The sequence below is a fragment of the Heteronotia binoei genome, chromosome 1 (genome assembly GCF_032191835.1).
Source record: "Heteronotia binoei isolate CCM8104 ecotype False Entrance Well chromosome 1, APGP_CSIRO_Hbin_v1, whole genome shotgun sequence".
Classification (NCBI taxonomy): Eukaryota; Metazoa; Chordata; class Lepidosauria; order Squamata; family Gekkonidae; genus Heteronotia; species Heteronotia binoei.
The window spans coordinates 141,161,766-141,298,904 of NC_083223.1; the positions used below are offsets into that span (position 1 = coordinate 141,161,766).

The 137,139-nt window shown below is 43.7% G+C and overlaps 2 protein-coding genes and 1 pseudogene across 3 annotated transcripts; 1 reads left to right on the forward strand and 2 right to left on the reverse strand.

Moving 5' to 3' along the window:
• The first annotated feature begins 3,376 nt into the window (after window positions 1-3,376).
• On the forward strand, window positions 3,377-43,391 carry PNLDC1 (PARN like ribonuclease domain containing exonuclease 1). 2 transcript variants are annotated; one of them, XM_060241759.1, is made up of 19 exons: window positions 3,377-3,615; window positions 7,066-7,123; window positions 7,223-7,296; window positions 9,264-9,297; window positions 9,387-9,510; window positions 10,902-10,990; window positions 15,349-15,449; window positions 24,349-24,428; window positions 24,926-25,063; window positions 27,414-27,483; window positions 27,750-27,835; window positions 30,574-30,629; window positions 32,626-32,690; window positions 33,304-33,357; window positions 34,677-34,719; window positions 37,209-37,308; window positions 38,560-38,735; window positions 40,219-40,317; window positions 43,250-43,391. In XM_060241759.1, the coding sequence occupies exons 1-19, from the start codon at window positions 3,540-3,542 to the stop codon at window positions 43,320-43,322; spliced, it is 1,596 nt and encodes a 531-aa protein (XP_060097742.1). In that variant the 5' UTR covers window positions 3,377-3,539; the 3' UTR covers window positions 43,323-43,391. The 2 variants fall into 2 exon arrangements, with proteins under 2 accessions (XP_060097742.1, XP_060097751.1); XM_060241768.1 differs by having other exon boundaries at window positions 3,490-3,615; window positions 38,560-38,675.
• A 20,759-nt stretch (window positions 43,392-64,150) lies between these two features.
• Window positions 64,151-65,130, reverse strand: LOC132572549 (mas-related G-protein coupled receptor member H-like). Its single transcript, XM_060239753.1, has one exon. It carries the CDS (start codon window positions 65,096-65,098, stop codon window positions 64,151-64,153), a length of 948 nt encoding a protein of 315 aa, XP_060095736.1. The 5' UTR covers window positions 65,099-65,130.
• Window positions 65,131-83,645: 18,515 nt separating this feature from the next.
• On the reverse strand, window positions 83,646-116,675 carry LOC132572601 (proto-oncogene Mas-like; annotated as a pseudogene).
• Window positions 116,676-137,139: the final 20,464 nt, after the last annotated feature.

The following is a 137,139-nucleotide window of genomic DNA, read 5'->3' on the forward strand; positions in this document are numbered from 1 at the left end:
AGGCAACACGACTATTGCCAGGCTTCAGCCTTGATTTCTGACAGTAAAAGGCAGGGTGTAGGCTATTTCCAGGGCTATTTAGCCTGTGAAGGACTTATTAGCAGCAACTGATGGGCAACTTGCTATACGGCTGCCGGGTCCCTCCTGGCAACCAGCAGGGGATGGGGAGAGATCTACCAGGAGCAGCAGGGAGGCCCAGCCTTTGTGCAGTGACTTGTCTATGTCATTGCCCACATGAGGCTTCCGTGATGCCAGGGAGTCAGGGGACACTCTAGTATTTGGGCAAAAACTCTATGGTAAAGTTGCCTTCTACCATAGAGTTTTTGCCCAAATACCAGAGTGTCACCCCTAGTGTCACATGGATGATGCTGCTGGCTCTATCTTTCTGGGTGAGTTCCCGCAGGTCAGCTGATCAGTGGAAGAGAGGTGGGTCCTGGGAGTGGGGACCCCTGCCTTCACCAGGGGATCTGGCAAACCTAATACCATAGGACTTGAAAGATTTACCAGGGCATGGCTGCTTCCTACTGTTCAACAGCAGCCACCCCAGAAAAGCCAGTGTAGTGCAGTGCTTAAAGTATCAGATTAGGGTCTAGATCAGGGGTGTCATACATGCGGCCTGGGGGCCTTATCAGGCCCCTGAGCAACTGGCTGTCATCTGCTTCCTTCTCTCTTGCTTCCTTCTGCATCGCAGCTTGCTTTGCCAGGCTTGCTCAATTGCACAGGAGCTACAGAGCAAAGCCTCTGTTTTCTCCATTCACTGAGGCTCCACCCTTGGGGAGGAAGCAGGGAGGGAGACCTTGTTTTGCCAGGCTCTCTCAATTGCACAGCAGAGCTACTGAGCCAAGCCTCTCTTCCTTCTGTTGGCTGAGGCTCCTTCCCTTCCTGGTCTTCTGGGAAAGGAAAGAGCCAGAACTTCCTTTGCCCAGTTTCCTGGATTGCATGGGAGAGAGACAAAGAAAGCACCTTTAAGACCAATAAGTGCTAATGTTTTAAGCATGTTTTATTTTAAGCTTTTAAAAAATCTTTGTTTGTGTCCTTTATAAAGTTGATATGTCTGCTAACTGGCATTACAGTTTATGACACATAAGGCCCAGCCCAACAAGGTCTCATTTATGGCAAATTCAGTTCTCATAACAAATGAGTTTGACGCCCCTGGTCTAGATCAAGGTGTGTAGCCATATTAGTTTGTCTGTACCAGTAGAAAAGAGTGAGAGTCCAGTAGCACCTTAAAGACTAACAGAATTTGTAACAGGGTATGACTTTTCTTGACCACAGCTGAAGAAGAATTGCAGATTTATATTCTGCCCTTCTCTCTGAATTGGAGTCTCAGAACGGCTTACAATCTCCCATATCTTCTCCCCCCACAACAGACACCCTGTGAAGTGGGTGGGGCTGAGAGGGCTCTCCCAGCAGCTACCCTTTCAAGGACAACCTCTGCTATGGCTAACCCAAGGCCATTCCAGCAGGTGCAAGTGAAGGAGTAGGGAATCAAACCCAGTTCTCCCAGATAAGAGTCCACGCACTTAACCACCACACCAAACTGGCTCTCTAGTGAGGAGTGACTCACAAAAGCTCATACCCTCTGTCACAAGCAGAGGACCAGAGAGGGCCTTCTACTGGCTGCCACCACTCTGGTAAGCTTCTGTCTGGGAGGGCCCAGAGCACCCACCTGTCTTCCTTCTCAGCAAGCACCTTTTATCTGTGACTGAAGAGTTGTGGAGACCCAGGCAGTATAACAATAATTTTATTGTAAGTGCTCAAGAACAAGTGGGTTGTAACTTTTAGTGCAATAGTGAACATGGAAAAGTAAAGGTGGTACAAAGCAAAATAAAAAGCCCTGATGCAACCAATTAGAAGGCAATAGATATTTCACGGCAGACTTTTTACGGGGTGGTTTGCCATTTCCTTCCCCAGTCATCTACACTTTCACCCCAGCAAACTGGGTACTCATTTTATCGACCTCAGAAGGATGGAAGGCTGAGTCAACCTCGAGCCGGCTACCTGAACCCATCTTCCGCCAGGATCGAACACAGGTCATGGGCAGAGCTTAGGACTGCAGCTTTACCACTCTGCACCACGGGGCTCTTGCTCCTGTGAATTGGGTGAAATATTTGTGAGTTTCCTGCATTGTGCAGGGGGTTGGACTAGAACCCTGGAGGTCCCTTCCAACTCTATAATTCTATTATTCTGGTCCCCTTATTTTGTTCTTTACTTTCCATGGTTAGTCTGGCAGTAGATCCCTTAAACTAGAATGTTTGTCTAAACCAGGCCCATATCTGGAATGTTTCTTTCTTTTTCTTTTTTTAAATAAAACTGAAAAATGAACCATTCGCTGTGCACATCAGTTATTCCATTGCCTTTGTGCTGGAAGCCTGATGCAAGTTTATGGCTTATTATACAAAAGATTACTATTTCACTTACACTTTATCTGAACATTTACCAACTCAAGCTAAAATGTGTATTTCTGAGTATTTGGGGAACTGTTACATTTGCCAATTCATTCTCCCAAAGTTTACAGTCTTCACAATGGGAGCTGACTCCCAGATAAGAAGGGGATACTTATGTAAACGCTGAGCTGAAAGATTCTGATCTTAACCACTTGTGAATAGGGTTGCCAACTCAGGGTTGGTATATTTCTGGAAATTTTGGGAGTGGAGCCTGAGGAGGCCAGGGTTTGGGGTGGGGAGGGGAGGGGTTTTTAATTAGGGTTACCAGATGCCATGTCTTCTTTTTTTGTGTATCCATCCTCTTTTGTCTTTATTTAAAAAAAAACTGATGAAAATATCCCCTTTTGGGGTTATTCCTAGTTAATAGCAATTATGACAATTTAAATAATAGAGGTATTTAAAATAAGCTATGTCAGTGATCACTTGTTTTAGTCAGTCTAGAAATATGTCCTCTATTTTGCTTCTCAAAATATGGTAATCCTAGTTATGCTTTAGTCAACCCTCCAAAAAAGTCATTTTCTCCAAGGGAATTTACCTTGGTTCTTTGGAGATCAGTTGTAATTCCTGAGGACTCCAGAGACCACTTAGATTGGAAATTGGCAACCCTACAAAGTTGGGAATAATTCCATTGAAGCTGAACTTGGCTCCACATTCTATGGTTTAGAGCGGAGGTATCAAAAATCAGCAAATACCGTTCTCTTCTAACAGCTGTGTATCCCCCTTCACACACACACACGCACACACCCTTTTTTGTTTATTTTAAGGCTTTTCCTGATATACGACTTTAATAATTGGCTGAAGTATGTCTCTCCTGAAACAATGAAACAGTATTGAAATCCTGTTATCCAAACCATAAAACGTCGTAAGAAAATACTGGATTTCCGTTAAGTGTGGAAGAAAACGTAAATGGCGGCAATCCCTTTGAATCCGGAGGGAGAGGAGGGGGAAAGCGTTTCACTTCCGCGGTTTGGTCTTCCTTTGGGTGAAAGACGGTATACGTTTCAGGGATTTAAGGTTGTTTTGTTTTGTTTGTTTTTTTTGAGGGGCCGGAATAACGGTGCGTGTTGCTAGAGGAAGAGAGGGGAAGAAGGTATGGATGTGAGCGCAGCGGAGTTTGAGGAGAAGTTGCCGAGGCTGCAAGAGCTCATCCTTGACTGCGACTTTGTTGGTGAGGCAGCCAGGTTGGGAAGGAAGAATGATTCTGCTCAGAGCAAGGCAGAAAAAGGGTTGGGTGGAGCTCGTGCCATCCTGGGAGGAAAGGGAAGGAGGTGGAATCTGTATAACTGCGACAGACATATAGTTCAGTCTCATGGCTCTTTCCCCATAATTAAACTGCACTTAATCCAACGGGGCTTTTACCCTAGGAAGTGTGCTTCGATTATAGAGTGTAGTGTGCTTAAATCTTCAAAGTTTAATGGATGTTTCGTCACTCCTGAAAGGGGGGGGGGGCTGCAGTTCTGGAGGAGGTTACTACAGTCGTCTCGCAGGTTTTTGAGCACTGTCACCAAATAAAATTTTTTGGAATTCTTCTGGGCGCACGGTTAGAGTGTCAGGCTGTAGCTCCACTGAGTTGTGAAACTCACTGGCGCCAATCACACTTGCTTTCAGTCCTGCCTACCTCACAGGGTTGTTGTCAAAATAAAATGGAGGACAGGAGAACCGTGTGCGCTGCTCTGACCTCTTTGGGAAAGGGTGGGCTTGGAGGAGGGGAGGGAGTTGACAATGTGATGGCATAGTTAAACTAGAATAAAACCAACATAATGTGCAGTGTGTTGAATGATACTGGTTTCATAGCTATGGGGTTTGTTAGATAGCACAGAAGAAATGTAGAGAATCTTTTAATTTTGTTCATCACTTACCCCAGGAGTAGTTCTGACAACTGTGATGTTTTAAAAAATTTAAATGCAAAAGGTGGTTTTTATTTCTTCATTGACTTTGTAATTACAGTAATTACACAGCTGAGGAGAAATAAAATTTTAACTACAAAACTAGTTCATTGTCTGGTATGCGGACCAGAGTGAAGACTGTATAGGGCAGGGGTGTCTAACATGCAGTTTGGGGGTTGAATCAGGCCCCTGGAGGGCTCCTATCAGGCCTCCAAGCAACTGGTTGTTGTCTGCTTCCTTCTACCTTTCTCTTGCTTCCTTCTGCATCACAGCTTGCTTTGCCAGGCTTGCTCAATCACACAGGAGCTACAGAGCAAAACCTCTATTTTCTCAATTGCTGAGGCTTCTCTCTTGGGGAGGAAGAGGGGAGGCAAGAGTTTGCTTTGCCAGGCTCTCTCAATCACACAGCAGAATGATTAGCCAAGCCTCTCTCTCATATATTGGCTGAGGCTCCTCCCCCTCTTGGTCCCCTAGGGAGGGAAGGAAAGAACCAGAGCTTCCTTTGCCCACTTCCTTGGATCCCATGGGAGAAATACAAAGAAAGCACCTTTTAAACCAATGAGTGCTAATGTTTTAAGCATGGTTTAAGTTTTTTTTTTTAAAATAATCTTTAATTGTGTTTGTGTCCTTTTTAAAGTTTATATCTCTGTTACCTAATCTTAAATAAGTATATACATGGCCCAGCCCGACATGGCCTGGCCCAGCAAGGTCTCATTTATGTAAGTTTCGGCCCTCATAACAAATGAATTTGACACCCCTGGTATAGGGTGTTCCTGTCTGTGTCATTGGAGACATAGGAACGGAGCTTGGGGTCTTGGGAACAATGGGCAGGAGGATCCAAATCCCTGCTGCCTGCACCAATCACAAGCCCCCTGCTGGTTTGAATGACCCAATAACATGCTTGCACAGGAACCCTGTTGTATATGGTTGGCCCCATTGGCCCAGTTCCTCAGTCTTGAAGTACAGCCTACCTAATGCTGTATCTAATAAAGAGCTGATGTTCACTACCACTTAGCCTCTTCAATGCATCAAACCCACTATATTATAATTGTTCTCTACTGAATATGGTTATTTCAGATAGTTTGAATCCCAGATATGTTTCAAGTCTTATGTGAAGATATCAGAGTATCTGCTTGCAAAGAGCTGCCCCCACCATGTGCTGATTGTCATGTGTGGCCTTAGTTTGGCTGTCACTTAGGGCTCTGCAAATCCTGTGACACCTAGAGGTCTGCAGAAAAATCTAACATTTCTAAAAAGCAGCAGGGGATGGTGACAGCACCAATGTTTGTGCATGAATTATTTAAAAGAAAAAAAAGCTGGACCATGCTCAGCCCACTGAGTTTGGTATAGGGCCTCAGAAACATGAGTTGAGAGGATGCTGTGTTGTTCTGGAGCAGTAGAACAAAGTTTGAGTCTGGGGGCATCTTTAAGACCAACAAAGTTTTATTCAAGATGTAAGCTTTCGTGTGCATGCACACTACTTCAGATAGGAGGGGAAGGTGATGTTAAATGCAGGTGGAAGAGATGGGGGGGGGGGGAAATGTGGGGAGCCAGATTTTCTTTCCCTTGGCTTTTTGCAGGTCCGTTCTTGTCCTTGCTTTTTCATATTTCAGATATTAATGTTTTCTTCTATCTTAATTTAGCCCAGAAGATAGCTCCTGGCGTAGACAGTACAGTACCTTGGCCCAGTTGTTCTTGTTGCATTGGTTCATGCCATGGTAACCTCCCAGCTAGACTGTTGTAATGCATTCTGTACAGGTTTGCCCTTGAAGACCACTCAGAAACTCCAGTTAGTTCAGAATGCTACAGCTCAATTACTATTGGAAGCTTGAAGTCATGACTTTGAATTAAACCCAAGGAACTAATTGGTAACCAATGTGCTCATTATTGCCTACAAAGCTGTTTGTGGCCCAGGATCTGTATATCTGCAGGATTACTTCTCCCAATGTGCTGCACATGGTAAATGTTCCATGGTACTACTGGATAAGGTCAGCAACTACTCATACTTTAGCTTTTTCTGTTCTGGCTCCTTCCTGAATAAATGGCCTGCCTAAGAAGTCTCCCACACCCCCTATTCTGCAAAATGTGTAAAATGAAACTTCAGCAGGAAACTTTTATAACCTGAATGTAGTTAATGTCTGTGAATCTTAAGGTAGTCCTCATTGTGCATATTAGACTGTTTATTTTGCTTTTGTATTGCTCTCTGAAATCCAGTTTTTGTCATATGTTCTGTAATGTTTTAATGCATTCTCCAGTTTTGTAATCCTGCTTTATTTTCTGTATTATACCGTATTTTAGTGCGTTCTACAATTTTGGTGGTTATATCTATTATACTATTTTTACTTCATGGTTGCTAGTTGTAATCTCTCTTCAGTCTCTCAGAAAAATGGACTATAAATAAGTAAGGATGGGAAAATATGTATTGTGTCAATGCTGCGGGGATGCTTAAATACATGCAGTGGATTGGCTTCTAGTGCCGAGCACTATTGTTAAGCAGGATGTGAGAGTTTTAATGGGGCCTGCTGGGGGATACATTTGGGAATATAAAGAACAATGGGTGATATGTAATGAGAGTGGCACAAATAATATGTCAGTGCTCTGGGAATTTGATTTATCTAATTGTGTATGCTGGAAGTGTATATTCATAATGATTTCAATGTTCTTGCACAATAGATACTGTTAGATTACAGAAGAAAATTGTCCACCTCTTTACAGTTCTTTGTGTCTTACAGGATTTGATATGGAATTCACAGGTTTGCATTCAGCATTTCCACCTAGTGGACAGCCCAGGTAAACCAAATATGTTGTCAGTTTGTATGCTCAAAGAACCAATATGAAGAAATATGCCACACCCAGAACAATATGGAATATTGTCTTTTCCCCCTTTAGTCTCTATGATTATCCTGCTGATTGGTATCAGAAAGCCAGACGGAGCGTTCAGCAATTTACAGTGTGTCAGCTTGGTGAGCTCTCTTAGTCCTTGTTATCAGAGAGGCTGAAATCCTATGGCAAATGTGTGGGATGAGGACAGGTGCGTGATAGAAAAGGGACAGGGGGATCTACAGTTGCTGTGTCTCCTGCTTCTGTGTGAGAGCTGAAAACCCAGGTTGCTAGGCAGCAAATCAAATAATGCCTTGAGTTGTGGGGTGGCATCCAGATTCCCCCCTTCCCCTCAAATAGCATTTCTGTTTTAAGAGTATTCTGTTTTCTCAGTACCTTTCTAGCATTCATTGCTTTTAAAAAATGGGAGGGAGGGTTGGCGGTTGTCGTTCATTAAATATTGTGCTTCCATATTTGGAACTGATATGTCTATCCTTGATTTTGGGAGGAGGGAATGGTAATGATTAACATGAATACTCTCCACTTTATGGGGGAAGCATAGTGTACTGTACTAAGGAAACAGTTTTCTAAGACAATCTGCAAAGGCCTTTAAACCCTAAGTAGAATATATTTAGAGCATCAAAGCAGCAGAGCAAGCTTCTACTTCCTTCTGAACACTGGAACTTGGTAGACTGCTGGATATACTGATTAATGCACCCATCAAGGAATAACTAAGGTGAACATTAGAGCAGCCATTCTTGATCAGACCAATGGTCCATCTAGTCCAGCATCTTGTCTCACAACGTGGCCAGCAGAAGCTTCCATAAGGTCTTCGTGGGCCTTTCCGCTATTGGTTTTATTGCTGCACCAGGAAGTTAGTTTTGCCAAACTTCTGCGTTAAGGAATTTGTATTCTTCTTTATCAGTAAGAATTACCTTTCTGCTTTTTCTAAAACTCTAAACTATTATAATAAGTCTTCAAAAGAGAAAAACTTGGTGTTATGCTGTTGAAGGCAAGAATTTTATTGTCAATGTACAGCAAGGAAGAAAAAAATCAGGAATATGGATTTCCAGCATAGTTCATGTTACAGGAGTGGAGATTGCTCTTTCTCAGCATGTCTTCACCCACAACGGAGAACATGACTACCACAGAAAATAAAAGTAAGCTGGACTCTCAGGTATCCCCCATAATTGGGAGGGACCTTCAGTTCCAGTTTTAAGGCTTTAGTTCCAGAATGATACATGGAAGATGCTTGGTGCAGAACTAGTTTGTTAGCTTGCATGGAGACTATGAAGAAGAAAACTGAGATGGGCTCTTGGACATCTCCCATACTTGGCCTTTGAGAAGACTGTTGGAAAAGAAGGACCAGACACAGTCTCTTAGTCTCAGTCTGGGGGTGGGGGTTACAAGAAAGTCAGATAGATAGGTAAACTGTGAGTTTCTTTTTTGTTTACTCTTCTGTCCCTTTGATGTGTAGACTGATACTCTCAGGAAATTGCTCCCTTCCTTCCAATCTCTCTCTCACACACAAAGAAGGACTTCATTGCTCTCCATCTTTGCACCATGAATGCAGTCTCCATCTGCATCCATCCAGGTTGTTAAAATAGATTATATTCCTATCTCTCATCTGGCCTGTCTAGAATGGAGTCATTAAATAAAGAACTCTATTTTGAAACTGACAAGTGACTCTGTGTAACTCTTTTGTTAGCACATTCAGAACAAAAAAGCTACGTGTAGCCAATAGTGCACTCTGCTAAGTAAAATAGAGATTTCTGGCTTACTATGCCAGTTAATTTAACAAAGACTGGGGCGGGTGATGGCAAAGAATAACATATTTAATTTTTTATATACATGAAAAGTTAATGACAAAAATCCTTCCTTAACCTTCCAAAAGGATCCTAATGATTTTTGGCTGTGTTGATCATGGCTGCTAGAATTTGGAGCCCTGACCAAAAGTTGCCCCTGAAAGTCTTAGTAAGTAAATGTGTGACATCATTAACAGTAGGCTCAAATACCTTTAGAATAATTATGTGGGGGCCAGAATGGAATAAATGCCCAAGAATATTGTGTGTGTGGGAATAAAACTGATTTTTAAAAATGTTTCTTTCAGGGTTGTCAATATTTTCTAGTGAAAATTCAAACAAGTAAGTAAAGAATGTTCTTAACAATGCTTGTGTTTATATGATGGTCCCTGGATACAATATGGCCTTAGTTTTTCTGTTTTTTATTGCAGGTATATGGCACATTCATATAACTTTTTCCTCTTCCCTACAACATTTGGCCAAATGGATTCTGAATTCTCTTTCCAAGCATTTAGTATTAAGTTCCTGAACCACTATGGTTTTGATTTCAACAAGGTACATCTTTTGCTGTAGATAGATTTTGTATTTAAGTAGGTGAGCACTTGTTTTTGATGTACCTAAATTGCAATTTGTTCAGAAGTATCTGAAAATGTATTTACAAAGTAAATTGTGTGGAAAAGTCACTTTGTAGTCTGAAATCATGTGTATGCTTGAAATATGTTGTCACCTGGGAATCTTCTCCTGCTTCAGTTATCCCATATGCCTAATTCTAGCTGCTGGTCCTACTGTTCTGTGACTAGACAGGAATGAAATCCCATAACATTCTTTAGTCGCACTAATCACAAGATATGATGTTTCACTCTGGTTCACTTGTCTTTGTTTTTAGTCAGTGTGACTGTTCATTAACAGTGTTGGTTTGCATACATGCCCTTTTGATGGAGTCTCTCCTTGGAGCGACAGTTGCTAGATGCTGGGAGAGGGGAAGTCTCTTTGTAAAAGAGCATTTCAGCCTTGCTGGAAAGAAACAAATTAATAGCAAGCATAGCCAGGATAATGTTGGTCATACTCTATTATCGATTTCTGAAGTGGTAGTGGGGATGTTGAATGGTGTATGGGTGTGGAGAAGAGAAAACCTGTTTGCTGGGTGTCAGGTGGAGAGAACAAGGGAAAGAGTGGAAGTAGTCCAGATGGGCAACCCAAGTGTCTCTAGGTAAGTGCTCCTGGAGAGGGAAGGAGGCTTCGGTGTATGGTCAAGAGATGTTGAGTAGGAGCTCTTTGGCAGTAGGGTTATGGTTCTGCACAATACACCAGTATTTGCTGATGTGCAGGCCTCCTGATGCTCTAATAATTTGATTTTAACTTCCAGTCACATATTTCTAGAAATAGCCACTAGATCTGCGATTTTTTGATCTTACTATGGCTCCTTGTGAATGTGTTAATCTTTATATTGCTTTACTGTTCTTAAAGGGGTCTTCTTCATTTCCACAAAATGATTCACTTGTGCTGACAAGCCCTGGAAGTGGTTCCCTCAAAACAGAAATCTCATGCAGCTTTTGGATATGAGCTCTGGAATGGTAGTGCTAGAAGGCCTAAAAGAGCAGACTGTGGGGCAAGTGACCCTTTGGAAGTGTCTTACAGAGTTTGCAAAGAGAGTTTTCTCAAAAGTTGAGTTATCTTCTCTATTCAGAAGATTTGTATGTTGGTTAAGAGATATGCAGAAGCAATTTTCAGTTGTCATTGTTTTTTTCTTGATCTTCTTAGCAGAAGCAATATGAGCTGTTGTAGTATCTTGCATTTGAAGTTTTGACTTACTTAACTGAAGTGTAGCCCTTATAGAATAAACATTGGTGTGATTGAATGAGTAGAGAAAGTTAGTGAAGGTGACTCTGGTTTTCACAGAAGCTAGCATGCAGACCCTATTCTGTGTAACTGACCCCTCTTTTCAGTTTCTTAAGGATGGGATCCCATACATGAATGAAGCACAAGAGAAGAAACTTCAGCAAGGTCTTCTTTCTGGAAATTGGGTTGTCCATAGGTAAAACTATTGCTATATTACTATTTTTGTATATTGACTTGATTTTTCCCCCTGGGCTCTGTGTGTGTATTTTGGAAACAACTGGGAGACTTCAGAGAATGTCCTGTAGGCCAGACCCAGCCTACTCAGAATGAGCTAACTGTTCAAAGATCTGACCTGTCTGCCACTTCCTCTTCTTTGCCAAGTCCTTCTATGTACCCCTTTGAATTCTCTGGAACAGTGGTTCCCATTTTGAGTATGGTGACCCACAAGTTCAAAAGTTATTTGGTATGGTGATCCAGTAAAAAAACAAAACTGCTAATGCACAAATCAATAAAACTGCAAAAGCCTGGGACCCACTTCTACAGGCTTCATTGCTCACTTTTGGGCCTACACTTGGGTTTCCTGTCTCCAGGTTGTGCCTGGAGATCTTCCACTCTTACAACTGATCTCCAGCTGGCAGAGATCAGCTCCCCTGGGGAAAATATATCCTTCAAAACCTCACTGGTTGAATTATCACTCTCACACAAAAAGTGTGTAAACAAACATTTAGTGCACAGTTTTTAATAAGTCCATACAGCAAAATAATAGAACGAACACCCACACGATGCTCCCCCAGACTGCTTTCTAAAGTCACATCTCAGAGGCACTGCCTTCAGCCGCTTCTTGCAGTTCAGAATCTGGGTGGAGACAAGGGCATCGTTCTGCACAACTTTTCACAAAGAGTTCAAAAGACCGTATTTCCTGAATTTCCTACAGTTTCATTGGTTTCACCCTTCGTCAGTCTTCTCTCAATGCTGTTTTAACTGGAGCCACAGTACAAAGAATTCAATCACGGATCAATGCGTACATGCTCAAGTCTCTGCTACAGGCTCTTTTTGAATTCTTTGTACTGTGGCTCTAGGATCCACCCTCTCTAGGATCCACCCCCAAATTCTACAGGTATTTTCCAACACAGACCTGTCAATTCTAGCCTGTACCTACAGCCGGTCTAGCGTGGGAAGTGGGGGAGGGGTTGGCGATCTGGCTGGTGTACCGTCCGCCTAACGCACCAGCCAGCGCCTTACCAGCCCTGATGGAGGCGGTGGCGGGCTGGGCGTTGGAGTTCCCAAGGCTTATGGTCTTGGGTGACTTCAACGTCCATGCAGACGATGCGGCCTCCAATCAGGCGCTGGACCTAGTGTCTTCCATGGCGACACTGGGACTCTCCCAATTTGTTACCATCAGGCCGGACACATGTTAGACTTGATCTTTGCGTCCGGGATTCTGGTGGACGGTATCGCAGTAGAAGCGGTGCCATGGTCGGACCACCTAGCCCTTAAGGCCCGTGTGGGTGCGCCCCCTCGACCCTGTACGGGCGGCGAGCCTATTTTGGCTCGCCCGCGGAGTCAGATGGACCCTGAGCGGTTCCAGAGGGCTCTGCGGGATCCCTGGCCCCCTAGCAATTCCCTCGATGACCTAGTAAATACCTGGCATGACAGGTTATCCAGGGCCATCGACGAAATTGCACCCCGGCGTCCTCTGCGCCCCCGAAGTAGGCTGGCTCCTTGGTATACCTCGGAGCTACGCCAACTGAAACAGGGACTCAGACGACTAGAGAGGCGGTGGCGGCATACTCGTGACGAAGCGACGAGAACATCCTACAGAACGTTTATGAAGTCTTATGAGATGGCAGTCAAAGCTGCAAAGAAGGAATACTTTGCGGCTAGGATTGCATCTGCAAATTCGCGCCCAGCACAATTATTTAAGATAATTGAGAATCTGACCACTCTGCCCCAAGGCAGACCAAACATGAAAGAATTGGAAATAGGCTGTGAGGCTTTTGCGAAATTTTTTGCAGATAAAATCTCGTCACTCCGCCAGGACTTTCCTGCCACATTGACTGCAGCAGATGAACCCGGGGCTCCGTGCCTGTCTTCTAGTGTTATCTTGGATCACTTCGACGCGCTTAGTCTTGGGGAAGTCGACGAAGTCCTCTCAACTGTACGCCCTACAACTTGCGACCTTGATCCATGCCCCTCCTGGCTAATCAAATCCTGCCAGAGGGAGCTTAGATATCCTATACGGGATATCATAAATAGATCCCTCTTGGAAGGGCAATTTCCAACATCTTTGAAAGAGGCCATGGTCCGCCCTCTCCTAAAAAAGAGTACAGCAGACCCGGCCGAATTGGCAAATTACCGGCCGGTCTCGAACCTACCATTTTTAGGTAAGGTTATAGAGAGGGCAGTGGCGTTACAGCTGCAGAGTTTTTTGGATGACACTCCCGCCTTAGACCCTCACCAGTCCGGCTTCCGTCCGGGTTATGGGACGGAGACAGTGCTGGTCGCCTTGGTGGATGACCTCCAGCGGCATCTGGATCGAGGCGGTGTGGCGGTGCTGATATTGTTAGATCTGTCGGCCGCATTTGATACGGTTGATCATCAGTTACTGGCCCGCCGGCTCGCCGACACGGGGATTGGGGGATTGGCCTTACAGTGGCTTTCCTCCTTCCTCGAAGGATGGGGACAAAGGGTGGCCATTGGGGGGGAACGGTCCCGGAGGCACCCACTAGTATGTGGGGTCCCACAAGGGGCAGTTCTCTCCCCGATGTTATTTAACATCTATATGCGCCCCCTTGCCCAGATTGCCCGGAGGTTTGGACTTGGGTGCCATCAATATGCTGATGACACCCAACTCTATCTGCTAATGGATGGCCGGCCTGGCTCCGTCCCAGAAAGCCTGGACCTAGCATTGCAAGCCGTGGCAGGCTGGCTCAGACTGAGTGGGCTGAAGTTGAATCCAACGAAGACAGAGGTCCTGTGCTTGGGTCGCGGTGCCTTGGGAGGGGAAATCCCCTTGCCAGTCCTTGACGGTGTGCAGCTTAAAGCGGCACACAGGGTCAAGAGCCTGGGGGTTCTTCTGGAGCCTTCATTATCAATGGAGGCACAGATAGCAGCCGCTGCCAAGTCCGCGTTCTTTCATCTTCGTCGGGCGAAGCAGTTGGCCCCCTTCCTAGAGCGCCGTGACCTAGCAACAGTGATCCATGCTACGGTCACCTCGAGACTGGACTACTGCAACGCCCTCTACATGGGGCTGCCCTTGTGCCGAATTCGGCGGCTGCAGCTGGTGCAGAACGCGGCGGCTAGGCTGTTGCTGGGGCTCCCAAGGTGGGAGCACATACAGCCGGGGCTGCGCGGACTGCACTGGTTGCCAGTGGCATACCGAGTTCGCTACAAGGTGCTGGTTATTACCTTTAAAGCCCTATATGGCCGAGGACCTACCTACCTAAGGGACCGTCTCTCCCCATATGAGCCCCAGAGGGCACTGAGGTCATCTGGGAAAAACCAGCTGAATATCCCTGGGCCAAGGGAGGCCAGACTGAAAGCCACCCGGGACCGGGCCTTCTCTATTACTGCTCCACTACTGTGGAACCAACTCCCTGAGGAGGTGAGGGCCATACGATGTTTAGAGGGATTCCGTAGGGCCTGTAAGACCCACCTTTTCAAGATGGCCTTCAACTAGCGAAAAAATTAGTGAAAAAACTTGTGACAAAACTAGATATGCTGCTAGAAATCCTTTTATTCTTGAAATGTTTTTACTTCTGAAATTTATTGAAACTTGTTTATAACGCCATACTGTTATGTGAATTTTAATACTTTGTAATTGTTTTAACCGTGTTTTATAATTATAACTGATGTAATGTGTGTTTTATGTTGTGAGCCGCCCTGAGCCTGCTCCGGTGGGGAGGGCGGGATAGAAATAAAAAATTATTATTATTATTATTATTAGCACAGTGTTGAAGGGAAGCTTAAGAGAGCAGATGCTAGGGTAAGTGACCTTTTAAACATGTCTTAGAGCAGGGGTGGCCAACGGTAGCTCTCCAGATGTTTTTTGCCTACAACTCCCATCGGCCCCAGCTGTTGGCCATGCTGGCTGGGCTGATGGAAGTCATAAGCAGAAAACATCTGGAGAGCTACCGCTGGCCACCCCTGTCTCGGAGAGTTTCCAGAGAGAGGAAATAATGCCCCAGAAGAAAGGCAAGGTACAAATGTTCTTCCATGCTTGACTTCTCCTTGGCTAGGTTGTAGCTCTGGTGTCTCCAATGTCTGCTAGTGAAGCCAGCCAAATGTAAATGTCAGAAAGGAGCGCCATGAAGAAATTCTCCTGCACATGCCAAGGGGTAGGGAGAGTGCCTTTGATTATCAGTGAAAGTGCTTGCAGTTGGTGCTTATGGATTATACCAGTCTCTGAAAGATGGAAGGTACTGAGCCAGCTCAAGTAGCAAATAATAGCAGGAGTGAGCAGGGTTCTGTAAAAAGCAATGGGATCCTTGGGGGTGGGATTGAGTTCAGCTTGAAATGATTTGCTACGCATTTTTCTTACTGCATTTTTGCTAGTGTTCCGGACAAGGACAAAATGAAAGAAGTGATTGATGAAGTAACATGCTGGGTGTCATCTGCAGAAGAGGGAGAGTCTATGGTTCTGCACGACATATATGGTAGGAAGTTTGTTCCTTTATCCACCCTTCCACTTCACATCCCCTAACTCCTTCAATGAATCAATAACTTGTTCTGCCCATTGCATCTTGTCCCCTGCCAGGGGCCTGTAATATTTTTTTTCCTGTTTACTTGCTCCTTTGTCTGCACCTTTCAGCAGTAAGGAGTTACATCTGTACCTAAGCTCTGCCTTCCTGGATATGATAAGGAATAATCTCTGCAAACTTAATTTCTTCTGAAGAAAAGACTTATGCAAGCCTTATGCCTCCAACTTTATTAATGTTCACTTTTCTACTGAGCTGCAACAGAGATGGCATTTTTCATGTCCCCCTAGTCCTAAAAAAGGTCAAATTTGCTTATGTACTTGATAACTGTGTTGTGTACTTGAAGACTGAGGGAAAAATATAAAAAGAGAAAAATTAAGCAAATATGTGTATTTATACCAAAGTGCACTAAAATGTTACTTTAAAAAAACACAGGCACATTCCACCCTTGAAGCAGTAAATATTTGAACTAAGTCATCCTGAATCTATGAAACATGATACAATTCCATATCTCTAGGTTAATAGCCTTGAACCAATAAAACAGAATCAACAATTCAATACTTACAATTGGTAAGGTTGCCAGGTCCAATTCAAGAAATATCAAGGGACTTTGGGGGTGGAGCCAGGAGCAAGATTGTGACAAGCATAACTGAACTCCAAAGGGAGTTCTGACAATCACATTTAAAGGGACCACACACTTTTAGAATGCCTTTCCTCCTTTGGAAATAATGAAGGATAGGGGCACCTTCTTTGGGGGCTCATAGAATTGGACCGCCTGGTCTAATCTTTTTGAAACTTGGAGGGTATTTTGAGGAGAGGCATTTGATGCCATGCTGCAAATTTGATGCCTCTATCTTAAAAAAAAAAAAAAAGTCCCCATAGAGCCCCAGAAGAAGAATAAGGTACGTACATCGCCTCATCAAACAGAAATCAAAAAGTGACAGGTGCCCCCCCACCTCCATAACCACAAATAAAATGCAAGATGTTTCCTATGGGAACTGAGGCAAAATGGTCTGTGATTTAAATAGCTTTTCCATATATTTTATTTATTGCTACTTGTGAGAGAAAAGTATTTGACCTAAAAGGTCAAGGCTCTAGGTCACTGATTTTTACGGTGAGAAGTTGTAAATATTGTTGTACAATATATTTCAAAATGTTGCTTGTCAAAACAAGAGGTCTCAAGACTTCTCACAGGCCACAACACCCCTAGTGAAATGTCAATGCACTTTCCATCGGTGTGGTTTTTGCCTGCTAATGAATGTGTGTGTATATGTGTAAAATGATAGCTGTGATCTTGCATTTAAAGATGAAACTTCACTAGTATTCCAAATATAGACAGAACTCTTAACTGTGCCATATTATCTCTTCAGAAGGGTTTTTTAAAAAGTTTATCTCCTTTCTTTCTACCCATTGGTTTCCAGTACAGCTGAATACATTTTTTTTTTAAGTCTATGAATGTATGGTGGAAAACAAATTTAATCAGATGAGCCCAAAGGCAGGACAAAACCATAATAAGCTGCAGAACAAAATAATTAAGCACTTGCATACATTTTATATCCTGCCAAGAACTTGAGAAGTCAGGGCAAATTTAACCTAGCACCTAAAAGATAACACAGTACAGACTTGCTGAATATTTTAGAAAGAGTATACCATATTTGCTATGCCATCACAGAAAATGCTTTGTCGTTGCCATTGGCTACCACTCTCCTATTTTCTTAAGGTAGTATACCTAGAGCAAAGCCATGGATGATAATTAGCAAACAGAATGCTTCTTCATATAGGAGACATTATTCTTCCAATAACTTGGTTCTCTGCAACTTAGTTTAAAAGAAAAAAAAAACACTTTTAATTGCTTCCAGAAACAAGTTAAATACAGAAATTAACTAAATACAAGAAATTGTATATGTATTTAAGTCTAAATTTCCCTTTATGTTCATCCTACAGCAAGTGAAATAGGCAGAAATAAGTTCTACATGCCCTGTTAAATGTGCATTCACCCCATGTTCCCCAAGTATTGTTGACAACACAAATATTTACTGCCAACTTTGGTGATTTTTGATATGGTTCCACCAAGATCAGGATCTGAACCTTTAATTGTATTCAAGTAGGCATTCATTTGCTTTTGATGGAACTCTTAACATCAGAAGATCTGGGACTTTGTTCTGAGCCATGCAGCTCACTTAATATCTTGGCACACAATACAACTTCCTTAAGTCATAATTGCTGCCAGAATATTCTTCACACCTTTCACTCCAGGTACTGCCACAATGTTACTCTGGTGCTACTGAGCAATTAGAGAGAAGGACTGGGAGAAACAGCTGATCCCTCTCTCAACATGGGATGTTTCTGACACCTAGGATATTTCCTAGGGCATGAAGTGTGTGCCTTCTCTGCTGCCACCTACCCAAGTTCTCCATCTGAGGCGGACTGCAGAGGCACTTCCTCCGCAACCTGCTTCAAACGGAGCCAGCATGAACAGCAGAGAAGGGCAAACATCCTCTAGTGTCACCTGGGAGGAAAATGTAAATGCCCTCTTATGCTATTCAGGCAAGATCCAAGGTGGGGTGTAGAAGTCTCTGCTTCTTGCTTTGGACCCTTAACACCTAAGAAAATTGGCAAAGATGAATAATAAGATGCCAGACAGATGTTGGAAATGTAAAAAACATGAAGGTTCTTTCTACCGTATGCGGTGGACTTGTGAAAGAGCGAAAAAGTATTGGCGGATGATTCAACAAGAAATTTCTAGGATCTTGGGATATGAATTTAAGAAAGTCGCAGAGACTTTTCTGTAGGGATTACAAATGGAAAAATTTCCAAAAGAAGATAGAACTTTAATCCGGTACTTGCTTTCAGCCGCTAGGACATTATATGCGTAGTTGTGGAAGCATGAAAAAATACCAGAGAAATGGGGTTGGATTGTAAAAGTTATGACATTGTGTGAAATGAACGAATTAACAAGAATTTTAAGAGGTTATGATTTAGAAGTTTTTAAGATGGAGTGGAAAATAAAAGGACATTGAACAATTTTTGATAATGATGAAGTCTTAGAAAAAAAGAAGAATGTTAATTTTCATTTTTTATTAGTTAAGGGTACCTTTAAACATTAGTACTTTAAGTAAATAGCACCGGCGGGGGTCAAGTAATGGGGGAAGGGTGGCTAGAAAGTAATATGTGGGATAGTTAAAAGAAGTTATTAATGATGCAGGACATATAATTTGTTACCAAATAAAATTGTTTTAACCGTGAAACTCTGGTCGCTAGCAGAGGTTAGAACCGCTGTTCTGCAGCTTTTACCACTCTGCACCGCTGGGGCTCTTATTTCTCTAATTATCTGCGTGCAAATGTTTCATGGGAAGCCTGAATATAACCGAATAGCCCAATTTTGTCAGAGCTTGGAAGCCGGTAGAGGTTAGCCGTGTAACAGTAGCCTCTGCGATCTCTTACAACTGTCCAGCCCACACATTTCATGGAAACCATTGTGGTGTAGCGCTTAGTTTTTACATCCTGTTTCCCTCCCTAATCATGATACCAAGCAGCTTATCAAATGGTTTTCCCCTTTTCCATTTTATCTTCGCAACAGTGACCTTGTGAGGTAGGCTAAGGCAAGAGAGCGTGATAGGCTCAAAGTCACCAGCAATCTTGCGTGGCAGAGTCAGGATTTGAACTTGATGGTTCCGGATCCTAGTGTGGTCCTCTAATGCCTATCCTAGTTGAGAACATTGTTCTTACATTTCAGTCTCAGCAAAAAACAAAAACAAAAAAGGGGGGGCTACAGTAAAGTATGTAAAATACTCCACTGGCTCTAGCGGGTTAAGTGTTAAACAAGAAACCAGGAGACTCGTGTTCAAATGCAACTCACTGGGTGACATTGGCAAAGATGAATAATAAGATGCCAGACCGGTGTTGGAAATGTAAAAAACATGAAGGTTCTTTCTACCGTATGTGGTGGACTTGTGAAAGAGCAAAAAAGCATTGGCGGATGATTCAACAAGAAATTTCTAAGATCTTGGGATACGAATTTAAGAAAGTTGCAGAGACTTTTCTGTTGGGATTACAAATGGAAAAATTTCCAAAAGAAAATAGAACTATAATTTGGTACTTGCTTTCAGCCGCTAGGGGGAGGGACAGTGGCTCAGTGGTAGAGCATCTGCTTGGGAAGCAGAAGGTCCCAGGTTCAATCCCTGGCATCTCCAAAAAAGGGTCCAGGCAAACATGTGTGAAAAAAACTCAGCTTGAGACCCTGGAGAGCTGCTGCCAGTCTGAGAAGACAATACTGACTTTGATGGACCAAAGGTCTGATTCAGTATAAGGCAGCTACATATGTTCATATGCGTAGTTGTGGAAGCAAGAAAAAATACCAGAGAAATGGGGTTGGATTGTAAAAGTTATGACATGTAGTGAAATGGGCAAGTTAACATGAACCTTAAGAGACTATGATTTAGAAGTAATTAAGATGGAGTGGAAAAAGTTAGGACGTTGTATGCGCGGTTGTGGAAGCAAGAAAAAATACCAGAAAAATGGGATTGGATTTTAAAAGTTATGACACTGGGGTGAAATGGGCAAGTTAACATGAACCTTAAGAGACTATGATTTAGAAGTATTTAAGACGGAGTGGAAAAAGTTCAGAAGATACGTAGAAAAAGAGTGGAAAATAAAAGGACATTGGACAATTTTTGATAATGACTAAGTACAAGAGGGAGGAGGATATTAATTTTGGTTCTTATTAATTAAGGGTACCTTTAATATTAAGATTTTAAGTATATAACACCGGCGGGGGTCAAGTAACGGGGGAGGAGTGGGTAGAAAGTAATATATGGGATAGATAAAAAGTAATTATTAATGATGTAAGAAATTGAAATTTATTGCCATATGTTACTGATAAAATTGTTTGAAACAAAAACATTTTTCCACCCTCAGATCACAATCGTGCCAGGTTTTTTTTTTTTTTTTAATCTTCACCTGCATGGCTTCTGCAAAGGGAAGTCCTGCCTCGCCAAACTTTTAGAGTTCATTGAGAAAGACTCGCCAGAGATTCCTGAGTATACTTAGCAGTCATGGGATAAGAGGATGGGTTCTCTTTCTGATTAAAAAACTGGTTCAATGACAGGTAGTAAAGAGTGGGAATCTGTGGACAATTCTCACAATGGAGGGAAGTATGCTACGGGGTCCGATAGGATTGGTATGGGGGGGGCAAGACTATTTCATTTATTCATAAATGATTAGGAACTATGGGGTGAGGTGCTGGTAAGTGTAAGGTGATGGCACAGTGGGACAAAAAATCCGCACTTCGACTATAAGCTAATAGGGATAGAACTTGCTGTGACTGAGAGGGGGAAAATCCCAAGTGTGTTGTGGATAGTTCGGTGAAAGTGTCAACCCGGTGTGCTGCAGCAATGAAAAAGGCAAAGTCTGTGGTAGGTATTCTTGGGAACGGGATTGAGAATAAAACAGCCGATATTGTAATGCCCCTGTATAGATCTATATCACAGCCTTGTTTGGAATAGCGTGTACAATTCTGGTCACCGTATCTCCAAAAGGACATTGCAGAGCTAGAAAAAGTACAGAGAAGGGCAACAAAGTTGATGGGGGGGGGGGTTGGGGCACCTTCCCTATGAGGAAAGGCTGATGAGTGACTTTTCAGTTTAGAAAAGAGATGGCTAAGTGAGGGGAGGGGGAGGGCGGTCAGGATAGAGGTTTATAAAATTATGCACGGGGTGGAGAGAGTTGACAAACAGAACTTTTTCTCCCTTTCAAAATACTAGAACTCAATACATCGAGGCTGATAGCATATTCAGGGCGGACAAAAGGAAATACTGTTTTACACAGAGAGTGATTAAAATGTGGAATTCGCTCCTCTGCCTGCACCCTTGGTTCATCAAGGAGATCAGTTCCTAGGCTGACCGTGACCCACAACCTGCTCTTCTCCCTAAAGCAGCAACGATAAACACTTCTTTTTCTTTTAGAATCCTAGGCAACCTCCTACTGCCTGGGCCCTGTTCATTGCTCAAGTAACCTCCGGGCAGCTCCTTGGAGTGCTAACAGGTGGAGGATGCTGACAATGGAAAAAAGGTGACATGTTTGGCGTCCCTGTTGCCCTTTCCTCACCAGAGACCGGAGCTGCTGGTGTTAAGGGTCCAAAGCAAGAAGCAGAGACTTCTACACCCCACCTTGGATCTTGCCTGAATAGCATAAGAGGGCATTTACATTTTCCTCCCAGGTGACACTAGAGGATGTTTGCCCTTCTCTGCTGTTCATGCTGGCTCCGTTTGAAGCAGGTTGCGGAGGAAGTGCCTCTGCAGTCCGCCTCAGATGGAGAACTTGGGTAGGTGGCAGCAGAGAAGGCACACACTTCATGCCCTAGGAAATATCCTAGTTGTCAGAAACATCCCATGTTGAGAGAGGGATCAGCTGTTTCTCCCAGTCCTTCTCTCTAATTGCTCAGTAGCACCAGAGTAACATTGTGGCAGTACCTGGAGTGAAAGGTGTGAAGAATATTCTGGCAGCAATTATGACTTAAGGAAGTTGTATTGTGTGCCAAGATATTAAGTGAGCTGCATGGCTCAGAACAAAGTCCCAGATCTTCTGATGTTAAGAGTTCCATCAAAAGCAAATGAATGCCTACTTGAATACAATTAAAGGTTCAGATCCTGATCTTGGTGGAACCATATCAAAAATCACCAAAGTTGGCAGTAAATATTTGTGTTGTCAACAATACTTGGGGAACATGGGGTGAATGCACATTTAACAGGGCATGTAGAACTTATTTCTGCCTATTTCACTTGCTGTAGGATGAACATAAAGGGAAATTTAGACTTAAATACATATACAATTTCTTGTATTTAGTTAATTTCTGTATTTAACTTGTTTCTGGAAGCAATTAAAAGTGTTTTTTTTTTCTTTTAAACTAAGTTGCAGAGAACCAAGTTATTGGAAGAATAATGTCTCCTATATGAAGAAGCATTCTGTTTGCTAATTATCATCCATGGCTTTGCTCTAGGTATACTACCTTAAGAAAATAGGAGAGTGGTAGCCAATGGCAACGACAAAGCATTTTCTGTGATGGCATAGCAAATATGGTATACTCTTTCTAAAATATTCAGCAAGTCTGTACTGTGTTATCTTTTAGGTGCTAGGTTAAATTTGCCCTGACTTCTCAAGTTCTTGGCAGGATATAAAATGTATGCAAGTGCTTAATTATTTTGTTCTGCAGCTTATTATGGTTTTGTCCTGCCTTTGGGCTCATCTGATTAAATTTGTTTTCCACCATACATTCATAGACTTAAAAAAAAAAATGTATTCAGCTGTACTGGAAACCAATGGGTAGAAAGAAAGGAGATAAACTTTTTAAAAAACCCTTCTGAAGAGATAATATGGCACAGTTAAGAGTTCTGTCTATATTTGGAATACTAGTGAAGTTTCATCTTTAAATGCAAGATCACAGCTATCATTTTACACATATACACACACATTCATTAGCAGGCAAAAACCACACCGATGGAAAGTGCATTGACATTTCACTAGGGGTGTTGTGGCCTGTGAGAAGTCTTGAGACCTCTTGTTTTGACAAGCAACATTTTGAAATATATTGTACAACAATATTTACAACTTCTCACCGTAAAAATCAGTGACCTAGAGCCTTGACCTTTTAGGTCAAATACTTTTCTCTCACAAGTAGCAATAAATAAAATATATGGAAAAGCTATTTAAATCACAGACCATTTTGCCTCAGTTCCCATAGGAAACATCTTGCATTTTATTTGTGGTTATGGAGGTGGGGGGGCACCTGTCACTTTTTGATTTCTGTTTGATGAGGCGATGTACGTACCTTATTCTTCTCCCAGATACCCACAGATCAATTTTCCATTATACCCTATGGGAATCATACTGAATAATGAAGTGCTCAGCAGATATTTCCCTCCCCCCCCCCCACTTTCTGATGACTCTGAAGTGTGGGGAGGGATCCCCTGCTCCCACCTGGGGATTGGTAACCCTAAATAGGGTTACCATAGTAAACCATAGTAAAGCAGAACCAAATCCGTTTCAGCCTCCAAGGCCTTCCTCAGTGGTCAAACTTTTGTATACATGCACACACTGACATAGAAACATGTGTTAATTACAAGACAGGATGATTCTAAGGCCTGAAAATGAATAAATAATGTAATTATTCAATAATTTATATTAAAAAAATAGACTACATAAAACTTTTTTTAAGAAAGTTTGGAATTATTTACTCGCATCTCAAATATTCTGTGTGGCAAAAGAATTGTAGGTTGTAGAAAAAAGTTTTCTTAAGACTTTTAGCACATACATCCAGGGAATGCAAATTTAATAACTCCTTCTATAAGAAATGTATATGAAAAACTATTTTAATAAGAAGAGATTTCAGACCTTATAATCAACCTGCTTTGTCATTAACACATGTTTCTACATCAAAGTGTGCATGTATACAATAATTTGACCACTGAGGAAGGCATTGGTGGTTGAAAAGCATTTGGTCCTGTTTTACTATGGTTCAAGATTATCAGCCTACAGATATTGAATTGTTTATCCTGTTTAATTGGTTCAAGGATATTAAGCTAGAGATATGCAACTGTATCATGTTTTGTAGATTCAGAATTTCTTTATCCAAGTATTTGCTGCTTCAAGGGAGGAATGTGCCTGCATTTTTAAAGTATAGTTTTAATGCACTTTGGAATAAATAGATTTTTTTTTCTTTTTATATTTTCCTCTCACTCAGTCTTTGGGGACCCAGCTTTGTTGTTTCTTTATGTTGGGTTCCCCCCCTTCTATTTATGTTTGCTTTGTACTGCATAACTATCATGCATTGCCTTTTCATAATCTTATCTTTTCCCCGTAGGCTTCCAGATGTTTGAGTTACAACTGGTTTTAAGACAAGCTCTCCAAGATATTTGGACAATCCCTTTGGGAAGTGAAGAAGTGAGTTAATACTGTGAAATCTAAAGGTGGCACTAGTGTCTTGGGAACTGGGAAAGGCATTAGTACACTTCTTGTCCGTTCTACAATACAGGCTTCCATATTTGGATCTTTGTGAGTGATGCTAAACCTCTGGCAGGAGTGAATGAAAGGAGTTTATATTAGTATTTTAATTAAAGCTATAAATCAAAATCTTTGTGCCCCTAGTGGCAGAGTAAAATTGACTGTTTTAGGCAGTTCAGAACACAAATGTTATTAACCTGTCTCCTAGCACATATTTATGCTAATTTTTTGTGGTATCTCAACAGCCTGAAAAGGGCAGTGTCAACTTACCTAAACAAACCTGCTTTTATGCAACAGTTTGCCTTTTTATTGTTCTAATTGATATTGTTCACATTTACAGCCAGTGCCAAATCTCTCATCCATCTTATTTTTAAAATAAGTATATATAGAGGCACAAACCTCCCACCTGTTTAAGTTTGAGTACTGATTTGTTTCAGGTAATGGTGAAGAAGATAAGTCCACGAGGTCGCTGGCTGCTAGAAAATACTTTTTATGACTCTTGCCGAAGAGAGCAAATTCTTCTTTCTGCAAGGGGTTTTACCAACCTTTTCCACATACTTGTGAAGGCAAAAAAGGTAAATCTCAGAGATGAAAATCATCTATAATATTTTTTTGCACATTAGCCTTTCAAAGAGAGGGACAAAAATGAATGCAATTAATTAGCATGTGTTTCTTGAGTTGGTTCTCTAAATAGCATTATGAAATTCCATGCTAGATGGACCATAGGGACCATATCACTCCAATCTTGATCCATATACCCTGGCTTCCAGTTTGTTTTTGACCACTATTCATGGTGCTGGTTTTGACCTCGAAAGCCCTATATTGTTGGAGACCAATTACCTGAAAGACCATCTAATCCCCCTTGTGAACCTGCCTGAACATTATGGTCATCTTTGAAGGCCCTGCTTCAGGTGCCCCTGCCTTCTGAGATTAGACAGGTGATATCTCATGAGAGGGCTGTCTTGGTCATGGCACCAAAGCTCTGGAACATTCTCCCCAGAGAGATTCGTCTGCTCCCTTCTGTGGCCCTCTTCTGCCAGCAGGTGAAGCCTTTTTCGTTTCATTTGGCATTCCCTCAGTGATCACTCCTTCCTAACCAATGTTTTAATGTTTTGTATGTATTTTGACTCTGTTTTTAACTCTCTTTAAAATTGTTGTAATTATGTAAGTTGGGAGGTTGATTTTAATGGTTTGATGATAATGTAAATATCATGTGTGTTTAAATTGTTAGCTGCCTTGGCAGCCCTTATAAGAACAGAAAGGTAAGATACAAATTCTGTAAATAAATAAGTGTATTTCTGGCTCTCCAACAACACTTTTTTCACTTAAGTACAGAATCAATGCCAATGTGTTGTATTCTAATTAATTAATTAATCATATGGCAGTGTGTGTGATACAGTCTGCATCCAGAAGTTCTAGCTCTTTTAGCGTTATGCACCATTAGATTGCAAGCTAGATTTGTTTTTAAGGCAAGAGACGTTTCAGAAGTGGTTTGCTATTGCTTGCTTCCATGTCACAATCCTGGTATTCCTTGGAGGTTGCCATTCCAAATAGTAGCCAGGGCCAACTCCAAACCCGTAGCCAGGATTTGGGAAGTATTTTCAAGTATTTTCAGGGGGCACTCAGGGGCCTCACTCCCTTAGCCTTCCATCCCACATTCCTTCCTTCTCACCCTTCCATTCCTTCCCTGCCCACTGCCCCCTCCCTCTCTCCTGACACTCAAATCATGCATTGGAGGAGTGGCTGAGGCAGACTCTGGCCTCTGGTGCAATTCCCTTCCTTAAGTTCCTTCTGAGTCTTATCGCTGTTGCCTCCTCCCTCCCCCCCTTCTGCCACTCAAATCGCCCACCGGAGGTGTAGCTGAGGTAGCCTCCAGCACAATTCTATCTGTCTGTCTGTCTGTCTGTCATCTATCTATCTACCTTCTACCCCCCTACCATCCCTCCCTCCCTCCATCCCCCATCTATCCTTTCCTTTTTCATTGCCGTCGCTGTCTCCTCCTCCCTCCCTCCTCCGTGCCACTCAAATTGCACACCTGACGCAATTCCCTTCCCTTCTTGTTGCCTCCACTGCCTCCTCCTCCTCCTTCCCCCTGCCACTCAGATTGCACACCCAGCATGATTCACTTCCCTTCTTGTTGCTGTTGCCACCCGCGGCTGCCTCCTCCTCCTTCCCATTCATATTGCATGCCAGAGGGACAGCTGAGGCAGCCTCCAGCCTCTGGTGCAGTTTAAAGGGCACGGTGAGGCCTTAAAATGGAGGGAGGGGAAGCCAACGACTGCTTCTGCCATTCTTCCCATGTGTGATTGGAATCACGCAGAGACAAGGGGCAAGTCGGGAGGCCAGGTAAGGCTGGAAAGGTAGGAGGCCTTGAAAATAAGTCAGGGGGCTATGCCCAGTAGGCCCCCTCGTGGCTACAGGCCTGGCCAACCCTGCTTGGATTCTGACATCTGTCTGGATCAGGTTTGCCTAATGATTTATGTGAACATGTATCACTTTGGAATGCACTTGGGATTTTATATTAGATTGTGTGCTCTGTATGCCTCCCCCAGTTTGAATTTTTTTTGTGCACAGGCTGTTTGGTTTTGTTTGTTCAAAGCTGAGCAGACCCTCTCAAACATCCAGAATTAGTACAGGCTTGTGAGTTCTATATCATTTGCTTCCATACACATTTGGACTAATTTACAGTTCTCTTGCTGTCCTTTTACAAAGGGAAGTTGTGCTATGTGTTCTGCTTTGGGAGAAAAACTCTCTTCATCAAAGTATGTTGCTGCTTTCAGCCCAAGGGCAGACCTGATCACTGGGAGGTCCCTATTTTGTCTTGACTGCCAAATTAATTATCTTCCTTTTCTTAAAGGAGCCTTTTCTTGTCTACCACTATTATACTATGATGCGCTTGACAGTGTTATCTGTTTTTCTTTTTAGCCATTGGTGGGACACAATATGCTGATGGATCTTCTGCATCTACATGACAAATTTTACAATCCCCTTCCTGGTAATGTCTTTTATACCATTTGCAGGATCTATTGTGACTCCCACCTATCTGTTGACTGGTTCTTTCATTGTAATTTGCTCAGCAGAGCTCAATGCATAAATGCTAAGCAGTAAAAAAGAAAAGAAAAATGACAGGGTGTGGTATTAACTGCTCTTCAGTCATTATCCTTGCTTAAGGATCTATTATATTACCAGTGCCTGCCCAGTAGCTTAGTACATTATTAAGCACGCACTGACTCAGTTCTCTCCTTTTCCTTATATTTTCAGAAGACTATGAGAAGTTTAAAAAGAACATACACACTCTGTTTCCTGTCCTTATAGACACCAAGAATGTAGCAAAAGTAATCTGGAAGGTAACTCATTATCTGCTTTTATTTAGTTCATAAAAACTCTCACACTCATGTCAAGAGAAAATCTTGCAGCTCAGTGGTAGAATAGGTGTGTCATCTGCATAAAGTCCCAAACTCAGTCTCTGAAATCTTATGGATCGGGACTAGGAAAAACCTCTGCCTGAGGACATGGAAAGCCACAATGCTGCCCTAGATGGCTTTTCTTTTTGTCTCAATGTGAAACAGCTTCATATGTTCTAGGACTCTTTCACAAGGGTAGTCTACATTGCCTTTTCCTTCCTGACATTGTCACCTGATGAAAACAGTCCCTTTGGGGGGGTTCTAGGTGTCTATGCTGTATGTGTTCTCAGTTAAGTTGTCAGAAACAATAACTTCGTTTCCTCGTGAATTCATGCAGCAACAGTTAATGATTTCATTTTATTTTCCTGTCATTCACCTTCTCAGAAGAGGATAAATGCTCACAGAGCTGTGTTTCTTGAAGAAAGTGATTTTCAGTTGTTGTTGTTAATTTTATGATTCTGCTGAACAAGTGTGTTGCCATACATAGGTAAGGCTTATTCAGCAAACTGTTGGTCGGGAAGTTACACTAAAGTTGGGATTCTGATCATAGCTCCCACTGCCAAGTTCAACAAGAATATATTAGGAAAATTGACAAAGTTCTCTAAAAGTTGAGTGGCATTCTCATGCTTGGGTACTCCCTCAGTGCTTCAGGGCTTATTGTTGAAACTGCCTAAGTTCCAATTTGTATGCTGTATGCACAAGCAAATGGAAACATTGTCCAATGTATCAGATTAAACAGGGAGGGTGCTTCACTCACAGATGACAGCTATGTCCTGTTTTTGAGGGCTGCTCTGTACGCTACCACACTCTGTGTGGTACCTGGTGAGGTATTGTAGAAAAATTGAGATTCTTATGCAGACTTCACAACAGGCCCATAGCTACAGTGGAGCCTGGGAGGGATCAGGCCACTCCATTCAACCCCTCCTTCTATTTGTATGGCCCCTCTATTGGAGGGCCTGCCTGGCTTCCTGGAGCCCAACTCTTGCACTCAGACCCTCCTCCTCCTCCTGTGCCAACCCTCTGAGTGGGGCAGTGCTGCCTGCCACAGATGCACCCCTACCTCTTCCTGCAAAGCAGAGCAGCTGTGGGGCAGCGGAAGGACAAGAAGGAGTGTTGTGTCTTGCATTTTGATCCCTGAATTTACAACACAGTGTGGCTACGCACACTGAGGTGACCAGCAGGAAACCACAGGTCACCTGACTATAAGGGACAGATGCAATCCGCCTATGAAGATCTGTGGTGCAAAGTTTAACTGGTCAGGATTGGACCTGACTCGGAAGGGGGCTGTTCCAGGTGAATTTATATAACCGGGGACCCAGCCCCGCCATGGTGTCTTTTGTGATATACTTGCTAATAAAGGATATTGACTGCCAATCATGTCTGAACCACAGCAGAAAAGATCCCAGAGCAGAAAAGATCCCACTGGCCTGGCCCACGCCACTCACCCATGAACCCACCACCAGCTTGGCTGCCTGCTGCTCGCCATGAGTATTGCTCCATGCTGCTGAGCTGGTGGCAGGGCACCCTCAAGAGCCTCCCCCAGGGCACCCTGCAGGAGGCAAGCTAGAGCCCCAACCAGAGCAAACTGGCCCTGGAGCCACGGCTGGCCAGGGTGTGCCGGACTAACAGGAGGAAGCCTTTCCAGCCCCAGCCACCTCCTGCAGCCAGACACGCCTCTCCAAGGAGGTTGCAGCAGGGCTGGTCAGGTGGATGGAAGGTGAAAACTGGGAGAAAAGTTGTCTGAACATATGAAGCTGCCTTATACTGAATCAGACCTTTGGTCCATCAAAGTCAGTATTGCCTTCTCAGACTTGCAGCGGCTCTCCAGGGTCTCAAGCTGAGGTTTTTCACACCTATTTGCCTGGACCCTTTTTTGGAGATGCCAGGGATTGAACCTGGGACCTTCTGCTTCCCAAGCAGATGCTCTACCACTGAGCCACCATCCCTCCTCCACCATCTGGGAATGGCTGCGGCAATGAAAAAGAGTGGTGGCGGGGCGGGGGGTGTCTTCTAAGACTTGCTGTCTCGGGCTGGCCTCACATGCCAGCTACCCAGGTTTGTTTGTTTTTTAAATTAAATGTGACATTTGTGATGTCATTTTGGACCCCACAGTCCCCCCACGTAAAATTTTATTCTCTCCACCCCTCCTCTCTGGTCTAAAATTTTCTGGCTATAGGCCTGCACAGTATTTTTAAAACTCAAAAGATTATATTCAGGCATCTTCAGTTGAGAGTGACCCAGAAAAAAACACTATTATGGCCAGTACTTCAAACTTATAAATCACTGTTAATAAAGAGCCAAAGCTCCCTTCATCAGATACCTAGATGTCAAGTACATGCTGAAAAGGAGCTTTGACTCTCAAAACTTATAGCCCCCAAATCTTGCTGGTCTCTAAAAAGTGCTACTGGACTCAAATCTAGCTGTTCTACTGTTGACCAACATGTCTACCTTCTGAAACTCTAATGAAATGCATAGTAATCTTGCTTTCTTCTTGAGGAGAGTAAAAATGGGAGCATAAAAGCTGAAAAGACAAATGGGTACAAGAAGAAGCCTTGGTACTGGAAGTTTTACACAAGTGTGATTGGCATTTGTGTCTAGCTTTCTCTTCTCCATTCTGTTTTATAGTTCTTTAGAACTTTCAGAATTCATGGCACCTGTAAATGTCTCTTCTTTTTAAACAGGAATTTCAGTTTTCTCAAGCTTCTAATCTTTTAGAGGTTTATGAAGTACTGTGTAGGTGAGCCCTTTAAATGTTTTTGTTTCTGTTTAGGCCTGTTTGAAAAGGAAAGCAGCTATTCTTAATAGGAGAACCATTTCTTAATAGAAGAATAATTGTGTGTTAATTCTGTTACTATTTATTTATTTTTCAATAAAACTGTTAACTGGGATGGGGGAGAATAATTTATTTCCATGTTTGTTGGTGGTTAAGGTTTCCAAAAGTCATTCCTGTCAAGAGCTTTTTTTGTAGCAGGAACTGCTTTGCATATTAGGCCACACACCTCTGATATAGCTACATCAGGGTGTGTGTGGCCTAATATGCAAAGGAATTCCTGATTAAAAAAAAACCTGTTCCTGTCATCTGCATGTGAGTCTGCATTGCTGTTTAGTTTGTAGCATTCTACAACAGACTGCTTCTTCTAAATATACACAAAGCGAAGCAGTCAGCTTCCTCTTTTTCCCTCACTCAAACAAACTTAATTATTAAGTGCCATCAAGTCACAGATGACTTAACACAGGGATGTCAAACATGCAGTTCGAGGGCCGAATCAGGCCCCTGGAGGTCTCCTATCAGGCCCCCGAGCAACTGTCTGTCGTCTCCTTCCTTCTCCCTCTCTCTTGCTTCCTTCTGCATCACAGCTTGCTTTGCTAGGCTTGCTCAATCGCACAGGAGCTACAGAGCAAAACCTCTGTTTTCTCCATTGGTTGAGGCTCCCTCCCCCCCCCCCCCCCAGTTTCCTAGGGAAGGAAGGAAAGAGTCAGAGCTTCCTTTGCCCAGTTCCCTGCATCCCATGGGAGAAATACAAAGAAAGCATCCTTAAGACCAATGAGTGCTAATGTTTTAAGTTTTTATATATATATTCTCATTTATGTCAGATCTGGCCCTCATAACAAATGAGTTTGACACCCCTGATTTAACAGCAACTCTTCATGGGGTTTTCAAGGCAAGGGATGTTCAGAGGTGGTTTGCCATTGCCTGTTTCTACATATCAGCTTTGAACTTCCTTAGTGGTTTCGCATTCAAGTACTCACTGTGGCCAACCCTGTTAAGCTTCTCAGTTCTGACTAGTTTGGGTTGTTCAGGCTGCTGAACAGATTTAAGGGTATAAGTTAAGGGCAACAAAGGAGCCCCATGGCACAGAATGGTAAAGCTGCAATACTACAGTCAGAGCCCTCTGCTCGCGACCTGAGTTCGATCCCAGCGGAAGCTGGTTCAGGTAGCCGGCTAGAGGTTGACTCAGCCTTCCAGCCTTCTGAGGTCGGTAAAATGAGTACCCAGCTTGCTGGGGGAAAGTGTAGATGACTGGGGAAGGCAATGGCAAACCACTCCGTAAAAAGTCTGCTGTGAAAACGTTGTGAAAGCAACATCACCCCAGAGTCGAAAACGACTGGTGCTTGCACAGGGGGCTATCTTTACCTTTTTAAAGGGCAACAAGTGGCTTACTTAGCCAGTGGAGTATAGTGGTCAAGAGTGATGGACTCTAATCTGGAGAGCTGGGTTTGATTCCTCACTCCACCACATGAAGTCTGCTTGGGCCAGTCACAGTTCAGTTAGAATTCTCTCAGCCCCTCCTGCCTCACAAGGTACCTGCTGTGGGAAGAGGAAGGGAAAGTGATTGTAAGCCACTTTGAGACTCCTTAAGGTGGAGAAAAGCAGGCCATAAAAACCTATTCTTCCTCTTCTTACTTTGATTTTTATTGCCATGGGGAACATTTTTCTGCCTAATGTCATAAAATGTTTTAGTTTGGGAACAGGAAGTCTATGGAAAAGATTTGAAGTGTTCTAAAACTTGATAGAATTTTAAAACAAGGTCTGGAAAGCCTTCTTTGAATATAGTTGCATGACATAATGGTTATTGCATATATCTGTAGCCATAATATTACTTCTGTACTTCTGATTTGACATGTGTTATCTAGTAAAAGGTGTGTCTCTTTGGTGGAAAGGCAGATGAAGTACTGCCATAGAAATAGATAATAAAGAACAGAAACCTGACAATGGATACCTTTCTTAACAGTGACATGAATCCCACAAATGCTACTTCTCCAGAGGTGTTTCATGCAAGTGACTGCCTGAGATATGGTACGTCTAGTTACAGAAGAGAACTTCTAGAGAAGGGGCGTCTCCCCCGCACCTGCTAACTGTTACTAAGGGTAATAAAAATAAGTGATTTAGAAGTGAAGATCAGGCTGATTGTCTGAATACGTTTTATGATTACTATTCCTTCACTGATTTCATGGTGGATCATGCCAAGTTGAACTTTTAGAAGAGAATGTGTGTACATTTAGTGCTGAATCGCTTGCCCTGGGCTAGGTCCTGTGCATGTTACAAGCAACCCATATCATTGACATGATTTCTGCATGCAGAGTTTTCAAGGTCAAATTAGTGATGTCAGCATAGGAAGGCTCAAGTTGGGGTATGGAATGTACTTGTCTGTCTTTTCAAAGAAACATTCCTTGCTACTGATGTTATCCATAATCCATAAACCACAGAAACAACAGTTCAGAACTCTGCTAGGTGGACATGATCTCAAGCTTTGAAGCTGAATATCAAATGGCTTCCCCTTTAAAATCTTCCTTGTACAGGCTGTGCTCAATCTCCAGGCTTCTGCTCATGATAATGATTTGATTCAAAAGAATTTCCATAGGTTGTCCAGAGAGATTTTATCTTTTCTGTTTTGTTGACCTGCTTTCAGCCACAAAGAAGTCTCCCCATGAGGCTGCCTATGATGCCTTTCTCTGCGGATCAGGTATTGCTGTGGTTTTCTGATTTCTGGAGTCTAAAACATCCCATTTGTTAGTTATTTTGCTAATTCAATTTGTGGGCTCTATAGGTATCTAAATTTGTTAACTGACAAACTCTTTATTCAGTTCTGTGTGCCTATAACATTTATGACCTGTTGTCTTTCACTGTTTTATGGCATGAAATCTGCAGAAAACATTTGTATAACATACACCTGTTTGTGGTGTTGAAAAATGAAAAATCTGTGATAAATGCTTTCAGAAAAAAATGTCTATTTACTTCAAACATAACAGCTTTACTCCCTCTATCCCCTATTCATTTTCTGCTGTGAAAAGGTAAAATCAGTACAAGTTGGGGTGGCACTCTATGTATGTTTCCACCGTGTAAGGCTGAGTGAAGACTAGGTGATTGCCCTTCCGGGATGTTCTTTACTTCAAAAGTTTTAAGCAGATTAGATGATTAACAGTTCTTCCCGCTGTAGAAGGACAGATGAAAGAGTAGATGAGAGAGTTTTTTGACCGTGAAGACTGGATGCTGGGATTAATTGATAGTTCTTACCACTTTAGCATTCATTAAGCTAACAAGTGCCTATCAGGGTGGGCAGCAGTAGAACAAATTTTGAGTTCAGTGGGCTCAAAATTTGTTCAGGTGCCTATCTGGACAGCACAGACACCAATATTACTTATTAGTTACTCAGAAATGTTTTCAGGTGGGGTAGCTGTGTTGGTCTGAAGCAGCTGAACAAAGTTTGAAAGTCCAGTGCCACCTTTAAAACTAACAAAGTTTTTCACAGTATAAGCTTTTGTGTGCAAGCATACTTAATCAGATTCAGTGGAACAGAACTCCCTCAACTATTACTTCTAGGGGATGGGATGGGGGTTGTTGTCCGGAAGGACTAATTCACAGAGCTTTCTTATATCCTATCTCAGCTGTAATCACCCAGTAGTTATGCATCTTGACTCTATATGGCCCTTCCTGACAACAGCCCTGTCCATAGGTAATGGTTGAGGAGATTCTGTTCCACTGTATCTGAGGAAGTGTACTTGCACATGAAAGCTTATACTGTGAATAAAACTGTTGGTCTTAAAGGTGCCACTGGACTCAAACTTTGTTCAGAAATGTTTTTAAAGACTGAAGGACAGATAGTATTGCTTTGGGAGCACATAGATTGAGAATAACTCAAATTCTTATTTTTGAATATTCAGTAAAAGAGGCAATTTTTTTTGTGGGATGTGCCCCCCACTACAGTTTTCACAGTTATTTTGGGGGGATACCTCTCTGTAATACTGCTGAAAGTATGATCCATAGGGTTTATTTCTTTTTTAGTTCTTCTGAAAACAGCCCATTTGCTCCTATGTAGAATCTCTTGGTAAGTAATGGTTGGCAACAGTGGGGTTTTTTTTAATGGATTGTGAGAATATTGGAAAAAATGTTTCAGATGACAAGTTAAAGCAGTTTACAGCAACGTAAGATCAAGAATCCTAAACAGCAATAATACAGAGCAAAGGTTCCAGTGGCTTGAAATTACAGGGAATGGTTGGCAGAAGTATGTATGTATTTTTGTCCAGCATGGTGAAAGGCACCTGTCACAGGCCATGTCCTGGCCCAGTCACCCTACTATCTCAGCCTCCCATGTTGACTCAGATGACAGCAAAGGGGGTTCTGGCTCACCTGCAACCTCCTCCTTTCTACTCAGGCTGGATCTCACTGGTACTTTCCCCTTCCCCTTCGAAGGTAATGCTGCAACCATTGTGGGCTCCCTTTTCTTAAGAGAAAGATTGACATGTTCACAGAAAGTAGGGGGAGCGTATATGTCTGTTGGTGTGGCCCTGCCTCAGCATTTGCTGAGCCACAGCTGATCAGCTGTGAATCAGATGGTGGCTTTTTCAAGATATGTTTGTCACAACAACATTCTGCACAGTAGTCTTTATTCAGAGTTGAGGCTTATCCAAGAATGCAGACTGAGAGCAGGGACTCCACTCTTTTCTAGGTGTATTAGCCAGTATAGCTTCTCCAGGGCTAATCATGATCCAAGGGTTAGTGTCCAAATCATTGCTCCAAAGTTAAGTTTAGCTGTCAGAAATGGAGAACTGTTTTAGAAAATGGTTTCCCTTTTGACTGTTCAGGATTGACTAAAAAGGCAATACGGTGAAGTTGAGACTGAATGTATATTTCTTGGCAAATAGTCTAATGTTAGGATTAGACAATCTCCTTTGCTCTTCTGACTTGTATCTCCTTCAATTTATCTTGTCTGTAGAGACTGGCCTCTTTTGAAGCAATGCAGAGTGGATATGTTTCTTGAATCATCAAGCATACTAGCAGCAATTTAGATAGCGCAGAACTAGTGTTTCAAAAAGTTCAAATACTAGGCGTTCCTAAGCATTCCCATGCAGTAAGCCAGTCAAGACTAACAGAGCAACTAGTTTAAATTAACTATTTTTGTAGCTGTATTTTCCAGTATGCACCAAATTGGCTATGTGTTTAAGATGGGTCTTAACTGCATGAAATTGGAAGGATTCCATATTTTCCCATGTTATATGTGCAATTAAAATTAAATACTGACACATTTAGAACAAATGAGGGAAGAAGGTGAGCATTCTGTTAATATGCAAACTTAATTTAAAAGCTACTAGGATACTGTGAGGAACCGGTCAGGGTCAGCTTGGAAGGGTGACCACTAAGATTTTTTTCCCCAGTCACCTTCCCTCAGTCCCTCAAGCACACACACAGAAATCCTGTTAGAACTAAAGTAAACTAGGCACCAGGCAGTTTAAAAGTCAAAAGAAATATTTATTGGATTACAAAAGGCAAGGGAGGGGGATAAAAATATTGATTAGATCTGATCAAATACAACGAATCAGTTGGCAGGCCATGGAATAATCAATTACTATTTACTAGAGGTTTATCAGGCTGAGATAACATAAAAAGAATAAATATAACACTGGCAGGCTTTAGAACTATACAATACCCTAGGACAGGCAGGCAGTGCCTAAGCACTAGGAATGCTTTTCAGTTCAGATGAAATAGCCCTCTGCTCTGGCTTCTCAAATCATAAAAATAATAAAATGACAGTCACTCTTTTTCACGCACATTGAGAACTCCAAACTGGTGCCAGGTTAATTCTCCCACATAGACATATACACTAGCCTCCAGGACTCACACCTCTGAGAGCTAATACCATCCCCTCACTCCTGTGTGTCTCAGCCCCAGCTAGATTCCTTGTGTGAACCTTGGGATTCCCTTCTAGCCACCAGAATCCAGTGTGTTTGAGTGATCTCAGTTTATACAAGGAGTCTGCCTAGATGTGCTGGCAGAACTCCCACAGAGAGTTTCCCTCAGAAGGTGCCTGGTTTTGCCCTCTTCTGACTTCAGACTCTCTCTCAGACAGAAGCTCAGCCCAGCTCTGTTTCCACAAGAAACTCAACCCCACTGACTGTTCTCAGCTCTTTGTCCAGTTGCTTCACACCACAACTGACCTAAGTCCCAGTCTTCACACTCCAGATTTTCACTGAAGACTTCCTCTGGAAGACTAAAAAAACCTCAGATGTTTTTTCTTCTGCAACCTCTTCATTTTGCTGCATTTTAGTTACCATGGTTGCGTCCCAGCCAATCGTTGCAAGACTGTTCCCAGCTTCTCAGGCTAAGTTGCCTGAGTCCATCACAGATACTTTGCATTCAAAAATTGCCCTGAAGCAAGTAATAGGATTAAAGGATTTAGAAAGTGGTAAACAATAACATGAAACTACAGAAAAAAGAACCTAATGTGTGTTATTACTCTCCCCTGCCCCATCTAGTTAATTGAATGGGAAACTCAGGAATGTCCTCATTATTTCCCATTTTTTATTTTTCTCAATGCAGTGATTCAGCAAGGACTTCCTCCTCTTTTTCTCAGTACCTTGATGTATTGTCTGCATATAAGAACCAGGTGAACCTTATCCGAGCTCGTGTTCAGAAAATTGTGAGTTGAGACTATAATTAACTTATTTTAGATGCAGTTGTAGGGATTAGCCCTAGGGCTAGCCTATGGATTTATCTCCCAAACGAGTGAAAGCTAATGGGATGCAACTGTAGTTTTATGAGTTTCATTGTGTGACTGTGACTTAGGCTGGAATATCAGGAGACGAGGCAAAGGATAGAATTGAAAGATTTCCCTTCACTTCGCTACACTGTTCAGCACCTGCCATTTTAGTAGATATAAATGCTTGCTGCGATTAAAGATGTATGCCTATTTTGAACTCTTTCAGTGGAATTTTGTGTCATAAAAGATGCAAAAGTGTTGGGGTGCTCACTTATAGCTTCCTTAAAGCTACGATAGATGTACCAGGATAGCTCTGATCTTGAAGCACAGAAACCATCCCAGCCTTACTGCAGTCTTTCGCCAAACATAATAGCAAAGCAGGTTTGAGAAAGATTGAGAAAAAGCTGAAGAAACCCAGGTTGGTACACAAATGCACCACAATATTGTGGGAAAGCAGAAGAAAAAACTGCTTCCCAAAGAAAATATACCACTGTAAATGCTCTGTTGCAAAATATACAATGAATTATGCTGGTGGTATACAACAAAAGATTTTTTAAATTTATGAATTTATAGTGCTCACAGGCACCCTTAAAACTGTTTACAAATCTGTGAAAATGTAAGGCAAGTTGAGTACTGAACGAAGTAACATTGAAGTTCCAGAACAATTCAGGTAGTGCATATAAAGTCACAAAATGCAGTTAAGCAGCAGTAAAACACCCATTCCAGATATTGTGGTGTTTCCATTTCTCTTCATCAGTTGCAAAGGTTATCTAGTAGGCTGCTTCAATGGAACTGAAACAAAAAGTCAGTATTCACATATAAAATCATATAAGAGACATAAGATCTGTCATGCCTTTCTTATATCTCTTATATGATTTCATGATACTTTACTTTAAAAACATAGCCAAGATTTTGTGGATAGTTTAATAGACTGTGAAAGTTATAATTTAGAATATTTTAAGTGTTTCCTTTTTAAAATTCCTTGAATTATGATTGAATGTTGTATGCTTGTTATGCAGCTTTATACTTATCAATAAAACTTCTCCTTTTTATATTTATATTGACTGTCATATTGGGAGGGGTATGGTTGTATAATCATTCATAATTTTTTAAAAAGCTGTCCACGTAGGACATGCACACACACCCTCCGCATGCTTAAAAATTGAAGGCTTTGCTTTACTCTCTCCTTAGAACTTTTCTGGCATGGATGACTGCACAAACCGTCCACCACTTCTGATAGCTAATGTTCAGGGGTGGTCTGGTGTGACTGCAGAGCAAATATATCAGGAGTTAAGAATCTACTGCAGGTTTGATGTGCAACAGCTAAGAAAGAACCAGTTTCTTTTGTTCTCCAGTAAATTTAAAGAGTATGTAATCAGACTCCTAGTCATTGCCCCTTGCTTGCAATTTTTCTGCTTTCGACTACTTCTGTCCTGGTATTGAGGCATTCCATGCCTAATCAACAAATGGGGTTGTATCGTAGCCATGGATTTTGTGGGAAATTTTGCACAGTCTGTGCAGGTGCTGCCTGGTAGAATTATAAATGACCACAGCTCTGTGTCTGATAACATCATGATGAGTGGGTGTTCCTCTGTGGAAAGGGAAAACCAAAGCTCTCTTGATCTATGTCTGTCTTTCCCTGCTCCCTCAAAATATATATGCTCAAGGGATTTTGCGGAAGACTAAACCAAACAGTTCCCTGCAGCCAAGAGATGTAATGCAGTGAGCTCTAGAGCATTTTTTTCTTTACAATGGCCAATGTGTGTGTAATGTTCTTTGGATGGTGGTCCTCATAGATGGTGCCATATTGCCAACCTGAAATAGCCTCCACAAAATTGCTAATTGCCCCAGTGTCTGCTATTCAGGGCCATTTCCAATTGGGAGAATGGCATGGGTGGGAGGGATTAACACCTTTCACTTTTCTTGCACTGTGATCTCAATCCAAACTGTAGTATGTGCATGCTACCTAAAAGCGGGAGGAATTGAATGCTTGAATTTCCAATGCCGTCTGGTTTGTCTCTGGGACTGTTGCTATAAAGAACAAGAGTCAGATAGAAGAACATAATATTATGTGAAGATCATGCAATATTTGCCCCTTCCCATTCTCAGGGCTTTTGTTTTCCTTAGTTAAGGAAGGGAAGATTAATGCAGTTTTCTTAGTCTTGGTTTTGTGGGCAGGGTTGCATTGGGAATGACGGGAAGACTCTCTTTAATGCCCAACAATGCAGGCTGGGACTTGAACAACAGCAGAGGTTTCCTCCTTTTGCCCTGAAATCAAGGAGGAGCACCTTGGAAGTAGAAGACATCAACTGCCTGCTTCCCTCTGCTTTCTTTTTTGCTGCTTTGATTGGTTGGTCTATGGTGTGTGTGAGACAGCAGGAGGAGAAGGCACCATAGAACTGTTCTTTGTATTCTTAATGACGCCTCTGTGTGTGCGTGTGTGCGCGCGTGTGTGTGTGTGTGTGTGTGTGTGTGTGTGTGAGAGAGAGAGAGAGAGAGCAAGATTTGTGTGTGATTCGGAATATTTGATTGACTGGGGGTTAGGAGAAGACTGCCTGTTGTGGAGATGGGATGGCTGTTGGTTTGAGAATGTACCTGTAGTCCCAGTCCTTATACCCAATGATTTCTGCCAGTAGAGTAATTTTTTCCACCAAGCCATTCAACTGTGGGTAAAGATGGCAATCCACATTAGCCATGTGGAGGCAGGCCTGGGCTAAGGAGAGTTTGCATGGGCAAAGATAAAACACCACCACTTCATGGGATTCCAACTACCACTGTTTAGCTATCTAATAGTGAGTTTGGCTGTATGTGGTGTGCATTGTTAAAACATATAATCACTTATTATTACAGTGTCAAGTTGGTTCTGAAAGTATATAGAACTCATCCCAACCTGCAGATTTCTCTCTATCACCGCTGGAGGCATTCAACACAAGTAAACTGCTTTCTTCAGTAAGTGAGGATGACTTTATATGACAATTTTATTAACAGTTCTGCAAAGTTGGAGGAGGGTTCCTGCCCTTCCCTGATGTAATCCTATTCCAAATGACATGTCTTGATCTTCCAGACCATAATTTGGACATGCTGAAACCTTCTGACCTCCATTTCCAGGTTTCCTTTAACTGTAGGTTCCCTCTAGACATTGCTGTTTTGCAAGCTAAGCTTGGAACTTAACGCTACCCACATTTGCCAGATTTTTACATTGTGGAAATAGAATAGGAAGTGGAGAGGGCTTTGTGTTTCCCCCAGCTCAATTTTGATCCTCCTCAAAATGGTTTCAATTCAAGCCTTAGATGTGTATTAACACTTTCTCTTCCCAAGCACATTAATCGTAATAGTACCTTTGAGGCTGATTTATTCCTTTTATTTGCTTCAGATTCTGATTCTGTGTATATGTTGTATTAACATAGCAATGGTTTTTCTTGTATCAGAAAGGATTGTTCTTTTGTCCATGAAAGTGGGTCAAAATGAGCAGTTACCATAGAGAACCTCATAATACTATTTTTAAAAAATTGAGAAATACCCAGATGCACATTCCCACAATGTTAAAGCAGTACTGTTGTGCAAATTGGAGAGCCAGTTTGGTGTAGTGGTTAAGTGTGCGGACTCTTATCTGGGAGAACCGTGTTTGATTCCCCACTCCTCCACTTGCACCTGCTGGAATGGCCTTGGAATAGCCATAGCTCTGGCAGAGGTTGTCCTTGAAAGGGCAGCTGCTGTGAGAGCCCTCTCCAGCCCCACCCACCTCACAGGGTGTCTGTTGTGGGGGAGGAAGGAAGACTCTTCGGAGTGGAGGGCGGGATATAAATCCAATATCATCATCATCATCATCATCATCTTCTTCTTCTTCTTCTTCTTCTTCTTCTTCTTCTTCTTCTTCTTCTTCTTCTTCTTCTTCTTCTTCTTCTTCTTCTTCTTCTTCTTCTTCTTCTTCTTCTTCTTCTTCTTCTTCTTCTTCTTCTTCTTCTTCTTCTTCTTCAAATTACTGAGAACTTGAAAGGGGAAAGTTCAGGTTTATGCCAGCTTGTAAAGTCAAATTAAGGCTTCTAACTTATATTGTTTGTTCTAGTGTCATGTATATGTATGTAGACATAGGTGTGTGTGTATACATCTCTCGTTAACAAAGTACTCTGTTTTCCCTGCTGCCAGACTCTTTGTACTTTAAAATGTTACCTTAATGTGGAAGAACGGTCATAAGAGGATAGCTACGGCATAATGAGCTGTGGGAGCTTAGCTTTAAAATCCAAGGCAAAGGGAAGGTGGCCTATCTGGAGGGCTGGACTTGTCTTTTTCCACCCCTGTCAAATGGTAATCATGAACCATTTTCGCACACAGCTTACCTCACAGTCACAATCCTATTCCCTCTGCAGCATTTGTCAGATTTCCCACCATCTGTGCCGGAGTTACAGGATGTGCCGCAGCTTTTGCGTAGCAAATGTAAACTGGGTTTTAGTGGTTTACATTTGCTACGCAAAAGCTGCGGCACTTCCTGTAACTTCGGCGCAGATGGTGGGAAATCCTACCAGACGCTGTGGAGGGAACAGGATTGTGACTGCGAGGTGAGCTGTGTGTGAAAACGGTAATGGTGTGGTAAAAGGGTTGCCTCTCTTCTTTTCAAAAGAGGGAGTGCTGAGACTCCACACTTCAGTGCTTGTGTGACTCTTGGTTTTGGTTTATAATGTCACAGCTCAGCTGTACAAGCCATGTACCATGAACAGCCATGACCATAACTATGCAGCCTTTAATTGCTAGATGATGCCAGCTTTATTTTGGTGCCTGAGCTCTTCTATGGACATGAGTTTCTGCAGCAAAATAATCTTCCAAACACTGGACTGTGGCTTGAGAATAGAAGACCTGGGAAAATACGGGTGTTGGCCATCCTGAGTCTAGATGAAAGTCAGCATTCAGTGGTATTGTCCAAAAGAGCAGGGATGTGAGGGGAGAAGAGGATGTGGAGTCATTTAATTGTCAAACATGGGTCTAGATGGCTGCTAGATAGAGTGGGACAATTCTGTGTCTGTGCTTAACTTTGCTTTCATTGCTTTAGGGCATAGAGACAGACTGAGGCATCTTGGCCAAACTGTGATTGCTGAGCAATGTGGAGACTGAAGGCTGGGAAGTGGGGAGAGCAAGAAGAAGAAGAATTGCAGATTTATACCCCGCCCTTCTCTCTGAAACAAAGACTCAGAGTGGCTTACAATCTCCTTTATCTTCTTCCCCCACAATAGACACCCTGTGAGGTGGGTGGGGCTGAGAGAGCTTTCACAGAAGCTGCCCTTTCAAGGACAACTTTGTGAGAACTATGGCTAACCCAAGGCAATTCCAGCAGCTGCAAGTGGAGGAGTGGGGAATCAAACCTGGTTCTTCCAGATAAGAGTCCGCACACTTAACCGCTACACCATACTGGCTCTCACTTTATTTTGGTGCCTGAACTTTTCTATGGGCATGAGTGTGTAGCATTTTTATACTAGTTCAAGAACTGAGGCGGGGAGGACTGAGAATGAAGACTCCATGGGATGGGGAAAGTAGAGAAAGAAGTACTTTTCTCCCTTTCTCACAATACAAGAACTCGTGGGCATTCGATGAAATTGCTGAGCAGACAGGTTAAAACGGATAAAAGGAAGTACTTCTTCACCCAAAGGGTGATTAACATATGGAATTCACTGCCACAGGAGGTGGTGGCGGCCTCAAGCATAGCCACCTTCAAGAGGGGTTTAGATAAAAATATGGAGCAGAGGTCCATCAGTGGCTATTAGCCACAAAAAAAAATTGCCACTGTGTGACACAGAGTGTTGGACTCGATGGGCCATTGGCCTGATCTAACATGGCTTTTCTTATGTTCTTACTTTGAGGCTGATGGACTTCTGATATTTTTTTCTTTCAGAATTTGTGGCATTGTAGCCTCTTGGTCTCTCCTGGCCTTTCTGCTAGGAGGCTCTTCAAGTTTTACATTGTGAAAGATCTACCTGAAAACTTTCTTGCTGTATTCCCTTCCCCCAATAAACAATGCTTGTGGAAAATTGAAACTATATATTATATAGTCACTTTTTACTCTACATTTCCTTTGTTTGGAGGTAAGTCAGTGTTGAGGAAATGAGGGTTGCAGGAAGCTTTCCGTGCAATCCCATTTCCATTGTGTTCATTTGGGGAGGGAGAGGAGCTGGTTTCCCTGTTGCATCATGAAAGAGAGACAGTTGTTGTAAAAAAACCCTCTTGTTTATTTAACTTCAATCCCAACTGTAACTTCATTAAAACATATAAAAATCATATCTCATTAATCCAAATTCAATACTTCTACATCGTGCACAGTAATTTTATAAAATAATATCCTGGTTATTCTGTCATGTCATTTAACACAGGAACCAATGTAACTGCCAATCTACTCTTTGACAAATATCTGACATACAGTGACACAACAGAGCTCAGTCCTTTTCATCTTTCTGTGTCAAAAAAGCCAGGGAAACCCAAAAAGAGCTAGGGTGACTCAGAGTCCCAGAAAGCTAGGTTCTGATATGGTACCTAATTTAGAATTTGATAGTATATAAACATTCCAAAATGCAAAAGTGATATGAGGCTAAAAGACAGCGGTTATCTGTACCAGGAAGGTCACATCACTCAAAGTGTCCTAAAGTCTCCTGGGAAACAGAACCAAAGTTCTAACTGTGGAGTCTAAGTAATACAGAAATTGAAATAGCACTGGGTTAGCATAGGCAGATGACTGAGACTCCGTTCAGCCCTAATTCCGCAATAGTCAGAAGGGGTAAATTGATATGCAGTACTAGCTACATGTCTTCACTGGAATGATATAGTAACAGGAAGCAGCATGCTTGCTTCTTGTGCTGATTATCTAGCAATGGGTATCGTTATTCCTTCCTATTTCTCCCCTGCTTTTCAAGCATTGTGTAAAGGCTGGTGTTGGTTCTGTTTTCCTTTTCCTCATGCCAATGAATATGGAAGCAACAAAGCATGTTTGGAGCTATTTCATTTTGGCAGTGACTGACTGGCCTTAAGATGTCCATGACATTTAATAAGTTGACTGCTCTTTTTGCCAGCATGTATTCCCAAGTATTCTCTGATACAATTGTATATATAGAAAATGCTGCCAAACATCAGTGGCTGAATTGTTTTCAACTGGTGCATGGACTAATTTTATGATACCATAGCAATTTTTGGAAGATGCATAATTGATTGCAGAATGTATGTTTTGATTTTTAACTGCTTCTGTAAAATGCACTTATAATAAATTAGTAATATATGAAGTCATTTTAGCCATGCAAGCCTTGCCCCAAACTCAGTGTTCTCTCTGGCCTGTGTTAGTGTGAGCTAGCTCACAGTTTTTTAGCCTCCGACTCACACATTTTTGTCTCAGCTCAGGACAGATGGACCTAGAGAAAATTAATTTATGCAGTAGCCAAATTGCTCACTCGCACCTTTAATGCCAGTAGCTCATGAAGTAGCTCACTTAGTGATTTACCTCCACAGCTTAGAAGGGAGCATTTCCCCCAAATCATTTGTGGCTTGCTAATTTTGAAGATCTTTAGTTTAGTAACAAGTGGGGAAACCAAAATGACCCATGGGGTGACATCTTGTTTTCTCCTCCACTATTTTCTCTTTCCCTTCCCTGAAAGTTCCCATAGCCTCTCCCCTGCTCCTGCTTTTGCTTCTCCTTTCCAACCACCAGCCAACTTGCCATTATTATCCTGTCTTCAGGTTTCCTTCTCTCCCCCAACAGCCTCTGCTTGGGAAAATTCTGCTTGGTTCCAGCCATTGTACATTGTCAGCTGCTGGTCCAGCTGCATGGTGGAGAATCTGCAAGAACTTGTGGGGGCACTCTATATCCCCCATCCCACACTATTTCCTCTTTCCCTCTTCCTGGCAGCCTCAATATTCTCTCTACTTTCCTTCTCTTCTTCTCATCTACGAAACAGCCTTTCACTTACCTGCCTCCCCAGCTATAGTTATTATATATTTAATGTATTTATACTGCAGTCTTCAGCCATATTTATTATTTATTTAATATATTTATACTCCACCTTTCTCCTTTATGGGAGTCCAAAGCAGTTTACATCATTCTTCATTCTAGCTTTAGAACAATAGATTAGGCTGAGAGAGTATGGCTGGCTTAAAGTCACTCAGTGAGCTTCCATGGCAGAGAGGGGATTTGAAGCTTGGTTCAGATAGCTGGTTCAAGGTTGACTCAGCCTTCCATCCTTTATCCTTACTGGGGATAAAGTGTAGATGACTGGGGAAAACAATGGCAAACCACCCTGTTGTATATGTGGACTCATGCTTACATTCCTTTACCCGTGTTCCTACCTGGCTCATTGGAGCCTTGAGGACTGAGCACGGGGACTCTAGAACAATGGACAGTAGGATTCAAATCCCTGCTGCCCTGGTCCAATTAGAAGCCCCTGCTGGTTCAAATGCTCCAATGGTGTTCTAGCAGGGGAACACAGGACTGTATATAGTTGGCCCCCTTGGCCCAGTTTAGCAGTGTTCTAGTTCAGCAGTTACTATGCTGTAGCTTAATAAAAGAACTATGATCACTGCACCCGCGTCTCCTCCATGTTTGAACCTACTATATTATACACCCCATAACAAAAAGTCTGCTGTGAAAACATCATGATGTGATGTCACCTCATGGGTCGGTAACAAACTAAATGCTTGCACAGGCAACTACCTTTATCTAAGTATCCTTTGCTCTCCAAGCAACAAAGTCAAAAAAATAAACATAGGGGTGAAAGGAACACATGCTGTAATTGTGAGTGACAGCCAGTCCCACAGAGCTAGAAGTGTCTTCTAATTGTTCCTGATGGCACATCCACAGTGCACTTATATGAAAACCACCTATTGGCAGATAGTATCATTGCCTTGGTGGCAGCAGGTAACCCACTCTGTATTTCCTTCCATGTACAAAGTACATCCATGCTCTGTGAAAGACTTCACAGTGCCTTGAACTGTGTACCAGACCCGTGTTCTACCTCAGGGTGGAGTGGAAAGCACCTGTCTTCACTACGGTTGCCAACACGCCTGGAGAAAAACATCCTACCCTTTTAATAAAAATGTAGTGTGTAAAAAAGGGCAGCTGAAGCTTTTCATGGCATGGAGGTAAATAACATACCATTAAACCTCTTATTGAAAGAACAGGGCATTTTTCTCTAGGCCAGCTGGCAACCCACCCTGCAGTGAGGCAGTCCAAGTAAAGATAGCTCTTATCCCAAGGACAACGTCAGTGACACATAGGAATGAAAGGCATGACTTTCCATCTAATTATAGTAGTCAGCCAATTTCTTTGGGGAATCTAATGCTACTTCAAAGCAAACGGAATTCATACCCTACTGGGGTGGGATGGGCCTATTCCACCCTGCCTTCCAAGATTTTTTCCACCACCCGGAGAGGCTTTTCTTTCTCTCTGGGGTAGCCCACTGCCACTACCTGCCCTTTGTAGGAAATTGCCCACTGGGAGGGTCAGGAATCCCAGCTTCCCTTCCACATTCTGAGGCAATGCCTCTGTCTCCTGCTGCCCAGCATCTGGTCACCATGGAGACAGATTACTGCCTTGTGTGCCCTTCTTGGAATAGCTACTTGCCAACTGCCTGCCTTCCCCTTGGAGCTCCTTTTAGCATAATGTGTTCAAGATGGTGGGAGTCTGTGTGATACAAGGAATCTCTGCCAGCATCAAAAGTTATGCAGTATTTATTTAAAACAAAACATTCACATGCATACTTCTAGCACAGCACTAGACTGAGCAAAGGATTCAAAATAAATGGGAAAAATACAAATCCTGTTTCTCTCTATATACATGCCCTATCAGATGTTAAAAATAGGACAGGCTCCTTAGTTTAGAAGTCACAAATATCTACCAAGTTTCAATACCTTGAAGCTTGCTCCAACTCTTTAGGCAAGCACATGGTCAAAATGGCTGCCCTCCTCAGTTAAAGAGTTCTGTCTGCTCTCGTGGCCCCAGCACCAAAGAAAAAGAGCCTCCTTGCTGCAAGGTGTTTTTATCACCTCTTTTCCCAACACACTGACCAGGTCAGGCCCAGTCAAAGAGGTTTTTCCTGGAGATTCTTCCTGGAGTTCCTTCCTGGCATCTCTAGAATTTTAAACTTCCAAATCTCTGTTCCCTGCTATCATGATCCTAGGCCTAGAGAGGCCTACAGGGAAGCCTGTATTAGAATAGTTACAGGGCCTGCATTTCCCAGGATCCCTTCTGTCCCTCTGATTAGGTGGGCAGCAGTTTTGGAGGGAAAATTTGCCCAGTGAATTCTAGAGGGGTGAAACTTGGAAGGAAGGGAATAAACAGCCAAACTAGAGAGGGAACTATGTTCTCTCTGGGAAGGTTGCAGTCAGGAGAGTTCTCTCTGGGAAGGCTACAGCAGGAGGGTATCCTTATTCAGAGAAGGGTGAGTGAGTTGGAATTTGAAGAAGGGTACATATAGAACTCTCTGCTCACAACCCGAGTTCAATCCCGGCGGAAGCTGGGTTCAAGTAGCTGGCTCAGCCTTCCATCCTTCTGAGGTTGGTAAAATGAGTACCCAGCTTGCTGGGGGGGAAGTGTAGATGACTGGGGAAGGCAATGGCAAACCATCCCATAAAAAGTCTGCCATGAAAATGTCGTGATGCGACGTCACCCCACAGTAGGGTTGCCAATCCCCAGGTGGGGGCAGGGGGATCCCTCAATTTGGAGGCCCTCCCCCTGCTTCAGGGTTGTCAGGAAGCGGGGGGACGGGTGGGAAATGACTGCTGGGAACTATTATTCCCTATGGAGATTTATTCCCTTACAAAATCATATAGAATTGATCTGTGGGTATTTGGGGCTCTGGGGGGGCTGTTTTTTTGAGGTAGAGGCAGCAAATTTACAGTACAGCATCTGGTGCCTCTCCTCAAAATATCCCCCAAGTTTCAAAACGATTGGACCAGGGGGTCCAATTCTATGAGCCCCAAAAGAAGGTGCCCCTATCCTTCAATATTTCCTATGGAAGGAAGACATTGAAAAGGTGTGCTGTCCCTTTAAATGTGATGGCCGGAACTCCCTTTGGAGTTCAATTATGTTTGTCACAACCTTGATCTTGGCTCCACCCCTAATGTCTCCTGGCTCCACCCCAAAGTCTCCTGGCTCCACCCCCAAAGTCCCCAGATATTTCTTAAATTGGACTTGGCAACCCTACCCCACAGTCAGAAACGACTGGTGCTTGCACAGAGGACTACCTTTGCCTTTTTTACATACAGTTAGTCACATCAGGGCTTTTATTTTGCTTTGTTCCACCACCTTTACTGTTTTTCAATGTCTACGATTGCACTAAAAGTTACAATCCATTTGTTTGTTTTTGAGCACCTACAATAAACTTGTTGTAATACAACACCTCTTTCATACAAGACCTCTTTCATGGGTCTGTGTGCCTCTTCAATCCCGGGTGGCGGGGAGTGCTGGCTGAGAAGGAAGACAGGGGTCAAGCTCTGGACCCTCCCAGAAAGAACCTTACCAGAGTGGTGGCAGCCAGTGGAAGACCCTCCCTTGTCCCCTACTTGTGACACCTGCTGGAAGAGGTGGGGGGTGGACTGGACACTCCTATTGTCACTTTCTTGACATATTCACATTTGTAAGAGGTAGCTGATGTGAACCTGGAAAGGCATTGACTAACTTTCTCTTTTTCTGCCTGTTCTGTGCCAAGAGGCCTCCCGCACCAAAAAACCCCTTTAAAAATCAAAATGGTGGTTTTGCTCAATTCAGACCTGCAAAGAAAAAAATGTGTTTCTTCACAGAGACAAAAAAAAAAAAATGCTTTGCAAAGCAGCCATTTGTAGTGCAATCCTAAGCACAGTTATATCCTTCTGATGCTACTGGAATCAATGGATTTACAAAGGTGCAACTCTGCTTAGAACTGTACTTTTAAAAATTAAAACTCCAAAGCAAAGCCTACTCAAAAATGCTTGGAAAATCCATTCATAAAGCTCCTCCTTCTTTAGTTAGACTCCGATTAACCCCAGGTGTTAGTCTCATTCTTTAACAGTGCAATCAATTCTACACCACAAACGCATGCACACACACACATACATAGGGAAATGGGCAGCTGAATGTATATATAACACATTCTGGACCCTCCCAGAAAGAACCTTTCCAGAGTGGTGGCAGCCAGTGGAAGACCCTCCCTTGTCCCCTACTTGTGACACCTGCTTGAAGAGGTGAGGGGTGGACTGGACACCTCGGCGGGGAGGGTGGGGTATAAATAAAATTTTATTATTATTATTATTCATGGAGTCTTAACCCATTGCTCTTAGCCTCCCTGTATAGGCCTGTCTGGCCTTCCATCCATCATCTTAATTCTTGGCACTATGGCAAGTCTAGAATTTGTAAAATTCTTGAAACCCCAGAAGAAATGATGCTGATACTGGAATATGGGTCTTCTATATGAGTGTATTAGAAGGAACAAACAGTAAACGTTATATTTGTCGTATTTATTGTGAATCTGGGAATGCTAGTCAATAGCCATTTATAGGTAATACTTTTTATTTGCCCTTTGATGCCAAAGATATATTCAGGCCTACTCTTGGTCTTCTGGTGGTGATCTAATATTTTCTTCTGTATGCTGCAAAGCTCTCTCAATGAAAAAAGGGATGGAATACAGCAGCTCCTGACTCTTCCACCAGCCAACAAGAAGATATATGTATGGGCGGCCACTGCTGTAAATGCTCTCAGACACAAGAGAGGCTGCATAATGATCTGGAAGATATTTCTGTGGAACCCAAAGATGCAGCAAGTCAATAATTCTAATTGGTATCCAAAAAAAAAGAATCCAAGCAGCTGCAGCCATAATACTTATATCAAGACTTGTCGGAAAATTCCTTTGTGACGGTCTTAAAATTCTCGTTAAAGGGTCCAAAATGGAAAAGTACATGATATAAATAAAGTTCATGAAGTTGTAGCAGAGGTGGATGGTTAATACAATATCACAGTTGAAATGTATGTTGAATAAACGTTTTGGATGGCAAGAAGAATATTCCAACACTGTCATTACCAAGGCTAGCCCCCAAAGAATAACACACATGATGGCTGTGAAATACTTTGGTCGGCTAGAGTGATACCAGACTGGAGAAAAGATCATGCAATACCTTTCAATAGAGATAACTGTTAAAAAATATATGCTGGCATCATTTCCCAGTAAATATATTATGAATTGAAAAGATGACACTGAGTATACTCTTGATGTGAAGAAAACAAAATTATCTATCAAATAGCTGGATATGAAAAGAAAATCAGCCATTGATAGATTCTGAAAATATATGGTGAATCTTGTCTTATTGATCCTGGAATTAAGAAGATGAATGAGAATTCCGTTACCAATTGTTCCCAGAATGCTGATGATAAGACATATGGCTCTAATTGGCATGTACGCCCGTTGCCATTCTTCATGTGCTGTCGTATTTTCCATGGATGTATCAGGAATGTGAGGAGAGAGGAGCCTTCCAGATACCATCATGAGCTACTCAGGGTTTATAGTAATTTTTTTCAACCTAAAAGTGAATACAATATATTATTAAGATGTAAAGAAGTTTTGCAATATGGACAGGAAAGGTTGAAAAGAATTATTACTACACTGTCATAAAGTCCAGCTGGAGAATCCTAAAACTGACCCCATGTGGCTGGCTGTTTTATATTGTGCTCCTTGTGGGCTGGCAGCTTCATTTAGAGAAAATGTTGGTGTTGGAGACTACAAAATCTGGTGTGGTCTTTCACTGTTTCAACAATAAAATCTAGCATAATATACCCACCCAGAAATCCCCTACCCGATCGTACCCCCGTATGTATCTTTTCAAAGCTTATAGTGACTCACTGTGGATGTTAATTGGTGTTGAGTACGTCATTTCTATAATGAAAACTATACAATATAGATGTTCATTGATGTTTAGTACGTTTCTATAATGAAAACTATACAAAATATCAGAAAACCACCAGAATTATAACAAATTTCAGTTATACAACCTTTGTTTCTGGAAATGTCCAATGAAGTGACATGTAGAAGAAAAAGGTAGGCACAAATGTTTTAGATACAGATAGCAGATTTCCCAGTTCAGATATGACAAAAGCATAGTAGAGACACATAATTGTCTAGTATATCTCCGCAACAATCTTGTGAGGTACATTATGAGAGACTGTCACGGGCCCAGTGTCCACAAGTGAGCTCGCATGGCAGAGCAGAAATCAAAGCTTTGTCTCCTAGTCTATACTATACTACTTTGCAAAGTTTCCAGTTGTGAAAAAATTAAAGTGTCACCGTATATACTGGAATGGGCAGAAAGATTGCTAAAAGTAGTAGAGATGGATACACCAATTGCTGTAATATGCCTGCTGTTCAAAATGAATTGGAAATTGTAATTTTTGATGCAGACAAATTTCATTCATGGATTATTAGAACAAGCACTGTAATGGTTCTTCTTTTCAAGAATGCATTATTGTTCAGTATTGTATTGAATCATCACTATATTCAGTACTCAAGTGCCTGCCCTCTGTGCCAACAGGAGTGGATACAAGATCATAAAAATGTCAAACCTTTCATGGGTGTACCACTCAGTCCTTTTCCAGTTTATCTGAAAATGCTGTTCTTCACAGAAGTGTAAATGTAAGAAAGCTTTTACCTTGAACAAACAAAATCTTAGAATCTCATGACCCCACAATAACTGCTAACCATTACATCACAATAGCATCATTCTGAATCGATTTCAGTTCAGTTTCTGGAAGGGTTAGGTACTATTAATTCTGGTACTCTTCTAGACCTTGTCAAGAGACTAGGCCTCTTTCATGATGTCTTGTTCAAACAGACAGCAATATAAGGGAAGGGGGCGGAGACCTGTTAGTACTCGACCTCCTTCCAGTCTGCGTCCCATCCCGAGGGTGACAGGTAGTAGGGCCAGGACAGACCCGCCTCCATCATTGGTGTTATGCAACGCCAGGTCCATTAATAATAAGACCTCTGTCCTTCGAGAGTTCTTACTCGAACAGGACATGGACCTGGCTTGCGTGACCGAAACCTGGGTACGAGAGGGCGATACTGTAGCTCTCTCACAAACAGCTCCCCCGGGCTATTCGGTCTTCCACCAATCACGGACTAGCGGGCGGGGGGGAGGAGTGGTGCTGTTCGTAAGAGAGGCTTACTCCTTTAGGGCGCTCCCAGCTCCAAAGATCGAGGGTATTGAGTGTGTCGGTCTGGCGTGGGAGGCTGGAGAGGGGTTGGCGATTTGGCTGGTGTACCGTTCGCCTAGCGCACCGGCTGGTGCCTTACCGTCCCTGCTTGAGGCGGCGGCAAGCTGGGCATTGGAGCACCCAAGGCTGGTGATCCTGGGTGACTTCAATGTCCATGCAGATGACCCGGCCTCTAGTCCATGGCGACACTAGGACTCTCTCAATTTGTTGCATCCCCCACGCATCAGGCCGGTCACATGTTAGACTTGATCTTTGCAGCTGGGGTTGTGGTGGACGATATAACCATAGAAGTGGTGCCATGGTCAGACCACCGCACCCTTAAGGCTCATATGAACGCTCCACCCCAAACCTCCTTAGGCGTCGAGCCTATTTTGGCTCGCCTGCGGAGCCAAATGGACCCGGAACGGTTCCAAATGGCTCTTTGGCCCTCTGGCGATTCCTTGGAGGCCCTGGTTGAGGTCTGGCATAGCCGACTCTCCAGGGCTATCAAAAAGATCGCACCACGACACCCTCTGCGACCCCGGACTAGGCTGGCGCCGTGGTATACCCCGGAATTACGCCAGCTGAAACAAGGCCTCAGACGGCTAGAGAGGCAATGGCGGCGCACTTGAGACGAAGCGATCAGAGCATCTTATAGGGAATGTATGAGATCCTATGAGATGGCAGTCAAGGCCACAAAGAAAACATACTTTGCGGCTAAGATTGCGTCTGCAAATTCGTGCCCGGCACAATTATTTAGGATAATTTGAACACTTACTACATTGCCACAGGGCAAACCAAATGTTAAGGAATTAGAGATAGGCTGTGAGGCTTTTGCGAAATATTTTGCAGATAAAGTCCAATCGCTCCGCCATGACTGCCCTGCTATATTGGATTCAGTACGTATACTCGAGGCTCCGTGCCTGCCTTCTAGTTTGATCCTGGATCACTTTGACCCGCTCAGCTTGGAGGAAGTTGACAGAGTCCTCTCTGCTGCACGTGCAACAACCTGTGATCTTGACCCATGTCCCTCCTGGCTTATTAAAGCTTGCCTGGAGGAGTTAAGATGTCCTATACGGGACATCATAAATAGATCTCTTTCAGAGGGCTGCTTTCCTGCCCCTCTGAAGGAGGCAGTGGTCCGCCCTCTCCTAAAAAAGACTACATCAGACCCGACCGAATTGGCACATTACCGGCCGGTCTCAAATTTGCCCTTTTTGGGCAAAGTTATTGAGAGGGCTGTTGCACTGCAGCTACAGAGGTTTCTGGAGGACGCTTCCACCTTAGATCCATTCCAGTCCGGCTTCCGCCGGGACATGGGACAGAGACAGTCTTGGTCGCTCTCATGGACGCTCTCCGGAGGCACCTGGATCGAGGCGGTGCGGCGGTTTTGCTGCTGTTGGACCTATCGGCTGCGTTCGATATGGTCGATCACCAGCTGCTGGCCCACCACCTTGCCGACGCAGGGATTCAGGGGTCAGCCTTGCAGTGGCTTTCCTCTTTCCTTGAGGGTCGGGGACAAAGGGTGGCAATTGGAGGAGAGCTGTCCCAGAGACACTCAATTGTGGGGTGCCGCAGGGAGCAGTTCTCTCTCCGATGTTATTTAACATCTTTATGCGCCCCCTTGCCCAGATTGCCTGAAGACATGGACTGGGTTGCCATCGGGATGCTGATGACACCCAGCTCTATCTATTGATGGGCGACCGGACTGGCAATGCCCCAGAAAATCTGGACCGGGCATTGCAAGCCGTGGCAGACTGGATTAAGCTGAGCGGGTTGAAATTGAATCCAGCGAAGACAGAGGTCCTTTGCCTGGGTCGCGGCGGTTTAGGGAGCGGGGTCTCCCTCCCAGTTTTTGACGGGGCGCAACTGGTAGCAGTGCGCAGAGTTAAGAGCTTGGGAGTTCTACTGGAGCCTCCCTTGACAATGGAGGCCCAGATAGCAGCTACTGCCAAGTCCGCCTTTTTTCATCTTAGACGGGCGAGGCAGCTGGCCCCCTTCCTGGAGCGCGGCGACCTGGCAACAGTGATCCACGCAACGGTCACCTCAAGGTTGGACTACTGTAATGCCCTCTACATGAGGCTGCCCCTGTACCGAACCCGGAAACTGCAGCTAGTGCAAAATGCAGCGGCCAGGCTGCTACTGGGACTGCCTCGGTGGGAACATGTGCAGTCTGGGCTGCGAGACTTGCACTGGCTGCCAATTGTTTACCGGGTTCGTTACAAGGTGCTGGTCATTACCTTTAAAGCCCTATATGGTCAAGGACCTGCCTACCTTAGGGACCGCCTCTCTCCATATGTTCCCCAGAGAGCACTGCGATCAAGCTCAAAAAACCTGCTTGAAATCCCTGGACCAAAAGAAACTAAATTAAAAGCTACCAGAGAACAGGCGTTCTCTACAAAGGCTCCCCAATGGTGGAATCAATTGCCAGAAGAGGTGCGGGCCCTGCGGGATCTTAACCAGTTCCGTAGGGCCTGCAAAACTGCCCTCTTCCAGCTAGCTTTTTAAGACAGAACTTCTGATAAGATCAGGAATACCGAGCCATCCTATATGCCATCCGATTGTATTTTAACGTCATACTGTTTTATTGGTTTTATTGTTTAAATTATTAATTATATTATTTATTGTTTATCTGTATCATGGTTTTACCATGTCTTGTTAACCGCCCTGAGCCTGCCTAGGCGGCGAGGGCGGGGTATAAATAAAAGTTTTTTATTATTATTATTAAAGTAGAATATTAGTTCAGGCTAGGGCTCACAGAGCAGGAAAAAATTCTGCTCTCTGAACACCAAGGCCTAGCTGACAGTGATTCAGAGAGATAAAGGTGGATGGGAGGCATTTACAATGCATGGTGTCTCATCTGCCCTAACAGTTTTAAGGCCGCCTCAGTGGGCGGCCATCTTGTTAATGCAGTGATTTGTGGGAGCTTGTTAACTGGATTTGATGCAGCTGTAGAACACCAGAAACTAACTGGCAACCTCACCTGATTGGTTACATCACATGGCCAGGAACTAGGGTTGCCAGTTTGCTGCAACTCACCAGTGGGAGGGAGGAGTGAGTATTCTCGGAGTAGAATGGGGCTCTACCCCCAACAGTGATGTTCTCATGTGATGTCCTGAATGCGATGATGTCATATAGAAGTGATGCCATTACATTGGGTACATCCAGGGCTGGCCCTAAACTGTCTGGCACTCTAGGCAAGGCTAACTTCTGGCGCCCCCTCCCCCCCACACACACTGATAACGTTACTGAGCCGTGTGGGAGCATGCAATTTGGTGCCCCCAGAAGGGTGTGTCCTAGGCAATCACCTAGTTTGCTTAGTGGCAGAGCTGACCTTGGGGACATTGTGCAGTGATGCTTGATCTGAGGGCAAAACTCTGTTGTTTTAAGCCAGCTTTACCATAGAGTTTTGTGCAAAAACCAGTGCATCACTATGTGATGTCCCCGACATGATGTTGTCACTTCCAGGTGACATAATCATGTTGGGGATGTCCTGGAATGCGCCTAAATCCCCACACCATTGCAACAGGGGATCTGGCAACCCTAGCAGACTACAATGTATAAAGAAAAGAATCTTTAATCTAGTTTTGCCCTTTGCTTGTTTTACAACTAGTCTTGGAACACTTATGACTGGGATAGGCCATGATGGCTGAGCACCTGTTGATTTTGGGCTTTGAAACTACCTTGGATGTTGCCTTGCTTAATAAATTCTGGATTAGAGAACCATTATGTGTAGCTATCTAGGTTAGGTATCTAGCTTTGCTATTTTATCCTCGCTGTTCTTTGTAGTGTATATCTGCACATCCTTTTAATAAATTATATTTTGGTGTGTTCTTGAGTTCAGGTGACTTCTAAATCCAGTGCTTTGGCCCAAATTGGCTATAGCTACTAGGTGCTTTTTGAGATACACCTAGTGCATGTACGGCACTACAGGGTTGTTTGGACTCAGAAGGGCTGCAGGCTTGGTACCTTGATCTCTGGCTGTTTGGGTAATCAAAGGGGCTGGTGGGAGCAAAACCTTGGGGTGTGTACACTCGTATTTCAGCCTTTTTTCTATTTGTGCCTGCCTAACCAGCCACTTTCCTGAAGCAGGTACCCTGCCTTAGGAGTTTAGCCACTTGGCAATGGTGTGGAGGTGATTGGTTTGTTACAGACCCATCTACATAAGATGGGAATGAGGGAACTCAACAACATTTTGACTCAAAAGCCATCCTAAGTAAGAGGGCCGTTTCTTGTTTAAGCCTTGCTGCAGGGTTTGTTTGTTTTTTTGAAAAACAGGTGCCAGAACTCTCAAGAGGGAAATGAAGGAGAAACACACAGGATTATTTGAAGCAATATTATTTTAATGTGCTACAGATTTACCTCTATTTTAAAGCAGTTTTTAAACTTTGGACATGTCACCAACTTCCTCAGTTCTATTGGGGTCTTGCTTTTGGTGCCTAACGCTGAATGTTGGATCAAAGAATGGAGGGCCCCTTTCACACCCACTAGAGGAAATACCTATTATATTGAGAGTGTACTAAATCTGACAGTTCCTTTTTTCTTCTCTGAATGGCTCGAATGGTTGCTGCTAAGGGAGAAAAGCTTTCATTGGGTAGGCTGCAATTGATTTTCTCTTTCCTACCCAAGCCCACCCCAGATTCTTCTGACTCACAGCATGTGCCTCACCCTTGGTGAGAGCAGCAAGACCCCTGCACTGTCTGGCTGCTTTCCTGCTCACCTGCAGCTGCTACTGGGCAACCCCTCATTTAAATCTTATTTTTTATATTTTGTCTTAATATCTTTGTGACTTCACAAGTGACGTCTAGTTCCCCTGGTGTCCCTCATGAGCTTTTTTTTTAATACTTAAATTTTTATTAATTTTTACAAATTTATATAGAGCAAACAATAGACAATGTCTTAGCATCTGTTAACCACATTATAAATCGACATTTCCAAAATAAGGTAAAATAACATAGATAACAAATTAGCATAAATATCGCTATCATAGCCAGTATTATCATGGTTTATCAGTTAAAAATACAAGTAATATGTTCATAGCAATAGAACAGCATCAGTAGTATGAAAAATTAAGGGTTTTTTTGGTGTTATGAGATTGGTAGTCTGCACTAGAGTTAATATACTCAAAAAAAGGGAACCATTTTTCTACAAAATTGTTTTCTTTAGTTGGTGTTTCCGAGACATAGATCTGTGTAGCCGATTTATCTAGAGCCGCAATTTTCCGTACCTTGGCCATCCATTGTTGCTTGATGGAGTTCCAGGCCAATGTCCAATGTTGTGCTATCAAAAATTTAGTTGTCATTATTAATAGTGAGGGTAATTCTTTTTTTGTGTGTGTGACATTAGCTTTAGCTGTGGGCAGTAATTTAAAAAAATTGATTCTGGAGTAAAGGGTATTTTACAACACAATATATTATTAATCAGTTTTATAGTCATACCCCAGAAGGCATTAATTCCAGCACAGCTCCACCAGCAGTGAAGAAAGAACCCTTGTTGCTTACAGCCTTTTAGGGTTGCCAAGTCCAATTAAAGAAAAATCTGGGGACTTTGGGGGCGGAGCCAGGAGACTTTGGGGGTGGAGCCAGGAACAAGGATGTGACAAGCATAATGAACTCCAAGGGAGTTCTGGCCATCACATTTAAAGGGACAACTCACCTTTTTAAATGCCTTTCTTCCATAGGAAATAATTAAGGATAGGGGCACCATCTTTTGGGGCTCATGGAATTGGACCCTCTGGTCCAATCGTTTTGAAACTTGGGGGGTATTTTGGGGAGAGGCACTAGATGCTATACTAAAAATTTGGTGCCTCTACCTCAAAAAATAGCCCCCCCCAGAGCCCCCAATACCCACGGATCAATTCCCTATTATTCCCTATGGGAATTGTTCTCCATAGGGAATAATAGAGTGCCTAGTAGACATTTCCCTCCCCCCCACACGCTTTCTAAAGGGGGTATGTTCTCCCCCCCCCACCCCCCCACCCTGCTTTCTGATTTCTGGAGACCGGGGGATGAAGCTGCGAACCCAGAAGTCTCCTGCCAAAGCGGGGGGGTTGGGAAGCCTACAGCCTTTCCAGCAGTCGTTGAGGGCCGCTTTAGAAAGGTGCCTATGGCTGAGCGGGTTTGTCTTTGTGGTGCAGATAAAGTTGAAACGATTGACCATGTTTTGTTTGGGTGTGGCCTATACCCTGGCATACGAGCCAGGTACATTTATTCTTTGTTGGAGGGATGTCTCGGGTTTTCTGATTTCAAAATCAGAGATACGCGGTTATCAGATTTTAACCCCCAATTCACAATTAATTGTGCCAAATTTATGGCGGCAGCTAGGAGAATTCGTGAGGATTATGTAAAGAAGGGGTCCTGAACTGACTGTTTTTTGAATATTTCCAAGCTTGTATTTTATCTTTTCTTAAATGCCTGAGTACTCTGTATACCATCACAAATGCTACTGAAACTGATATAAATACAGAGACCATGCATAAAGTTGCCAAATTTTGTTCCCATGCAATCAAATTGCATTTTATGGTTCTTACAAGTTAATGTCGAGGTAATTTTAACCAGTGTATTCTAGTTAATATTTTTTTTGGAGCTGTATAATTTTTAAATTTTTTATTATATGTACTATATTTATTAAGCTAGATGATGTTTGACCACTACTGTATTATTTGTCATATCTCATTATTCATACTTATGTCCTATATTTTATTTTCACATTTATTTTTTAAATATCTTACGTTTTACCTATTTAGGTCCATCTTGATTTTTACAATTTTTATGTGGTTGTTGTTGGCCTGCACTGTGCTGTGTATTTGGTCATGGACTGTAATAAAGCAAACTGTAACTGAAACTGAAACTGATTTCACTTCTGAAAGGAAGAGTTTTCTAGGAGAAGTACCATCTGGAAAAGAGTTTATAGTTTTGTAGTCTTATAAATAGTAAGTATGTAGCATAGAGTGAGGATTCCCAAATGGTTTTCCATTGCTCCGCGGTGAGAAAAAGACCTCTAATTTCAGTAATATACAGACATCGTAATCACCTGTTAGGGTTCCTGGAGATACAACTCACACACATCTGCCAGGGAAGTGTGGGTTTTGTCTACCAGAGTGTAAGAGACTTATGTGAGTACTAACAGCCACGGTGTTGCAGCAGCACTCTGTATCTCTGGAGGAGTGCTAGCCAGGAGGACAGATGGGTTTCGAGCCGCTCCGTGTGCCCACCATCTCAGCAGTTGCAGTGAAAGAAATTGCGCCGCCAGGAACTGTCCGGGCAAGCGGCTTCCAGCCTTAACCAGGAAAGCCATGTTGGTAGGCTAACATCATCAGCAACTATCTTCCTGCAGTGCCAGACTCCATAACAGCGAAGTAAGAGGCTCACGTACTCATCAGTTGTCATTTATACTTAAGGCAATCAAGCTTATCTTAGGCGTAGATCCTGCCAGACTGCCTAAGCTTTTGTCCAACGGAACCCAAGACAAAAGATGGTGCCAGTAGAGGAGTAAAGAAGAGGAAGAACAGCTTCACTCAGGGCCATAGTTATTGTATAAATCGGGTATCACCTTAGGTATAATTTGACTCTCTGTTGTCACATATAGATAAGTTTGATAGCTTGTTAATCACTTCCACCCCAATAGCCTCACCCATTCTTTACCCTAATGGTCACTCTGGAGCCTCCCCCTTCTTGCCCACTGTTACCTGGAAGCCCAATCAGGTAACTAGGGCCAGGTCCGCTTGTTGGCTGGATATGGGTATCCAATCAGGTGTCTCTAATAAACTGGCCATTGCATAAGTCCAGCCCTTATGGTCATTGCGGAGCCTCCCCTTTTCTAAGGTCACGTACCAGCTGACCACCTGTCATCCGCCCCTGCACCTCCTACCCCCTAAGGGCTCAAGGTAGTCCTTATAATCTCTGACCCAACAAGTGTACATCTGACAGTACCCCAGTCCTGCTGTTTAGATACATCCACAATTCCTGATCAGTTGAGGGTCCCTTCCCCCATCTCCCTAGTTTGTCGCCATTGGAGCCTTCCTCGAAGACTACGATCGGTAATTATCACCGTTTGTCCATCCTTATGTTACCTCTATATATTTCTATTTTTATTAGGTCTGTATGTAAGTTATATGTATCTATTATCTTGTATGTGTGTTCTATATTTTTCTGTAATAAAATCATAATTGTTTTACTTAATTAGTGTCCTCTGTAAATTTAGCAATAATTTCTGGAAGTGGAATCCTGTATATATAGATTCTAGGTCCTTTTGAACCAAAGTTGCCCACCTGTCAATTCCCCAACCTCTTTTGAGGGCATTTTGGCTTACACACATTAAGCTCAATGCCACAGTCTTTATGCCAGGCCTTTTGCTGGGTTGTAATTGCATTCCAGCTCTTTTGGTTAGGAAGGGTATATATAATAGATGTTAGGCCTCTAGATTGTTTGGGATTTTTTTGTATTATCTTTTTAAATGGAGTTAATGGCCTGTGTATAAGTTCCACAATATTAGGGTAGTGGATTTATAATGAATTTGCTGGTATTGAAACCAGGGTATGTTAAGCTTGTACTTTTGTTCCAGCTCGGTTTTGGTTATCATTTTCTTATTAACAATGATGTCTCTCAGCCTTATTAGCCCAGCCTCTCTCCACGCCAGAAATGCATTGCTTTGCTGTTCAGGATTAAACCAGTATTGGCCCAGAAAGCATGCCAAAGGTGATATAGAAGGGATTAGGATATTCCTGTACTTATCTTAAATTTGCAGAGTTAGGGACAGGTATGGGTTTCGTTCCATGTCCTTAGGCTGATTCCATGTAGTTTCATAAAGACAGTCCCCCTTCAAGCAGGACGATTCTATCTTTACCCATGCTTTATCTGGTTCTGTGAGGCATAATAGATTATATTTTTTAAATTGGCTGCTAGGTAGTAGGATTCAAGGTTGGGAAGACTTAAACCACCCCTCTAATCGGTCTGCTCATCAGAGCATACTGAATTCTAGGTTTCTTCTGGGACCATATAAACTTACTAAGTGTGGCTTGCCTTGTTCAGAAGTCTTTAGGTGGAATAAAACATGGAAAATTATAGAACAAAAACAGGTATTTGAGGAAGATGAAAGTCTTAAGCGTATCTGTTTTTTTCCAACAGTGTTAAACTGTTACTCCATTGACTCAGGGTAACTTTTACAGATTCATCTAGGGATTTGAAGTTAGAGGCATATAGGTCTTGTAGATTTACTGGTATATTTATTCCCAGATGTCGCAGTGCTTTTTGTACCCACTTAAAAGGAAATAGTCTTTAACTCTGATTTGACTGATTGCAAGAGATAAATTGGGTATAATTCTGATTTTGAGTAATTTATGGTAAACCCAGAGATGGTACTAAAGTTTTGAATTTGATCTAGGAGAGTGGTTACTGACTGTACAGGATTTGCAAAGTAAAAGATTGCATCATCAGCCAAAAGTCTCATTTTGTATTCTTCCTTTCCCCCCTGCATTCTGGTAAAAGTTTTATGTTGTCTAATGGCATATGCCAATGGTTCTATGCAAAGGGCAAACAGGACTGGGGATAGGGGGCAGCCTTGTCTAGTCCCACTCTGGAGGTGTAGATCTCTAGTTATTTATATAAATTTGAGCCTTTGGATCTGCATAGACTGCTGAGATTGAGGTTAGAAACTTTGGGCCAAAGCCCATGTGTTGCAGCACTGCTAACAGAAATGGTACCTCAACCTTGTCAAATGCTTTTTCAGCGTCTGTAGCTAAGAGGATTGATTCTATCATCTTTAGCTTGCCAAGGTGTACCAAATTCAATGTTTTACGAATGTTATCTGTAATAGTCCTAGTGGGTATAAGACCTGATTGATCAACATGGATTATAGTTAGCTATAATTTTGTTCAGCCTATTCGCCAGAATTGAAGAAAATTTTTTGAAGTCATGGTTTAACACCAAAATTGGTCTATACGAGGCCAGGGATAGTTTATCTTTCCCAGGTTTTGGGATGACTGTTATTCTGGTTTCTGACCAAGATTTGGGCATAGAACCTGTTTTATAATAGAGTTGCAGGTTTGTACCAATGGGTCAATTAGAGGGGTTCTGAATTTCTTGTAGAATTCTATGGGGATCCCACCCCATCCAGGAGCTTTATTATTTTTAATTTTCATTATAACTTCAGATAGTTCTATAGCTTGCTCCAGATATTGAAAGTGGTCTGAAGTTAATTTTACTTTATAGTTAATATTGTTAAATTTTGGTCCGATCTGGGTGTTCAGACTTATATCCTACTCTCCACTCCAAATCTCAGAGTCTTAGAGTGGCTCACAATCTCCTTTATCTTCCTCCTTCACAACAGACACCCTGTGAGGTGGGCGGGGCTGAGAGGGCTCTCACAGCAGCTGCCCTTTCAAGGACAATCTCTGCCAGAGCTATGGCTGACCCAAGGCCATTCCAGCAGGTGCAAGTGGAGGAGTGGGGAATCATACCTGATTCTCCCAGTTAAGAGTCCACACAGTTAACCACTACACCAAATAAAGACAGCTTCTTAAAGGTTAGGATTGACAAGCTCTCTCTCTCTCTCTCTCTCTCTCTCTCTCTCTCTCACACTCACTCTTTCTGTTCCACTAAGCACATCTCCCACCAAGAGTTTCATCTCACTGGTAAGCCTCTACTAAGCACATTGTCCTGCCCAGCCCGGGCGGGGACTGCGCGGAGGAGACCCCTCGGCGCCTGCCAGCCGTTCCAAGCCCTCGTCGTCGCCCCAAGAGCCTTCCCCACCTCTCCAAGCCCCCGTGGCAGCCCCACCCCTCACCTCAACTGACGGGGTGACAGCAGCCACCCGAGCGACGCCTCCCAGACGGCGAGCCCGGCTTCGAGTCCACGAAGTCTGGCCAGGGCAAGACGCCGGGGAGCAAGAGGGAGAAGCTGAGCCCAGCACCGGGCCAGGAGGGGGAGAACCGTTCGTCTCGTCGCAGCGCGAGACGCTCCATCGCAGCACGCAGCCGAGGGCTAGGATGCCCGAGGCACGCCCAGTCAGCCCAGCCCCGGCGCGCCTCTCCCGGGCGTCTGGGGCTTTGAAGGGGGGAGGAGCCAGAGAGGGGCAGGACCCGGGAAGGGGGAAGGTTGGGTCGGGAAGCATAAAAGGAGGGAGGGAGGAGGTTGCTGAGGAAGCTGGCTGATGCGCAAAGAGGCTGCCTCGCGCGAGAGAGGGACAGGAGCCACGGCACAGCCAAGAGGGGAACGGGGGCCTGCAGTGAAGTAACCCAGCGCCCACCCCCCTGTTTCTGAGACCTCCGGGGAATGCCCCAGAGTGCCCGGGAGGGGCAACGGCAATGCCGGGAGACCGGGAGGGGCACCGAAGACCCGACACACATTGACATGTTTGCAGTGGTCCAGTCACTAGTGGTCCCCATCTGAAAACACCTGTGCAAACTTCACCTCTCCTATCTGTTGTGCCTCTGTCCATCTTTCCAACACCTTAATTCTTGTCCTAAGGAGAACACAGGAGTGAACAGTAAAATGAGGCAGTCAATATATAATTTTATTCTGAAGCTATAATTTGTTGTTGATATTCCTTTAAGTGTTATATATTTTTCCAACTGTTGTCTGGAGCTCCAGACACATTCAGGCTTGCTCATGATGCCAGCTGTGTTCTCAGGTTGCTATCTGATTTATCATTCAAGACTTGCTCAACAAGCACATGGACGGGCTTCAGGCTCTTCTTCCAGCAGCCAACAAGGAGGTATACAAAAGGATACACAGTGCTGTCTGCACAGTCAAGTATCAGAGAAACTCTAAGATATTCTGAACTAGGCATAAATGCAGCAAAATAATTTATGAAAACAATCATTTTAGTAAATGCAGAGAATATAAGATGCAAAAAAACTGTGGCCACAATGCTGATATCAAGCCCCGTTGGGAAGTTTTTAAGTGTTTTTTTCCATATTTTGATTAAAAGGGCCAGAGTAGAAAAGACCATCACAGGAATAAATACTAGATAGCCAATGATGTATTGGACTACTATTGCAGTATGACAATATAAAAATCCAATAATGTGGGATGGCAAGTATCTTGGATTGCAAGAAAAATATTCTAGCATTGTCAGCATGAAGGATAGGGTCCAAAGACTGACACACATGACGGCTGTGAGATACTTTGGTCGGTGCGATTTAATCCAGAATGGGAAAGAGACCATGATATACCTTTCAGCACTGACAGCCGTTAAAAAATAGAGGTTGGTGCCAGAGCCAAATATTAATGATATGACTTTTATATGTTGACTGTAAAAACTAGCATGAGACGGTAAAATAATTAAAAGGTAAAGAACAAAATAGTGGAGAAGTATAACGAAATCACCAATTGCCAAGTTCAAAACATATATCATGAACCTCGACCTCTTGATGGTGCAGCAGAGAAGCCAGCAAATAATTCCATTCCCAATCAATCCCAGAATGCACAATGGTACGCATATGTCTGCAATTATCCTAAATTCCTTCAAGATATCAGATTTGTTGATTGACAACAGCTCCAGTTTGGTATCATTTTTCTTGATCCTATAAAGGGTATGAAAAGACCCCTCCATGATGGTATCATTGGTGTATTCATTAATTCTTCTCTTCCTATAAAAAAAATAAACATAGTTGTCATTGAGGTATTGGAATGCTCTGCTATATTTAGGAAAGCTTCCAAAAAGGCCTGTCAGGCCAGGACACTGTGAATATCACAGTTTCATAAGCTTTGGATGGGAATCAGTTCACGTGCCTGGCAGGTTGCCTCATGATTCCCTGTGGGCAGGCTTTGTTTAGTGGGCCTGGGGATGGATGGAGCTGAAAAATTCTACTTTCATAGTCTCTACAATAAACTCCTGTGCACTGCACTCACTACATCATGCCCTATGGAGGAATCTGCTTAAGGGATATAGTATCCATTTGCTTACTATGGAAATAAGCTTCAGTGTTTGCAAAAAACTTACAGAAAAGAGTCCAAACTGAGGTCCCCCCCCCCACCAGCTCCACAGTCCTTTCAGAGAAACAGTGGGCACCAAATGTAGCCACACATAAGAAAACACTTTAAAAGACACAACTCCTTAAATACAGATGATTTTCATGTTGGCTGTTTGTATCATATACTGATATTTTCTGCAGCTATTTGGGCATCAAAACAGTCTACCTTTCTTGAGAACTAGACAGCAAAACTTTGAACTTCTTCCCATGTATCCCCTTCCCTACACTATTTTTTCTTCCCCCTCCTTGAAACCCCCATATCCTCTCACCTTTCCCTGCTTCCTTCTCTCCTTCCCACTCACCCCTACCTTTTATATCCCCCTCATCTTCATTTGTCCCTTATTTATTTACACCCTGCCTCTGTCTCCAGTGGAGTTCCAACATCATTTTCCTCCTTACATCATTGTATCCTTATAACAATCCTGTCAAGTAGATTATGGAGAGAGAGAGAGACTGGTCCAAGATCACCCAGCAAGCTTCCATGACAGAATGGAGATTTGAACTGTGTCTCTGATTCAAACCCAGATCTTAGTCTGACCACCACTACACTACAGTGGCTCCTAGCATTTCCTTTTTCCTTCACCCTGAGAAAAGTCTGGCCAAGTTGCATAAGTTGTGTGGTAGCTTGTTGCTCAGGTGAATTTTGTGGTGGCCAATTTACCCCAGTTGTGAGGAAGCTGGGTCTGGGCAAGTTGCATGGCATTGAGTCATCAGGTAGCCACTGCAGACCTGAGGGAGTTGTGCAAACTGCATGGCAGTGAGTGCTCAAGGCAAGTCATGCAGTGGCTGCTGTTGCATAGTAGTGAATTGAACACTCTTTTGTCAGACCTAATAGACCTGAAACACATGCAAAAGAGAGCAAGAAACCAACACACCAACTTCACCCTGTCTGAGGGAAGTGACTGACAGGAGGAACAGGAGGCATAGCCAGAATGACCTGATAGGGAAAATTCACACAATCTGTTACACAGACAAATTACCTTGTGGCTTTTATGATCTTAGTGGTTGGAACCAGACAAATTTTCAGTAGCAAAGTGGACCTCTCTTGCCTTCCCTGTCCTGCTGCAGCCTCTTGAACTCCACAAAATGCTGTTCCTGGATGATAGGGGACCCTGGGGAATGGCATGAGGGGGGTCTGAAGTAGGAAGGAGGAATCAGTGGAAATTGTCCATTTGAACATAAAAACATACGAAGCTGCCTTATACTGAATCAAACCCTCAGTCTATCAAAGTCAGTATTGTCTACTCAGACTGGCAGCGGCTCTCCAGGGTCTTAAGCTGAGGTTTTTCACGCCTGTTGTCTGAACCCTTTTTAGTTGGAGATGACAGAGATTGAACCTGGGAACTTCTGCTTACCAAGCAGATGCTGTATCACTGAGCCATTGTCCCTCCCTCATGCAGGGTGCTTTGGATTCAAGTCAGTATTTTAAAAAATCAAATAGATATGAGCATGAGATTTTTTTTTTTTTAAAAAATCAATACTACCATGCCTGTACTTCTGATCTTGCTTCCGCTCTTCACATAAAGCAAATGCTAGAAAGATGTGTCATTATGTTTAGATGTGTAACAAACAGAACTCGAGAATCTCATTACCTCACAGCAACTGCATGGTGAAGCTCACTGTGACATCATTATAGATTTCACTTTCACTTTTCTCTGGGATTTGAGATGCTTTCTCTGTTGAGCACCCTGGTAGATAGAATCATAGAGCTGGAAAGGACCTCTAGGGTCATCTAATCCAACTCCCTGCACAATGCAGGAAATTCACAAATACCTCCTCCCCACACATACATCCCCAGTGACCCCTTCTCCAGATGGCAAAAAACCCAACAACCACCCTCTAGGATCCCTGGCCAAACTGTCCTGGAGAAAATTGCTTCCTGATCTCAAAGTGGCAACTGGCATTTCCTTGGGTGTGTAAGAAAGGGCTACAAGAACTAAGCACTGATGCAGCCCTTCCTGCCCACCCTCTCATGATCTGCCTAAGTTCACAGAATTAGCATTGTTGTCCTATGGCCATCTAATCTCTGTTTAAAAATATCCAAAGAAGAAGAGCCCACCACCTCCTGAGGAAGCCTTTTCCACTGAGGAATCACTCTGTCAGGAAGTTCTTCCTAATGTTTAGCTGGAAACTCTTTTGATTTAATTTCAACCCATTGGTTCAGGTCCAACCTTCTGAGGCAAGAGAAAACAACTCCACACCATCCTCTATATGACAGCCCTTCAAGTCTTTGAATATTGTTACCTCTCAGTTGTCTACTCTACAGGATAAATATACTGAGATACTAGAAAAGGGCCACACCACTTCCTGTGACTATACCTCCCTCACTTCATGAAGGACCACAAAGCCAGATGGAGAAAAGGAGGTCAGGTGCCACCAAGTAGCTCCTTACTGACTGCACATTGCACAAACCAGCAGATAAAAGGCAGGCATTGCCATGTTTCCGCTCTCCAGACACACCATACCTCAACTGGCACAGGCCAGTGAAGTAAGGTGCTGCTGTGCCCATGCGCCTTCTTGCTTACCTGGCCACAGTGGGGCAGTGAAGAGGAGTGCATGTAATGCCATGCTCCTCCTTGCTGACCACCATAGCCATGCTGGTTAAGGCAAAGCACCATAAATGGGCCAACACAAGGCAAAGCTGGGTATCACAAGGACCATCTTTCTCCTCACTAGCCTAGGTGTAGTGGGGCTAGTGAAGAGGGTGCTGCTGGCAGAGGGTCAAGTGGTTGCTGCCAGGGCCGGCCCTCCCACTAGGCAAACTAGGCGGTTGCCTAGGGTGCCGAGAGGAAGGGGTGGCAAATTGGGCTCCCCCTCCTCCGGTGCCCCAGGCCCACTGGCCGCCTCTACCCCCCCCCCCAGTGCAGCGTCCCGCCCACCCCGCCAGGCACTCTGCTTGTCTGCCTGCCACCACTAAAAGCGGCAGCGCTCCACTCACTCCCTTCCCCCTGGGGCTCGCAAGCTAAAAGTAAGCTTAGCCAGCGAGCAGCTCGTGCCTGTAGTGTTTTGCACACTAAAAGTGGCGGTGGGCAGGCAAGCGGAACACCGGGGGCAGGCGGGGGGAGGGGCGGGGGGCATGGAACCATAGGGGGGAGCTGTGGGGGCGTTTTAGGGGTATGCCATGCAGCAAGTCTGCCTAGGGCGCCCCAGGGCATCAGGCCAGCCCTGGTTGCTGCTGTGCTCCTGCTCATCTTACTTGGCTTGAGTGGGGAGCGATGTAGGCACAGTGGCTCCTGGCTTCACTCTGTTCTAGTGATAATCATGCTCTTCTTCAGTGGTTCCATTGTGGCAATGAGTAGAGCTTAGGGCGATGTTCCACTGGGATTTCCCACAGTAAAGCAGGCCTCAGATTCAGTGGGAGCTCACAGGAGCACAGCTCCTGAACCTTTCTGAGAGTTCCACCTCCTCCTTCTGAGAGTTCCACCTTCTTGTCCATTGAATAGTATGTGCAACTGCATAACAATCCCTGGATGAGCTCCACCACCTATTTTTCTACAAAATGACCCCTGCAGTAAAGTAAATGAATGGTACTACCTCTGCCCCTGTGCTGAATAAAAATCTATTTACATTGTTGGCTTATGTTTTTTGGCAGTTTGGGGCACAGTATTTTCAGTATCCTAATGACAGCTCTGCTTTTTGTTTTCTACTATATGAGGCATGATAGCCTCTTAATACTCCCATTTATGGAGTTATTGTTGGAGGGTGCAAATTGACTTGGAGTTACTGCTGAATGTCTAGTTATTAGCTATGGCTAGTAGTACATACTAGCATTAGCTGCTAAGCCAGTGTTGTCCCTTTCTGGAGACAGAACATCTGGCCAGCTTTTTGCTACTAGTTTGGTGTAGTGGTTAAGTGTGCGGTCTCTTATCTGGGAGAACCGGGTTTGATTCCCCACTCCTCCACTTGCACCTGCTAGCATGGCCTTGGGTCAGCCATAGCTCTGACAGAGGTTGTCCTTGAAAGGGCAGCTGCTGTGAGAGCCCTCTCCAGCCCCACCCACCTCACAGGGTGTCTGTTGTGGGGGAGGAAGGTAAAGGAGATTGTGAGCCGCTCTGAGACTCTTCGGAGTGGAGGCGGGATATAAATCCAATATCTTCTTCTTCTTCTTCTTCTTATACTCAGGGCTTTTACACAGTTTAATAATACTATGCATTTGGCTTAATTGTGAAATGCATTCCAAGCTTTTTATTTTCCCTAGAGCTCTTGGGATGAAATTCTCAGGAATGGGATCCATTGCCCAATGAAGCTGTGAACTGGTCAAATCATTTTATAAGGACATGCTGCGTAGCAGGAGCTCTGTAGATCTTTAGGAGTGTCTCTTTGCCTCTACCTGCTATCTACATGTAGCTTTGTAGTAAATATCAATACCTATTGTCCCCTCCCTATTTCCCTAGGAGGAGAAAAATGCCAGGGGCAGGGTTTCCCAAGGATGGTTTCCTTTGGATGAGGAACCAAGTAGGTATGGTGTGGTTTCATGGAAAGATATAAAATGTATGTAGGCTTGGTGGCATCCTAGAAACTCGTCATAGCTGATCATTCCCCCAGCAACTCTTATAGTGTGTGACCTTGGTAACAAGGCCACTGTCCATGCCAGGTTCCCCTATCAGCCTTCCTTCATCATCCATTTATGTCTGTTCCCATTTATTTTCTTTCCCCAGAGTATTTGACCACCCATTCCCCACCCCTATACTTTCCACTTATCAAAGGAATGCCTTTAAAAGTGGAAATCCAAATGCATTTTTTTAAGGAAGAGGACTACATAACAGGGTCCTAAAAACTTCTGGGGTCATGTCATGGGATGAGCAAGCACACTCTTCAAACACAGGCAATACAAACACTGTGATATACTGGCTAACAATGTTTAGTAAAATTTTATGAGTCCTGTAAATCTGTTGTATACATTATAAAGAAATACAACTCTACAACATTTCAAAGAAGGTCCATTCCCAATGAGTACCCCGATATAAGCTCATTTTGTCATGTCCAAAGACTTCCTCAGGAGTAATCCTATTTCCTTCAAGGGTATCAGCCTCATATTACAATTCATTATTTATGCTTTCTGCAATGTCTTTACTTTCTTCAAAAATTCTCAACCTGGAATAAACCATGGTAATTATAACAAGATACAACTCAAAACTGAATATGAACTGTGCCTAAATATGAACTGTGATCCCATGTTGTTGGGTTTTCCACGCTTCAAACATGACAAGAGAAATGTCATAGAATCACAAAGTTGGAAGAGACCCCAGAGTGATCTAGTCCAACCCCCTGCACAATGCAGGAAATACACAAATACCTCCCCCTAAATTCCCAGGATCAGCATTGCTGCCAGATGGGCATCTAAACCTCCAAGGAAGGAGAGCCCACCACCTCCTGAGGAAGCCTGAGGAACCACTCTAACTGTCAGGAAGTTCTTCCTAATGTTGAGCCTGAAACTCTTTTGATTTAATTTCAACCCGTTGGTTCTAGTCCTACCTTCTGGGGCAACAGAAAACAATTCTGCACCATCTTCTTAATGACAGCCATTCAAGTACTTGAAGATGGCAGTGCTGGATCTAGGGGGGACAGAGGGGGTGCTTGCCCCAGGAGCCTCCGGAGAGGGGCGCTAAATTGGGTATGGAGTCCATTCTATTCTTTGGGCCCAAAAGACAGAATGGGCCCATAAGGGGGCACCAATTTTTTTAAATTTTGCTCTCCCTCAAAAAGCATGTAGATCCAGTCCTGGAAGATGGTGATCATATAACTTCTCAGCTGCCTCCTCTCCAGGCTAAACATACCCGCTCCTTCAACCTTTCTTCACAGGACATGGTCTCCAAACCCCTCCCAATCTTTGTCGCTCTCCTCTGGACCCGTTCCAGCTTGTCTATATCTTCTTAAAATGCAGTGCCCCAAACTGAACACTCCAGGAGAGATTTTACCAGAGCAAAGTGATACCATCACTTCATGTGATCTGGACACTATACTTCTGTTGATACAGCCCAAAATTGCATTGGCCTTTTTAGCCACCACAACACACTGTTGACTCATGTTCAGTGCATGGTCCAATAAGGCCCCTAGATCCTTTTTGCACACAGTACCGCCAAGTCAAGTCTCCCCATCCTATAACTGTAAGCATTGGATGTTTCCTACCTAAATGCAGAACTTTACATTTATCCCTGTTAAAATTCATGATATTGGTTTCAACCCAGTTTTCCAGCCTGTCAACATCATCCTATATCTTGTTTCTGTCTTCTACTGTATTTGCGACCCCTCCCAATTTAGTATCATCTGCAAATTTAATAAGCATTCCCTGTATTTCTTCATGCAAATCACTGATAAAGATATTGAACAAAACAGGTCCCAAGACAGATCCTTGAGGCACTCCACTTGCCACTCTTCTCCAAGAGGATGAGGAACCATTCACATTCACTCTTTGGGTGCAATCTGTCAAACAGTTACAGATCCAAACCACATTTTATCAACTTGTCAACAAGGATAGTATATGGAACCTTATAAAAAGCCTTACTGAAATCAAGATAAATGATGACTACAGCATTCCCCTGATCCAGCAAGGTAATAACTTTCTCAAATAAAGAGATAAGGTTAGGCTGCCATGACTCATTCTGGAGAAACCCATGCTGGCTCTTAGTAATCACAGCCATTCTTTCTAAATGTTCAAGGACTGAATGTTTGATTATTTGTTGTAAAACTTTTCCAGGTATAGATGTCAAACTGATGAGTTGGTTGTTATCTGGATCCTACTTGAAGATGGGGACATTTGCCCACCTCCAATCTTCCAATATGTGTGTGTGTGTGTGTGTGTATAGGCCACTGTGTGATACATAGTGTTGGACTGGATGGGCCATTGGCCTGATCCAACATGGCTTCTCTTATGTTCTTATGTTCTTCTGGCACCTTACCTGTTCTCCAAGAATTTGCAAAAATAATGGAGAGAGGCTCAGAAATTACATACACAAGTTCTTTTAGTACACTTGGATGCAGTTCTTCTGGCCCTGAGGACTTTGTTTCATTTAAAGAAACTAGGTGTTTATGTACTACCCCTTTGCTGATCCTAGGTTGCAACTCTTTACCCTCATTATATGCCTGTTTTTGCCATGTTGAGAACGAAGCCTCCAGAAGCCCGCTGCAAGCAGCGTGGCTGAGGAGGTAATTTTTGCCCCCCCTTGGAGGGAGAGCGGATCTTTCGGCGCGCTTCTGAGCGCGTTGGGGAGTGGGCGGGGCTTCAGCGTTGTTTCTGAAGCCCCGTCCGACGCCGTGGCAGTCTTCCCGGCGTTTTTGGAGGCTTCGGAGCGTGCGTGCACGCTCTGGGTGTCTGGGAGCTGCTTCTGCTGATCGCTGCTTCGGCCGATCGCTGCTGGCTTCGCCGGGATCGTCGTGGGACGTTTGTTCTGTGCTGAGTTTCTTCTGAGTTTATCTTTTATCTTGGATAGCCCTTGGTGTTTGGGGTGCCTTCTTGGTGGTTGGTGGCCCCTACAATTAGGGCACCTAGCCTTTGGGGTTTTTCTACCCTCCCCTCCCCCCCCCCACTCTCTCCTACAAGTGAGACATTTGGGGGTTCTTTAACTGGGCTGGTCAGCCATTCTGGGGTGCTTCTCTTGAAGGCTGTGCTGATCTTATTGGGCTTCTTTATAGCTCTGGGTCTTTGGGGTGCCTTCTGGGTGGTTGGTGTCCCCTACATTCAGGCACCTAGCCTTTGGGGTTTGTTCTACCCCCCCTCCCCCCCCCGCCCTGCTCGCCTCAAGTGAGACATTTGGGGCTTCTTCTTTGAGGGCTGGGAGGTATTAAAGGCTGCAGGTCCAGGGCTGGGTGTTAACTGGGCTGGTCGGCCATTCAGGGGTGCTTCTCTTGAAGGCTGGGTGGTATTGCTGGCGGCAGATCCAGGGCTGGTGGTTAGCTGGGCTGGTCGGCCATTTTGGTTGGGAGCCATTTCCTCACTAGTGGGAGGTTGTTGTTTGTCCTTCTTGCTGGTGCAGGGCGGCCATTTTGGATCCTTTCCTGGTGGGAGGCGGCGGCCATTTTAGAGGCTTGTAGTAAGGGTTGTGGAGCGGCGGCCATTTTAGGGTGTGTGGAGCGGTGGCCATTTTAGGTGCAGGTTTTGGCCTGTTCGCCCTTCACGTCCCCCCTCCCCCCCCGCTCAATTTTTATTCAGGCTGCTGCCTTGAGGTGCGCATTTCTTTCTTGCGCTTTAATTGCTCTGCACACTTTAGCACAGCATGTCGGGCCGTAAGGGTTCTGGTAAGCCTAAGGGGAAGCAGCCTGCCCCTAGGGCCCCCAAGCCGCCGCCAAAGCGTCCTGCGCCTCCCTCATCTTCGGATGATGAAGGCGATGACGATGTTAATGCAGTCATTTTTCAGCGACTGCAGGCTTTGGAGCGGGCTTCGGGTCTTCCTCCTTCTCAAGTGCCCAATAAGGGGCAGGTTTCCAAAAGGATGTTTCAGGCTGATATTCTGACACGCTTGTCTCTCCTTGAGGGTAGATCAGCAGCAGCGGCTGGTGGTGCTGTGGGGCTTGGAGGCCCTGATGTCGGTGCTGGCCCTTCGTCTGGTGCTGGCGGTGCTGGGTCTGCGTTGGTGCCTGCTGTGCCTTCAGGTAAGACTGGGAATGGCTCCCTACCACACATGGGGCATGCATGGCCGTGGGGTGCCTGGGGGTATGCTGGCAATAGTGGTGTTTGCTCCTCGTTAGGGGCTGCTTCTGCTGGGGGCTTAGAGCAGCCTGTTAGTTGGATGGGGCCTCAGAGTCAGTGGGGCATGTTGGGTCAATGGCACGGGGCCGGGCAGCAGGGGATAGGTGGTGCCTTGCCTGGTGCTTGGGGTTTTCCTTCGCCTTATGGGGCGGTGCCATTCAATGCCATGCCTTCTGGTGAGGTCGCCTTACCCTTAGGCGATCACTTGCTGCCTGCCACGAAAGAAAAAATCTTAAAGGGAGAATATGTGGATGTATTCTCCCTTTTGTATAGAGAGCTGGAAAAAAAGGACAAAGAGGAGCTTGACGACAAAGATAAGGAGAAGCTTAGGAAAAGGAAGGTCGACCGGACCTGGGCCAATTGGCTTCCTGGGTTTCTGATCTACGCGGGAGTTATTGCGCGGGCTCAGCCCTGGCGGGCGGCCGCTCTTATACAATATTTGGACATCATTTATAAAGGGTATACGATGTTCAGTGGCCCTGCCTGGAGCCAGTACGACCAGGAGTTCAGAATGAGGGCCGCATTGTACCCTTCACTCCCATGGGATCGGATCCACCAGCAGTTGTGGCTGCAGGTGATGTCACCGGCACGGCCCAATTTGGGGGATCGATCCGACAGCGGTCACCTTGTTTCCAAGGGCTCCGCTTCTCTTTCAGGTGCGTCCTCTTCCCCCCGCAGTGTTGCGGGGCAGGCGGTTCAACCCCGCCTGCTCTGTTGGGAGTTTGGGTCCCAGGGGGCTTGCAGTCGTAAAGACTGCCACTTTAAGCATGAATGCCCCTTGTGCGCCGGCCCTCACTCCTTCAACTCCTGCCCCAAAGTCCGATCTCGCAAGGGTCAGAGAAAATCAGGGGGGGGTTCTTTGCCTGGAAAAGGGTCCCAGCCCGATAAGGGTGGGGCCTCTCAGTGATTGGCTTAGTAGATACCCTCATAGGGAGGAAAGTTGTTATCTTTTGAATGGTTTCACGTTAGGTTTTAGGATTCCTTTTCAAGGTCCTCGGGTACCAACTCGGTCCAGGAACCTTAGTTCAGTTGTGGGTTTGGAACATATAGTTAAGGAAAAAATTGCTAAGGAGTTGGCTGCTGGCAGGATTTTGGGCCCATTTGCTAGCCCTCCTGTTGTTAATTTTAGGGTTTCCCCGTTAGGGGTTGTGCCAAAGAAAGCACCTGGTGAATTTCGTTTGATTCACCACCTTTCTTATCCTAGGGGTTCATCCGTTAATGATGGCATACCGGAGGAGCTTTGCTCCGTTCGGTATACCTCATTCGATCAGGCTGTGGGCGTCGTGCGACGCTGTGGGCAGGGGGCTGAGATGGCAAAATGCGATATCAAGTCGGCATTTCGCCTTCTCCCTGTCCACCCCGATGATTTTGAGTTGTTGGGCTTTTCGTTTGCAGGGCAATTTTACATGGACAGGGCGTTGCCTATGGGCTGCTCTGTTTCATGTTCTGCTTTTCAGTGCTTCAGCACCTTTCTGGAATGGGCTGTGTGCGAAAAAGTGGGTTTGCAGGAGGTTGTTCATTACCTGGACGACTACCTGTTTGTGGGCCCTGCCGGCTCGGGTCGTTGCGCTCAGTTGTTAGCCGGCTTTGTTGAGTTGGCTGCTGAGTTGGGCGTGCCATTGGCCGAGGAGAAAACTGAAGGCCCGGCCCAACGCCTTGTTTTTCTAGGGATTGAGCTAGATACCTTGGCTCAGTCATCCAGGATTCCCGAGCAGAAGCTGTTGGATTTGAAGGGAAGGATTCATTCCTTTCTGGGTAGGAGGAAGGTTACGTTGCTGGAGCTGCAGCAGCTGGTGGGGCACCTTAACTTTGCTTGCAAAGTGGTCGCCCCAGGTAGGCCTTTCCTGCGTAGGTTTTGTGATGCTATGGCGGGCCTTCGCCTGCCACAGCACAGGACTAGGGTTACTAGCAGCATGAGGGAGGACCTGCGGATGTGGCAGGAATTTTTGGAATCCTTTAATGGGATTTCTTTTTGGAGGGAGGACATGAGGCTTGAAGCTGAGCTTCAGGTTATGTCAGATGCTGCTGGGTCACTAGGGTTCGGTGTCTACTTCCGTGGACATTGGTGCATGGAAGAGTGGCCTGAGTCGTGGGTGCAGGCCGGTTTGATCAGGGATCTTACCTTTTTGGAGTTTTTTCCGATTTTGGTTGCGGTTTGGCTGTGGGGGAAGGATATGGCCAATTCCACCGTTCATTTCTGGTGTGATAACATGGCGGTGGTCCATGTTATTAATTCCCTTACATCCAAATCGCAGCGGGTTATGAGGTTGGTTAGGGCCTTCACTCTGCGCTGCCTGCGGCTCAACATTTTGTTTTTGGCCAAGCATGTCCCTGGGGTGAATAACGGAGTGGCTGACGCTCTCTCTCGTAAACAGATGGAGAGGTTTCATCAGCTGGCTCCAGACGCCGATATGGATGCGGTGCCAATGCCCCGGGAGCTATGGCTGATTGGAGAGCCAAGGCCTGCAGAGCGATAGGCTTAGCCATTGCACCCAGCACCAGGAGGTCCTATGAGCGCGCCGTGCGGCAGTTTGAGGACTTTAGGGCTGAGGTAGGGTATCGGATTGTTTGGCCCATCCCAGTGGAGCAGTTGCTCCATTACTGTGTTGCTTTGAGAGGTAAGGGTTTGGCCGTGCGTTCAATTCGGGGGTGCATGTCGGCGTTGGCCTTCGCTAGTAAGGCTTTGGGGTTCAAGGAGGAGACAGCAGATTTTCGTCTTCGGAAGATGCTGGAGGGGTGGTCCAGGGAGGCTGGGCCTATGCGTGATACTAGGGCCCCTTTGTCTCCTGAGATCCTTAAGGGTCTCAAAGGGGTGTGGAGCGCAGTGTGTGCGTCTCAATTTGAAGTAGTGTTGTTTCACGCAGCCTCCTTGGTGGCCTTTTTTGGTGCTCTGAGGATTAGTGAACTGGTGGCAAGCTCCAAGAGTGATGTGTCAGGTAGGGCATTGTTGTTGAGGGACGTTATGTTGCTGGGAGGTAAGGCGGTCCTCACTGTCCGGCGGTCTAAAACTGACCAAGAAGGCGCGGGGACGGTGCTGGAGTTGGGTCCGTGTTCAGATGGGGAGCTTTGCCCAGTTGCCGCATTGGCCGCTTATTTGGCTGTGCGGGGAGGCTGCGATGGATTGCTGTTTTGTCATGCAGGGGGCAGTCCCCTGACAAAGCATCAATTTTGGGCTGTGACATCAAAGACTTTAGCCATGCTGGGTTTGACTGGAATGAGGTTTGGTACCCATTCCTTTCGAATTGGGGCAGCTTCTACTGCTGCTGCCTTGGGTTATTCAGCTACGGCCATACGACGCCTTGGCCGTTGGCGCTCTCAGGCTTACAAAAGCTATATTCGCCCTTTGCTCCGCTAATAGGAGCTGGGGGTACCTTGATGTTCTGGTGGTATAACTTGTGTGTTTCTTCTTTTTAGATGCTGTGGTTCCTGGCCGGAGGAGCAGAGTTCTCATCTGCGGGCACAGTTATGTGTTTTGGGCAGCACATCAAGCTCGGAGAACTGCTGTTGGCTCTCAGCTGGGGCTCAGCAAACATGTCACTGTCGAGTGGAGGGGGCGCCGTGGTCTTCAGTGGCCTGGCTTGCTCCCCCTTTTGTTTCACGGGGCGGGGGCCCCTCCTCCGCAGGTATTAATCATTCACCTGGGAGGGAATGATCTCGGGCTAATTAAAGGCAAGGCGTTGATCTTGCAGGCCCGGGATGATTTCAGGTACATAAGGAACAGATGGCCTGGTACCGTTATAGTTTGGTCGGCCATGATTCCACGCCTGGAGTGGCGTTGTGCCTGGAATCCAGCTGGGTTGGAAAGGGCTCGTTACCGAGCGAATAAGGAAATTCGCAAGGTTTTGGAGGGTGGCTTGGGTCACTATTTGCCCCATCCGGACATTTCTAAGGATTGTCCCGACCTCTACAGAGGGGATGGAGTGCATCTCTCGGAAAAGGGTAATTTGCTTTTCCTGAGAGATTTGCGGCAAGGGCTTTTGTCAGTTTTGGGTCTTTCTGTGGGTGCTAAGCCCTAAGTAGAGACTTGGCCTTAGTTGTGGCAGGTTCTACGGGGTTTATGGCACCAGGCGGCCTGGGGAGGACCGGATAGCCTCCCCCTTTTGGGGAGTTAGGGGTCTGTCAGGATCTACCTTTGGTGTGGCCCGAGGTATGTGAATGCAGACTGTCCTGGAGACTCGATTGGATGGGTGCCTTTCGCTGAGACTCGCGTCTGGTGTTGGGGCCCTCCGGTTTGAGCCTCCCTGCTGGGCCTGCCTGACGGGAGCTGTGGCTCACAGCTCCGGCCAGGGGGCCGGGTCTCTCGCCCGCTGAAAAAGGCAGGGGAGCGGTCTGAGGAGACCCCTGGCCCTGACTTGGCCGCAGCTCGGTTGCCCTTGCCGTTCTTGGTTAATTTTAATAAAAGTGGCCCATAGTTTCACCAAATCATTTGTGTCCGTCTCTTTATTCCGCCTTGGGGGGGCAACGAAGCCTCCAGAAGCCCGCTGCAAGCAGCGTGGCTGAGGAGGTAATTTTTGCCCCCCCTTGGAGGGAGAGTGGATCTTTCGGCGCGCTTCTGAGCGCGTTGGGGAGTGGGCGGGGCTTCAGCGTTGTTTCTGAAGCCCCGTCCGACGCCGTGGCAGTCTTCCCGGCGTTTTTGCGGCATCTCCCGGCCCGCTGAAGCAGCCTGTCGGTCACTTCCGGGTTCCTGTCCTGCATCTCGACCTGTGTTATTAGTAACAGGCTGCTTCAGTGGGCCGCTGCGCCGGCCCCCTGGGTCCCACAACGATGGGACCGATGCCACAGGGATGGGCTCGAAACACTCTATAACCCCTCAAAAGAACAGCAGTCTAGCTCGCTTCCCCCGAGCCCTGCCGCCATAAGCCTCAAGGGGGCTCATTTTGCGGCATCTCTCGGCGGGAGGGTGGCACCCGCACGGGACACATATCAAATGAAAGAGGGGGCGCAGGGCTATCAGAAACAGCTGGCGGAGGGAGTCGGGAGCCCACCCCACTGGGGGATCCACACCCCGAAAGTGATGAAAGTGGCGCAGATAGAGCCAACAGAGCAAACGGGGGTGGACACTTGCCTATTAAAGACAGACGGTAAGAAAGGAAGGAGGGAGGGAAGGGAGGAAGGAAGGAGGGAGGGAAGGGGGGAAGGAAGGAGGGAGGAAGGAAGAAAGGAAGGAGGGAGGGAGGGAAGGAAGGGAGGGAGGAAGGGAGGAGGGAGGGAAGGGAGGAAGGAAGGAGGGAGGGAAGGGAGGAAGGGAGGAAAAGACAAAGGAAGGAGGGAGGGAAGGGAGGATGGAAGGAGGGAGGGAAGGGAGGAAGGAAGGAGGGAGGGAGGAAGGAAGAAAGGAAGGAGGGAGGGAGGGAAGGGAGGAAGGAAGTAGGGAGGGAAGGGAGGAAGGAAGGAGGGAGGGAGGGGAGGAAGGAAGGAGGGAGGGAGGAAGGAAGAAAGGAAGGAGGGAGGGAGGGAAGGAAGGAGGGGAGGAAGGAAGGAAGGAGGGAGGGAAGGGAGGAAGGAAGGCCGGCCGCCCCCTCCCGCCAGCCCCCCTGCTTTCGGCCCCCTCCCTGCCTGCCTGCCTGGGGGGGGGCTTACCTCCGTCTCGCAGGGCGTGGTGGCGGCCTCCCCTCCGGGCAGGCGGGCAGGCTGGCCAGGAGGCGCAGCAGCAGCGCGAGGATGAGCAGGAGGCGGGTGGCGGCAGGCGGCCCCTTCCCGGGCGGCGATGCTGGCCGGAGCGCCCTGGTGGCCAGGTAAGAGGGAGCCGCTCGGACCCCCTCCCCCCTCAGCGGGGCAGCCGCAGCCAGGCCCCCGGGCCTGCAGGGAGGGCGGGGCGCCTCGGTTTCCGAGCTTGAGCCGGCGGCCTGGCTGTGGCTGCCCCGCCGAGGAAGGAGGGAGGAAGGAAGAAAGGAGGGAGGGAGGGATGAAGGAAGGAAGGGAGGAAGGGAGGGAGGAAGGAAGGAAGGAAGGAAGGAAGGAAGGAAGGAAGGAAGGAAGGAAGGAAGGAAGGAAGGAAGGAAGGAAGGAGGAAAGGAGGGAAGGAGGGAGGGCAGGGCAGCCGCAGCCAGGCCGCCGGGCCTGCAGGGAGGGCGGGGCGGGGCGCCTCGGCCTCCCAGCTTGAGCCGGCATCCGGGCAGGGCTGGCTGCGGGGCTGAGCGCATGCCTCCGCCGGCCTCACCGCCCTCCCCGAGGCGCCCGGGCCCGCCAGCGGTGGCAGCAGCAGCAGGAGGAGTCCCGCCCGGCCTCCCGCTCACTCGCCGCCTTCCCCGCGCGGCCCGCCGGCTCCTCTCGCTGGCTAAACCGGGACTTCTAATGGTCCCGGGATAGCCAGCCCGGGAGGCGGGAATTTAGAGGCAGGAGCGGGACTTTCCCGGGTGGTCGGGACGATCTGGCCACCCTAAGTGCTCCCTCCCAAATACTAGAAATTGTTCTTTATATGTTTCTGCTTTTAATTAGCTAATTTTATTTCCCATTTTCCTTCCTAATTCCAGATTCTAATTTATACATACCTTTTTGTTTGTCCAGGGTACCTTCCAGCATTTAGAATAGTCTTTGTCCTGCTCTGTGTTTAAACCTGCTCAGCTATGAATTTTGTATCTGACTTGTCAGCAAGCTATTCTTCCTAGTTCCCTCTAGTTCAGGAGAACTGGTGGATCTGGTTTGTTTTTAATGTAAGTGGACTGCTCAATGACTAAATTATCTAATAGTGAACAACTCAAAGATATCCAGAATTATCTGTGGAGGCCGTTTTTCATATGTGACATCAAAGTCAACTAAATAAAAATTGGAAATTATGATTCTATAGATACTAATTTTGAAATAAATCTCAATTCAGGATTACAGCTTCATGATATGTGCACACCTGCCTAAAGCAGTTTATAAAATACAAATAATACAAACAAAGCATTAAAATATTAACTAAAAGGCAGCATAAAAGCATAGAGCATTAAAACAGACCACAAATTAAACTGAAGACCAGTGGCACTTAAACACACAAAATTTATTCTAGTAGAAGGTTTCGCAAGTCAGAGCTTACTTCATCAGATACATGAGATACACATCCAGATATACATTTATAAGGTTATAAGCAACAGAAAGGATACAAGTAACATAAAGGGGGAAGTGCTTTCGGGATACCTGCTCCTGTATTTTGAAGGTTATCTCTCAAGGAATTGCTTTGCCTTCCTTCATTTTCTGTGGTCAATATTAGGATCAGAGCCTTCTCAGTTGTGGCATCCTAAATGTGGAAGACTTCTCAGTTATTCATTTGGCTTTGAGCAATGCCAATTTTTAGTATGATACAAGTCCTTGATTATTCCTTCTCTGTCTTTTTGAATGTGTGTTGGAAAATGGTGACTTACTATTGTTTAATTCAATTTGATTATATCTCTGCTTGTGTGTGTATATCCAGAGCTATTAATATAACCCCTGCTGTGTCTTGCACGACTGGCTTTCTGATTATAAGCTGTCCCAAATAAATACTAAATCAAGGGAATAGTGTAATTCTGTACATAGAAAAACAGATTTGTCTAATTAGGCTAGTGCAGAAAGTGAAAGAGGTGAGAAGCCAAAGTAAGATTAAGACCAATAACAATGCTTGTCCATCTGGTGCAGGGACTCTTAGGCACTCAGAAGTCATGCCAGAAGGAACTACCAGTACAAACTAGGAACCCAGTAACCCAACAAGGCTGCCTGAGATCTATGGAACTATCCAGTCCAGGGCCTCGTCAGGAAACACAATAGAACAGTGTGGTGTGGTGTGGTCCCAGCTTTATTAAATGAATTGAAATCAGAAATATGAAGATCGGCTTCATATTTCTAAGAGCAAATAAATCCCACTTTCAGACTGCCCACTTACTAATATTTGGGTGTGAAATTTCCTTTGTTTCTCCCTCACAGGAGAGTTCTTCTACTCCTCCTCACCAGTGCTCCCTCTAAGCTGAGTTAGTGTGAGCTAGCTCACAGTTTTTCTTAGCCTCCAGGTCACACATTTTTGTCTTAGCACAGGAAAAATGGCCCCAGAGCAAACTAATTTATGCAGTAGCTCACAACTTTAATGCCAGTAACTCATAAAGTAGAATTTTTGCACACTAGACTCCACAGCTTAGAGGGAACATTGCTCCCCACTACACACTATGGCAACAGGATATCTGTTGGAAAATTTTCCAGGGAATATTTCATTCTTCCAAGCCACACTGAGCTGAAAGTGGTGGGTGGGGGGGACAACAATAATAAGCCATTCAGAGTTGCTTGTCATCTAGATTCTGGACGTTATTTCCATATCTTTATCCCCTTGGCTAGCTGCCAGTCTTTAATACTTATCTTTTATTGGGCAAAGAGTATTCTACTCTGCCCAAGGGATATAGACCACAGAATTCACTGGTGCTTTTTTTGTTCCAAAAGGATTTGTGTTGATTACTTGCTGATTTCCTGAGGATCAAAACTTGCTAGCCTCTAGGGTATTGTTATGTGCGTGAGGGTGGTGGTGGTGGTAAGAATATGTGGAAGACTTTTAGGGTTTGTAGTTATAGAATGGTGGTGCAGTCTCATTTGGAATACTGTGTGCAATTCTGGTCACTGCACCTCAAAAAGGATATTATAGCATTGGAAAAAGTCCAGAAAAGGGCAACTAGAATGATTAAAGGGTTGGAACACTTTCCCTATGAAGAAAGGTTAAAACGCTTGGGGCTCTTTAGCTTGGAGAAACGTCAACTGTGGGGTGACATGATAGAGGTTTACAAGATAATGCATGGGATGGAGAAGGTAGAGAAAGAGGTACTTTTCTCCCTTTCTCACAATACAAGAACTCATGGGCATTTGATGAAATTGCTGAGCAGTCAGGTTAAAACAGATCAAAGGAAATACTTCTTCACCCAAAGGGTGATTAACATGTGGAATTCACTGCCACAGGAGGTGGCGGCGGCTACAAGCATAGACAGCTTCAAGAGGGGGTTAGATAAAAATATGGAGCAGAGGTCCATCAGTGGCTATTAGCCACAGTGTGTATATATATTTGTGTGTGTGTGTGTGTGTGTGTATATGTATATATATATATATATATATATATATATATATATATATATATATATATATATAAATTGGCCACTGTGTGACACAGAGTGTTGGACTGGATGGGCCATTGGCCTGATCCAACATGGCTTCTCTTATGTTCTTATGTAATGAATTGTTTGGCTCCTCTCCCCTTTTAAAAAACAATATAAAGAAAACATGATAAATGGAACCACAAAATCAGGCTGCAGCTGAGCAAAGGATAAGCATACCTTTTACAGGAAGTCTGCAAAAACACTAGCAACTCTTCCCAAAGCAAGTTTAAGAATGATATTTTGAAGTTAGTAGCTGCTGAACAACGTAAATGGTCTTTCCCTCAGATGTTTATCTGTAAGTTTTCTCTCAGTGAAACACTGGAATTTCCAACAGTGTTGAGGATTCAAATATTTTCAGGCCTCCCCTGAGTTGTTTCTGTGATCTTGTACCACATAAGTCCAGGATCGCTGAAACACCACAGAGAGGGGCTCTTGAGATCTCAGTTTTTTCTGCCTCCCAACAAAAAAGTAAACAAAAGGATTGAGTGTGCTGTTGACTAAGTTGAGGAAAAAAGAAACCTGAATAAAATCCCATATTAATTTTGTTTCAGGATGCCAGTACCCTACCAGGAACATAAACCTGCTTGGCAAAGCAAAGATGAGGAATATCACAATGGTGACAGCAATTGTGAGGTTCAAGCGTGCTGAAGATGATGGCTGTGAATTTCTCTGTACTTTGACAAAAACAATCAAACTGCATAGGACCATGACTGGAGTAAAAATCAGGAAAATGGTGACAAGGAATATACTGGCAGCACTATAATCTGCGTAACATTCTTCTTTGTAGATGTAAAAATTTGACCAGCAGGTGAAATATTCGATTGCAGTCACCAAGCAGGAGGTAACCCATAGAAGAGAACAGAGTATGCCCGAGAGATGTTCTGGACGCTTAGAACTATACCAAAAGGGGTAGAAAACACCAAGATACCTCTCAACACTAATGGCTGTCAAGAGAAAAAAACTGCTGTTGTACCCAAAAAACCACAGGATATCAAGTAAATTAAAAGCTAATGTTCCCCATATCATTAAACTTAAAACAGATATTGCAATGTTACAAAAGACTACAGTAAAATCAGCTATGGCCAGGTTCAGTACATATACAGTATAATTTGTCCTTTTTATACTGCAGCAGAGTATGTGGAAAACAGCCCCGTTGCCAAGTAGTCCCAAAATCACAACTGGAATAGAAACATAGTTCAAAATTGTGATAATATATTCATCTCTGTCGGTCTTATTCTGTACTTGTGTCTCAATTGTCTTCGAAGTGTTCACAGACAGACTGGACATTCTGGAACTTGTTTCTTTCATCAGGACACTGCGTATATAATAATTCTCTGCTCCCTGTAAAAATAATTAACAATTTTGGAAAAACACAAGACTGAAACTTGTAGTAACAAGATATTGCACATAAGAAAAACATAAATTCAGAATGGGCATGTGTTTGGAGAACTCTCAAAACCAGTCCAGAAATTAAATCAGCTATCCTGTCTCAACAATCATAAAGTATATCAGCATCAAATCTGTCTCCTTTTCATTACTTACATAAATACAGTCAACAAATCTCAGTCAGAAGAAGGCTAACATGATAGTGTTACTACTCCTCTTCTGAAACACCTGTTCCAAGAAATAAAGTATGTGGGGAAAGCTAATGGAGCAGAGTTCTAGGGGTTCTCCCCCTCCAGTAGATTAAGAAGAAACACCAACTGTTCGGCTAGTCATGAATGACTCATAGTGGGCAAAAATGGAAATGCTCACAATCAGGGGTCATTTTGTAGAAAAATAGATGGTGGAGCTTATTAGCATAATTCATTAGCATATGCCCCCCCCAGCCAAAAGCAACCTGACACAAGAAAGGAGAGCCCAGGACAAGCGAGGCCTGATTGGGTTGGCTAGAGAACCAGCCAACCCAAGCAGGCCTCAATCACCTGAGGCTCTTTTTGGCTACCCCCACCCCCGCAGTCAAAAGGCCAGCAAGTCACTCGCCACCAAAATCACATAAGAAGTGTAGAAAGGGTGGTGTGGGCTTCTTCAGGAGTTAATGAGGGCTTCTGGGAGTGTGGCTGGCTGCCCACTCTCCTAATCCAGGGATTGTTATGCAGCTGTACCTACTATTCAGTGGACAAGGTAGGTGGGGAGTAGGGCTGCCAAGCCCCTGGTCCAGGTTGGGGTTTCCTCTGCTGGAACTTGCTTCCATATGAGATCAGGGCCCTGTAGGACTTGCTACATACTCAGAGCCTGTAAAATGGAGCTGTTCTGCCAGGCCTTTGGTTGAGATGGCAGGTGTTCAGTCGATTTCAGCCTCCCTTGCCCACATAATTACACTGCAGAAACATTGTTGGACTAGTCATCCTGCAGGAGACATTAAAGACTGCCCTGGAGTCTTATTTGGTTTATTATCTTATTTTTATTGTCAGTCTGTTTATTGTTTAATTGCTCATTTATTGCTTATTTTATTGCTTTATTGCTGTTTATAGTTTTAACTTGATTTTACCATACGGTATTATTTGTTTGTATCCAATTATTTTGAGCCACCCTGAACCCATCTTGGAACAGGGCGGGATAGAAACCCAATAAAATAAATAACTTGGACAAAGAACACCAGAAATGAAGCTATCAGCAAAGCAGCACAGGGGAAAAGCCTATGCAATAAGGACTTTAAAACAAACAAACAAACAGAAAGCTCGGAGCATATCTTGCTGTGGCTCCTCTAAGTGAAGTTTGAGCTCTGCTACTATAGCCAGCAAAGTATCTGAAATTTATGAAACTACCTGTGGAAGACCCTAGCTATGTACAGTAAAGATGATGATGATGTTGCACACAAACCATGAGCCAAGTGTGCTCCCTCACCCAATCAACAAAGGATCATATGACTAGAGTTCTGTTGAAGGAGGAACTGTTTATATAAGGTTTATCTATAGGCCTGAAGAAACATCCCACAATCTCTCTATACCAATATCTCCTGTGTTTCTGAAGGCATCAGGTCCATTACAGCAGTTTATATACATTTTGTTAACATATCCAGTGTGGGAGAGATTAATTATAATTGATTTATCAAAACATGACCCATGAATAAACTATTGGGTCATCTGTTGATAAATCAATTATAATTAATTCTGCTCCCATTGGCCAATTTCCCCTTAGGTTACTTGAGCCCTTGCCAAAAAGCTGAGCTGGTGCTGGTACAAAAAAGTGTATACCTTAGCATATATATATATGCTAAGTACTGTGTGCAGTTCTGGTTGCCGCACCTCAAAAAGGATATTATAGCATTGGAGAAAGTCCAGAGAAGGGCAACTAGAATGATTAAAGGGCTGGAGCACTTTCCCTATGAAGAAAGGTTGAAACGCTTGGGACTCTTTAGCTTGGAGAAACGTCGACTGCGGGGTGACATGATAGAGGTTTACAAGATAATGCATGGGATGGAGAAAGTAGAGAAAGAGGTACTTTTCTCCCTTTCTCACAATACAAGAACTCGTGGGCATTCGATGAAATTGCTGAGCAGAAAGGTTAAAACGGATAAAAGGAAGTACTTCTTCACCCAAAGGGTGATTAACATGTGGAATTCACTGCCACAGGAGGTGGTGGCGGCTACAAGTATAGCCACCTTCAAGAGGGGTTTAGATAAAAATATGGAGCAGAGGTCCATCAGTGGCTATTAGCCACAGTGTATGTGTGTATATAAAATTTTTTGCCACTGTGTGACACAGAGTGTTGGACTTGATGGGCTGTTGGACTGATCCAACATGGCTTCTCTTATGTTCTTATGTTCATATATATATATATAAAAGCTAGCCAAGGCCAGTTGTGGATTGTTGGAAGTTCTGTTACTAGGACAACGCTGGATTATTCTGGGATGCCCAGGGTTCTTCCTGAAGTGCCTAGGTCAGCTTACTGTTGTTTTGGCCCATCTGCTGGTGTATGGAATGTGGAAGCTTTTGGGACTTCCAGTTTTGGCGAAGCATGGCTGAAAGCGGCTCGGACCGATGCATCCAGAGTCGCTTTCAAATCGGTCCATTGAGGGGTCGCCCCTGAAGGACAACTCGACTCTGGGGCCCAGGAAGGGTCCTAGAAGGCAGGGAGCTTGAGCAGTAGAATTGGGGTGTCAGCAGAGACGGCTGCTCCATGATCCTGCTTGCCTCTAGCCTCATCGCTCCGATCGCCATTTTTAATTGGCAAGAGGGTCAGCCACTGGCTTCTTTCTCTTTTCTTCAGCATTCTACATTTTGGACCTTAAAATCTTTCTATTACTGTAAGTGTTCTTTCCCTATACTATTTTTTTTTAATGGTAACATCTCTGACAAGCAGGAAAGAGGAGAATCAGGACTGAAGCAGATCTCACGTGGTGAAAAAGACTGAGGGGGGGGGGGGACTCTCCCTCATTCTTTTTCAAGGCTTGCAAAAGTTTCTGCCTAACCTGATATCATTGCAAATACCTGCATGAGAAGACTACACCAATTTTTAGTTTTATAGGAGATTTGATGGCTGAATTTAACTGATTTGTTTTAAACCCACTTTTGGGGGAGAAAAATATTTTGGATTCTGGGAAAGATGCTTGCTTGCAAGTGTATATGGATGTGAAAGACAGTTGACTTAAAAATACTTTGAAGCTTAAATTGAAGTGCTCTGAATGAACTTATAAGAGTTTTAATTAATTTCTAAAGGCTGGTGGGTACTTGAGATAGACTTAGAAGATATAGCAGGATCTCTGGTTGTAAGAAGAATACCTCTACAAATTTCCAAAGTGGATTTTTATCTTTCTTGTTGGATGATATGGATATAACCTTTTAAACTTTTTTTTATTTTTTCTTTGCCTTCTTTTTATCTGTGGCTGGAATATTTTTTGACATGGTTTAAATATTTTTTTGGTTGAGATTCTTTTTTATGCACCTTTTATTTTTCATTCCTTTCTGTATCACCAAATTGGGGGACTTTTTCCTATTTGCTATTATTTTTGGCATTACTTTTGGGAGTACCTGATTTCCTTTTCTTTTGTTTGGATTATTGGCTTATTTTTAAATTCTGGATCTCACTCTTGGATTACAAATAGGACATTCAACCCTGGATTACAAATTTACACCTTGAAGTTTCTGAAATTTGAAGTTATTTGAAAGACGTTGTGGTGATTTGGATTTCAATTGAATCAGCATTGCTAGAGGACTTGTAATAGTGAATTGTTGTTGTAGTGAACTGAATTGTTTTGCCTATTGACTATGTAGTGTGGTTGGCTAAAAATTTCTGTTTATTATTATTCTTAGCATTGTTTTGGCTACCACAAATTGTTGCTAGAAGCTAGAAGGTTGTCTTCTTTTTAAAACTACTTCATAATAAGGGCATTGCTTGGTGGAGATTAGCTTATCTGTTATAAACAGGAACATAGAGTTTCAAAACAAATGTTGAAGAGGCATTATTGAACTTGTGGCTGTGAGTGTGCTTACTCTAGTAAGAATGGAAAATAAAGCTGGGATTGGTTTCAAAGAAACAGTAAAAAAAAAGATAATAGAAAAGGAAAGCCACCATTTTCTTCGTCCAAAGCTCCACCTGGGCCAGGAAAATTTACAACCATGCAGGGAGATATGAAAGAAATGCAAAACACCTTAATGACTGCTATAACACAGTTAACTAGTAAAGTAGACAATATTGGTGAACAGATGGCAGAGATTAAACAAGAACTTTTGGAGAATAGCAGACAGACAGCTGAGACCAATAAAGCCTTAAAAGTACTAGATGGTCAGGTGACAGAGAATATCCAAAAGGTGGAATATCTGGAAAAAGAACAAAATATACACGATTCTAGACTCTTGCAGCTGAAAGTAGACAGAGCCGCCTATATGTTGAGGTTTCAAAATATACCAGAAGAGAAAAATGAAGATTTACAAAAAATTTTAAGTGAAGCCTTGGCTAAAATTTTACAGGTGACTCCTCAGAAGATGGAAGAAGAGTTTGATCAAGTTAGACGGGTACCATCGAGTTATACAAGATGAAACAAATTATCTAGTGAAGTCCACTTGAGGCTCACAAGAAAGAGGACGAAAGATGACATTTTGAAGCAAGTAAGATGATGATAGCTGGAAATATGGTGAAAATTCTAAGAGAGGTACCTTGGTCAGTGAGACAAAATTAGAGAAAATATCAAGCATTAACAGACTTTTTGAAAGGAAGAGAAATATCCTACATGTGGCTAATGCCAGAAGGCCTTCTTTTTACCTACCAGGAGAACAGATACAGGATTAGCTCCATTTTTAAAGCTCAGAATTTTTTAGATAGAGTGAAGGATAAAGGAGGTGGTGGCGGCTACAAGCATAGACAGCTTCTAGAGGGGGTTAGATAAAAATATGGAACAGAGGTCCATCAGTGGCTATTAGTCACAGTATGTGTGTATGTGTGTGTGTGTATAAAAAAAAATTTGGCCACTGTGTGACACAGAGTGTTGGACTGGATGGGCCATTGGCCTGATCCAACATGGCTTCTCATGTTCTTAAAAGAAGGAGGAGGAGGAGGAGGAGGAAGAAAGTTCTGGTGAAGAAAATCCAAATGAACCACGGAGATACCATACAAGACAGCATTCCAAAAAAGATAAGAAAGATATTGATAAGCAAAACCCATATTGGCTTCAATAGTTTCAATTAATGTGAATGGATTCAACTCCCCTGCCCAAAGGAGGAAGACTTTTAGATATTTGACAAAAATGGAAATGGACATAATTTGCTTACAAGAAACCCGTATTTTAACTAAAGATCGATATTTTTTTGAAAAATAAAAAAATAAAAAACAGACATGAACAAGAAGAAAAGGGGAGTGGCAATATATATTAAAGATAAATTTAACGCACAATTGCAGTATGCTTCTGAAGACGGAAGAATCCTATTAGTGGAAATTACAGTGGATTATAAAAAAAAATTACTTGCAAATATCTATGCTCCATATGATCATCAAGAGAAATTTTTTCAAGATTTGCATCTTAAATTATCAAATTTGGAGTATGTAGAATATTGTTTAATAGGAGATTTCAATGCAGTTTCTGACAGACAACTGGACAAAAAAATGCACAAACAGATGAAAAGCAAAGATCTTCAGTTGCCAACAAGTTTTTGGAAATTAGTAGAAGAAATGGATTTGGTTGATGTATGGAGAACAAGATATCCCAGTTCCAAAGATTTTACTCACTATTCCTTTAGCCACCAAACTTGGTCAAGAATCGATACCTATTGGCTCTCTGCAAATATGATTAAAGACTTAGTGGACACAGAAATCCAAACAAGAGTTATTTCAGACCATAGCCCTGAAATGATAAAGCTTAAAGGCCCACGGATGAGAAGATCATGGAGGCTAAATATTTCAGTTTTGAAAGATAAAGACTTTCTCAAAGAATCTAAGGTGGAAATGGAATCTTTTTTTCAACAGAACATAACACAAGAGGTAAAGATGCAAGTAGTTTGGGACACTGCTGAAGCTTATTATAGGGGCCTTGCAATTAGATATAGTATCAAAAAAAAGAAAGAACTGAAAATTTTCAAAATTTAATGTCACAAGCTGGAGAAACTGAAAAGAATCTTTAAAAACAGCCAACAAAACATGAATTTCAAAAAAAGGTGAAAGAAATGCAGCACAAATTGAATTTAATTCTTATGGAAGAGATGGAAATTAAATTGAAATATGCTAGACAAAACTTTTTTGAACATGCCAACAAACCTGGAAGGTGGTTGGCCTATAGGATGAGAAAAAAAAAAAGGCCAAAAGAATAATTTTGACACTGAAAGATGAGAAGAACAAAGAGAAAACCCAAAAGCAAGAAATGTCAAATTATGAAACAGTTCTATAAAAAATTATATGAAGATAAGCAAGTTCATAAAACAGATTTAGAAGAATATATCAACCAAAATAATATCAATAAATTTACAGAAGAACAACAAAAAAATTTAAATGAGCCAATAACAATAAGGGAACTTGGAGATGCAATGGCATCTCAAAAGAATGGTAAAACTCCGGGTCCAGATGGATTACCTGCAGAATTCTACAAAGTTTATGAAGAGTCTTTACTCTTACCATTTAAACGTCTTATTGAAAAGATTCAAGAGGAAGGCCAAATACCAGCCTCATGGCAAGAAGCTACAATATCTTTGATTCCAAAAGAAAATAATGATTTGAAAGATATTAAAAACTATAATCCAATTTCCCTTTTAAATGTGGATTATAAAATTTTTGCTGCAATATTGGCACAACGTTTGAAGAAAGTTCTACAGTCCACAATACATTATGATCAAGCAGGATTCCTTCCTAGAAGATATTTGAAAGATAATGTTAGAACAGTTTGTAATATCTTGGAATATTATGAGACTCCTCCAGAGAAACAACTGGCTTTAATTTGTTTAGATGCTGAGAAGGCCTTTGATAATGTTCGTTGGCACTTTATGCCACAACAACTGAAAGGCATGGAATGTGGTGAAAACTTCTTGAGAGCAGTAGAAGCAATATATTCTTCACAAAATGCAAGGGTGACAGTGAACGGCAACTGACAGATGTAATTAACATTCAAAAAGGTACAAGACAAGGCTGTCCATTGTCACCTCTACTTTTTATCTTATCTCTAGAGGTACTGAATAATCAAATAAGGGAAGATACAAGTATAAAGGGAGCTGTGATAAGAGATGAACAATATAAACTCAGAGGCTTTGCAGATGACTTAGTTTTTATACTAGAACAACCGATGGACTCAATAGACTGTCTTATAAATAAGATTAAACAATTTGGTGACTGGGCAAGATTAAAGATTAATTACCATAAAACAAAATTTTTGACAAAAAATATGACAATGGAACAAATTAAATGCTTCCAGCAAAAATCAGGGTTTTTGTATGAAAAAAGAATCAAATATCTAAATGCTGTTATTTCAAATAAGTGTAGCAACTTAAAAACAGATAATTCTGACAAACTACTTAAAGAAATTAAAAAATATTTGGAAAAATACACAATTATTTTGGGTCCACAAGAAAAGCTAATCTCAAAATTATATGCATATCTACTTCAAATGAAGACACAAGACGAAGTTGTAAAAGATTGTATGGTCCAATGGGCAAAAAAATTAGGTCATAATATTACATTAGAAGAATGGGAGAGACTGTGGAAGCTTAGCGTTAAATTAACTCGGTCAGCAGCTTTTAAAGAAAATTTGTATAAGATGTTTTATAGATGGTACTTGACCTCACAGAAATTGTGTAAGATTTATACTACTATGTCTAACAAATGTTGGAAATGCACCAAACAGATTGGTTCTTTTTACCATATGTGGTGGACATGTGAGATGGTGAACGGCTATTGGAAAATGGTGCATGAAGTATTACAGAAGATCATGAAGACACAGATCCATTTCAAACCAGAACTATTTTTATTGAACATATTTCCTGAGGACTATTCCAAAGAAATGAGACATTTGTTGGCACACTTTAACACAGCAGCTAGGATTCTCTGGGCACAGAGATGGAAGTCTTAGGAAATTCCCACAAAAATGGACTTAGTGGGAAAATTTCTGGAAACAGCAGAGCTGGACTTTCTATCCCAGCTGATGGCTGGGAAATCTAAAGAAGAAGCAAGAAAATACTGGTTGAAATTTCATGCCTGGTTAGACATTCAAGACTCCTAAGATTCTGTGGTGTAAACTTATTTCTCCTCCCCCCCCCTTTATTTTATATTATAAAATTATAACATTGCCTTTACTGGAATTGTCAAAACTAATAGATAACTTTAACAAAAGATTTATACTATAAAATTTTAAAATGTGGATGATGTTTAATTTAGATATAATAATATGTGACAATTTATGTAAAGAATGTATTGTAAAACTTAGCTTGTACTTTCCAAAAGTATTTTTATGCAGAATAAGGTCAAAATGTATTGTGCTTTCTACTCCCCCTATCCCCTACCCGCACTTTCTCTGAAACCAATAAAACTTTTGAAAACGTGGAATATGGAAGTTTTCCTTGAGAACGTTTCTTTTTGTTTAATACTTTCCCTAAGATAAAGATCTTTATTTAAGAACATGGTCTTCTCTCTTGCTAATACTTTCTGGCTTATAGCTTCTGGCAATTAGAAGATAAAACTTTAATATAAAATGCTTTAGGCGTAATCAATATATCCCATATTCAAGAATGATTCTTTGTGTAAGGCATAGCTTCTAATTAATCCCTGAAGTGTTAGTGCAAGTTTAATGTACAAACAGGCTGATTTGTCCATCAATGATGACCTCCACTTCATCAATATCCATTAGGATGACTCACTAGCTGGGTTGTCTGTAGTAGTGATTTTCGGTTTACCTGGAAGAAAAGATATAACAGGGTATCAATCAAGAATAACTTTATTGTAAATGGTACAGACACAAATTTTTAAAGGATGGGGATGGGTAAAGGTTTATCTTACTTGCTTTTGGGTATTTAGTATCTGTTACTGTATCTAATATTATCTTATGTTACCAAGCAGGGCTTTTTTTGTAGCAGGAACTCCTTTGCATATTAGGCCACACATCCCTGATGCAGCCAATCCTCCAAGAGCTTACAGGGCTCTTAGAACAGGGCTTACTGTAAGCTCCAGGAGGATTGACTGCATCAGGGGTATGTGGCCTAATATGTAAAGGAGTTCCTGCTACAAAAAAAAACCCCTGTTACCAAGTATTTTATTTCTGGAACCCAAGAGCTGAAGAGAAAGGGCAGGTTGCAAAACACAACACGAATGACTCAGCTTCTGGAATTAGGCTTCCCAATCCCCAGGTCCCAGCAGGGTGTCCTCCAGTTTTACAGGCTTCCAGCCAGCTGGCCAGTGGGGGAAGACCCACCCCCACAGCCACCATGCAGCTCTAGATCTTGGGCAGGTTTAGAAACCTGCAAACAGGTTCGTTTCAAAATGTGTGTCTGTGTGTTTGCCTTTAAAGTTGAGCAGGAAGTACTTCATGGGAAGGGTCAGCAACACAGTCCCTTGGTTTGTTTTGCTTTCGTTTCAGAGCAACTAAGAGTATATGTGTGTGTGTGTGTGTGTGTGAGAGAGAGGAGCGTAGCTCCTGTTCTTTTCAGATGTGATTGTGGAGGAACCAGACCCAGTAAATATGTGTGTGAGAGAGAGGGTTGCCAATCCCCAGGTTTGGAGGCCCTCCCCCACCCCCGCTTTAGGGTCATCAGAAAATGGGGGGGGGGGGAGGGAAGTGTCTACTGGGCAATTATTCCCTATGAAGAACGATTCTCATAGGGAATAATGGGGAATTGGTCCACGGGTATCGGGGGCTCTGGGGGGGGTTGTTTTTTGAGGTAGAGGCACCAAATCTTCAGTATAGCGTCTAGTGCCTCTCCCCAAAATACCCCCAAGTTTCAAAACGATTGGACCGGGGGTCCAATTCTATGAGCCCCAAAAGAAGGTGCCCCTATCCTTCATTATTTTCTATGGAAGGAAGGCATTTAAAAAAGGTGTGTTGTCCCTTTAAATGTGATGGCCAGAACTCCCTTGAAGTTCAGTTATGCATGTCACACCCTTGCTCCTGGCTCCACCCTGATGTCTCCTGGCTCTGCCCCCAAAGTCTCCTGGCTCCACCTCCAAAGTCCCCAGATATTTCTTGAATTGGACTTGGCAACCCTATCTGGAATGCCAGTCTCATAAAAATCAATACAAACACATTTGGGCCTGCTTCATTCTTATAAGGTGTCACAAATGCTACAAATTGCCAAATCTTGATAGAATCTCCATTACACACTAAATTCAAATGCCAAAGACAAATATACTGGCATTCTTGGTGGCCACTGTCTTGCTGTAGAACTCCTCTAGTTTGAATCAGCCCAACTCTGAGCATCTTCCAGAAGTCATATAAATACTTTTCATTTGGGTAAGCATGCTTTATGGTCGCTTGCAACCTAGTGTCCTCTCTGTATATATAACAATCAGTATTTTCCCTTTTGCCATGCCATTATGTCCAACTATGCTTTGAAACTTAAACGTTGTATACTCTTGTCCCAGTTTAAGTTCATCCAGTAAAAAATATCAATGAAATATACTTTTATGTACTTTGTATTTATTGAACTTTTGGCTATGACAGCAAACATCATCTAATTTATTGAGACAATGTACACTGCAAAAATGAAAAAATATGTGAAGAATTCAACAATGAGAATAGTTTTGATCTTCTCATGGTTTTTTAGGGTGTGGGCAAAACTCCAATTTAAAGTGGCTGACAAATGCATCCTTACTATTCAGCACCAAAAAGGAATTTGTTCAGCTTCTACCTGAGGTGATTTCAGAACTATATGTGCTTTTCAATGTGAGAAATCTATGACCCCAACTGGAAGATTCCACAGGGATTCTCTCAGTTTGTCTGGAAGGTACTTTTAGCCCTAGCCTGGTGTCCTAATTCAGAGTACCATTGGGAATTTGACCTATGACATCTGTAAAAGGAATAGGAGTCTGGGAAAGTTCTTCAGTGAGCATACCCAAGTTTTCCTAGCTCATTAAGACCTTTCTTACTTCCAAACAGAGTCAATGTAAATTATTCACCAGAATATAGCTATTTCTGTAATATACAGCAATACACACATTCAAGGCAGCTAAGGGTGTTTCATATGCATGTACATCCTCAAGGGCAGATGACTCACAGTGGCATGGGTGACACTATTCCTTTGAAGTTTGGTCAACATATGCCACAGAATGAGGTGCTAGTGTAAACTGCAGTACCTCAGACTGAATATACTATTTTTGTTTGCTGCATGATATTAGAAAGCTCTCTTTGACTGTGATCACACAAACTAAATAATGCACTTTGAATCCACTTTCAGTGCACTTTCTAACTGGATTTTGCCACTTCACACAGTAAAATCCAGTTGGAAAGTGCATTGAAAATGCAAATGAAAGTGCATTATTTAGTGTGCATGATCACAGCCTTTGAAAGTTTTTAAAAAATAGTGGAGGACGATTGGTGAGAATCCTCGTCCCATTAATGCTAGTTTTCTCTTGCAGGGAGTGTTTTACACATGTGTCTGGGAACATTTAAAAATGTGATCATCTACCACCTGCCCTCAAAAGTGTTGCAATCCATTCTCTCACCTCAGGATCCTATGACCACATTCTGTTGCATGTGATGACAGCCTGAAAAAAAAATGTATGCACCCTTCCTTGTTTATTTGAATGGCTAGGATATTCCAAATATATCTGAAAGTCAGAACTTTGGGTAGGTAGGAGTTCCAGTTTCAAAAGTTTACACTGCCACATGGAGAATTCTTATTGAATTTAACCAGGGCTTTTTTAAAGCAGGAACAGAATTCCGGCTGGCTTGGAGTCAGGGGTTGTGACTTAATATGCAAATGAGTCCCTGGTGGGCTTTTTCTACCCAAAAAGCCCTGAATTGTGAATTTCAGACAATGTGCTATGTGGCTTATTTAAAGGGTTTTAAAACACAGTTCATAGTTGTGACACATCCCAAGTTATTTGCAGAACTCATTTTCCTTTATTTTGAATTGGTTTTGCTTTTCTTTGAGTCCCCATTAGCGTTTATTAATTCTGAATAACCCAGCATATAGAAAGATGTTTCAAAATTAAAGCACTCTAGTCATTTGAAAGTTGTCAGTCAATCAGGATGTACCCGTTATTTATACTGTTTCCTCCATCATGGCAAGTCTGCTTGGCAACAGAATAACTAAGTATCTGGGGCAAGCCAAGGCTGGTATCTATCTGACAAATGTACACATCCCTAGATGTTAGTGCTCATCTTGTATGCCCCATGAATACTCACAGTTATCCAATACTTACAGTAACAACCAAAGGAAACAAGTTATCTTTTCCATTGTTGACTATGGGTGTGTGTGTGTGTGTATAAAAAGGTGGAGTTTTTCCTCTATCAACTTTTCATTGGCTTATTGTAATAAAGTAGATAAACTGTTCAAGCTATGCATACTTTTAAACACATCTCTTCCCTTTAAAAATACTTCACAGTAATAAAACTCTCCTCGTGCACCTGACCCTTCATTGGGAAAATATCTTTCAAGCAGACCTTTCACTATCAGAATTAGATCTAATTAGTTGGCAATGTCTTCTAAAAAGGGAAATAAAATAATACAAAAAGTGGGAGGAAAAGATAATATGCCAGGGAGCATAAGCAGAGCAGCATGTTGCTCCCTAAAAAGGAAGAATATGCCAGTATAATTTGTTGACCTTTTCCCTGGAGGACTAATAAGAAAACATCAGCCTAAGATTCTCCATGGGAAACCAAGAAAGGAATATGAGTGCAGCCACTGCTGGACTGCTGAGCACTCTGGGGCAGCTGTACATGTTGGATGGGAAATACAGCTGCTATATACTTTTTTTTAAAAAAAACTTCATTTATATCTGACCTCCAATAGGGACTCAAAGTAGCTTACATTGCTATCTTCTCCATTTTATCCTCATAATAACCCTGTGAAGTAGGTTAACTGAGAATGGGTAATTGCCTCAAAGTCACCCTGCAAGCCTCCATGATCTGACATTCTAACCACTACACCACACTGGCTAATAAGACAGACATCCATTGGCACTTTAAAGACGAACAACATTCAATCCAGCATAAGCTTTCATGATTTGGAGCTGACTTCAACAGATTCAAGTATTGCTACTGGGTTACACTACTGTTGCTTGCAGTGGTGTGAATCAACAGTTACCAATCTTTGCAGTGTAGTGACCCATCCAGTCTTGACCCAAGATTTTTTTTTTTTTGCACCCTAGGCAAACAATGCCATTCCATTTTCTGCAGTGGCTAACAAAATGTTTTGAGAAAGCAACAAACGTTGCACAAAGGGCACAGCTGCCCCAACTATCAAACCCAGGCAAGTGACATTCCAACATACACAGCCTTTGCATATAGAGATTAAATTCTAGTCTTTGACCAATCTCTCCTCCATTACTCCTAATCTCCCTAAAATGCTAAGACACACCCTCTAGTAACTGATCAACATATATATGAGAAAAAGAAAAAAAACACTAACTAATGCATGACATGGAAGATAACTGCTTCCAGGGTCAGATCTTCATTTCCAAAACAGAAAAAAGACCAATGGAAAGAGCAGGGGTGGCCATTAAGGAAGGCTGGCCTACAACCCATTTTCAGAGGCTTTGCAACAGATTTTTGGGCCCTACCCCACAGGCTGGAAAACACTGGTGTGGATGACATACTTATGCATATATGCACTTTGTAACATCTGTTTATATGTGTCTGGCAGAGAGGGCTCTGGACAACCTAGTCTGGGGAATGAAAGGTGTGGTGCAGTGTTCCCTCTAATCTGAGTTAGAGTGAGCTAGATCACAGTTTTTTAGCCTCCGGCCCCAGAGCAAACTAATTTATGCAGCAACTTATAACTTTAATGCCAGTAGCTCACAAGGTAGAATTTTTGCTCACAAGACTCCACAGCTTAGAGGGAGTATTGGTGTGGTAGAGGACCATCATTAGGAGGGAAAGGGCTTGCTTTGTTACATGAATACATACAACAGATATTGGGATACATAACAAAATTCAGCCAGCTTGGAACAAGATTTTTGAACATACAGGTGTGTCAAACTCATTTGCTATGAGGGCCAGATCTGACATAAATGAGACCTTGTTGGGCTGGGCCATGTTGGGTTGGGTTGGGCCAGGCCATGTCAGGCTGAGCCATGTGTGTACCTATTTAATATTAGGTAGCAGAGATATACATTTTATAAAGAACACAGACAAACACAAAGATATATTTTAAAAAATGCTTAAAACATTAGCACTCATTGGTCTTAAAGATGCTTTCTTTGTATTTCTCCCACAGGATCCAGGGAACCTGGCAAAGGAAGCTCTGACTCTTTCCTTCCTTCCCCAGGGGACTACAGGGTGGGGGAGCCTCAGCTAATAGAAGAAAGAGAGGCTTGGCTCAGTAGCTCTGCTGTGCAATTGAGAGAGCCTGGCAAAGCAAGATATTCTTCCTCCCTTCCTCCCCGGGAAGCCTCAGCCAATGGAGAAAACAGGTTTTGCTCTGTAGCTCCTGTGCAATTGAGCAAGCCTTGCAAAGCAAGCTGTTATGCAGAAGGAAGCAAGAGAGAGGGAGAAGGAAGCAGATGACAGCCAGATGCTTGGGGCCCTGATAGGAGCCTTCTGGGGGCGTGATTACAATATTCTAGCATGGGGTGGCGGTGAAGTTTTGGAAGGGATAATTAGTAGATAATAAGTACAAGTAGTGCTGTTCTTAATGATACAATTGAATGTTCTTGCCCCTCCTTTAATCCCTTGTGACTTTTTCCTTTTTTTGACATCAGTTATTAGAAGTATCAGAAGCAGTAATGTTGACAAACTGACAGGTGCTTTTCACAACATAGCAGTGGTTCTATCCTCTTGTCACTGTACTTTGCACATGTGTGCAAATCACTGCTGGATGCTGCCCAACACATGTAACAAAGTTATTAATATAAAAAAAAGATACAATTGAATTAAAACCGAAAGGATGTTCCATTGTTGAAGTGAATCGATGAAAAAGGAAATTCCAAAGCTGTTCAACAGATGGAAACATTGAACATGAGAAATATGAATCAAGATCGAAATTGAAAAGTGAGAAATGGAATGTTTAAACACTGCAGTCCAGGAAGCTAGTGAACTAACATGGACATTTTTAGACAGAAAATTACAAAGTGTTCTGCTCTGGAAATGACAAACACAGAATAAACAGTGTTGCTCTAATAATAAGGCATGATACAGCACAAGCAATCAGGGGCTATAATGCAAAGTCTGACTGAATAATATTGATCAGACTTCATGGAAAGCCTATCAGTATAGCCCTCATTAAAGTTTACCCCAGGTATAGATGCTGAAGCGGAAGAAATTGAAAGCTTTTATGCAAGTGTCCAGGAAGAAATTGATCTAAGCAAGGTGCTGTTAATCCTAGGTGACTGGAACTCAAAAGTGACAAAGTAGTATCAAATACTGTCAGAAAACCTGGGTTTGGAGCATGAAATGAAGCAAAAGAGCAACTCAGAAAACTTGTGAATACAAGTTTCAGGCAACTGAGCAGATGACTGTATATGTGGACATCATTGGATAGCATTATGGAAATCAAGTAGATTAAATAGGTGGAAGCAGAAGATGGAGAAGTTATATTATCTCTATTGAAATGAGACCCACAGCTGATTGTGGTACAGACCATGAATTATTAATATCAAAAAACAGACTAAAGCTTAAGAAAACACCAAAACACAAATAGTGTCAAAATACAATCTAAAGAACATTCCTGAAGAGTTTAAAGACCATGTAAAGAACATATTTGCATTACTAAGTTCATGTTAATGTGAACTGGAAGAATCATGGGTTGAAATCAGATATATTATCAAGGAAGAATGCACAAAGACTATCCCTGTAGCCAAAAGAAGTGAAAAGCCAAGATGGATGACTGATGAAGCTTCTAAAATTTGCTAAAGATGGGGCGGGGGGAGGGGAATAAAAGATGAAAGGTGACAGAAATAGAATCAGAAGTTTAAATGTAATATTCCAGTGACTGGCACAGAGAACTATTATAAAGAACAGTCCATGGCAGGGGAGTCAAATGGTCAGCTCATGGGCCAGAACTGGCCTGCCCAGCGCTTTAATCAGACCCACTGCTCTTTTCTTCCCCCTCCTCCCCACCCTTTAAAGCTCTGAGGCTGCCAAATTTTCCAGCTCCTTCTGCCTTGTCGTTGCTGGCTACAGCAGGAAATTCTTCTTGGCTTGCAAAGCTGCAAAAAAAGAAAAAAAGAAAAGGATTTTCCATTAAGGTCTCTGCACCCAGATAGATCTGACTGTTGTTACCCACTCAGAGCCCAATTTGGAAAGGGCAGGCTATAAAATGAAATAAATGAATAAATAGAGACCGTAATGGAAAATCCATTCCATATTTTCCTTGCAACTTTATCTGAGCTGCAATGTGTTTCAATGGAGTGGAGCTCAGTTTCACTTTCCAGTGTTTCTATGCCCAGCTGAAGTGGTTGTTTCCTTGAGTTGTCTCCTTGCAAATAAAGGGTTGAAGCTTTGAGCCAGCTTGTCTCTGCTGAATGGACCTGAGAACTGGTGCCTAGTGAGTACTCTGACCTGGGAACTCACAGACAAAGGGTATATTATACTGGAAAGCTATTGCCAATCTGAGTAGGAGGGGAGAAGCTTGCAATACCCAGGCTTTTCATGTTTTCCTAGGCTCAGAGAATTTTATATTTTTCATTTCTGCTGTGATCCTTGTGCTATTTCTTGATGTTTTATTTTTTAAAATTGCATTGCCAAATACCACTATTCCCTCACCTTTCCATTTTCAAGATAATATTGCAAGAGTTTTAAGCATGTTTTTATTTTAAGTAAAATAATAATATTTTTAATTGTGTTTCTCTGTATCTTTTATAAAGTTTATATCTCTGCTACCTGGCATTACATTTTATGATATGCATGGCCTGGCCCCACAAAGTCCCATTTATGTCAGATCAGCCCTCATAACAAATTCAACACCCCTGGTCTAAAGAAATAGAAAATAACAATAAAAAAGCAAGAACAAGAGATCTGTTCCACAAGAACCAAAAAACCAACCAAAAATTTAAAGGACAGTAACTCATGCTGAAAGAGCAACATAGAAATACATTAACTGAACAGGACAAAATAAAAGATGGAAACAATACATTGAAGAACTATACAGAGGAGTTGAAAGGATGACAGATTCCTTCCAAGAAGAGTCTTTTTTTTAAAAAAACCCTGCAGTTTTAGAAAGTAAAGTGAAAGCTGCAATGAGCTCAGTTGGGAGAAACAAATCACTGGGAGTAGATGGGCATCAACAGAATTATTTCAAGCCGCAGAAACAGAATTCATCAAAATCTTTAACATTAATATGGCATCAAATATGGAAAACAAAGCAATGGCCCATAGACTGGAAACACTCAGTCTACATTCCAATTCTGAAAAAAGGAGACTTCAAAGACTGCAGCAACTATTGGACAATTGCATTAATTTCTCATGTGAAGAAAATGATGTTGAAAATCTTACAAAAATGACTTTTATTCTATACAGAACAAGAAATGCCAGATGTTCAAGCTGGGTTCAGAAAAGGAAGAGGAACTAAAGATCATATTGCCAATTTACCTTGGTTATGGAGCATACAAGAGAATTTCAGAAGAAAATAAACTGTGTTTCATAGATTACAGCTAAATTTGTGGATCATGAAAAACCATGGCTGCTTTAAAAGAAATGGGTGTGCCACAACATCAAAAGGGAGACTCAGACCAAGAAATCAGAAGGAGATTGAGACTGTGAAAGAGAGCTAGGGATGGCCCTAGATTGTCTGGCATCCTAGGCAAGGCTAACTTCTGGTGCACCCCCCTTGCACTGATAACATCCCTGAGTGACATGGTAGCACCCAATTCATTACCCCCGGAAGGCCAGCACCCGAGGCAATCGCTTAGTTTGCCTAGTGGCAGGATCGGCCCTGAAGGCAGCCATAAGGTAGCAAGAAAAGATCCTTATATGTAAGGATGTGTCACTGGCAACCAGGATCAAGATGCCATAATGTTCCCCTTTACGTTGTATGGGTGTGAAAGTTGGACAATGAAGAAAGCTGACAGAAAGAAAGTTGGTTCATTTGAAATGTGTTAGTTTTGCAGATATTATTATAGACCACAAAAAAACCAAATAAACTGGTTCTAGATCAAATCAGGCCTTAACTCTCCTTAGAAGCTAAAATGACCAAACTGAAGCTATTGTTATGAAAAGACAAGAGTCACTGGAAAAGAGAATAAAGCTAGGGAAAGTTGAAGGCAGCAGGAAAAGAGGAAGATCCAATATGAGATGGATTGACTCCTCCTAGAAGCCTTCTAGCCTCCCTACTGCTCCCAATAGCTTTGAAGCAGTCAAATAATAATAACAATAATAAGTAGTCAAAATATCAAATAATGGTATTTGACTGCCATTAGCTGCCACCATAGGGTGACAAGGTTGCCCACCAAATTGGGCAACCTCCCACTCTCAAGCTCAGTCTTCCACTACTGTTCAATAGGGCATCAAGGGAAAACTTGGGGGGGGGGAGACAGAATGGTGTCCTTTGATGCCATGACATCACACTGGATGCAAAACAAGAAGACAAGTCACCACATTGTGGGACACTCTAAAATGCCTCTGAAATAGGGTTGCCAAGTCCAATTCAAGAAATATCTGGGGACCTTGGAGGTGAAGCCAGAAGACTTTGGGGTGGAACCAGGAGTAAGGCTGCAACAAGCATAATTAAGCTCCAAAGGGAGTTCTTGCCATCACGTTTAAAGGGACTGCACACTTTTAAATGCCTTCCCTCCATTTGAAATAATGAAGGATAGAGGCACCTTCTTTTGGGGCTTAAATTTGGACCCCCTGGTCCAATCATTTTGAAACTGGGAGGGTATTTTGGGAAGAGGTACCGAATGCTTTGCTGCAAATTTGGTGCCTTTACCACAAAACACACACACACACCCCCGAGCCCCAGATACCCACATATTGATTCTCCATAATACCCTATGGGAATTGGTCTCCATAGGGAATAATGGAGTGCCCAGCAGACGTTTCCCCACCCCCTGCTTTCTGATGACCCTAAAGTGGGGGGCCCCCTCCAAACTGGGGGATCTCCTGGCCCCACCTGGGGATTGGAAAACCCTACTCTGAAATTCTATGGATTTTACAACAGAGTTTCAGGAAAACTCAAAAGTACCATGAAATGTGGCTGTGATTCTGGGAGATGTCCAGGCCTCACCTGGAAAATTGTCACCATAGCATTAACTGAGATACAGAGTATTTGGCTCAGGACAGCAGTAATATGCAGTGGATTACTTCTTTCACTTATCAAAGTCCCTTTTGTCAGTGAATTCTACACACCAGTCTGTCCCCCTTTGCACTGTGACAACATAATATCCACAGAAGAATGATCTTGTTCTGTGCTGAAGCTTCATGTCCTGCCACCCGATTAATTCCAGAAAGGAATATTTTCATCATATTTTAATTGTTTTGAATTCCCATTTGAGATCTTTATGATCTGTGTGAATCTGTATGGTTCCAATGAACCATTTATGTTAAATTCCTCCTTTTAACTTCTCCAACCTTGCTTTACCTCAAGACTTTGTTTCTTCTCCTTCCACCTTCTGCTGGTTGCTAACAGCTGAAGATCTAACTGCCCTCTTCAGCTAGGTATATAGCCAGGGAGAGACATGGTGCAGAGATCTAAGATGGGGGTGGGGCATGGAATTACAGGATGTTAAGGGATAATAGGACCCCTGTAATTTGAACACAGGAACATGTATGTCTACCCAACCATAGTTTTACACTGTTTTTAGTGGAAGAAAAGATACAGCTGGTAACAGAAAAAGAATATGCAGTCATACCAACACAAACTGAGATACAAAAGGACAATTGTGAATCTGGCTATCAGGCAACTGAAACGTCTCCATATCCCTCATTATCCATGTTATTCTTGGTTATCAGTTTGGTATTCAGAGTCATTTTTGTTTTTCTTCAAAACTGCAATATTATCCATACAGTATGGAGAATCTTTCCGGAGGGATGGAGGAGCTGTCTTTTGAGGAAATTGCACCAACATTGCAGCCAAACTGCTGATACCTGTCCTTTAAATAACCCTCAAGTTTCAAGTGAATTAAACTAGGAGGTCCAATTCTAAGGCCTCTGAACAAGGCACTCCCAGACCCAGCCATCCTCTGTTATTTTTTTTTGGGGGGGTGGGGGGGTGGGAAGGAAGTTCATGCTTTTAACACAGCAAAGAATAACAAGCAGAGCAACCCCTGGCCTCTCAAATTAGACAGAACCAGCAAGCCCAAGTAACCAATGCAAAAACAGGGAATCCCAGCAGAACCGTGAGACAATGTGGCAAGCCTAACACAATAGATGTAAAACCTAAAAATCCCAGCCAATGTCAAACCAGGAATCATTCAAGCCAAATTGGAAAGGAATGCTATTGCAAGCCTGACCAATTTAAAAACCAGTTAATCTGAGCCAATGCATAACCCAAGAATTGAAGGCAATGTTGAACCTAATAATCCACAGCAAACTACAAACACACTATCTCGCAGAAAGCATACAATGTGACAAAACCAACAAAACCAATTTCAAAGGACAAAATCAAAGCCAAGCCAATATGGCAAGCCAGTATCAAGCACTGGGAAGACACAGAAACAAAAAATAAAAATAAAATCCTGGGAAGTTTAAAATGCTGGGTCCCCAAATTCCCAGTTACTGACAAATATTTCCAGGAAATTTTGGGGACCCAATTTCCCACATCCTGAAAAATTCCAGATACCAACCAGAGACTCAAATATATCTAGAAAAATCTTTTTTTGAATATATATTTGGACCCGATATATCTGAATGCACACACCTAACTAGTTGTATGTGGAAACAAGAATGTAAACTGTGTGTGCGAAGGAAAAATATGAGATATATGAAGTTTACTTTGTGCCAGAGGACAGAGAGTAAGATATGTGACTGAGGTATGTGTGCATAAATGGAAAATATATAATGAGGAAAATACTACAAAAGAGGGAGGGGAAATCATCTATAATTTTGTACCAGCTCCATCTGACATCATTAATTACCAGCATAAATATCTGTCATATCTGAAAATTTATAGTCAGAAATCCTACTTTTTACTTGCCTGACTTCAAAGAGTGGAAAATTGCACAGACAGAATGGTTAAATGGCAAAAAAGGAAATGGACAGAGAGGCTATTCTTCTTCATTGTATGGGTCTACTTTTTACTTCTGCTTGGAAGGCCTACATGCTTTGTTCACATGTATTCTATAAGAACACACATAGAGAACAAGAAATAAAGGATGAACATATGAAAAGAAAGGAGAACAGATATAGATAGACCGAAAAAGGAAAGGGCGGGAGAAAGCTGTATTTCCCAGAAGAAAATTAAATGACATAATAATTGAAGGAATCCATCTAGTAACTACTACTTACCAGTCTGCAACCAGCATTGTGTTCCTTTAGGCAAACCCAGTTACGAAGGAAATGATCCCCTTTAAGTTCTAGAACCATAAGATGGAAAAAAATCCAACTGCCATGGGAAAGAATTTCTTCTGCACTCCTGCTTTATCTGCCTTTATTTTCACCACTGATCACTGCAATATATTCTGTTATCAGTAGTTGGCAGAGTGTATTTGGCTGCCAAACAAACATATCTAAACCATCTAAGCATATAAGGAAATGGAATCACATATTTTCCCAAATCCAACCCAAGACCACATCTGGTCAGATTTTTATATTTTGTTTCTGGCTGTGCCAGAATGTTTTTGGAACTCTCTTGGGAAAGGCTGTAAACATTATATGTATGAAAATAACAACATATGTATTTTGGCACAACAATTACAATACAGAGAGAAGAATAAAATTCCAGCTAAATGAACCAAACTGCATTTTGCCTGCTACTGCATGATTTGCTATAGGCAATCAAGTGTGAGAGGTGGTAAAGTCTGAATCATGTCCCATGATCTGTCATTTGCATCCATCAGCCAGTTCCGTAGGAAGACCTTATTCATCCTGTTTGTTCCTGCAATACCAGCTACTTTTAAAATTTATTTGTCATTTCCAGTCTGCCTTGCTCACTGAGACTCAAGATGGATTACAAGGTATAAATCAATGCAATCAACAGGATGGTACATCCAATCAGCAATGTAATAGGATCAGAACTTAAAGCAAGCAGAAATATGAAACAAAGTGAAATCAAAGCACAAGATGATATGTTAAATGATGCAGAAATTATACATACACCAACAGTACATGCTATATATAATTGTATAGTCTACAGTCCCTTTTCCATTTATTAAAGTATCTTTCTGAACCACTCTATATAGCATAGCCCTATTACTTGTGTAAAATTGCCCTCCTGCATACTTTAAGGAATGCTAGGAGGGTGGGGGCCTTCCTGACCTCATCAGGCAGGCCATTCCATGTGATGGGGCCACAACAGAGAATCCAAGTGTTTGTGCAATTGTTGATTTTGCTCATTGATCAAAAGTTGTTAATTTTGCTATTTGCAGGATACCACCTGAAGCAGTCCCTGCTCAGTTGAGTAAAGCTGTCATGGTGGATTATAGGGAGAGGGGTGGTCCTGCAGATATGAGAGCCAGTATAAGCCCCTAGTTTCCCAATTGAGCCAGAAAGGATCAACTGCAGCCCACTGAAGGTGGGAAGCACAATGTCTTTCAAGATCTCTGCTTTGCCAGCCAGCATTACTTCTTTCTCATCAGGATTTAGTTTCAATTTGTAAAATCTTAGCCATTATTATCTAAATGCTTGGATTTTCCTCCTTTGGCCATTCTTCCTTCAAGTCTGCCTCCCAGCCTTGGTTGGACTGAGGTTGGGACCCTTGGCCTTAAGATCTTGTAAATGAATTCCAGGTCAGTAAATGAAAAAAATATGGTCATTCAGGATTTAATCTTGGATGGGCAGGCTGACCTGGCATGTATGGTGGAGTCCTGGCTGGATGAGGCTGGAGGTGTAAATCCAACCCAGCTCTGTCCTCCAGATTTCTCTATACTGGCATTTCCCATTTGCAGGGTTGCGACCCGGTACCAGGCCCCAGAAGCCTCAATACCGGGTCCCAAGAAAAGCCAAAGAAAGCCCCACCCCCAGCAAAGCATGAGGTTTGCTCTGCTTCCTTTCATCCCCAGTCTCTGTGTTGTGCAGGTAAAAGCTAAGCTTGAAGACTGACACAGGCTGCAAAGCCTGAGCTCTGTTTTCCTTCCTTCCCCAGTCTCTGTGTTATGCAGATAAAAGCTAGGCTTGAAGACTGACACAGGCTGCAAAGTCTGAGCTCCGTTTTCCTTCCTTCCATCCTCCAATATCTCTGTGTTGTGCAGAAAGGAGCTGAGCTGCCTCTCTTTCCTTCCCCCCTCCCTGTCATGGGTGCTGGGGACCCTGCAGAGGAAGTGGAGCCTGCAGAAGAAACTGTGCCCCTGCCACCTGCACCAGTGCCCCTGCCTCCTGCTGGAGAAGATCCCAGCCCTCCTGCCTCGCCCTCTCGGGTGGCACGTGTGCGTGACCGCCTCCGTCAGGACCTCAGGGATCGGAGGAGGGCGGCACGCTCACAAGCAAGACGCTCCCTGAGCCCTGAGTTTTGAGAGGATTCTGGCCCTTCTAGGAGCAAGGATGCTTGAGTTGTAACAGGATCCTGGCTGCCTCTCTGAGCCAGCAATTAGCCCAAATGGGCAACAGCCAGCAGAGGGCTATATAGCTGTAGGCTTTGGGAGGAGGCTTTGTGGAAGCAGCTAGTCATCTCCCTGACGTTCTGGCATCCACTCTGGCTTGACTTTGGTTTCTGGACTCCCTGACTTTGGCTTGTGACTTCTGGACTCCCTGACCTCGGCTTCTGGACCTCAGACCTGCGATACTTGTACAGTGATTCGGATTTGGCGCCTCGGACCGCCCCTGGACTTTGCCTGACCTGGCCCCAGCCGTGACACTCCCAGTGTTTGAGAGAAAAGCTGGAGTCCACACTTTAGACCCATGACCCAAGGTATGAGCTTCCATGCTCACTGAAGGCAATGTTCCTTTGGGGAGATTTCCCCAGGAGGCCTCGGTGACAAAGGGAGGGATTTTTTTTTCAGCTGGGAGGGGTATGGAGTGGACTTTCCAGTAGCTATTTTTTTTTTACCAAAAGACCCCTGGGCAGAATTGCTGCTGGCTGGGGTCATCTGATGGTGAGTAAGGTTTCTCTCTTTCTCTCTCTCTTTCTCTCTCTCTTTCTCTCTCTCTCTTTCTCTCTCTCTCTTTCTCTCTCTCTCTTTCTCTCTCTCTCTTTCTCTCTCTCTCTTTCTCTCTCTCTCTTTCTCTCTCTCTCTTCTTTCTCTCTCTCTCTCTTTCTCTCTCTCTCTCTCTTTCTCTCTCTCTCTCTCTTTCTCTTTCTCTCTCTCTTTTTTCTCTCTCTCTTTTTTCTCTCTCTCTCTCTTTCTCTTTCTCTCTCTCTTTTTTCTCTTTCTCTCTCTCTCTCTCTCTCTCGTTCTTGGTGCTGGGCGGGGGGGGGGGGCGGAAGCAACAGTGGGAGGGCTTCTAGTGCCCTGTCCCCACTGGTGGACATTCTGGTGCTTTTGAGGCACTGTGTGAGAGAATTTTGGACTGGATGGTCCACTGGCCTGATCCAACATGGCTTCTCTTATAATGTTCTTTCTTTCCATGTTTTTCTTTTCTTTTCTTTTCCTTTCCTTCCATTTCATTCTTTCCCTTCTCTTTCTTTCCTTCCATTTTTACTGGATGAAACTTTTCTGTTCATCATACTGTTGTTGCAGACATAGAAGCTCTGCCAATGAAAAGTTGGCATGCCCAGTTGTAGCCAGCTGGCCTTTTTATGAGATTTCTGTATGAGTGAGTGAGAGTGAGAGGTGTGGGGCAGAAAGAGATTATTGGAGATTACTGTGATGTATCTCAACAGCACTGGAAGTGATAGTACTATGAACTTGGCACCATTTTACTGGTCCTGCTTTTAACAGTTGTCTGACACCAAAATCAAACTCCTCCTGTAGACATTAAAAAGTTCACTGGCTAAATGTCTGCACAACAGGTTGCCTTTAAAGGCATGGGAAACACAACCAGTAAAAAGCTGCAAGCCCCTCATAAATATTCTTTTTGGGATAGCTGCAGAAAAGCTTGCATGAACATCATATAAATTAAGTCATTAACTGCAGTATAATTCTCTGCTACCTTTCACAGCAATTGCCCAGTGTTTCAGCCAAGGAAAAGTACGGAAAATAGCTGTTAAAAGATTTTCTTGAAACCAAGCAAGCTTGGTTGTAGCTTGAGGCAGGGTTCCAGTAGTAGCAGCTGAAGAAAGGGCCTACTAAATGTGTCAGCATATTTTGAGGTAGAGCAGCTGCCAGGGCCCAGTGTGGGTGGTACACAGCACTGGCATTCCTGATGGCAATGGCAACAACACTCCCAACTGCATCCACTGGCCAGTGCTGATGAGGAAGGGGTGTGTAGGTGGTGCAGTCAATTGAACATGGGCATTAGGAGTGCTTGCAAGCTGGAAAAGAACACACAGATAGGTGCGTGTGGGGGTGGAAAGAGAGGACCCTGGAAATGTATGAAAAAGTTGCAGACTGCCCACTTTCCACCCCCATTTTGGCTCAGCATGAGTTTCAGAGAGGTTTTTCTGGAAACGAAGTTAATTCAGAAGAGGCAGGTTTGAGGGAGTGCCCTGGAAGTGACATCACAGGAAGAGGTGGAGTTTTGGTTCAGTGTGCCCCAGAAGTGACATCACTTGGCCCTTGACCTGGAAATGACACCACAGGAAATGACATAATTCCTGTCTCCCAGCTCCACCCCCAAAGTCTCCTGGCTCCACCCCTGAATTTTAGTGGGCCACGAAGTAGTAGTGTAAAAATAACTGGGCCGCGAGGAAAAAAAGTTTGGGAAACCCTGCTCTATACAGCAGCAGGCTAGATTAGGGATGGGGGATATGGTAGTCTATCATGATTTCATCTACCTATTAAGCTGCCTCATCCAGCAGTCTGCCAGTTTTGTATATATGTTCCTGGAGGTGGGTAACAGGGACAGGATAGGGATTCTGTGGACTTTAAAAAGCACAGTAGGCAGAACTGAAGTCAGCAGTACTCCATAACCTAAAGTCCATGGGCAGAACAGTGATCTCTTAGAATCACTCTCTGAGAATTACCCACTAGGAACTGTCAGAGCTCCTGTAAAATTGTGTATCTTTTCCAATTTTAGTTACATAGTCCCCCCCCCCCCCCCAAAAAAAAAAGCATTTTGGTTGATGGCATGAAAAGCCAGTGGGAAGCAGGCCTGTAGGCAGAAAATTTCAAATAGGGGGCCCCACGAAATAAATTTTTGGATGGAGGGGCCCCCACTCTGGTGGCCCCCACTCTCTCTGCCACCGTTGCTCTGGTGTCCCTTGATCTCCCAGCAGCTCTGGCAGCCCCTCCCCGCTCTGTGGCACCTCCCTCCCTCCAACCCACTTGGTGAAGGCCCACCCCTCCTCTTCCCTTTGCATCCCCCCCACCGTGCTGCCCACTCACCAGCTGTGCCTCCTTTGTCAGCTCACCGCTACCACCACCTGCCCCTCCTTTCCTTTCCCTTCTCTTCCTGTCACCTCCCTCCCCCACATACAACCACAGTGCACCTTGCCTGGGCCCTGCTGTGATTGTGCGTGGGGGAGAGGTGACGGGAAGGGAAAGGAGGGGTGAGCAGTGGCAGTAGCGGTGGGTGGTGGCGGGCAGGCAGAGGAGGTACGGGCGGTATGCGGGGCAGCATGGTGGGAGGCGCAAGCCAGGGCTCTACAGGGAAAAGGGGGGTTTAATAAAGGGGATGTGCCCCCTGGGCCACCATGGCTACAGGCCTGGTGGGAAGTGCAAAAGAACAAATGGGGCATTCTGCCCTTCTCCAGTTGCCCTCCCCCGAGAATCCTTCCCCTGAGCTCCTCAGTCTGAAGAGGGTGTGCAGTTCTGAGAAAGCCAAATGCCCAGGCAGAAGGATAGTGTGATGGACAGCAGGCATATGCATGCTGAGAAGCAGTGCAAGTGAGTGACAACTAATGGAACTGCCAGTGAGTGACAGCTAATGGAACTCACTCTGATTGGGGAACTGCTCCTAACTGTCAAAAGAGGATGACAGGCAATTGGAGAAAGCAGTTACTGACTTGGAGCAGTTGGAGAGTGACTGGAAAAAAGAGTGGCAGTCTTTGTGATGCTCTCTATTGTGTGACAAAAGACACAAAGCTGAGTCAGATTCAGAGCCTGTGCAGGGTGGCTTTTGAATAGTGGAAACTCTGGTGGGAGGCTGTTCCCAGATGTTACAAACAGTCTCTGTATATGTAACATACAGAATCACATCTTGAGAAGGAAAACAGTTTCCTGTATTAAGCTTAGTGTCCAAGGAGAAAAGACAGTCTGGTAGATCAGGCTTTAGAAAAAGGTTTTGAAGTGGCAGTGAAAGGTGCCAAAAGCACAGGTTATTTACCTTAAAGGGAAGATAATAACAATCTCTCCAGAGAAAGAGGTCTAGTGGAAAGAACTTAGTCTTATAACCAAGGGACAAAGCAGGGTACACTCAAGATTGTATGATTATAAAGTGAGAAAGTTAACTGGAAATGTAGAACAGTTATAAAAAGATAAATCTTTAACTTTGAGGATAGCTTTAGTGAAAGTTAAACCAACTGAAGGGTAGCACTATATCTTGTGAAGTCAGTAACCTCAGAAATAGTTTTGTGTTCAGTTTCAACTGTCTGCTTACATCCAGGCCCGGCACATGGGAGTCGGCAAACTAGGCAATTGCCTAGGGCAACAGCTCCCAGCAGAGTTGGGGAGTGGGTGCCTCTTCCTCCCTCAGAGCCGAAAGTGGTGTTTCCCTGCCCCTGCATCCTCCGAAGGCTCCGGGGAAGGGAAGGGCCAACTATCCTTTTGGCTCTGAGGAATTGCTTCCCTTGATCACTCAGAACTGAAAGTGGCATTTCCCTTCCCTCGCGTCCTCTGAAGGTGCCAGGGAACGGAAAGGCTGACTGTCCTTTCAGCTCTGAGGGATCAAAGGAGCTTTCCCCATCCCTCAGAGCCAAAAATGGCATTTCCCTTCCCCTACCGGGGAAGGGAAGGGCCGACTGTCCTTTTGGCTCTGAGGGATCAGAGGAGCTTCCCCCGATTCCTCAGAGCTGAAAGTGATGTTTCCTTTCCCCCATGTTCTCCAGGGGCGCTGGGGAAAAGAAGCACTGGGTGCCCATAATGATGATGTCACTGTGACATCATCACACTGCATGCACACTTTGCGTATTTGTGAAACCTTTTATGGAGGGGTGCATTGGGGTTCTGCCTTAGGCGCCAGAACCCCACGCTTGCTTGCATCTTCTAAAAACCAAAAACCAATGTAAATATACCAACCCTTCCCTGCCAGTCTGTTTAAATAAACCAAAACTTGTTTTAAATCGCCACCTGTGCCTACTGTGCCATTTTCTGAAAGGTAAATGTTGGCACCTGAAGCAATGACAAGGTGATCATTCCATGGGGGTGCTTAGTAGAATGGTTGCCCCATCACAGATGGTAACCCAAGTGGTCTGTCTCCTGAAATGTGGAAACCATGTGCCTGTCATTGGCACTGGTCTCTTTCAGTGGGCATGCCACAAGAGGAGAATGGGGATCTCCCATCCTGCCTTTCTCTGTCCCCAAGCTGTGATGTGCACCAGCATCTGGACCTTGAATGGCCACTCCCATTAACTGGCAGTGCCCCACCCCTCATGCCACCCTGCCTCCAAACTATGGTGCAAGGCCATGCTGAGGTGGAATTACCATGGGTGTGGCAGAGCAAGCCACCAGCTACACTGTTAGAAAACTTTTTTCCCTGCTTGACTGTTGTGTAAATTGTCCCACAGGGAGCCAACTAGTGCCGCTGCCCCTGTGCCATAGCTGGCCACTACAGCGCAGTTCAGGTTTGCTCTATTAATCCATTACTGCTCATCAAGAGTGTAACATTATTATCAAATATTTCCCAAGCCAGAAGGAAAGAATAATGACATAAAAATAGAAAAAAACCTTTGTTTATATAGATACATTTATGATACAAAATGCAGATGTGTGGCAAGCAGTGTTTTGTATGAGAGTGAGAAGGAAACAGCTGAATTTGTTTGAATGTCACCTGAGGGAATGCTAGGCCTGCATGAACAGTTCAAAAGCAGACCAGCACAATTCTGGCCTAGATGGACAAGGAAAAGTAAAGCTTTTATTTTTTATATTTCCTTCCAAGCCAATTTGTTTGGCAGGAACTTTTCAGAGTTAGTAAAAATAAACCATTAAAGGAATCTGGGGCTTTGCTACTATATTTGGGGAAAAGGATGGGATCCACTCAAGCTTGCTATTCCCATGCATTGGGGAGGGATGGTGGCTCAGTGGTAGAGCATCTGCTTGGTAAGCAGAAGGTCCCAGGTTCAATCCCTGGCATCTCCAACTAAAAGGGTCCAGGCAAATAGGTGTGAAAAACCTCAGCTTGAGATCCTGGAGAGCCGCTGCCAGTCTGAGTAGACAATACTGACTTTGATGGACCGAGGGTCTGATTCAGTATAAGGCAGCTTCATATGTTCATGTTCATGCTGGGTAAGCAAACAAAGTGAAACACAGATAAGGGTGGCAGAGATACAAAGCAACGCTTCCATGTATAAATTAGTCTCAATTGTGCTTCTGAAAGCTAACACAAATAAAGTTACTCTAATACAAAAATATAACTAGCCTTATCAAAATATATTTATAGCAAAACAAACATCAGCAGGAGAACAGCCAAACACCTAATGAGGTGTGTGTGTGTGTGTGTGTGTGTGTGTGTGTGTGTATATATATATATATATATATATATATATATATATATATATATATATATATATATATATATATATCTCCACAGAGGCAATTTCCTTTTTCTTGATTTCATTGAAAGTGCAGGTTCAGTCTCCTGTGAAGCAAATAGAATGAAGGACCACCTTAAGAATGCCAAAGGGAAGGGCAAATGTCAGCTGGTCAATGTAGATTCTTAGACATGCAGAAAATTTCTATTTTTACTGCATAAGAGCTAAACAAGGTATCCGGAAATTCAGAACCCGTTTTTGCCTTCCAGGTTCCAATCATGACAAGGCACTTCTCACTAAAATCCATAGCTTCAGTTTTTTACAGTTCCAGATAGGTTACTAACTTAAGCTAGTACTCTGGGACATTACACTGGTGCCCCGGTGTCCTTACAGCTTAATCTTGCCATGCAGCCCATAAGGCTGAAGGCCTGCTGGGTTCCGTTTCCACTGAAGCCTAAAACTGAGGCAGAGCTTGACCGCCTAGTAGCGCAAGGGGTCTTGGAACTGATATCCAACGCACGGTGGGAGACCTGTATTGTAACCCCAGTGAAGCAGGATGGAAGCGTCCACATCTGCACAGATTACAAATGCACGATTAACAAGGCTTTGCAGGACCATTCTTATCTGGTCTCAGACTTATTTCACTTCACTGGCAGGGGCAAAAGTTTTTGGGAAACTTGACCTGACCCAAGCCTACCAACAGCTTCCTGTGGACAAATCCACAGCAGCTCAGGCGATTGTTACGCACAGGGGGGCATTTTGAATGAAGTGCCTACATTTTGGGACCAGTGTGGCACTAGGGATCTTTCAAAACCTAATGGACTCTTTACTCAAAGGGACCCCTGGGATGTAGCCCTTCTTTGACAATGTGCTGATCCCCACCCACAATGAGATGGAATTTGCCTCCTGCCTCCACACCATGCTGCAGCGGTTTCAGTTGGCTGATCTCAAGGTAAAGCAGGAGAAATGTCTTCTAGGAGTCCCACGCTTCAATTTCCTAGGATACACTGTAGACTCAGAGGGAATCCACCCGGCACAGGATACTGTAGACTCGGAGGGAATCCACCTGGCACTGTGACACCCCAGAGCCCACTTCAAAGTCAGAACTTCAGGCCTTTTTGGGACTCCTCAATTTCTACCACTTTTTCTTTCCTCACAAGGTGGCGATAGCCAAGCCGCTGCACATGCTTCTGGACAAAAAAGTGCCCTGGGCCTAAGGATCTGAGGGCACAAGCAGGCTGCCTCGTATCCAACAGCCTGCTGTCCCACTTTGATGAGTGGTTGCTAGTCATCCTGGCTTGGCCTCCCCCTACTGGGTCAACGCGGTTCTCGGCCACATGCTTCCAGATGGCTGTGAAATTCCGGTTGCCTATTACTCTCGGACCCTGCAACCTGCTGAGCGCAACTATGCACACATTGACAAAGAAAGGCTTGCCATCATGGCAGGTGTGAAGAAGTTTTACGATTACCTATATGGGTGGCCCTTCACCATCCTGATGGACCACAAGCCGCTGCTGGGTCTTTTCACACCAGATCGCCAAACCCCACAGATGCTGTCACCCAGAGTCCTTCACTGGTCCATATTCTTAGCCGGTTATCAATATGCGCTTCAATACCAGCCTGGAAAAGCAATGGGCCATGCCAAAGCTTTGAGCTGCCTGCCACTTTTGTCCACAGATCAGGACCTAACTGCAGCCCACCAGATCCTCCTAGTTGAAGATCTTCCAGAATGGCCCATCTATGCCCAGGACATAGCCTGCCTGTGCAAAAGACCACATCCTCTCCTGTGTTCTGGACTGAGTGTGGAGGGGATGACCTACCAGCTGGGTGGGCTTAAGTTTTACAGTTTATGCTTCCCACCAGTAGGCCCTCTCGCCCACAAGGAGTGTTTGCTTTGGGAAAGCAGAGTGGTTATGCTGGCACCCCTGTGCCAATGAGTCCTGGCTGCCTTGCACAAGACCCACCTGGGAATCATGCGGATGAAAGCACTGGCCTGCAGTAACATTTGGTGGCCAAGGATTGACAAGGAGATGGAGGCCTTGTCAGGAGACCAGACCAGCATCGGCACCCCCCTCCCCCCATATAGCACTGGGAGTCCACATGCAACCCACGGTCGTGACTTCATTTGGAGTTTGCCAGCCCCTTTCAAGGTCAGCTTTTCTTTATTTTTTTTTATGATGATGGACTCTTACTCTAAATGGATGGAGGTGGCTCCCATGGCATCGACCTCCTCCCAGACAGCCATACGGGTGCTCCACAATGCATGGCCTCATGACAGACAATGGGACTGCGTTCACCTCTGCAGAGTTCCAGGACTTCGTTTCCTGGAACCTGATCAGGCACATCAGGTCAGTGCCCTTTCATCTGGCAACCAATGGCCAGGCAGAGTGGATAGTCAGGACCATGAAAGATTTGCTCCACTGCATTGTCCCTGGGGACTGGAAAGCCCACCCGGTGGAGTTCCTCCTGGCCCAGAGAGCCATTCCTTGCGTATCCACAGGCTGCAGCCCAGTGAAACTCCTGATGGGCCAGTGGTTTTCAACCCTCCTCAACTGGTTTCACCCATGCAGAGCTCTGGACCTCCAGCCTTCCACGGAAGTCCGCTGGGCTCCCAGGGGTTTTGCCCCCGGGGACCCAGTCTATGTGCAGAACTTTGCTGGCAGACCTGCATGGCTCCCAGCCCAGATTACAACAGTGACAGGCCTGGTGTCCTATGAGGCCATGACTGATGGCGGCCTCAGTCTCTGCTGCCACATCAATAAACTGTGGCCTCGCCTGTTCCAGGAGGAATAAATGGCTGGGGACCTACATGCAGCATAGCCCTCACATCCTGCTGACCCAGACTTGATAGAAATGCCGACTCACAGTCCCCCAGACCAATCATCAGCCCCAGAACCTCCAATGATGCCTACAGAGCAGCAACCACCCCTGTTTCCCATTCATCATCCTGGACACCACACAGCTGCTTCTGGAGCCTGTTCCAGCAGTGCCAACCCCCACACCTTGGCGCTTGACATGTGAATGGCGCTGGCCAGCTAATCTACAGGACTATGTATATTAGCATGGACTTAGAGGGGAGGGGTTTGGTGCATACATACACTCTTGTGGAATTTCATTGGAGCCACTGACTGAGCTTGGAGACATGCAATGGGAGCAGGAGACTAGTCCCTGCACTCCCTTGACCAATTGTGGGTCTCCGGCTGGTTCAAACTAGCTTATGGCATGCCAGTGCAGGAAACCCGAGTTGTATATAGTTGGCCCCATTGGCCCAGTAATTCAGTCTTAGTCTTAACCGTTGTCATGCTGTAATCACAATAAAGAGTTTTGATCACGTGACCAAGCTTCTTCATGTCTCGAACCCACTATTTAACACTACCTTACCCTCTTTACAGTTTCAGACCAAAAGATTTCTGTTTACCAAGGCTCAAAACTAAGGAGTTTCATCTTTTTATGATCAGTTCCTGGCCTACAGACTGCTATCAACAACATTTCAGACTGCTTTGCTTTGAGTGCTTTTATCATTGGCTGTTTTCACAGGTACTGTTTTAAATGATATGGGTTTTAGTGATGTTTTTATTTATTCTTATTTGTGCTTTTAGTGTTGTACAGTTTTAACCAATGCCTTGAGCAGGTCTGGAGAGCTAGCACACCATTCTTCTGAACAAAACCTAATTTTCTGAATATCTTTTCCACTTCCCCAGGTGAACATAACTTAAGAGAAGCCACATTGGATCAGGCCAATGGCCCATCCAGTTGCTCATTGTGCCACACAGTGGCCAAAAACCCCCAGGTGCCATCAGGAGGTCCATCAGTGGGGCCAGGACACTGGAAATCCTCACATTGTTGCCCCTCCCAAGCACCAAGAATACAGAGCATCACTTGCCCCAGTCAGAGAATTCCAACAATACACTGTGGCTAACAGCCACTGATGGACCTCTGCTCCATATGTTTATCCAATCCCCACTTCAAGTTGGCTATGCTTGTAGCCACTACCACCTTCTGTGGCAGTGAATTCCACGTGTTAATCACCCTTTGGGTGAAGAAGTATTTCCTTTTATCCGTTCTAACCCTACTGCTCAGCAATTTCATTGAGTGCCCATGAGTTTTTATATTGTGAGAAAGGGAGAAAAGGACTTCTTTCTCTGCCTTCTCTATCCCATGCATAATCTTATAAACCTCTATCATGTCACCCCTGAGTCAACGTTTCTCCAAGCTAATGAGCTCCAAGCATTTTAACCATTCTTCATAGGGAAAGTGTTCCAACCCTTGAATAATTCTAGTTGACCTTTTCTGCACTTTTCCTACTGCGGTGTGGTGACCAGAATTTTACACAGTATTCCAAATGAGGCTGCACCATCAATTTACACAGGGGTATTATGATACTGGCTGATTTGTTTTCAATTCCCTTCCTAATAATTCCCAGCATAGTGTTGGCCTTTTTTATTGCAGTCACACACTGTCTCTCCATTTTCAGTGAGTTATCTACCACAACCGCAAGATCTCTCTCTTGGTCAATCTCCACCAGTTCACAACCCATCAACTTGTATTTATAGTTAGGATTTTTGGCCCTAATGTGCATTACCTTGCATTTGGCCATGTTGAACCTCATTTGCCACATTGATGCCCACTTGCCCAGCCTTGACAGATCCCTTTGAAGTACCTCACAATCCTCTCTGATTCTCACCACCCTGAACAATTTAATGTCATCCACAAACTTACCCACTTCACTGCTTACTCCCAACTCCAAATCATTAATGAACAAGTTAAAAAGCATTGGACTCAGTACTGAACCCTGCGGCACCCCACTGCTTACCACCCTCCACTGAGAAAATTGCCCATTTATACTCACTCTCTGTTGCCTATTAGTTAGCCATTTTTTGATCCACAAGAGGACTTATTTTATTTTTTTATTTATTACTTTAAATTTATATCCCGCCCTCTTCTCAAGCGGTCTTAGGACGACTAACAATCAGTTATATAATACAATTTAAAACCAATAAAATACATTTAAAAACATTTTGTGTTGCTATATAACTTTGATATGGCGGGATCTTTCTTTTTTCTGTTGGTGATCCCATGATATTCATAGCTCCTCAGTGGTGAGAGGTGGTGGTTCTTTCCCAGTTCAGGTTTACCATACCATAGACCTTTATTGGCATTAATACAAGAATACAGTATACTTTAAAACCAACAGTGACACTATAGAATATAATAAAACCTTAAAAAAACAGCAAAAGTTAAATTACATAAAATAGCAGTAGGCTATGCATGAGTAAAAGCCTCTCTGATTTGGATCACAACCTGTAAAAAGCAAGCAACGTGAGTAGTGACAAAGTTGTGTTTCCCGTGGAGTAAAAAATGAACCTTGGCATTGTCAGAAAGGCCTTGATGGTCAGAAAGCAGTGCATCTAGGTATCTTGCACGTGGACTACTATAAAAAGGGCAGTCCAAAAGAACATGAGGGACCGTTTCGATGACTCCTTGACTACAAGGGCATCATCTAAGATTGCAGGGGATTCTGTGGTATCTTCCAAAAAGGATGGCCGATGGTAATGCATTAAATCTAGCCAGCTTGAATGCTCTTCTATGGTGAGGATCAGTTAAAAAGAGGAAATAGGGAGCTAAAAGGAATCTGGGATAAACCCAGATAGCTTGGGGAGCAAGTTTTCCGAGCTGCCTCAGTTAGACGTTGCAACTGGATATCTAGTAGTCTACGTTTGATGGATTGAAATACCGCAGAAGCAGAGGATAGATAAAATGCATCCAAGGAAATTCCTATGGATGTGATTTTCTTTGGATGCATGATGGTCCATCAGCATCAAAAAGGTGAAAGAATTCTGATCAGAATTAAATAAAAGGTGCAGCCAGAACTTAAAGGTCAAAAGCCAGGCGCGAGTTTCCAGCAGCAACAGTCCAGTTTCCATGCAAATTGCAGCATAAGGAGCACAGTTGGGTAGTCCCAGAATTTTCCTCAAAAAGAAGGATTGTAGGCCTTCAGTGGTGTGATCAAAGGCACTGATCCATATGGGGGCACCATATAAAAGTTGGGGGCTAGATTTCGCATTAAAAGCTCTTAGGGCCAAAGGGACATATCGATTCCCTTTCAAATAAAAGAAACGGGCAATAGCCAAGGCACTAGTTCTTGCCACTGTTAGAGCGCACTTGCGATGGGTTGCCCAGCTCCCATTATAGGAAAAATTAATCCCCAGATATTTGGTAGTTTTGACCTGTTCAATAGGGTTTCCCTGGACTGACCATAATAGTTGCTTCCAAGATTTAGAGAGAACTAAAATCTTTGTTTCCCCATAATTCAGGGTTATTGTTACTGAGATAGGTCATAACTTGGTATAATAGACGCCTCAATCCAATTTGGGAACATGACAATAAGATGGCATCATCTGCATATAAAAGGATGGGAACGTGACGGTGAGCAATTTTAGGGGCATGCCCATCGATTGCATATAAAACAGGGGCTAGATCATTTTTAAAAAGATTTAAAAGTGCTGGGGCAAGGATACAGCCCTGTTTCGCACCCTTACAAATTGGAATTTCCGAAGTTAGATTTCCCTGGAGGTTGTACTTAACTTGACAGCTGGTACGTGTATACAGTTTTTTAATCAAGGTAAGCAATCTGGGATCCATGTTCATCCTGGCCAACTTAACCCAGAGCAACTCTCTAGGAACTGAGTCAAACGCCGCCTTGAGGTCTAAAAAGGCAGCTAAGAGTTTGTTGCCAGTTTGTTGTCACTGTATTTGGAAACTGGGTGTGATAAAACGACACAGTGGTCAAGGGTGGATTTACCATGGTGAAACCCTATTTGTTCTGGGCCTAGTATGTTGTTTGTTGTCAGCCAGCTTTCTAGTTTCACTAGGAGGTGTTTGGCATAAAGCTTGCCGACAACTGATAGGATGCTAATCGGCCGATAGTTCTCAGGTAATGAAGGATTGCCCTTTTTATGGATGGGGACAATGATTGCATTGGTCCATGTCCTGGGCATTATTCCAGTGTTATTTATCATAGTAAACAGGGCAGCCAGGGGTGGAGCCCACCATTCTGGGTGGAACTTCAATAGCTCTGGAATGACTGCGTCAGGGCTGGGGGCCTTTTTGGACTTAAGTTGCGAAATCAGGGTAATGATGTCCTCCAGGGACACAGGTGGCCACTCAGGATGTTCACTGATGCCAGTTTCAAGGGAAATGGGGAAATTTGCCTCATCGTTTCCAAAAAGATTTAAAAAGTATGAGTGCCAGGCTTGGGAAGAAATTGTTATTGTGGAGTAAGGTTTCCCCTGCAGGTCCCCAGAGATTAAAGCCCAAAATTTCCCACTATAGTTGGACCTAGAAGCTTCGATCAGGCGCTCCCATTGGGCCCTTGCAAGCTGTAGCTTCTTGGCCTTGACCATATCTAACAGCTTGTGTTTAACAATAAAATAATCTTTTGGTAACACAGACTTTTTTTGGCTCCTATAGTGATGATAGATAGAGCGAAGTGTGGACTTCAAGCAAAGACATTCTCTGTTGTGCCAGGGATTATATTTAAATTTGCCTTTAAAAACCAGAGGAGGGGTTAAGGAGGAAAATAACATTAGAGACAAGGTTGTCATAGGAGGAGAAAACTTCCGTGGGATTCATGGAAGACATAAGGGAGAGGCGTAAATTCTCAAGTGCTTGCTCGTTGATCAGTAGCTGGGTTCTCACAGCAAGATTGCGTGACCAAGTAAGTCTGGGGAGGGACCCAGCGGATGTGTCTGCCCTTACACAGGCTGAGTTATCATCAGGAGGTGATGGATTGTCAAATATAAAAACCAGGGGAAAATGGTCACTCTCAGAGCGATTGTCAATATAAAAATGTACTAAATCTTTAAAAAATGGAGCGATTAAAATATAATCTAAGACGCTGCAGCCTCTGATTGATGCAAAGGTGACTTCCCCTGGGAAATCCCTGTCAGAGGAGCCATTTAGCACTAGTTTATCAAATTGGATGCAATACTTAGCACATAGAATGTCCGCCTGGTTGATGCGGGCATCTTTAGAAATCCTGCCAGACCTAAAAAAAACAAGGGAGGGAAACATTGGGGTCTAAGTTCAAGAGAGCCAAGAGGTCCCGGTCATCTTTACCAATTCTAGCATTAAAATCTCCAAGTAAAATAATATCTGTCATGGGAAAGAGGTGCGAGATATGTGGTCATACGATCCCAAAGGGAGCATAGCGAAGCTTTGTCAGGAGAGGGGGGAAGGTAGACATTAACAACAATGAACACAAAGCTATGACAGCTAAAACTAAAAGCATGGGCAAGGGGGTTGCAAGCAGGTAGTTCCAGCACTTTAAATTTAGATTGCTGAGAGACTAGTAAAGACGAGCCTGCTTGGAGACGACCACGTGAATTACTTTTAAACCCAGGTAAGGAGTATGCTAGAAAACCCTCGAGGCAAATCAAAGAGTCTGTCCAGGTTTCCTGGAGAAAGATGATCTCAAATTGTTTGAGGTAGGAACAAAAATCAGAGTCCCATTTCTTGCTTCCCCAGCCAGCTATATTCCAGGATAAGAGTTTCACTGGTGAGGGCTGGGGCATTGTTAGACATCAGTCAGTTTCAATCAGCTGATCAAGCAAGTTATTCAAATCAAAGTTTATACAGCCATTGTTGAAACTGGAACCAGGAAGTGCTTCAGGAGGAGGGTGCATAAGATTGACCACACTGGGCTGCATGGGGCTGGCTATCCCAGAGTCCAGGAGAGGGTGAATCTCTGCTTCCACCTCGATCAGGTGCTTAGAAGGTTCGGCTGAACTTTGTGTGGACATGGGACATGTAGGCATAGTAGTAGGGTCTTGCAGGAGGGGAGGAGTCAGACACTTCTCATTCTTATTTTGGTAGGACAATAAGCAGGATTTCAGTTCTTCTAACCTGGCTGTAATTGGTTGTTGCTCAGTGGTAGACAGGTTTTTGTAAGCAACCAGGAGGTCACCCTCCAAGTCAGGCTGGCCCACAGGGTTCTCACCCAGGAGGCGAGGAGACTCAACAGGTTCCATCCAATTAATTAGGTCATTTGGCATAGCCTTGTTTGGTGGAGTGCTGTTTCCTTTGATAGCAACAGCAGGCTTAGAGGTGCTTTTGATGGTAGTTTCCTTTTGCCCAGACCGAGTGGCTATGGACACTGATGGAAAAAGTGGAGCAACTGAGATGTTCTGGAAGACTCTTATAGGGAAGACACCTTTGGAGCAAAGGGAAGATTTCCTAATTAGGAGGGACGGTGGCTCAGTGGTAGAGCATCTGCTTGGGAAGCAGAAGGTCCCAGGTTCAATCCCTGGCATCTCCAAAAAAGGGTCCAGGCAAATAGGTGTGAAAAGCCTCAGCTTGAGACCCTGGAGAGCCGCTGCCAGTCTGAGAAGACAATACTGACTTTGATGGACCAAAGGTCTGATTCAGTATAAGGCAGCTTCATATGTTCATATGTTCAAGCTGTGGAATTTTCGTGCTGCTGAAAGTTAGCAGGACCTTTAATGCCTGGTTGGTATTGTTCAACAGCTCTACTCATTCCAGGTCAACCTGCTTAGTTGCTAAAAGTGACTTAAGATGCCTTGACACCAGAAATTTGGAGTTCCAGGATGGAGTCTGGCCCCTGAAGCTGCAAATTGTTAAGCATATTTTGCGTGGTTGTAATATCAGGTGCCACGCAGGATCTAGCCTTAAGTTGAAGGTGGAGCAGGCAGCAGTTTTCTGAGAGGGGTGGGGCCGGAGGGAGGACACCAACGCACAAGGTCTCCCCCAATCTGCATTTGTTCCTTGATTCTTGTGCAGGTAAGTTAGATGGTCCAACTTGGAATGCAGAGAGGCTAAATTGTTCCACATAAGCTCCAAAGTTCTTGCTACAAGGGAGCAAAAGTCAGCTAATGAGCAATTAGAGTCTTTTGTGTTGTCAGTCACTCCGGAATTAACCTCAGGGAGGCTTGTAAGACATACCTTGTCCTTGGATTTGGTAGTGGCTGCTACCTGGGCCTCCATTGTCAGAGAGGACTCCAGGAGCACTCTGAAGCTCTTGTCCTTAGGGGTCGGTATTAGTGGCACCTTTCCTGGGCCACCTTGACTCAGATAGAGGACCTCCGTCTTCGTCGGATTCAGCTTCATAAGAACATAAGAGAAGCCATGTTAGATCAGGCCAATGGCCCATCCAGTCCAACATTCTGTGTCACACAGTGGCCAAATACACACACACACACACACACACACTGTGGCTAATAGCCACTGATGGACCTCTGCTCCATATTTTTATCTAACCCCCTCTTGTGGCCGCCACCACCTCCTGTGGCAGTGAATTCCACATGTTAATCACCCTTTGGGTGAAGAAGTACTTCCTTTTATCTGTTTTAAGGAAGCTTCAACTGACTCAGCCTGAGCCAAGATGCTACGGCTTGAAGAGCCAGGTCTAGATTTCCCAGGGTACAGTTGGAATGGCCACCCATCAATAGATAGAGCTGGGTGTCATCTGCATATTGGTGACATCTCAGCCCATACCTTCTGACAATCTGGGCAAGGGGGCGCATGTGGATGTTGAATAACATTGGAGACAGAACCGCACCTTGTGACACACTGTTAGCATCAGGCACTTTAAGATGAAAACTGCTGATGCAACAGTATGTAACTCCAACTATACTAGCTAATGAGAGGCATGTGAAGCTAGTTAAGTGGGGTGTAACATGATTGGTCAGCTGCACCATAAGAACAAGGAACCTAACTCTTAGTCTTTGTTGGGTTGATGAGGAGGAAGGACTTGTTGGAGAAGTGGAGAGCTATTGTTATCAGAGACTGTTACTCTGTCCGTTAGACTGATGATGGTAATGACCCTGGTATGTGTAGACTATTCTCTGGATTTGTGACTGTGTACTTCTGACCTGGATGAACTGAACTAACTGTGCTTTGACTATCTTGGACTGCCTTTAACTACTCTTTTGCTGTAACCCCAATACAACTGTTTCAACCGGCTTACTGAAGTTGTGTCTTTGTAGACTTTTACTAGAGGCTGCACTTATCAGCATACTCATACTGCAGAACTCCCACGCACTACTGACATCGGTTATGGGCCCAGCGTGGTCTGCGGGAGAGTGAGCTCTGTCTGCTGCAGCACTCGCCGGAAGTTCTACTCGTGAGTAAGGGAGCAGTTTGGGGCGTGGCACTTTGTTTGTGTTATAGGCAACAATGGAGTCCAGTGTTCATATCTCTGGCTTCTTGATAAAGAGGCTTAATGGAGAGAATTTTGGGACATGGTCAGAGAAGGTCACCCTATTGTTAAAGTTCCAGGGGCTGTGGGAATACGTGGCAACTCCGCCAGACATAACCACGCTACATGCAGAGGATGATGCTGAGGTGATAGCAAAGCATAAGAGTAATGACGAGAAGGCGTTCGCATTACTTGGCTTGACCTTGGAAGATTCACAACTCATCCATATTAAAGGGGCCGACACAACCAAGTCGTGCTGGGATGCACTAAAGGCAATATATGAGAGAGAAAGTGTTGGGTCACACATATTCTTAATGAAAAAGCTCTTATCCACACGTCTGGAGGCAGGTGGTGATATGATGACTCATCTTGAGCACATGACTCGTATGTTACACCAGCTGCAGGACAAAAAGGTAATTTTTACTCCCCTGCAGCAAGCCTACATAATCCTATGTTCCCTGGACAGTACGTATGATCAATTTGTGGCCAACCTTGATATTGTTCCACAAGCTGAAATCACCGTGTCCAGCGTTACCCAACGCCTGTTGAATGAGGCTATGAGAAGGAAGGATGCAGCTCAATTCTATGAGACTCCAGCCCATTCAACAACGAATGTTCCTGCCCGGGAGGTCTTTAAAGGGGCAGAGTGCAAGGCAGTAGTAGCAAAAACAAGTGCTGTGCGCAAGTGTTACTTGTGTGGAAGTCACAAGCACCTACAGCGTCAGTGTTGTTTGTACAAGAAGAAACATTCTCCAGCTGTTACCAAAGGAGGTGGGTGCAATGTAATCATTAATGATTCCTCCTGCAGTAGCCAGCAATTTATGATTGACAGTGGTGCTACGGAGCACATTGCCAAGGACAGGAGGCTCTTTGAGACTTTTACTCCTACGCAAGGTCAGAGCGTGAAGCTCGCAAACGGGCTGTCTGCCAATGTAGCTGGGAATGGTCTTATCAACATCCCGAGCCTGGGGAGAAAGTTCCTTATGCTCAATGTTCCAAGTCTGAATTATAATTTGTTATCAGTTTCGGCTTTGACTGAACAAAATTATAAAGTTTGTTTTACAGCTACTGACTGCAATATATGTACAGAAGGAATTACTGCTAAAGCTAAAAGGAAAGGCGACCTCTATTTCCTGGAGAAGGAGCTAACGGTACAGCATGTGAGTACTAATGAACCACTGCATGATAATTGCATACATCTCTGGCACCGCAGGCTGGGGCACCTTAATTTCCAGGCAGTGAAGAAGACGCTTCAAGCAGCCGGAATTACTCCCAAGCCATGTGGGTGTTACATTGACTGTGAGGTATGCAAGGCTGTTAAGTCCAAAGCAACAGCCACGATATCTCCAAGCAAGTTTCAGACCGATGACATACTTGATTTAGTGTTCCTCGACCTGATAGGCCCGTTCCCAACGAGGAGTCTGGGCGGGGCAAAATATGCATTTTGTATTGAAGACCATTTTTCCAGGTATGGTTTCTGCTTCCTTCTTAGGTCTAAGTCAGAAACATTCCAGGCATTTCATAATTGGCTTCGCTTTGTGCACCGCAAGACAGGGAAATACCCTAAAACCATTCTGAGTGACAACGGTACTGAGTTCTGCAACGAGAGAATGATTGCTTTGTGCAGGAGGCACGGCATTGAAAGAAAATGTACAGCTCCTTACCGCCCCCAGCATAACGCTTTTTGCGAACGCAGAAATCAAACGCTAACCAATATGTGTATGAGCATGCTACAAGACAGCAATTTACCTATGTGTTACTGGGGGAAGAGCATAATGTGTGCTTCTCATGTATTAAATTTGTCTTGGTCGTCAGCTACAGGTATGATTCCTGCAGAGGCATGGTACGGCAAGAAACCTTCCTTAGAGCATGTCAGGATATTTGGGATTCCAGCGTACGTCCACATCCCAAAGGAGCTCAGGAGGAAAGGGAAAAACAAAGCTAGAAAATTGTTGTTTGTTGGTTATTCTAACAATCATCGAGCTTTCAGGTTTTGCCATGCTGGAGAGAAAAAGATAACGACTAGCGCATCGGCTAGCTTTCTTGAAAAATCAGAGACTCATTGGGTGTAAATGGGTGTTTAAGCTGAAGGCTGGCATAGATGGTACTACTCAGTACAAGGCCAGACTTGTAGCCCAAGGTTTTTTACAGGGGGGGCAAGACTATGACGAAACCTTTGCCCCTACTCTAAAGGCTACATCACTGTATTGCGCTCTTACTATTGCAGCCAAACAGAAATGTTTAGTCAGGCATCTTGATGTGAAAACAGCCTACTTGCACGCACCACTGAGGCACTGTATATATATGCAAAAACCACCAGGTGTCTCAGATGATGATGATAATGCTAATACTTGTTGGTTGCTTAAGAAATCCTTGTATGGATTAAAGCAGTCTGGATTCAAATGGAACCAGCATTTGGTAGATAACCTTAAAATGTTGGGTTATAAGCAAGGCGTTGCAGATCCCTGTGTGTTCACGAAGGGAACAGGGGAGCAACGTTCTATCATATTAGTGTTTGTTGATGATCTGGCACTAATATGTAAATCTGCCAAAGTAATGAGTGATACTATTGATGCTCTAAAATCTAAATTTACTGTAAGAGATCTAGGAGAGATCAAGCAATATGTTGGATTGGAAATTGCAAAAGTAAATGATGGATACAGAGTATCACAGAGGGCAAAAATATCCCATTTGCTAAAACAGTTCAAGATGGAACAATGCAAAGGGGTACAAAATCCTATGCTACCAGGTAATGAATCTGACTGTGAACAGAGTCCACTGTTCGATCAAGGAATATACCAATCCCTGATTGGAAGTCTGTCATATCTCGCAAATTGGTCCAGGCCGGACAGAGCCATGGCCACTAATGTTTTGGCTAGAGCTGTTAAAGATCCTAGGCAAAAGCACTGGCTAGCAGCCAAGCATATATTAAGATACCTAAAGCAAACCATAGACTTAAGTTTATTCATAACACCTACTGGTGAACTTACTATGTATGCCTATGCAGATGCTAGTTTTGCAAATGATCCTAAAACTAGGCAATCTACAACAGGAATGGCTATCTTTCTGGGTGGCACCCTAATTGGATGGAGATCACTAAAGCAGAAACACGTGTCTCTGTCCACCTGCGAGGCAGAATACGCAGCATTAAGCGCAGTGTGTACTGAAATCATATGGTTCAAGCAACTGTTGTTAGATTTTGGTATATGTCATATGAATCCCATCATTGTGAGGGAAGACAATCAGGCAGCTATCCAGTTAGCAACCTCTCATGGAGTCAAGAGTAGATCTAAACATACAGATGTACGCTTTCATAATGTTAAGCAATGCTTAGAGGACAAACTGATAGTGCTGGAGTACTGTGAAACTAATGCTAATATCGCAGACTTGTTTACCAAGATTCAAACCCATGTAAAGCACAAGGAAAGTTGTATATCTTTGGGTCTTAGAAAATGAAACAGTAAAGTCATGCTGTATGAATGTTAAAAATGAAATGTGTTATGGTGACAAAATGTATAGTCCATGTCGTTACACAAGGGGAGGATGTTAGCATCAGGCACTTTAAGATGAAAACTGCTGATGCAACAGTATGTAACTCCAACTATACTAGCTAATGAGAGGCATGTGAAGCTAGTTAAGTGGGGTGTAACATGATTGGCCAGCTGCACCATAAGAACAAGGAACCTAACTCTTAGTCTTTGTTGGGTTGATGAGGAGGAAGGACTTGTTGGAGAAGTGGAGAGCTATTGTTATCAAAGACTGTTACTCTGTCCGTTTGACTGATGATGGTAATGACCCTGGTATGTGTAGACTATTCTCTGGATTTGTGACTGTGTACTTCTGACCTGGATGAACTGAACTAACTGTGCTTTGACTATCTTGGACTGCCTATAACTACTCTTTTGCTGTAACCCCAATACAACTGTTTCAACCGGCTTACTGAAGTTGTGTCTTTGTAGACTTTTACTAGAGGCTGCACTTATCAGCATACTCATACTGCAGAACTCCCACGCACTACTGACACACACCACATATAAGTGGGTGCCTTTCGGATGATTCATTCCCTATCACCACCCTTTGTCCCTGACCTTGGAGAAAGGAGGCCAACCATTGCAAGGCGGACCCCTGAATCCCCACGTCGGCGAGGCAGCTAGACAGTAATTGATGGTCAACCGTGTTGAACCCCATGACTAAGCAGCCTCTGATGAGGAACTTTATCAAAAGCTTTCTGGAAGTCAAGGTAAACAACATTTATTGGGTCCCCTTTGTCCACATGTTGTTCACCCCCTCAAAGAACTCTTAACAGGTTAGTGAGACAAGATTTTCCCTTACAGAACCCACACTAAGTCTTCCTCAACAATTTTTGTTAATCAATGTGCCTAATTCTCTCAATAATGGTCTCCACTAACTTTCCTGGTATTGAAGTCAGACTGACTGGCCTGTGATTTCCTGAATCTCCTCTAGAACCCTTTTAAAAGATGGGGGTGACATTTGCTACCTTCCAGTCCATAGGAATGGAAGCAGATTTTAATGAAAGATTACATATTTTTCTTAGATCTACAATTTCACCTTTCTTTCAGAACCCTTGGATGTATGCCATCCGGGCCTGGTGACTTATCAGTTTTTAAATTGTCTATCAGTCGTAGGACTTCCTCTCTCAATACCTCAATCTGACTCAGGTCTTTCAACATTGATCCTGAAATCAGTGGTACTGGAGTAGGCAAACACTTTCATCTTGCACAGTGAAAATGGAGGCCAAAAATGCATCCAGCTTCTCAGCCATTTCCCTCAGTAATCCTTTTACTCCTTGGTCATCCAAGAGCCCCTCAGCCTCCCTGTCTGGTTTCCTGCTTCTAATGTATTTGAAGAAATTTTTATTGTTAATCTTTGTTTTTTGCAATATGCTCCTGATAGTCCCTTTTTGCCTGCCTGATCACAGACTTACATTTTATTTGCCACAGCCTGTGTTCCCTTTTATTAACCTCACTTGGACTAGCTTTCCACTGCTTAAAGGAATCCTTCTTACCTTTTACAGCTTCCATTACTTCGTTTGTCAACCATGCAGATCTTTTTCTATACATATTTGTGCCTTTCCTGACTTGCAGTATATATTTTATCTGAGCTTCTAGGATTGTAGTTTTAAATAGCCTCCAAGCTTCCCCAAGGGTTTTGACCCTATTTACCTTTCCTTTCATTTTCCTCCTCACATGCCTCCTTATTTCAGAGAAGTTACCCCTTTTAAAGTTAAAAGTGGTTGTGTTGGTCTTTTCGGGCAACTCTGTTTATACAAATGGTGAACTCAATAACATTATGGTCACTGCTCCCAAGTGGCGCAATCACTTTTACATCTCTCACCAGGTCTTGGGCATTACTTAGGACCAAGTCCAGGATCGCCTCTCCCCTTGTAGGTTCTGTGACCATCTGCTCCACAGAACAATCATTGTGAGTGTCTAGAAACTCAATCTCTTTCTCCCGACCTGAACACATATTGACCTGATCAATGTACAGATAGTTAAAATCACGTATTATGACACAGTTTTCATGTCTAGCCACTATCTTTAATTCTTTCATTGTTTTATAATCATCCTCTACCTTTTGGTCTGGAGAGCAATAACAAACTCCCAGAATTAAGCTTTCTTTTGGGCCCACTATTTCGACCCAAAGCATTTCTAGAAGCGAATCTAATTCTCTGACCTTCTCAGTCTTACTGGACTGTATACCCTCTCTGACATACAGAGCCACCCCACCTCTAACTCTTCCCTCCCTATCCTTCTGATATAATTTATATCCAGGAATCATCATGTCCCACAGATTTTCCTCATTCCACCAAATTTCTGAAATACCCACAATGTCTATATTTCCCCCCCGATACTAAGCATTCCAACTCCCTGATTTTAGCTCAGAAACTTCTAGCGTTTGTATATAAACATCTATGATTTCCCAGGCAAGTTAGGCCTGGAACCTTTCTCATGCTGCCTCGAGACTTTGCCAGGCAGTCCATACTGTTTGTCACTGTCTCAGTGGACAACTCTATTCCTTTCCCAAAAAGTAGCAGCTAACCTTTCATCTCTTTGAGATGAGTCATCCTGAACCAGAGACATTTCATCTCCTGTTGGCTTTCCCCCGAGTTTCAGTTTAAAAACTGCTCTGCCACTTTTTTTATTTTAAGCGCCAGCAGCCTGGTTTCGTCTTGGGACAACTGGAGACCATCTCTTTTGTACAGCTCCCACTTGTTCCAAAAAGCATCCCAGTGTCTAACAAACTTGAACCCTTTCTCCCTACACCATCATCCCACCAATGCATTGAGACTCCTAATTTGTGCTTTTCACCTTCAAACCCCAACCCCCATCTTAAATGCTTTCACGAAGGCTTCTTTTACAAGAGGGAATTGTGGAACTAGAGTAAGCTGTGGAAGTGTGATTTCTGCTTTGTTGATGATCCATCAGTCAGTCATGGTACCTTAAGACCAGAGGTGGGATTCAGCCGGTTCTCACCGGTTCTGTAGAATAGGTACCTAACATTCTATGATTCTCCAGAACCGGTTGTTGGCCGGGCGCCTGCTTCCCTTCGCTTCCTCCCTTTCGCCGGGCGCCTGCCTCCCTTCCCTTCCCTTGGCCGGGCGCCTGCTTCCCTTCCCTTCGCTTCCTTCCCTTTCGCCGGGCGCCTGCTTCCCCTCGCAGCCAGACGTTGCCGGGGTGGCTCCTCCTTCCCCCTTTTTCTTCGCCTTCTCGCTGCCGCCTTCTTTGCTTCCTCCAGCAGCCCGCCGCATCACGGCGTGGAGGAGAGAGCAGGCAATCTAGCGCGCTTTTGGCGCGCTTGCAGAGGGCGGGGCTTCTGTGTGCCTTCTAAAAGCAGCGTGCAGCATGCGTGCATTGCCTTCGCCGTCCTCAGAGTCAGGAGCCCTCCTCTGCAGCTGATTTCGAGGGAGACCGACTGAGGCTTCGCTGCCGGGGCTTGGAGAACTTCTCAAAAGCGGACGAAGGCGACTGGCGAAGCTCTTTCCCTTCAGAAGGTTCCTTTTGGGTTTTTTTTTTTTGCTTGTTATATTTTCTTTAAAATGTTAGTTAGAAAATAGTATTTTGCACCATCTGTGTTTGCCTGGTGAAGCTGATGCTGCTTGGAACCAATGTTGTTAGTTTTGAAGGTGCTGCTGGACTGACCAGTGTTCCCTTTAATTCCTCCCCCCCCCCTCACTGAGCAGACCAGTTTCCATCCTGAACAGAATGGAATTGCTGTAATCTTAAAATGGGCAGTGCAAGACCCTGCCTGGCTCCAGACTGCTGCTGAGCTGGGCTTCCTGAGTTAATGAGGGGCCACTCCTCACTCACAGCTTAGAGGGGACGCTGCTGCTGCTACAGAGGAACCCGGCCACACTTCTGAAATGACTTGAGAGCATGTGCTTTCGTCGTCTCTCATTTGTATATAAGCCTTAGGCATCCATCTTTTCGTTCAGATTGGGTGTATTTTTCAAAGGCGCTAGCAATTCTAAAGAATGGCCTGTGGTTGCAGCAAAAATGAAAAAGAGTCTTTTGGCAGCTTAAAAGCTGACAAGTTTTTCTCCTAGTATTTGGGAAGGATGAGAAGATTTGGGATAAATGTTAGAGTGACACTTGTGATAACAGCTGTTCAACAGTGAAACATGTGTAAGGTTGCTTCTGGGGGTGGTGGACTCCCCTTCACTACGAAGGCTTGAATGGCCATTCAGGTGGGCAGTCATGTTGCTTTGAGTGGATGGTTGGACTAGATGACCTCAAAGATACTTTCCAGCTCACTCCAGCTTGCCATAGTTTTTTTTGTCACATTGTTAATTTACTTTATTTATACCCTGCCTTTCTCCTTAATGTGATCCCCATGACTCTCTTCTCCATGTTATGCATGTAGTGGGTCCTTGCATTTCCCCCCCTTCAGAGCATAATATATAAACATCTGCCTTGTGAGGACTCACAACATGCATCTGATGATGTGAGCTCTAGCTATGTGAGTTATGATAGAATGAAAACTTGCTAGTCTTTAATGTGAAGCCAGGCTCCTATTTATTTTAACGTGTAGCTTTTGCAGTCTGATCGTATACCTATTTACTTTGGAGTAAATGTTGTTTAGCACAAGGGAGCTACTCCTAAGTAAAGATTGCATGCTTAATATCTGGGGTTTTTTTAACTCTCAAGGGGGTAGATTATTTCCACCCTCTCCAAGTGCTTATGGCCGTGAAGTACTTTCTAGTCTTCATGAGGGCTTGTTTTGGCTTCCCCAGCTCTCTCCTCACCCCCCAATCCTGACAATTTGTTAGCTGCTGTTGGTGCTGTCGAGAAAAGATGACGCCCTCTCAATTCGCAGTCATGGCCCCAAACTGAATTGTAATTTCCTCCATGGCTCAGAAAGTTTTAAGTTGTCTTTTCTTTCAGTTTGATTAATTTTATGGCAGGTTAGGTTATAATGCAAAACGTAGGGCTGGGTGACCTAGATAGATCATGCCCCCCCTCAACCCTGAGTAGGGTTGCCAAGTCCAATTCAAGAAATATCTGGGGACTTTGGGGGTGGAGCCAGGAGACATTGGGGGCAGAGCCAGGAACAAGAGTGTGACAAGCTCATTGAACTCCAAAGGGAGTTCTGGCCATCACATTTAAGGAGACAGCACACCTTTTTAAATGTCTTCCTTCCATAGGAAATTATGAAGGATAGGGCAGGGGGACCTTCTTTTGGGGCTCATAAAATTGGACCCCCTGGTCCAATCGTTTTGAAACTTGGGGGGTATTTGGGGGAGAGGCACTAGATGTTATACTGAAAATTTGGTGCCTCTGCCCCCAAAAACAGCCCCCCCAGAGCCCCAGATACCCGCGAATCAAATCTCCATTATTTTCTATGGGAATAAATCTCCATAGGGAATAATAGAGTTCCCAGCAGACATTTCCCTCCCCTCCCCCCGCTTTCTGACGACCCTGAAGCGGGGGGAGGGCCTCCAAACCGGGGAATCCCCTGCCCCCACCTGGGGATTGGCAACCCTAACCCTGAGCCTATAGACACCTTTGAAATTCTGATGCATAGCCACAAAATGGCAGCTACAAAATGAAGCCAGCTACAAAATGGCTGCCACAGCTTACCTTCAGTCACACAGCGAAGATCCTTGAATTCAGCCAAATACCCAGTGGACATTCAGAAGTCTTGCTAGGCAAAAACTCTATCTGACTCCACCCACTTTATAAAAAACACTCAGTGGATGTCAGAAAAGGTGTTAGCAGACATCATTCATGGTGGCTCAGTAGCAGAGCATCTTCAATAACTGTCATGTATTTGATATTATAAATCTTTCTTTAAACATAATCTAGTTGTCTTTACCTCTTTTACTGTTCTTATTGCAGTATTTAATGCGTGAATTATTAAACTACCTTTCGGTATATCTTTTGGTATAGTTAAAATGGTCATTAGGACATAGAACCTGTTGTTAATTTATTTGAATCCCACCACTGCTTAAGACAGTTTAAAATGTATATGTATGTGTTATCCAAAGAAAACATTGCAGCACCCAATATTCTCCTTGTCCAGTGTTAATTCTCACTGGAACCTTCCACAGTTTAGACAGAGGACCCCAATTAAGCTTTTAAACAGAGCTGCAGTTTGAATGCTCATCTGGCACAGTAACCACCACTCAGCAGCAATGTTCCCTCTAAGCTGTTGAGACTTGTGAGCAAAAAATTCTACTTTGTGAGCTACTGGTATTAAAGTTGTGAGCTACTGCATAAATTATTGTGCTCTGGGGCCATTTTTCCTCAGCTAAGACAAAAAGGTGTGAGCTGGAGGCTAAAAATCTGAGCTAGCTCAGCTTAGAGGGAACACTGCTCACAGTGATTCAAGATATCTCTTCTATAAAGATTGTGTATGTCCCTGGAAAGCCATTGCCAGTGAGACTTGATAATATTTTCAAAGGACAGCCAAAAATATCCTGCCTGTGGATACAGTTTCTTCACATGAATCACTCTGTCAAGCTCCTACTTATCTCTTTCTCTTAGAAGCTGGGTTGTGGTATTTATGACCTAATAGCCAGGGCCATTGGTGGAATGCACATGCTCTAGAGGAAGAAGCCTCGGCTCGTCCCTCTCCAGACAATAAAAGAGATTAAGACCAAAAGAAAAGTAAATATTGAAGTTACAGGGTCATAATATTTGGCAGAGAAGCCAGAGAAGGCAAAGAAGCAAAAGACGTGCTTAGAAGAGAGTTAGCAGTTAAAATAAGGGAGTATTTGGCAAAACAGATGAGGAACGGAGGTGGTGATTAACAACTCAGAAATGGCTGCCACAACAGTTAAACAGCTTTTGGAACAGATAGCACAATTTCAGGTGTTAATGATACAATCTCAGAACAAGATAGAAGAAACTATTGCAGAAGTAAAAAATGAAGTCAGTCAGATAAACAAAGAACTGCAAGATATTAAACAATTGGCTAACAAGGCAGATAAGACGGCTTCAGTGAATAAGGATATAACTCATTTAAAGGAACAGATTAAGAGCCTTTCTGACAGAGCGAGAAGGGCAAACCTTCTCATCCATGGTATTTCGGAAGATATTGATTCACGACATTTGGAAGACGGGATGATAAAATGGCTTTCAGAACAACAAACAGGAGTAATGATTAGTGCTGACCATGTAGAAAGAGTTCATAGGTTAAGGAGCAGAAGATCTGGAGGAGAGCCTAGACCAGTAATAATTAAATTTGCAAGAGAAAAAGTGCAGCAGCAAGTGTTTTTGGCTTTGAAGAAAAAGAAGGGACTGGAATTTAAAGGGAAAAGGGTATTTGTAAGACAAGATTTTTGTAGTGAGACACTGGAAGAAAAAAGACAAACGAAGCCATTTGCAGACAAGCTCTTTCAGAACAAGATATTGTTTACATGGGCTTACCCAGCCACTGTTGTAATTTATAAAGAAGGTAAAAGATTTACAGCAAGGAATTCAGCTGAGGTGAAGAAACTTTTGGAGAAGATGGGCTTGGACCCAGGGGAAACAGGAACTCAACCACAGGAAGAGTTTAATGCCGATGAACCAGAGGAGGGGCCTTCTACACATCAGGAGAAACGACAGAGGACGAGATTATAAGACGTCTAAAGGAGAAGGAAGAACTTCTAAAAAAAAGGGAAGTACCCCACAAATAAGAGGGAGGGGATGTTACGGTCTTAAATGAAGAAAAGAATAAAGAATCCAGGAGGGGGGGGGGAGATGTGCCCACCCAAAGGTATAGGGAGGGTTGAGAGATCAACCCAAATGCGAGCCCTATACCAGAAGAGGGGAGGGAGGATGGGGGGGGAAGTAAGGGGAAAGGGTGT

What these genes read in the sequence shown, in the direction of transcription:
- PNLDC1 (XM_060241759.1), top strand. Translation starts at nt 3,540, where the DNA reads ATGGATGTGAGCGCAGCGGAGTTTGAGGAGAAGTTGCCGAGGCTGCAA. An exon ending in GGAAATTGGGTTGTCCATAG is followed by an intron (nt 10,991 to 15,348) that starts GTAAAACTATTG and finishes CATTTTTGCTAG; the next exon opens with TGTTCCGGACAAGGACAAAA. An exon ending in CTCCTATGTAGAATCTCTTG is followed by an intron (nt 34,720 to 37,208) that starts GTAAGTAATGGT and finishes TTCTCAATGCAG; the next exon opens with TGATTCAGCAAGGACTTCCT.
- LOC132572549 (XM_060239753.1), bottom strand. Translation starts at nt 65,098, where the DNA reads ATGGAGGGGTCTTTTCATACCCTTTATAGGATCAAGAAAAATGATACC.